The sequence below is a fragment of the Lepidochelys kempii genome, chromosome 4 (genome assembly GCF_965140265.1).
Source record: "Lepidochelys kempii isolate rLepKem1 chromosome 4, rLepKem1.hap2, whole genome shotgun sequence".
NCBI classification, from domain to species: domain Eukaryota; kingdom Metazoa; phylum Chordata; order Testudines; family Cheloniidae; genus Lepidochelys; species Lepidochelys kempii.
The window spans coordinates 89,009,277-89,153,455 of record NC_133259.1 but is presented as its reverse complement, the minus strand read 5'-3'; the positions used below and the strand labels follow the sequence as shown (position 1 = coordinate 89,153,455).

The 144,179-nt window shown below is 42.3% G+C and overlaps 1 protein-coding gene across 2 annotated transcripts; it reads left to right on the top strand.

Annotated features, from left to right (window-relative positions):
* Positions 1 to 51,186: 51,186 nt before the first annotated feature.
* On the top strand, positions 51,187 to 131,206 carry KIT (KIT proto-oncogene, receptor tyrosine kinase). Of its 2 annotated transcripts, XM_073342015.1 has the most exons (21): positions 51,187 to 51,324; positions 82,380 to 82,628; positions 87,111 to 87,395; positions 91,036 to 91,172; positions 94,743 to 94,902; positions 99,143 to 99,332; positions 101,227 to 101,342; positions 110,840 to 110,954; positions 112,282 to 112,475; positions 113,477 to 113,583; positions 113,668 to 113,794; positions 114,116 to 114,220; positions 114,309 to 114,419; positions 116,539 to 116,689; positions 118,630 to 118,718; positions 120,845 to 120,972; positions 123,302 to 123,424; positions 125,836 to 125,947; positions 126,045 to 126,144; positions 126,873 to 126,978; positions 128,316 to 131,206. In XM_073342015.1, the coding sequence occupies exons 1-21, from the start codon at positions 51,261 to 51,263 to the stop codon at positions 128,430 to 128,432; spliced, it is 2,886 nt and encodes a 961-aa protein (XP_073198116.1). In that variant the 5' UTR covers positions 51,187 to 51,260; the 3' UTR covers positions 128,433 to 131,206. The 2 variants fall into 2 exon arrangements, with proteins under 2 accessions (XP_073198116.1, XP_073198117.1); XM_073342016.1 differs by lacking the exons at positions 91,036 to 91,172; positions 94,743 to 94,902.
* The last annotated feature ends 12,973 nt before the right edge of the window (positions 131,207 to 144,179 follow it).

Here is a 144,179-nt window from a genome sequence, read left to right as displayed (position 1 = left end):
TCCTGAAGGATGACCCAACACTCTCACAAATCTTGGGAGACAGGCCAGTCCTTGCCTACAGACACCCCCACAACCTGAAGCAAATACTCACCAACAACCACATACCACACAACAGAACCACTAGCCCAGGAACCTATCCTTGCCACAAAGCCCGTTGCCAACTGTGCCCACATATCTATTCAGGGGACACCATCACAGGGCCTAATAACATCAGCCACACTATCAGAGGCTCGTTCACCTGCACATCCACCAATGTGATATATGCCATCATGTGCCAGCAATGCCCCTCTGCCATTTACACTGGTCAAACTGGACAGTCTCTACGTAAAAGAATAAATGGACACAAATCAGATGTCAAGAATTATAACATTCATAAACTAGTCGGAGAACACTTCAATCTCTCTGGTCACGCAATCACCGACATGAAGGTCACTATCTTACAACAAAAAAACTTCAAATCCAGACTCCAGCGAGAAACTGCTGAATTGGAATTCATTTGCAAATTGGATACTATTAATTTAGGCTTAAATAGGGACTGGGAGTGGCTAAGTCATTATGCAAGGTAGCCTATTTCCCCTTGCTTTTTCCAACCCCCCCCCCCCCCGACGTTCTGGTTAAACTTGGATTTAAACTTGGAGAGTGGTCAGTTTGGATGAGCTATTGCCAGCAGGAGAGTGAGTTTGTGTGGGGGTGGGGGGTCGGAGGGTGAGAAAACCTGGATTTGTGCTGGAAATGGCCCAACTTAATGATCACTTTAGATAAGCTATTACCAGCAGGACAGTGGGGTGGGAGGGAGTATTGTTTCATGGTCTCTGTGTGTATATAATGTCTACTGCAGTTTCCACGGTATGCATCCGATGAAGTGAGCTGTAGCTCACGAAAGCTCATGCTCAAATAAATTGGTTAGTCTCTAAGGTGCCACAAGTATTCCTTTTCTTTTTGCAAAGACAGACTAACACGGCTGTTACTCTGAAACTAGTTATAATTAAGGTTAAGATTTCATCAGTTATTTTTAGTAAAAGTCACGGATAGGTCACAGGCAATAACCAAAAATTCACGGAAGCCCATGATTTATCCCTGACTTTTACTAAAAATGACTATGACAAAATGGGAAGGGTCCAGCACCCATGGCTGCTAGGGCTCCAAGGTCCCCTCCCCTCGGCTGCCCATGGTGGCTGAGAGCATGGTGTCCTCCTGCTGCAATTGCCAGCTGGGAGCTGCCAGGTTCTCTCCTCCCCACCCCCCTGGGCGCCTGTCGTGGCTCGAAGCTTGGTGGTCTCTCTGCCACCCACAGCGGCTAGGAGTTGCAGGGTACCCCACTGCATGTCAGCAGAGACCTGCTGGGCCCCCACCAGCTGACACCTCCGGGCATCTGTCCCGGGGCTGAAGCGGAAAATGTCATGGAGGTCTCTAGAAGTCACGGATTCCATGACTTCCATGACAAAGTCTTAGCCTTAGTTAATAGAAAAAAGAACAGGAGTACTTGTGGCACCTTAGAGACTAACAAATTTATTTGAGCATAAGCTTTCATGAGCTACAGCTCACTTCATCGGATGCATTCAGTGGAAAGTGGTTTTCACTTACTGCCATTGTTACTGGGGCAGTTGCTACAATACTGCCTGTGTATATGTTAAAATAACAGTTTTATACAATATGTGAACAAGAGGAGCCTATGTTAGTTTTTTTCTTTCAAATGTTGCATTACTGGTGTTGGGGAAAGTAACTCAGTGTTTGCTCTAAAGGCACATTTCCTGTGACAAATATTGCAATAATGCAGTACTTAGATGCTTTACTACGTTCTTTTGGCCTAATACAAGGACTTCTTTGAATTCAAGTGAGGTTCCACTGACCCTGTACATAGTGATGTACTGGCATCTGTTAGGTAACTACTCTTCAGAGGCTATTGTGGAACTCAGCCTATCTTAACATCTTCAATGTCTTAATTCTTCCTTTAGTATATCCTTTGCACAACTACTTTTAACATCTAATCCAAGTTACTACATAGATTTCTCATTAAGTTCCTGCTAGTCAAGGTGCACACAATTTTGTTTTAAGATTAGTCTGAAGAGAGAGAGAGAAGAAAATCCCTTCCTACCTCATGCCCAGTATTTCCTCTCTCATTTAAAACAGATTGTGATAAATTCTGTGAGTATTAATAGTAAATGATCTGGTAATTAGCCCTGTCTCCACCTACTCTCTCCCTTCCCATTTGCATGCAGCGATGGAGCATGTGGCTGGCATGCAACCCCCATGCTCCCCACAGCAGCCAGCACTAAGCTTCAGGTAGCCCTCTGAGCAACTATGTAAGGATGGCAGTGGTGCTGGTGAAATCCTTATTGTAAGCTGTTCCCATTAATGTCTGTTTATAGCACCTTTCATCTGAGGATCACAAAGTGCTTTACTAACACCATGAAGTAGATATTATTATACTCTTTTTCCAGTTGGGTCACTTGTACAGAGAGGTTATATAACTTGTCCAAGGTTTTAGAGCACATTAGTAGCAGAGCTGGGAACCCAGTCTTCTTAACTCCTAGCTGTCCTGTTCTAAAGACTTGTTGTTCTCCAGAGCCCTGCACCTGTGGTAGTCATTTATGTCGATGCCAAGTGTGGGTAAAACACTACGACATCCTAATTGTATCATGTCATAGCTGTTCTGCGCTGGTGCAAATGAATACATAAGGGGCTGGGCAAGGGGAAATCTGGCCTAATGTATCAAGAATGTGTATCTTGGGTGGTTTTTCTTCTTCCTTTCTGGAAAAAAAAATGCTTTCCTGCTCTGGGGGGGAATGTGTTGTCTTTCTTTTCTGAAGCCCAGGCTTTGAAATGGCAAGAAATATTTTAGCAGTGAATGAGGACTTGAAGGGGAAATTAACCATTCTGAAACCACTTGAAAAGAGCTGTTTTAGGGGTGATATTTTCTGCCTATGTGGTCCTCCAAGGCATGGAATCCCATTTTAAATTTAAACTATGTACTTTGGTTTCTATTTCTTCCTTTTTAACTGCTAAAGCTCTTTGTAGTCTTGTTAACAGCAAGCAAAGATACTTTTCTTTACAGACCCACAGGTCTGTGTAGGAGGAGTCTGAGCTGATTACTGCTGTCTTATTTAAAGCCATCCTAATCTAATTAAGTGCCTGTCAGATGAATACTGACTGCTTCCCTAGAGCCACCAATCTGGAACTATAATTGCATGTACAGTACAAAAAGTGTTTGATTTTTCTCTTCAAGGGTCCCAAAACAAAAATTCTGAAACTTGTGGCATGATATTTTACCTTTCATGCCTCAGGATGTGATCCAATACCCATTGAAGTCAGTCAAAAGACTCCCACTGATTTCTGATCAAGTCCTACCTTCTTATCAGAGCGCTTAGCAGTCTGCCAGGTCACTAGCCTAATGCCCTGGGTACATAGCTCAGGAAAGCTTATGCTCAAATAAATTTGTTAATCTCTAAGGTGCCACAAGTACCTTTTCTTTTTGCGAATACAGACTAACACGGCTGCTACTCTGAAACCTGTGAAAAGAATGTTATTATTAACATTCTTCTGTTTTTTTAATCCAAGGAGAGCCCTTGTAATAGAATAGGCAACACAGCAAATTCTAATTGCAGCTGGGTGAAATGTTTCAGCCAACATCTTTTTCACCAAAAAATGCAGATTCAAATTATTTTGGTTAATTTTTTTTAAATGACTAAAATGAATCATTTCAACATTTTTGAAACAAGTTTTGATTTTTTTTTTTCAAGCTAGGTTCACAAAGACGTAGGCACCATTCACAAAATAGAGGAGGCAGTACCCTTATTCCCTATAGTCCCGTGGCTAAAGCATGAACGTAGGTTTTCCACATCCTAGCTACAGGCCTGCTCCAGACTCCCTAATCACCATGCTATAGGAGATCTAGGGGTACGTCTCTCTCAATCTCTCCTGTTGAAGCTGTTCGACTTTGTATATATAATTAAATTGTCATTGGAGCAGGGACTGGAATCTGGGTGTCCCCACCTTTCCAGGGAAGTACCTTAACCTATAGAGACACTCTTTCTTGCCCAGGTAATGAAAAGGAGTTCCTGTTTTAAAAAACAAAACAATCAATCAGAAAACCTGCTGAGGGAATAGGTCCAGGATTAAATAGGTCCGGGATTACACTTGAGTAAAGAAGGAAGTTGCTTCTCAGGAATTGAGACACAGATGGCAAATACCTACAAAACCTAAAGAAGCATGAGGAAGAGAGCTTCAAAGCCCAGGGAGGCACAAGAGATATTACGGTTTTCTAAGGACAAATTTTAGGGAGACTGCAAACTAAGGCCAGAGTGGGCAGGTATATCCTGCCAAGTAATGCAGAGCAACAGTGGTTTCAGAGTCTAAATGGGATGCTTGTTTGATCCCATGTCTTCTCAGATAAGGGTGGAACAAGACAACCACAGAGCAGTGAGTAACATGCTCAGATCTTTCATGAAGGAGAGAGGAGAGACCAGGATGAATTGACTTTCGCTGGAGCAAATGACTAAAAAGTTTTGGTGTTTATTCTCCCCTCATTTCCAGTGGCATAAAATAGGAGTGAATCCAATCAAGTCAATGGAGGTATTCTGGTGTAAAATCAGTGTGAGAGGAGAATTGATTTTTTTTATTTGCAAGTCCTACTTTAGTGATTTTTTTTTTATTTGCAAGTCCTACTCCATTTCAATGGCATTCTATAAAGTGTGTTGGGATCCACCAGAATAAAAGGTGCTGTGCAAATGTAAAACATATCTTCTTGTTGTTGTTAGGATCCTGCTAATTTTATTCAGTGAGGTAATCCTTGCTCACAGTCATCAGCAAGTAATTTGCATAACCACAGATAAGTGAATCAGAAATGTCTTTAAAGAAAGAGGCCAAATCTCAAAGAATTTCTAGTTGAAAATAGGCTTTACTCTATTTGTACTCATCTGAACTGGCAGGTGTTTTCATTTATATTTTGCTCTTTCTACGGATATCTAATTGAAACTAGGTGAAGGGAATGGAGGGGAAAGAAATAACTGCAAAGAACAGGCAGAACATTTGAAGGAGAAATAAGAAACAATAACGAAGAGCAACAAGGAAAAATCCTCTGAGAACAATTCCAGTTTGTTCAATATTTTATTATTTTGCAATGAAATTAAAGAAACACTGTCAAGAGAAGACATAGTTTCTTCTAAATGCACCTGAATATAAAAAGTTATCTGAGTCATTTGCTAACCCGATTTATTGCCATCTCTTTTGTTTTCAAAGGTTGGCTAATTTTTACAGCATACATAGCCAGCCATGATATGGGCTGCTCATCAGGCTTGCGTATCGTTCTCTAAAATATGGATCCTAAGAGAACATATGAACTTTGTGTGTGTGTGTGCATCCACAGAGACACAATACGCACATTGGGTGAAAAGCCTGGCCCCATTTAAGTCAATGACAAAACTCCCACTGACTTCAGTGAGGCCAAATAGTTCAACCCTGGAACAGGATGAATGAACAAAGAGCACCCCTTCATGTACTAGACTTGCCCCTGTCATTAATAGAGTTGCATAGTTTCTTTTCTTGCACATTTTACAAATGGGGAAGATTATCTGGATGGAGCAGGCAGAAATGAAATATGTGCTCTCAGGCTGTTCATAAATGATACGCACGTGGATAATAATAAAGCTCTGGGGGTGGAGATGAAGAGGGGTGTCTATTCTTAAGGGTTTTCAACATCAATGAAGGTGACTATGGTCTTAGCAACAGCTGTTCTGTTTACTCATTGACAATGGGGACCAAAATGCTGGGGTTTCCCCTGCTTTTTTGTTCCCTTTTTGAAGGGCAAACTCAAGCTAGAACTGCAAGTTGTCTCCTGTCATGGAACCTGAACATAGAGATTTTGGTGTGGCCAGTAACTGATGCTGTTGGCCAGACTGCCATAGATGATTTGAGAGAAAAACCTACAGTATGCTTTCAGATACCATATTGTTAAGCTGATTCCCCACTTCCTTGTGACCTGAGTGTTTAGCCAATATTCAGGGTCTTCCAGGTTTTTCTGTTAGGAGGAGAAACTGATGGTAGTCAGGTGTTTCTTTGATGCAATCTATTTATTTACAAAGAATAAAGACAAGGGGCAGCACATAATGGAGGCTGGGGGAGACTAAGCCTCCCCGAATCTCCATTAATGCTCCCCTCCACAGCCCCGGGGCTGGGCTGTGGTGTGGCTCAGAGTTCCCCGGGGGGCCAGGGCTCACAGCTTCTCCAGCCGGCCAGGGCTTGGGGCTACTCAGGCAGGCAGGCTGGGGCCGGGATGGCTTGGGCTTGCCAGCCAGGGCTCCTCTGGCCCCGACGGGCAAGGTGGGAGATGGAGTGGGGGCAGGGTCTCGAGCAGAATGGGCGGGGCAGGAACTAACATCCCTGAACAGGTGGGTTGATGCACTGCCCATGATAAAGACCCATGTCAAGGCTGATTCCCCACTCTGGCACTTCGAGTGCAGAAGGTGGGGGCCCACAAGGATTCTAAAAATTAATACTGGCCACTCCAGGCTTGTATTAAACTCCCAAGGTTACAGATTTTCTCTGACCTTGGATGGCTAGATGCTGCCACCACCCAAGTGCAAAAAACCCCCTTTGAGAACTCAAGAAGGCGCATTTGGGAGTTCCTTCCCGTGGGGTACCCTCAAGCCCTTCCTCTGGAGGAAGAGCTGAGAAAGAAAAAAAAACGGAAATCAGCCGTTGCTACCAGCTAACTAAACAACATATGCAGAAACCTCTTAGGGACACACAAATCCAATCCTGTTTTTAAAAAAGAAGAAAATACATCTGGAATTTAGGTTTTAAAAAAAAAACAATTACAAGGATTAAGCATCAAGATAGCTTCTTGAGGTCCAGCTTAAAGGTTACAAGCAAAACAAAAGCACCTGGGGTTAGCACAGAGGAGTCCACAAGCCATAAGAAATAAAAGAGATAAACCTAATCACGTCTTCCTAGACATTTCCTGATCTACTTACATATCTGGGGTTTCAAATGAATAGTTTCTAGGTATGATTTGATGATTTTCATACCTGGCCCAATACCATACCATATCATACCATACCATACCATAGCAGCATAGTTCCAGCCCTGTCTCTGCTCTCTGGGAGAACAACACAGACAGACAAAGGGGACTTTTTCCCCAATTTTAAAAAGTTCTAGCCTTCCCACTGGCTCTTTTGGTCAGATGCCCACTCCCTTCCATTTACCTATGGACTTTTTAACCCTTTTCAGGTAAAGCAAGTAGAGAACAGCTACTAACAGGAATTTTATAGCTAACTAGCTGGCTGGGTATCCATAAAAGGGAGCTACCTCCCCCCTTCATTTATCACAACCCATCTCCCCAAACACAGTAGAAATCAGACACAAGGTAGTTTCCTTGCTTAATGTGCCAACCCTTATTCGAGCCAACACTCTGCCCAAAAAATATTTAGCTTTTAGTTTTATCTTAGGGTCACACAATAAGTGCTTCTCTGGTTGTGGCTTTACTGCCTTCTCTGCTTGCTTCTGTGGTGTTTCTGGCTGCTTCTGTCCACACATGCACACACAGCTCTACCAGAACAATACCCAGCCCTGTGCATTTCCTATCAGCCCCAGTGGAACCCCTCTGCCCACGTAGCTTGGCTCCTGACTAGCCTTGTATGTGGCCTGCATTTTGGGCACTGGCTCCTATTGTTTCTGCAAACTTTGCCACCTCACTGTTTACCCCTTTCTCCAAATCATTTATGAATAATTGAATAGCATTGGTCCTAGGACTGACCCTTGGGGAACACCACTAGTTACCCCTCTCCATTCTGAAAATTTACCATTTATTCCTACCCTTTGTTCCCTGTCTTTTAACCAGTTCTCAATCCATGAAAGGATCTTCCTTCTTAGCCCATGACAACTTAATTTATGTAAGAGCCTTTGGTGAGGGACCTTGTCAAAGGCTTTCTGGAAATCTAAGTACACTATGTCCACTGGATCCCCCTTGTCCACATGTTTGTTTGACCCCTTCAGAGAACTCTGATAGATTAGTAAGACATCTCCCTTTACAGAAACCATGTTGACTTTTACTTAACAATATATGTTCTTCTGTGTGTCTGACAATTCTATTCTTTACTATTGTTTCAACTAATTTGCCCGGTACTGAAGTTAGACTTACCGGTCTGTAATTGCCAGGATCATCTCTAGAGCCCTTCTTAAATATTGGCGTTACATTAGCTATCTTCCAGTCATTGGGTACAGTAGCTGATTTAAAGGACAGGTTACAAACCACAGTTAATAGTTCCGCAATTTCACATTTGAGTTCTTTCAGAACTCTTGGGTGAATGTCATCTGGTCCCGGTGACTTGTTACTGTTAAGTTTCTCAATTAATTCCAAAACCTCCTCTAGTGACGCTTCAATCTGCAACAATTCCTCAGATTTGTCACCTACAAAAGATGGCTCAGGTTTGGGAATCTCCCTAACATCCTCAGCCTTGAAGACGGAAGCAAAGAATTTATTTAGTTTCTCTGCGATGACTTTATCGTCTTTAACTGCTCCTTTTGTATCTCGATTGTCCAGGGGCCCCACTTGTTGTTTAGAAGGCTTCCTGCTTCTGATGTACTTAAAAAACATTTTGTTATTACCTTTTGAGTTTTTGGCTAGCTGTTCTTCAAACTCCTTTTTGGCTTTTCTTATTACATTTTTACATTTAATTTGGCAGTGTTTATGCTCCTTTCTACTTACCTCACTATGATTTGACTTCCACTTTTTAAAAGATGCCTTTTTATCTCTCACTGCTTCTTTTACATGGTTGTTAAGCCACGGTGGCTCTTTTTTAGTTCATTTACTGTGTTTTTTAATTTGGGGTATACATTTAAGTTGAGCCTCTATTATGGTGTCTTTGAAAAGTGTCCACGCAGCTTGCAGGGATTTCACTCTAGTCACTGTACCTTTTAATTTCTGTTTTGATCTCACAAAACTAAGTGATTGGGCAACAAAAGTGGCAAATGTAAAGTAATGCACATTGGAAAAAAGAACCCCAATTATACATACAATATGATGGGGGCTAATTTAGCTACAACTAATCAGGAAAGAGATCTTGGAGTCATCGTGGATAGTCCTCTGAAGACGCCCACGCAGTGTGCAGCAGCAGTCAAAAAAGCAAACAGGATGTTAGGAATCATTAAAAAAGGGATAGATAATAAGATGGAGAATATCTTATTGCCCTTATATAAATCCATGGTATGCCCACATCTTGAATACTGTGTACAGATGTGGTCCCCTCATCTCAAAAAAGATATACTGGCATTTGAAAAGGTTCAGAGAAGGGCAACTAAAATGATTAGGGGTTTGGAAGGGGTCCCAAATGAGGAGAGATTAAAGAGGCTAGGACTTTTCAGCTTGGAAAAGAGGAGACTAAGGGGGGATATGGTAGAGGTATATAAAATCATCAGTGGTGTGGAGAAAGGGAAAAAGGAAAAGTTATTTACTTGTTCCCATAATATAAGAACTAGGGGCCACCAAATGAAATTAATGGGCAGCAGGTTTAAAACAAATAAAAGGAAGTTCTTCTTCATTCAGCGCACAGTCAACCTGTGGAACTCCTTGCCTGAGGAGGTTGTGAAGGCTAGGACTATAACAGGGTTTAAAAGAGAACTGGATAAATTCATGGCTATTAGCCAGGATGGGTAAGGAATGGTGTCCCTAGCCTCTGTTTGTTAGAGGGTGGAGATGGATGGCAGAAGAGAGATCACTGGACCATTACCTGTTAGGTTCACTCCCTCTGGGGCACCTGGTATTGGCCACTGTCGGTAGACAGGATACTGGGCTGGATGGACCTTTGGTCTGACCCAGTATGGCCATTCTTATGTTCTTGTGTTTCGGCTGTCTTACTCCAAAAGGCACTCAATTGCATCTTACATCTATTCTGAATGAAGGGCAGCTGTTACACCCACCAGCTTCAATGAGCTTTCCCCCGAACCCCAGCAGAACAGTATTACAAACTTAAAGCAGACTGGAGGGTGAACAAACTGGCAGCCCACATGCTCAAAATGCAGCTCCTTCACCAGGTGGTATTTTATTCTGTTCTCATGACATACATGGAACAACTGACACTTGGCGCTATAAAGGAAATAAGATTGAGTCAGTACCTTTCAGGGTCAGGCCCTAATGTGTCAATTCTTTCAATTTCCTCCAATAGGAATTGGATTGGGCCTCCAGGAAGGGCCAAAGTCTTTGACTTCAGAGAAAAAGCTGCTCACTACATTCAAGGAAGAATGGGGATGGAGAGGAGAGATTACTGGGACAGGTAAGGTCTCAAACTGGCCAATTAATACAATTGCCCCCAAAGACTAAGAATTGATTCTTTAAAATTTCAGACTTTGTTTTTATTATACAGGCAGGGGCTCCATGCTGCTCTTGTTTAAATCCTTTAGCATTGCGGCTGGATGTGCAAGTGCTAGATATTAAGTAGTTAAAGCATGTTTGAGAAGATTTCTTGTTATCACTTTTCATTGCTGATACCCCTGCTACTGTGTTTCTATATGACAAGAGGTTCTGGTTCTTATTTGTTAAGAAGACAGTTACCGTACTTTGGATGATATCCAAACTTGCATCTGGGAATGCTATTTCACAGAGAGACTCAGAAAGCTCAATCCAGTAGCCACTGCCGTCAATAGAAAGACAGGCCTGGAGTGTAGAACTCCAAAACCAACAACCGGATTTGCAGTGACTGGCACATTTGTTGGAGTCTGTGCAAAGAAGAGCCCAAGGATGGAAAGGGCAGAGCATGGGAGCTGGACTAGCCTCCAAGTGAGAGCTGAGTCATTTTTGCAGAGCAGTTTGAGGAGCCTGCAATATTCCTGTTCTGCAAATAGTCTCCTGTGCTATCAGTCCAGCATTTTTCATGGGCATTTACCATATTAAAAAAAAAAAAAAGAGTACAGGATCCCTCTGTTTCTGTAGCATGGTCCCTGCTAGGACCTCGATGTCCTCCAAACTGTTTTCTATCATAACCTAATTGAAAAGCACACTGCTACCTCCCACATGCCCTCCACCCATACCTGTTAATGGACTAAACATTATTTTGGATCAACAAAATAGACCCCAAGGCCAGGATATGGAAGTAACCGAGAATTGATACTAGGGTGACCAGATAGCAAGAGAGAAAAATCGGGACACTTTCTTTCAGGGGGCATGGGGCGGGGGGTTAATAGGTGCGTATATAAGACAAAGCCCCTAATATCAGGATGGTCCTGATAATATTGGGATGTCTGGTCACTCTAACTGGGACTGACTCAAATCAAATCGGATCAGCCATATTTTACTTATATTGTACTTAGCACTTACGTAGCCCTTTCCATTGAAGGATCTCAAAGTACTTTACAAACATTACTGAATTAAGCCTCAGAACCCCTCAGTGAGGTATGTGCTATTATTCTATTTTTACAGATGCAGAAACTGAGGCACAAAAAGGTTTGAGGCCAGTATTTTCAAACTTGGTGGCCAAATTCTGTGTTGCATGGGTAGAAGCTGAATAAGAAGGGCTGAAGCAGGTGACAGAGGTAGGAGCATATCTCTCACTTAAACCATCTGGTGATTTGTGATGGTGCACTCCTGCCACAACACTCATCTGAAAAGATAAGGTTATGCTTAGCCCAGCATAAATCACACAAAAAGAGACCACTCCCCTGAACAGATTACAGCCAATCATTGCACCATAGTCTAAAAAAGGAGATCTTCAGGATGCAGCAGCTACCTTGCTTTGATACTTGTGTTGCAGGATAGGTAGCAGTGAATAGGAATGAAGAGCTACATTTACGAAAAACATGCCAATGATGCATTCTAGTAAATGAGCATGACTCAGGGGAAACATGTACTGAAAAATATTAGATACTGCTCCAAAAGGGTCCAAATGACAGACCTGTTCTTGTGATATAGAGAGGGAGAAGGAGGCTACTGGGAACAATGCGGAACTGCTCAGAAACCAAAAGAAATGTGAGGGGTTTTGGGGGTGGGAGTGAGGGATTTTGCACCCTGGGATCAACATTTTGTTTAGATGAAAATGTTGTGACCAGCTGGTCAGAAAATGGACAACACTTGCTAGGAAAGTTTTCACTATCCCTACTCTCCCGGTTTTTCACTTAAATGAAATGTCAGTGAAAATGTTTCAACTAAGTCTAGAGCAATGACAGTGGAGTAGTTCATCTTGAAAGTCTAACCTGGAAGAAGGGAGAGGTAGCTTATTGTAAGCAGGCTGGTACCAGATGAGAATGGTGCCACAGAGCAGAAAGAGTCATTGCAAGGAGCTACTTTCCCACCAAGAGCACGACTGAAATTTTACAAGTGCTCCACAGCACAGCAACTCTTCTATGCAGCCTTGGTGGTAAAATGGAAGAGCAAAAGGACTCTCCTATCAGCTGAGACACCACTCAGTTGGTAGGGTTGGGCCAGCAGCAGGAGTAGGTGCTTGTGGTGAGCTGCCATGGATAGTGCCAAATTTTATCTCAAAAAATCCACACCCACAGAGAGAGAGAGAGAGAAACTACACTGAGGTGGGAAAAAAGTGGACAAGAGTCTAGTGCTGTCTCTCCTGGACCAGACAAGCAATGAAATATGACCTGTAATACATGTGAATTAAAGAATGCTTGAAGGATAAACACCCTCCCTTTTCAGGTGGTCTGAGGATAATTATTCTTTGAGGCCCCAACCCTGCTAATCTATTGGTGTGGAGCCCTGTGGAGCTTCAGTGACTTCTATAGGGCACCACACAGGAGGAAGGCACTGTATTAGCAGAGCCAAATGCAGAATTGGGGCATAAGACATATCCCACAGAATAGGGCTTACTAGGAATATTACAGTTGTGCTTAGGCCCCCGCTGAGATCAGGGCCCCATTGTGCTAGGTGCTGCACATACATATACAGTAGTGCCAACTCCAAGTGTTCAAAAATCATGAATTGGGTGCAAAAGAACTCTGAGGTTTTAAAACATGTTGGGTCCTTGTAATTTTCCTTCTGGCCTCTGATCTTTAGGATACGCTCATGTGGTGCTTTCAAACTTCTATCCGCAACCATGAGGGCTGGAAACTTACTTGTTTCTTAATGAGTGCTGAGATTCTCAGGTAATTGCACAATTCCAGGAGCTGGGGTTTTAAGCCAACATCAAATCGCATGAGACGTGATAAAATTGCGAGTTGGCAACACTGCCTATTAGATGAGACGGTTCCTGCCCCAAAGAGCTTACAATCTAAATAGACAACGGGTGGTTGAACTGAGGTACAGAGAATTTAGGGGATTTGTCAAAGATCACGCAGGAAGTCTGTGCCAAAGCGGAATTGAGCACAGATCTCCCAGGTCCACTGCCTTCATCACAAGACCACCCTTCCGCTTACTTGTGGTATGGAAAGAAAAACTATCTGAATGTGTCACACTCTGGGGTGCAATCCAGACCAGTAAGGGGTTGTGTCACCACTTGCCTTGCAACCATGGGTTTCTGAAATGCCCTGCTGCTGTGACTCACAAGCATCTATATGCAATTTCCAGAGACTTCAATATCTGCCTCTTGGTTGAAGGACCCATCTTTTTCAGCTTGCAAGAGCTCTGTTCCCTTGTGTGTGTCTAGTGATGGATGCCAAATATGGCTTCTCTCTTTGCTTGTACCTTCCAAAGTTCAATGACCCTGTTTCAAGAGGCAGTATATCCTCATGTTGTTTTTTCATTCCTAAGGTCTTCCCATCCCATTGTATGTCAATGGGGCTTCCATTGTTGTGATTCCACCAGGCTTAATTTATATAGGAGACAGGTAAATAGCTGTGAAATTTCCTTCTCCCTTTGTTTGGACACAGGCTGTACAGCCTAGCAACGAATATCCTTGTACAGTATTAACACTTGTGACAGGGTCGGGCCAGATGGCTACAGGAGAGTGATAGAAGGCAGATATATTAGCCCAAGGTTGAGTAAGTCCCTTTTCCCTGGGTACGGTAACAGGGAAGGTCCCAGAACAATCAGGAACTTTCTGGAAACAATTAGGGCAGACAGGCTGATTAGAACACCTGCAGCCAATCAAGAAGCTGCTAGAATCAGCAGGCTAATCCGAGCACCTGGGTTTAAAAAGGAGCTCACTTCAGTTTGTGGTGTGTGCGAGGAGCTGGGAGCAAGAGGTGCAAGAAGCTGAGCATGAGAAGGCGTACTACTGGAAGACTGAGAAGTTTACAAGCATTATCAGACATCAGGTGGAAGGTCCTGTGGTGAGAATAAAGAAGGTGTTGGGAGGAGGCCATGGGGAAGTAGCCCAGGGAGTTGTAGCTGTCACACAGCTGTTACAGGAGCCACTGTAGACAGCTGCAATCCACAGGGCCCTAGGCTGGAACCCGGAGTAGAGGGTTCCCCCCATCCCTCCATTCCCCCGACTCCCTACTTGATACCGGAGGAGCTGACCTGGACTGTGGGCTCTACCAGAGGGAAAGGTCTCTGGCCTGTTCCCTGATCCACTAGGTGGGTCAGCAGAGACTGCGGGGATTGTTCTTCTTCCTTTTTCCCATGCTGGCCAGTGATGAGGTTAGCTGAGTGAACGGCATGTTTGAGCCACTAGCAAAAGTGGCCAAACTGAGGGCTGCTGTGAATCTCTGAGGCAAGCAAATCCGCCAATAAGCGCAGGACCTACCAAGGCAGAGGAGGAACTTTGTCACACACTGAACATACATTTTATGACTATATTAATCACCAGTGTGTCATAGGCTTTCCTGAAACACCTCACTCATTGCACTTTTTTAGTACAGAAAACATTGTGTACAATCAGTTAATTCAATCACTTATCACTTGAGGTTCAATCCCCTTGGCTTTATAGACCAGTAAACCTTTGCAAAGTATTCTTGAAAAGTAAAACCCAGACCAAGTTCTCCCTCCTGCTGAGGTGCAGACTTCAGGGTGTCTCCTCCCCCACTTGTTAGTTTGATAGCTTTGTTTACCTTCTATGCTAATGGAGCTTCATTGTCTTTGCCTGATGACCAAGCTGGTCAGAAAAGCAAATACACATTACTTTGTCTAAAGCAGATTGTGTTTATGCATTGCTTGCCAAACACATTTTAAGAATATAATTCTAGCACATATTCATAACTCTTTGTTTGCACCCTGGGCATACATCATGCAAGAATATTAATGATCAGTGAGTTATTAGTTTTCTGATGACATATTACATGTCACCTTTTAGATATGGATTATAACCATAGTGGGAGGGGTACACTGAATTAGCCAAACCAGCTGAAACTCATTACCTGATACCAGTGAGCAAATTGCCCTTTGGCACTGGGTTGCTCTTCAGGTCACACCTCCCCGCTTACAAAGCTGCAGCAGAGTTAGCCACTGGCTGACCCAAAGGCAGCGGGTCAGAGACCTCTTTCCTGGACAGGGCATCTGCCAGTGTATTTTCTTTCCCCTTTATACAGAAGGAACCTGTTTTGTCACCTTTGTCTGTTTACAGTCTCCAGGCCATAATACCAGAGAGTATCCATAATTTCACCTACCGAGGAGTTACAAACATTTCCCAATGACATTAATGAGCAGTTTCAAATGATATATTACATGTCACCTTTTAAATAAATGTCATAACACCCGGGTGTGAGGTGGAGTGAGTGTGTCGGGCCTGACAAGAGTTGCTGACGCAGAGTAGCGAACCACAAATGGGCTTCTGCACCACAATGTTGTCAGAGAACTATATTTTTGTTGCTGCAGCAGACAGATTATGCATTATTGTAACACATATCACACTGACTCAGTGCTTCACTGGGCTGAAAGTTACATGATCAAAATTTGTTGCAGCCTTGGATATTAATAATTTCAACGGTGAAATCAATGGACTAGCTCCTACTGAAAGTAGTTTTGGAATAGATTCAGTGAAGTCTCAGGTTGTTCTTTGTGTAAGAGCAAAACAGAGTACTCTCCCATAAAGCAAGAGAGAAGTAATTATGATCAGTGGCCTTTATTCATTCATTGTACTACAGTAATATTACTTAAGCACTGACTGCAGACCTGTATATAATAAGCCAAATCCATCTCTGAATGCAACTGTGTTGATTTTACTGTGGAGTTAATTTGTTCCAGTTTGTCTTTCTTTGGCTACCAGAAGTCTAGATAGTTCTCAGATGTAGTATATTTTGCCATTCCGTGACAATAATGTGTCTTTCAAGTTGTGAGGATGTGAGGAGATAACAACTATATGTGCTAGTTTGGTTTTATTTAATGAGTCATTGACATTAAAAACTGCCATAGTCTTATCTTGCATTGCAGTCAAGAAGCATATTGATTATAACCCACAGTAAGTTGAAAAGCTGGTTGTTTTGCTAGTAGGTCAGTTGTACAGTAGAGTTGTACAATCACCATTTAGGCTCTGAAATTCCATTGACTAGATATATTATTTTTTTTTAAATCCTATAACACAAAGAATTTTAAGCCCATTGTGCTATTTTACACCATTATAGGCTAATGGAAGGGAAAGGATATGTCTGTGGTTTTAACAAAATAAGAACTCTCTAATTGATTTGCTGATAAAGCCGTTACTGAGGCAGAATAGATCACATTCATCAATGACTACTTTTTAAAAGTAGAACAAATATTTAGACATCGCCAGGATTTTTGAAGTTTCAGTCACGGTAAAGTTTTCAACAGTCTATTCACCAATGATGTTTTAATAATACCAGTCATTTAAATACTGATCTATCATTATACAGGTTTCAGAGTAACAGCCGTGTTAGTCTGTATTCGCAAAAAGAAAAGGAGTACTTGTGGCACCTTAGAGACTAACCAATTTATTTGAGCATAAGCTTTTGTGAGCTACAAAAAAAAAAAAAGCTCACGAAAGCTTATGCTCAAATAAATTGGTTAGTCTCTAAGGTGCCACAAGTCCTCCTTTTCTTTTTATCATTATACAGTAACTCCTCATGATCATTTTATTATTCTTTTTGTTGCAGTCTGCACTAAAGCATTAGTCATTTTGAGCTTTCCTCTGCTACACATGACTTAGGTTCATGCTCTATAACCACTGTACTAACAACCATTTGCTTCTTTTGTTTTGGTCACAAAGGAAACATTGCTTCTGTGGGATTGGAATGATCATATAGAGCTTTGTGCTGTCCGAATATTGTTGGTGAATGGATGTGTGCCTCATCTCAGCTGGGATCCTCATCCTTAAAGATTTCATTTTGGTTTCAGTAGTTTTGTTTAGGATGAACAGGTCTTGATAAAATTCTGTGTTGCCTTCATAACACAGTCTATACTGGGGATATTATTGCCACGTATTTTACTTGGGCATCTGTCCTGCATAAACAATGGTGGCCTCACTATAGACCCGTTGATAAAAAACCTTTGGGCCAGATTTTTAAAGGTTATTTAGGCAGCTAGATAGGCACCCAGTGGGATTTTCAAAAGTGCCCAAACACCTATCTGCATCTTTAGATGCCTAAATACCTTTAGGTTAGATATTACAATGATGGATATCATAGAAAGTCCTAAGGTAAATAGATCTTTTCCCTCCATTTTTTTAATATTTGTATGCTCCAGAATTCTTGATGTGTGGTTATCACTATGTTACACATTGTAATACAATGGTCAATCAAGATACTTCATGGATACAAACTAGGCAAATGAATTTACATTCCTTAGGAAATAAATCCGATTCATTAATCGGATTAATTTCCACCTCCTTAGCTGTTGTCTGTTGATTGCAAACCTCAAAAGAATATTATCATTGCTGGTTTTAAAATCCTTCATTATTCCAATACATATTAAAAGCACAATGGACATAACAGGGTTTAACATTGTATTTCCTCAGTAAAATTTACAGTAAAATTTTAATAGAATTCTATATTGCAATGTAGTTGTAGCCATTTTGGTCCCATGCTATTAGAGAGAGAAGATGGATGAGGTAATATATTTTATTGGACCAACTTCTATTGGTGAAAGAGACAAGCTTACACAGAGCTCTTCTTCAGGTCTGGGAAAGGAACTCAGAGTATTACAGCTAAATACAAGGTGGAACAGATAAGGAGTTCACACTTTGTAGGAGACCATTCAAGGCGAAATGGGCAGTTAATACCTCTGCTATTGCAGGACAAAGGATGTAGTGAGCCATAAATCCAATGTCTTTAAGTCCATGAGGGTTTATCTACATTTAGAGTTGCAGAGGCTGGTGCAGGATGAAGGACTGAGAGGTCAGATATGGAGTGATATGGTGCTTTTGTCTTTTATCATTTTTCTAAGTTCATTTTGAGAGCGTAGTGACTGTCTTGTTTCACCCACATAGTTGTTATAATTTATTGGGTTATTTAGTGCACTGGATGAGATTCCATGGATCTTGAAAGGCGTGTTTTGAGAGATATTGATCAATGTAGCCTGGAGGTATGTCTACAGGATTTGCATCTGTTGATGTGGCAAGGGCAGGTGGCATTTTGAGTTGGTATGTCCTGGTCTGTGGGGAGTTTGCTTCTGATGATGAGCTTGGAAAGGTTGGGGGTTGTTGGAAGGCCAGAAGACGGGGTTTGGGAAAGGTATCTGACCTCTCAGTCCTCGTCCTCAAAGGAAACCTGCACAATACCTTTAAAAGACAAGCCTGGAGCTTAAACTCATAACTGAAACACTGAGAGGCACAAAGCTTAAATATCTTTAAAAATCTGTGCCCTAGTCCTAGTCCATAGTGCTGCAGTTTCCAACCCTGTTACCTACCAAATAAGACTCCTTCCCTGATGTAATATCATCCTGACTGTCTGATGTAGTGGGACTGGCAGCAGAGTTCTGTGGTAGCATTTCTACTCTACTCCCAAGTTGGATTCCTACATATATTGTGCCAGCTTGTATATTCTTATTGATGACATCAACTCATTGTTACATGCCTACTCCTTCAAAAATTATTTGAGTGGCTAGCCATAATCCCATGACCATTCAGCATGTAAACTGCGGCTCTCACAGCTAATAATTCTTTTGTGTGTTGGAAAGCTGAGCTGAATGCCTTAATATTCAGTGGCTCTATTCTGGCAGTTAAAATAAATCAAAGTAGGAGAGGGAGCTCGTTAGCTTTTGTGGCTGTTGTCATGAGTCTCAACACTATGTGGTGACACAACATTGCATCATCTTGCACTGACAGGATGCAGAAAGAGGAAGACAATAGGGGCAAGAGAAGAAATTTAACTAAAAGAACTGTATGCCCCCAAATAGCCCACCAACCAAAGAACAGCATATGAGTGACATCTTGGGTCCAGCCAGGCCCGCTGACAGAGGGGGGCAAATGGGCAATTGCACAGGAGCGAGGGTGATTTAAAAGGCCCCTAAATCACCGCGGTGGGCTGCAGGGCTCCTAGGCATGTGCGGGATGGTACGGGCGGCAGCGAAGGCAGCCAGGCAGGCATGTGGAAACCCTGGCCATCACAGGTGTTGAGTTTCTAATCTTCCGGGGGGTGCTCCTCCCCAGCTCTGCACAGGCCCCATCCCCATGCCACCCCTTTCTCAAGGTCCCACCCCTCCCCCATCTCCTCCCCACCTCTTTTTGCCCTTCTCCACCCAGTTCCATCCCCTCTCCCGAGCACGCTGTGCCCTCGCTCCTCCTCCTTCCCCCCCCAGCACCTCCAGATGCCGCAAAACAGCTGATCCGCATCAGGCGGTAGGTGCTGGGAGGGAGAGGTAGGCGCTGATCTGCAGGGCCCACCGGTGGGCAGGAGGCGCTGAGGGGAGGGAGAGGTTCTAGTAGGGGGGCTGCCGGTGGGTGCTCAGCACACACCATTTTTTCCCCGTGGGTGCTCCAGCCCCAGAGCACCCATGGAGCTGGTGCCTAGGCTGGCCGTGCTGGAAGAGCACGCCCAGCAGCTCACTGGGCACCAGCCAGTGCAGGCGCAGCACCGTGCAAATGTCCAGGGGACTGTGTCCCTGGCTTGTCCATGCGTGCACCAGCCACCGCATGTGGTCCAGCTCCGCACACATGTGGTGATGTGTGGGGCCCAGCTCCAGCCTGCCCTGCACGAATCAAACCTCAGCCATCCCTTTCTGGGGGGCCCATGGACTATCGTGCTCTGGGGCCCGGAATTACTGTTGGTGGGCCTGGGTCCAGTAAAGTCAATAGTAGAAATACATGGGAAACGGTTTTCCTGTCCTGGCTCTATTTGAAAGTTCAAAAAAAAAAAAAAATCCTGTCCCAAATTGGGATGAAAAGTCTGTCTCAAATTTTCATGAATAAAAAAAGGGGAAAAAATTCAGTTTGGGTCAATTGAAACATTTCATTTAGAAAATTTCAAAATGTTTAAATCCAGCCTTTTCCTTTTCTTAACTCTTTTTTGGGGGTCTAATTAGCTTAAATTTCTGAACCAAATGTTCCTTCAAACTGGCAAAACAATATTTTATTTCAAAAATATCAAAATCAAACCTTATGACAATTTTGAAACTTTATTTTTCAAAAATGTGTCTGGTTGGGAGATTTGTTGAAACCATCCCTGTTTTGTTTTTGATTAATTGTCATTTCTGACAACAAAAAAGTTTAATCCAAAATTTTCTGCCCAGCTCTATCCCATGGTAAAATTCCCATTGACCTCAGCAGAGCCAGGATTTCACACTATGCATGTGCAGTGTGCAATGCTGAGAAGGAGCCTATCCCTAGTGGTTCCCACTCTAATTACTATTAATATCATCATGTACATCACCTGACCAAAAAGGAGAATCTAAGTTGATGTAAAAGTAACAGAAAATGGTTTCCAGAAAAATTTTGAAATATATGTTAGAGGATTTAATACATTTCTTTTTTATAGATTGATCATTATGAATAGTTTGCTGCACGTACCTTGTCATCAATATTCACAGTTCAAACTGTGTTTATCTGTGAACTGTTTAGTTGTGAAATGGTATCTAAATTCCCTGACTGGAGGAGTGCAAATACTCATGAATGTGACTTTAAATTTATTTTCTGTGGATATTTCTAAATTGCGAAGTCACATGCACTTGTAATGATTATCTGTGGCAAATAAACTCAAACATCTGAATTGCTGTGAAAAGTGAACACAAAAGAAAAGAACATTGGTTGAACTAAATTTGCTTGTGTACAGATTAGAGACCCAGCACACCTTGGGCAAGTGAATGCAAGACTGATTTTACTACTGTATTTCCTGTTTGCACACTCTTGCCTCCTTGTTCTATGTCCCCTAATGGCAGCTCTAAACATTCACAACTAACACCACAATTGGTAAATTAGTCCAAATAGTGGCAGTATTTAAAAAAAAAAAAGAAAAGGAGTACTTGTGGCACCTTAGAGACTAACCAATTTATTTGAGGATAACCTTTCGTGAGCTACAGCTCACAGCTCACGAAAGCTCATGCTCAAATAAATTGGTTAGTCTCTAAGGTGCCCCAAGGACTCCTGTTCTTTTTTTGCGAATACAGACTAACACGGCTGCTACTCTGAAACCAGTATAGTTTTTGTAGTTCATCCTGCTCTAATCCAGATTATTTCAACTGCTGTCAGTACAGTTACTCTGAATTCACTCTATTGATACTTACAACAAAAACTGTCCGTGTTTCAATCCACAAAGTCTCCAGAAAATATTAACCTTTTCTTTAAAAATGTCAATTTAGAAAATACTTTTAATCTTATCACATAGAAGTTTCCCAGAAACAGATATACCACCTTTGTGCTTTTACTCTTGTTTTCCTTTCTGAATTTTCATTGCATATTTCTCAGGTAAGAAAAAATAGGTGACTGTAATATTAAAGCAATCTTCATTTTGAAAGTCCTCAGGGACTTCCACAGATCATTTATTTCTAGATTGTATCAAATGAATTAGGGGTGTGGATAGATGTATAACAAATGCTAATGGGGAGGATACATATTTCTGAAACATGAATAACCAGTATTCATCTTGAGTTTAGTTAGTTAAATCATGTGGGAAGCACGTGCTTCGTATCACACATTTCCCTTCTTCTCTTCAATATTCTCCAGAAATGTGCTCCATTGCAGTTGCGCTCCAGTGGTTAGGAGAAAAGCTTCTGTATTTCCTTTTTAATTTAGGCCGTGTTCCACAAAAGACAAGCTTAACTTGGTTAATAGGGATACTTGCATATTTAAAATTAAGCATTCATGTGCATACATAACAGCAGGATCAGGCCTCACTTTTGGTGTGTTTTTTTTAAAAATATTGCACAACAAAAATATGCACACAATTAAATAATGGAATGATAAGTGAAATGGTTATGTAACTTCCACTAACGAAGAGAGACACAAAGACATTTCTGCAGTATGGTTTTCAAAGGTATGCTTACGTTCTTATGCTTGTTTGGCCGCTGGTGAATCAGAACTGTTGTTTCTCTATTTTTGTGAAAGGAACAAATTGACTACAGTTTAGGGATCAATAATAACATCAGTCTAGATTTTACAATTTACAGACAGATTTTATTACTTAACCCAAAATGCAGACAAATATATCCGAGAAAAATATACTTTAACTTTCAATGGGAGATGAAATCCTAATTCTAGAGCTGGCTGGGATCTTTTTTTCCGGGTGGAAGATTTCAATGAAAATGAAACCTTTTTCATTTTTAACCAAAATTTTTAGCAGAAGTTTTTGACTTTTTTGTTGAAAAACAAGACCAAAAAAACCACACACCCAAAAACAACCAAAAATTTTCAGTCAAACACTAAACAATTTTGGCTGAAACCTTCAAAAATCTGTGGAAAGCAGACATTTTCTGCCAAAAATTTTGCTTAATTGAAAACCCAGTTTCCCATAGACAAAAGGTTTAGACAGAACATTTTTGACCAGCCCTACCTAGCACTTTGAGCACTTCGAAAATCCTACCCTTAAGACCCACGGCTGTTTATGAGGGCAGTAAGCAAGACTGTTGTACAAAATGCTGTATGGACTCGGATTCAGTGTTCACTCCAACAGATCCTCTCGTTTGTTGTTGCTCTCCTTTAAACATCTAATCTTTTTCTCTGTTTTTTTTTTTCTCAGCAGATTATGTCAGGATTTGTGTGTGTGTGGGGGGGGTTGGCCCATAAAATACAGGGTTTGTCTTCATAAAGGATGCATAACTTGACTGGAAACTCATCTTATTCAGTTGCAATATGGATGGCAAAACCTCCTGCCTTTGGCAATGCATGGTGGAATCAGCAGTCAAGAAAGGTCATAATTAGAACTGGTTGAAAATTTTCCACCAGTCCAGGTTTCCATTCGAAAATGCAGATTCAAAGGAAACAGGACAGCCCTTAGGCTGAGTTAGGGTTAGGCACCCAACTCCTGTTGAAAGCCAATAGGAATTAGGTACTTAACTCACTTAAGCACTTCTAAAAATCCCACGAGGCACCTATCTGCATCGTTAGGGCCTAAATACCTTTTGTAAGTCTGCACATTATGTATCATTGAAAATGTTTTCCTAAATATCAATGGCAGAGTTTCTGTATTTTCAACAATGCATTATGTATCTTTAAAAAGTAACTGTGGAATTCTGATACTGCCTACTGTAGTAAAGCTCAGTATAAAGGCCGGGATGCTATTTTCAGCAGATCTAAATTCTGTATAAATCTACATAAGGTAAAATTTGCAAAAGCACCTAAATGACTTGGGAGCCTAAGGCTAGTCTATGCTTAAAAGGTCCACCAACCTAGCTACGTTTAACTAATCTGTTTTAAACTCTCACCTTTTGGTAACTTGGATTAACTTTCCTGAGTGGGTCTGAGTAGACAAGCTGTAAGTCTCATTGAAAGTTCCCGTGGCCATGCTCTGTAACCCTTTGCCAACACCACTGACCTTTTGGACTGTATTGGTCCCCTGCATGTCTGTGGGTAGAGGAGAAGTTGCAACTGGTGTGCCACCACAACCTCTCCCTGGTAGACTTCCTGCAACTAAGGGCCCTGCCTGCTCCAGGGGCGGATTTAAGCCTTAATAAATCAGACAGTCCGTAGCTTCCCATTTGGAAAACAAGCTTTTAATCCAATTTAATAATCAGACTTCAGTATCAAATGACAATTTTAATGTATTTACAGTTTTCAATTAGCTGGTGCAGATCACTGATTTGTAACGCACAAATATGATGTATTTCTTTTGGAACATAATGCCATCGGCTGACCAGGCTTATCAGTGTACTTACCTGTTACTGCCCTTCATTTATCTTTTGATGTAGTGTGACTATATTTGCACAACTTGAGCTACTAAGTAACACCTGAAGCCACCAGCATCCTGCTATCATCAATCTCTGTCCAATGTTTGCAAAATCTCTTTCATATGAACTAATCTCAGGAGAGCAACATGGAGACTGTTGTTTCTTATATTTTACAAACATATAAGTGTGAGTCTTGGGGCAAAATTCTCAGAAGTGCCTTAGGCCCAATTTGTAAAAGACATTTAGGTGCTGCGGTGCTCAGTGTTGCAACACCTAACTGATTAAGAAGCTTAAATCTCATTTTCAAAAAGAATTTAGGCAATTAGGAGTTCCATTGACAGTGAATTCCATTGACAGTCAAGCTCCTAAGTGTGGCACAAAGCCGAGCACGATAACCCAAATACCTCTCAAAATTGAGGCCTCAATCATTTTGGAGCCTAAGTCACACATTTTCATGAGATTCAGACTCCAAAGTGATAAAGGACTGGTCTGCACTGGATACTTACATCGGCATAGCTACGGCTCACAGGGGTGTGACAAATCCACATCTATGCCAACCTAGCCCCGGTGTAGGCAGTGAAGGTTGATGGAAAATTCTTCCATCAATTTACAGGTTTCAGAGTAGCAGCCGTGTTAGTCTGTATCCACAAAAAGAAAAGGAGGACTTGTGGCACCTTAGAGACTAACAAAATTAAGTTGACCTAAATTACATCAATGTACAGCCAGTGCAGTAATTAAATCATTTTTGCATGCCCATACTACACTCCTTGTGTTGGCAGTGTGTGTCCTCACCAGGATCACTAGCCCCGATTTAACTGTCAGTGTGGGACATTGTGGAATGGCTTCTGAAAGGCAGCAACAGTCGATGTAAGCAATGCAGTGTCTACACTGACACTACATCGACCTAAGTCTTTTGTGGAGGTGGAGTTTTTAAGTCAGTGTAGTGAGCGAGTTATATTGATGGAAGCTACATTGTAATGTAGATACTTACAGAGTTAGGTCAATGCTTATGTTGACCTAACTCTGTGGTGTAGACCAGTGGTTTTCAAAGTTCAGGTCACGACCTAGTACTGGGTTGCAGAATAAAAGGCACTGTGTCACCTTGCTCAGCACCCAGGGACCCTGGTGGCCGGCCAGTAAAAACTAGTAGTCCCTACCTGTTCTGACTCCGCACTGAGCCCTGGAAGTGGCCAGCAGCAGGTCCAGCTTGTAAGCAAGGGGCCCCGGGGCTCTGTGTGCTGCCCCCACCCAGAGCACCAGCACTGCACTTCTGGCCAATGGGAGCTGGAGGGGGGAGATGTCCTGGCCAACTGGAGGTGCTGCCTCCAACACCTGTAGCTTCACCACCCAGCCCTGAAAACTACGACCCTTTCCCACGGCACTCAACCGCCATTACCATGCAGTATAACCATCCTGAAGTGCAGCACTCATTGCACAGCACTCCAGACAGGAAGGATGAGTATGATAACAGGACATACGCAAATCTGTGATTGAACCATTCCCCACCCCACTCCTTTGCCCTTTCTGTTTCCCAAGCTGTTGTGTTTCTTTTTAGTAAATGAATTTTGTTTTCAAAAAATAGATTTTTTGGCTTTGAAAACATTCTTTATTATTGCATAAAGTAAAAGATATGTTAGCCCAGGACAGAAACAGGCACTGCAAGTCAGTGTAGCAAACATTGGAGCCATTGCACTTCACTCCCGTGCAGGGCACCAGACATTACGGGTGGCTTTCAGCCTCAAATTGCTCCCTCCAGGCATCCCTAATCCTTGCAGCCCTGCGCTGGGCCCCTCTAATAGCCCTGCTCTCTGGCTGTTCAAATTCAGCCTCCAGGTGTTGAACCTCCGAGTTCCATGCCTGAGTGAATCGTTCACTCTTCCCTTCACAAATGTTATGGAGAGTACAGCACGCGGATATAACTGCGGGGATGCTGTCATTGGCCAGGTCCAGCTTCCCATACAGAGAGCACCAGCGGCCTTTTAAACAGCTAAAAGCACACTCCACAAGCATTCTGCACTGGCTCAGCCTGTTGTTGAGCCGCTCCTTGCTGCTGTCAAGGCTCCCTATGTAGGGTTTCATGAGCCATGGCATTAAAGGGTAAGAGGGGTCTCCAAGGATCACAATGGGCATTTCGACTTCCCCTACGGTGATCTTCTGGTCTGGGAAAAAAGGCCTGGCTTGCAGCTTCCTGAATAGGCCAGTGTTCCGAAAGATGTGTGCGTCATGCACCTTTCTGGGGCAGCCTATGTTTTATGTCAATGAAATGCCCACGGTGATCCACAAGCACCTGGAGAACCATAGAGAAATACCCCTTCCGGTTGACGTACTCAGAAGCTAGGTGGGCTGGTGCCAGAATTGGAATACGTGTGCCATCTATCGCCCCTCTGCAGTTAGGGAAACCATTTGTGCAAAGCCAGCCACAATGCCATGCACGTTACCCAGAGTCACGGTTCTTCTGAGCAGGATGTGATTAATGGCCCTGCAAACTTGCATCAACACGATTCCAACGGTCGACTTTCCCGCTCCAAACTGGTTAGCGACCGATCGGTCGCTGTCTGAAGTTGCCAGCTTCCAGATTGCAGTAGCCCACCCGCTTCTCCACTGTCAGGGCAGCTCTCAATCTCGTGTCCTTGTGCCGCAGGGTGGGGGTGAGCTCCTCACACAGTCCCATAAAAGTGGCTTTTCTCATCCGAAAGTTCTGCAGCCACTGCTCGTCATCCCAGACTTGCATGCCGATGTGATCCCACCTCTCAGTGCTTGTTTCCTGAGCCCAAAAGCGGAGTTCGTGTCATATGCGTTACTCGAGTCAATATCATTGTCGGAGCCCTCACTGTCACTTTGGATCATAAGGAATAATTCTACTGCCAAACGTGACGTGCTGGCGAGACTCGTCAGCATACTCCTCAGCAGTTCAGGCTCCATTCCCATAAATCAAAAGGGAACAGAGAGCACAGTACAAAAAACATTGAAAGATGGCACCAAATGTGGACGGAAGCACAGGGATTGCTGGGATGCAAACCGATGCATCATGGGACATTGGGATAGGACCCAGAATGCCCCGCAGCCCCCGCCACCTTTACACAAGCCACAGCGCCAGAATGGGAAGAGGTGCTCTGTGGGATAGCTGTCCATAATGCACTGCTCCCAATGCCGCTGCAAGTGCCGCAAATGTGGCCATGCCAGTGCGCCTGCAGCTGTCAGTGCAGACAAACTGCAGTGCTTTTCCTACTGCGCTCTCCAAAGGTGGGTTTAACTCAAAGCACTCTACATCTGTAAGTGTAGCCATGCCCTTAGAATACTTTTCTCGTGTAGTACAGAATAGCTATAATGTCAAAGCACTCCTAGTGTGGAACTGGCCTAAGAGTCTCTACGTAGGAAGTTATACTGGTATAACTATAGCAGTATAATTATACTCGTGTAATTATGCCAGAAAAGTTTCCCCATGTACGCAAGCCCTTATAGGAGGAATTAAACAGTTAACGGTGTTGACATATAAATCATTATCTCTGGTCTCAGAGTTAACACCTCACTGAGATGAATGAGGCAGATCACACCTCTCAGAGCTATCATTCCAAGCTTTCTGCAGATTCAAGTAGATATCTCTGCATCAGTTATATATAATTAACATTTTTTTCAGGTTTTCTTCGCAACCATAACAAATAAGGACATAGACACCTAAGGGCTTGTCTACATTGGCAACTTTTGTCACCAAAAACTGCCTTTTGGCGACAAAACAGCAAGAGCATACACACTACAATGGGACTTTTGTTGTGAAAAATGGCCAGTTTTGGCGCCAAAACCTTCCACCCTGTGAGAGACATGGTGCCGGCCGCTTCCGGGAGCGGAGCAGGGCCAGGGCAGGCAGGGAGCCTGCCTTAGACCCACTGTGCCACGGGGCTGGCAATCCCACAGGCTGGATTGAAAGCCCTGATGGGCTGTACTCAGCCCGCAGGCTGTACTTTGCCCTGCCCTGGCCTAAGCTGAGGAATATGTACACATTACTGAAGAGGTATCAGCAATAGGAAGAGCTGAATCTGTGCTGAAAATGGCTTAGCTGCATGTGTAGACATAAAGTTATCCATTTTTTCAGCACAGATTCAGCACCACCCATCACTGACAGCTGTTGTCAGCAGTGAATAAATTTCCTAGTGTAGAGAAAACTTTTGGAGGTTGTAAAACTAGTCTCTTTGAAGACAGTGAGTCACAGTGAGTTTCTGAGATGCAGGAACTCTTATATATACTAGCCAAATTTACCATGTCAAGTAATGTTTGTTACCCAGCAATCAATTTGAAATGCTCCTCAAGACCACACACGAAAGTGCTTCAATTGATTACCTATGGTTTTCCACTGAATGCATCGGATGAAGTGAGCTGTAGCTCACGAAAGCTTATGCTCAAATAAATTTGTTAGTCTCTAAGGTGCCACAAGTACTCCTTTTCTTTTTGCGAATACAGACTAACATGGCTGCTACTCTGAAACCTATGGTTTTAAGTAACATACAGAACAGGCTATGTTTTTATAGGGTTAGAAAACAACGGAGTCTGAATCATTCTTGGTATGTGAAGGTGCTGTCAGAAACATCTAAAAATTCAACCACCACAGGGAGAATATCAGAAGTGGAGCTACCAGCTCCATTCCACCAATGTCTCAGCTGGCAAACCTCCTATAGTTCACCAGCTGTGTCCCCCCTCTCTGCCATGTCCCCTCTATCTAAGCTCCCCACTATATCAATTTCTCCTCTAATGCACTCTGGCTGATATAATCAGTCAGTGAACCCTGTTGTCACAGATATAGTTGTCAATAATAAAGAATTTTCATCAAAGGCTTCTGCAGAGCGTGTCTCTTCTCATACAAGCCAGAACTCTTGAAAATGGGCAAGTCCATGCCCAAACCCTTCTGCTGTATCAGGGATATTTTAAACAGCAATCACACAGGACTGCTGGTCTTTATGTATGGCTTTACCCACCTGTATCCATTGGCCTCAGCCATAGACTTGACCACCCCAAACCCAGTGATACTCTATAATTGTAACCTGTCTTCACAAGGCAATTGTCTTCCATTCTCTCATTCATGGTCGGGGAGGGACAGAGAGGGGGCTGCAGCTCTCATACAGATGGGATCTCACTGCAGGCCAAACTTCACACAGATACTAAGTTCTTCAACTACTAACTCTTATTCCAGTCTCCCATAATCCCACATCTGAGCAAAAATGTGTTGATCCACAACTATTGCTTCACTTTGGTAAGGCTCAAGGTCAGAACGCACATAAAGCAAGCACTCATGTCAGGCTTTTCAATGTGGCGCTCATCCTGAGGCTTCTTTTGGAGTAATAGTCTGACTGTCTAATGACTGAAATCTCATAATCTTAAATCTCCTACTGCATTCCACCCCCTACTTTTGCCAGAGTTACACAACTCTCTTATGCCTATGAAACTAGCTGCCAAGTAAACAATAGGCATTGCTGTTCCATGGCACTGTCTGAGCTGGTGATAGTAGCAATAATAAATAGGCCTAGGAATTTTAGGACACTTACAGAAAACTTCACTAGATTGACCCAGCCACACTGGAAACTATTCAACCCCCATTGTAAAAATGGTTGCTTTGGAAGTCACAGAATGTACTGGTACTACTATAAAAGAAAAGGAGTACTAGTGACACCTTAGAGACTAACCAATCTATTTGAGCATAAGCTTTCGTGAGCTACAGCTCATTTCATCGGATGCATTCAGTGGAAAATACAGTGAGGAGATTTATATACACACAGAACATGAAAAAATGGGTGTTATCATACATATTGTAAGGAGAGTGATCACTTAAGATGAGCTATTACCAGCAGGAGCGGGGGGGAGAAACCTTTTGTAGTGATAATCAAGGTGGGCCATTGCCAGCAGTTAACAGGAACGTCTGAGGAGCAGTGGGGGTTGGGGGGGGGGAATAAGAAATGTAGTGTGTGGACATGCTAGAATGGTTCTGTCAAAAATAGCATTGCTTACAAGTCTTGCAAGGAACAGCAATACAACCAAGCATGCATGCAACAGGTGTTTTGACAAGGGTTTTCTCACTCAGTGCATATACACTCAAAGTGCAGACCCAACCTTGGGGTTCTCTTCCTATTGCTAGGCCACAGCAGATGTCAGAACAAGGCAGAATTTTTGCTGGTGGCTGAAGCTTTAACCCCCTCCTCCTCTAAATTTCTAAACAATACTGTTTGGTGATGAGCTGGTGAATGTTTGAGAGCAGAGGTGGCTGAAAGTCCTCCATTAATGTCTGTCTGTTTTCTCACCTCCCTTGAATAAACAAGAAGCAAGGAGATAACATCTTTGTGTCAGGCTAAAACCTCTTTACTGCAAGTTGTAAACATACTTATTGTTCTTTTGTTTAAAAATAACCTGTCCCTTACCATGCACTGGGCATGTCAATTACAGGGCAACCTGTGCTGAGCTTGGAGTGTTGAGAACCAACACAATGGCTCATTTTGTTCGTTCAAATTACAGCACATGGATGGCTTAGTGCTTCAGACATTTAAAAGCCAGGCATTGTCCCTTTTAAACTTTATTTTAAAACAAAAATCCACCAAACTTTTGATCCGTAATAAACTGGTTGTTTTACAGAATCATAGAATCTACAGATGGAGAAAACACCTTATAATAAAATAAAATAGTGATTAATACTAATTTTATTTTAAAAGTATCTTTAATGTACGTCAGAGGTAATTGCTGGGTAGTAAGCAACTTTGAAAATTAGGTTCACTTATTTAGGTACCTAGATAGGGACATAGGAGCCTAACGTTAGGCACCCATTTTTTAACTTCTTGGCCCTAGTCCAGAACATTTTGTTATCAATTCATATTTAACATAAAATAATATTCAATTCACATAGAATAATTTAGCAGAATGAATGGGGTGGTGAGAAATGGGAATGACAACAGGTCAGAGTGAATGGAGTTAAATTGTGTTTCTATCAAAGAATTGGAGGTATTCCAAGTAACTGAATGATGGTGAATTTAGCTTTCCAGGGAGATCATGCTGAGATTAATTTAGCTGAGCAGGGATTCATCAGCATAGGGAACTATAATGTGTAGAAGTTATTAGATTATTCATATAAAGTCTAAGTAAAGATTCCAAACTTTCTGGAAGCCTTCAGTTCTTGTGTCCATATAGGTTTACAATTTGAGTTGAGAATTATCGGTGTTTTGAATTATTTTTCACATGGGAGGGGAAAGGTATTTGGCTATGATCAGATAAGTGTTGTAATGTGTAGATGGGTTATTAGAGAGACAAGGTGAGTGAGGTGATATCTTTTATTGGATCAACTTCTGTTGGTGAATAAGACAAGTTTTCAAGCTACACAGAAAGAAAAGGAGTACTTGTGGCACCTTAGAGACTAGCAAATTTATTTGAGCGTAAGCTTTCGTGAGCTACAGCTCACTTCATCAGATGTCGATGAAGTGAGCTGTAGCTCACAAAAGCTTATGCTCAAATAAATTTGTTAGTCTCTAAGGTGCCACAAGTACTCCTTTTCTTTTTGCGAATACAGACTAACATGGCTGCTACCCTGAAAGCTACACAGAACTCTTCTTCTGGTCTGGGAAAGATACTCAGAGTGTCACTGTTAAATATAAGGTGGAACAGATTGGTTAGCATAAGTAGTTAACACATATCCTAAGGGACCATTCAAGGTGAAGAGCCTTGTTAATACTCCTGCAGCCGTAAGACCAAAAAAAAGGTGTGTGTGTGTGTGTGTTACAGGTTGTTGTAATAAGCCATAAATCCAGTATCTTTATTAAGATCATGATTTTTAATATCTAGCAAAGTTATGAATGTAAGCTTCCAGGCTCATCTTTTGAAAGTGCTGTGTAAGGTACCTTTGAAGATGAGAACTGAGAAGTCAAATATGGAGTGATCGTATTGTGAAAAGTGTTCGCTATGGGGTGATATGGTATTTTTGTCTTTTATCATTTTTTGTGTGAGTTCATCTGAGAGTATAGTGATTGTCTGTCTGATTTCACCCACATAGTTGTTATCAGAAAGAAAAGGAGTACTTGTGGCACCTTAGCGACTAACAAATGTATTTGAGCATAAGCTTTTGTGAGCTACAGCTCACTTCATCGGATGCATTCAGATGAAGTGAGCTGTAGCTCATGAAAGCTTATGCTCAAATAAATTTGTTAGTCTCTAAGATGCCACAAGTACTCCTTTTCTTTTTGCGAATACAGACTAACACGGCTGCTACTCTGATAGTTGTTATCGGGGCATTAAGTGCACGGGATGAGGTACACCATATATTATGACAGGAATGTGTAGGACAGGCAGTCATAAGCAAAAAGAATAATCTGACTGGACACTCCACAGTGGACAAAACCACACACTTGATTGTTACACTGATTGCTTCAGGAAAAAAAAGGACTATGAAATCCTTAACAAACATCACGGCCACCACAAACTCTCTACTGCTGAGAGGACAGCTATACAGTTCCTGAAATCCAGTCACCAGACAGTGATCAAACCAGTAGACAAAGGGGGCACCATTGTAATTCTCAACCATGATGACTATGTCCACGAGGTCAACCAACAACTTTCTGACAACACCTACTGTAAAGGACTCAAAGAAGACCTCACACCAGGAATTTAAGGATATCATTAAATCCTTCCCCAAACAACTCCAGGAGATCCTCTGCAATCCTCATCCCCTATGAGCCCACTCCAGGAACTTTTTCCTTGCTTCCCAAGTTACATGAACAAGAGAACCCAGGCAGGCCCATTATATCTGGCGTGGCACTCTTACTAAAGGAATATCGGACTCATAGAAACCATCCTCAAACCACTCACCACGCAAATGACCCGTTCCTCCAGAACACAACCAACTTCCTCCAGAAACTCTGCAACATTAACAACTTCCCTCAGAACACCATCCTTGCCAACATAGGTGTCACCTGCCTATACCCCAACATCCCTCACAATGACAGAATGGGTATCTGCCTCAGATATCTACAGGACAATGGACAACACTCAGCTATCTACCCTAAACTAATCCCTTTCATCCTCACCCATAACAATTTTACATTCAACAAGAAATACTTTGTCCAAACCATAGGAACAACCACGGGTAGTAGGATGGGTCCCCAGTATGGCTACCTCTTCGTGGGTCACCTTGAGGAAGAATTTCTGAACAAATGCACCATGAAAGCAATGATATATCTGAGATACACTGATGATACTTTCATCCTGTGGACAGACAACCTAAATTCCCTACAGATTTCTACCACAACTTCAACAACCACCATCCATCCATCCATCCATCCAATTCTCTCTAGAACACTCCTGCACCAGCATTAACTTCCTGGGCACTATGATGAGCTTCAGTAATAGAACCCTACAGAGAACTATATACTAGAAACCCATAGAACACCACACTTACCTTCACAGATCCAGTAACTGCCCCAAACACACCAAGAAATCTGTTATCTACAGCCAGGCCCTCAGATACCATATAATATACTCCAAGGAGAAAGTCTGGGACATGCATCTTAACACACTTAAGACTGTCAGGACCCATCAACTGAAAGTGATAGCAGTCCCTGCCAGAACCACAGATGCAAAACCTGCAGGCATATATCCACTGCTCCCCCACAACACACCTTTCAAGATCCATTGGTCCTACACACGCTTATCGCAACATGTGCTGTGCCTTATCCAGTGCACTAAATTCCCCAATAACTACAGTATGTGGGTGAAAACAGATAATCACCATGCTCTTGAATGAACTCACACAGAAAAATAAGACAAAAACAACATATCACCAGTGCGTGAACCCTTTTCACAAAACGATCACTCTATATTTGACCTCTCCTCTCAGACCTCATTGTCAAAGGAAACCTGCACAACACCTTCAAAACACGAGCCTGGAAGCTTAAATTAATAACTTTGCTAGACACTAAAAATCATAGTCTTAACAAAGATACCAGATTTATGGTTTATTACAACAATCTGTCAGCCACTAACCCCTCATGTTTTGTCCAGTGACCATAGGGGTGTTAACGGGCCACTTCTCCTTGAATGGTCCCTTAGAATAGTGTTAACTAATTATGCTAAATAATGTGTTACAACTTGTATATAACTGTGACACTCTGAGTACCTTTCCCAGACCTGAAGAAGAGCTCTGTGTAGCTTGAAAGTTAGTCTCTTTCACCAACAGAAGTTGATCCAGTAAAAGGTATCACCTCTCCCACCTTGTCTTTTTAACATCCTGGGACCAACACAGCTACAACAACACTACAAACAACATAGATTGGTTATGCTTAGTGCCTTCAGTTTTCAGTTTGCATGGCAATTTTTACATCCAAGCTAATTTGAATTAATTTTGAGAGTTAAGACTTTGTGAGGCACCATATCAAATGTTCTATTCAAATCTGTATTACTTTTACTGCGTTCCCTCAACCACTAATTTGGTGATTCTACCAAAGAAAATCTATATATATTTGGATGCTCAGCAGTGTATTATATGAATGAAACATTTGCGAGCATTTTATATTAGCTATAAAATATACTGCTGAGCATCCAAAGATAATGAAAATTCAGCTATGTCTTCCTGATTTCAAATGTGTAACTTAGAGGCAAAGGGTGATTTGAGGACATATAATACACAAATTAGATTTTGGATCCTGATATTAATCATATTTTTCTTGTCCTGCTTCATGCTTGTTATACTGCTATATTGTTTGTATTATTCAGTAAGCCACATCCATAAACAAATATATCTGAAAATCTGTATTGTGAAGGTTCAGGAATTGCTTGAAGATATAACTGCTGCTGGAACAATTATTTGCATCACGTTACAGCACATGGTGCCTGCTTTTAGGAAAGTTCTAGTACTAATTGTTGCTAACTTGTCTATTTGAACTTTGGAGAAATTTCACTTATCCCCCGTCTTTTTCCCCTTTCCTCCACAAATATCTTCCTGTGATTAAAAGCATTATTATTTTAATTCAGAAGAGTTCTGTGGGAACTGATATATAAGCAGGCCCTGGAAAGCTTGGTGCACAAATATACACCAGTGAAGTGTAGGCAAATTGACACACAGGATGTGCACCCAGAGCCAGTTCACAGCAGTGGGTGAAGATAATAAATTATAATATAGTTGATTCCCAATACAGTAGGCAATGTCTAAGGTTAGATAACTGGCACTCTGAGGAGCTTCCATTGCCCATTCTGATCCTGTACATGTTTGAATTGAGAGTTCAGTGCCCTTTCCAGAGCATCTGTGAGAGAGGGGGGTAACTTGATCCTTTGTTATCCTTTAAAACTTTCTACAAAAACATGTACATAATTTAACAAAACAGTTTGCGGAATATGCAGCACAGCTTAGTACACAAGACAAAGGAGGAATTCAATATCTAACCAATTGTTTTCAGGGCTTGAGAGTGTGTTGAACAAAATACTTACACATAGGCTTATTGGAGCTTTGGCTTTGAGTTTGATCCCTTGCTTCCCAGGTAGGGCTGCCAATTTTGGTTGGACGTATTCCCAGTGGTTTCATCATATGACATAATCTTTAATTAAAGATTAATCTTTAATTCCTGGAGGCTCCAGGACAATCCTGGAGGCCTGGCAACCCTATTCCCAGGTCAGGAAAGACCAGGAGTCAGATCCTCAAAGGTATTTAGGTGCCTAACTCCCACACCTTTGATGATCTGGACCAGGATTCTGAGTGGAGGCTGCGCTTTGTATCACTCTCTAGTGACTTACTTGGGTTGAAGTTTGGAGAAGGACTGACTGTCTCCAGAAGGAGCTCCATCCAGATCCCTTCCCTAGTTGGGAAAGTCTCCATAAAGTGTGGCCTTTGAAGGTGTGGAAGTAGAGTGAAACATGGGGGGAGATCCTGGATGACCTACTCCTCCCAAATAATACCCATAACTGTTGATGATTTTACCACTTATTCTCATTAAAGAGACATCATCAACTTGAAATCCAGTCCATTTCTTTAAATGAGTTTCAAGTACTATATTTTCTCACAATTCTCACCATATTTGGAAGATTATACAATTGTATTTTCCTTTTATTTTTATAATATTTTTATCTCCCTGTGTTGGTGGGAAAAATCCAGACAAACAACCAGGAAAACTGACTGATTAGAGAGCAGTAAGAATAAAATAGTGCTGTCAAAGTATGCAAACTAGAAAAATATTGGGTAAAAAATAACTTTTTCTTTAATCTATTTAATTGGAGTAGACCTAGGCCTACCCCATGTAGTCATGGGGATTCTGCCAAGGTGCAGGAGTTCTGTTTACCCAGATTCACTTGCAGGATTGGAGCCTTAGGTATTACTTCTGATTAATAAAAAATTGAGAAAGTTATTTTTAATTTGACAGTGTCTCTTTAACATAAGTGGGAATTACACCATATATGACTCAACAGAAGAGTATATTAGTTAGACTATCATTTAAACCTAAAACTATTTAATATTTTTGGTTCCTGTGGCATGATTTACACATTGCCACTTTAAAATGTGCACTGTTATTTATTAGTGTGCAACATAATCTTTAGCACATTATCTATAAGATTTAAACACAATGCGTGCTCTTTATATTTGAGTTATTGCTTCTGTGACATTTATACTTATTTTCCTTCTTTCTTATGCTGATGAATTAGAAATGCCCTCTAGCATTTTGAAATTTATGTCTCAGTGTTTGTTTCCATGGAATTATACATCTGGTAGCGTAGGGAAATATATTTATTCTTAGGCCTCTTAGCTTGTCTATTTGTCTTGCAGATATCAATAAAATCAAATCCTTTTGTTTTCCACTCAGCTAGTTTTACCACGTTAAACAAATTAAGATTCTATCTCTCTTAATTAATGTTATTATTGCTGCTGTTTCTAGTCCCCTTGGTTTAACAGTCACCACTAGTGTTTGCTACTGTCTTCTTCCCAGAACAGGGCACAAAGTGTCTCTTCCAGAGACAGATCCTATGAAAGAATGTTCCTTGTTATTAATGAGTGCTCCAGATGCTTATGTGTCTGAAATCTTCATCTCAGAAAATGACTGTGTAGACCTAGATTTTCTCCACTCTGAGGCCCGGGGGTATCCAAATATATTCACAAAACTTATCCCTGTTCTTTCACTTCCTCAATGTGACAGAATCACATGAAATCTTGAAAGGGTTAGATCAGAAATAATTATGAAATCATTATTTATACTGGAGTATAGAAGCCAGCCCCTCCTGTGAAACCCGCTTTCCCCTCCAACCCCACAAAGAAGAAAGAAATCAAAGATAGTAAACAGAAATTAAGACTATTCATCTTTACTCAATGAATAGAAAAATGTCAAACCAAAATAGGAATCATGGTATCTACTGAATGCCCTGCATTTACCAAGAGCTAAAGTGATTGAAAAAGATATAAGTAACTCTCTTAGCTTTTGAAGGTTTATATGGATGAGGGGGTAAGATATTTTGTCTTGGTTGGCCCAGGATAACTGATAAGTATGGCTATACAGTTTTTAGAGGCAAGCAAAGATATGTTTTAAGGACCGCAGTATGTATTTATCCTCATCTTTACCTCATCAAATTCAAATCAATACCCATAACTGGTTAAGCTTATAGCTTACAGGACACTCCCAGAAAGGGAATGGAAATCAGTTCAGTAAAGGAATGTGAAAGGAGATGAGGTATGCAGATGGAAGGGAAGATAGAAGTGGAGGGGAAGAGGAGGGAAAAGGGTGAAGACAAGAAAAATCAAAATAAACAGAGGCATCACGGCTGTTAGGGCAATTAATTAGTCCAAACCAAGGGTGATATAAGGGTCTGAGATCTGGTAAAGATCTGGTGAGAAAGTTGATGACATCACCGGGGAGGCTAGAGGCAGTGAGTGTCTCCCACTTCACTAGGGTCAGTGTAAGAACTATTCTGTGAGAAAAAGGACTGGTCAGTGCTCACACCAAGAAAGACTGGATGCTCCTGGAGGTGGAGAGGCCCACAGGGATGATGGAGACACTGGGTCCCAGAGTCCCCAGACAAATCAGTAGCAGTCTAATGAGAGTTAGGGAAGTAGTGCTGCAGTGCCTTTCAACTTCTTTGTTGCCCTGCTGGTACTGATTCTGGGCTGGTATGAGGAGAGCTCCAGGACAGCAGTGGCTTTTTAAAGGCCACCTCCAGAAGAGACCTGCTGCAGAAAGAGCATGGAGTAATGCAAGAGTGGCTGCATCTACCCCTGTGAGGGTCTGCAAATTAGTCAGGCTTGATGGTATCAAAAACAGCTGATAGCTCTAAGGAACCAATCTCGGCTTGGGCATCTCATCAGTATCCATCTCCATCACAGATCAAAATTCTGAGTGTAGTCTCTATCCTGTAAATCCAAACTAAAGAGATCCAAGTACTCCTGGAGCCCAACTCTGCAAAGTGCCTCTTGGGGTTTGCTGAGTGCCCTCACTTCACTCTAATTTCACCACATTGGATCAGGTGTCAGATGCTGCCATGGCACAGTCTTCCCTTTGGGTTATAGATAACAATTTCCTTGATACACACAGCAGAGGAATTCAATCCCTAACATGTTTTCCCAAACCCTTGGCATTATGTTGAACACGCTACTTTTGCAGAGACTGAGCATTTTGATCTTGAGTTTTTTCCTCTGCACCCTCTTCTTTTTTTGAATCTGATTAAACTCTACATAAAATGTGTGTTGAAGATTTAATCTCATCGATGTCAGATATTTCAAAATTGTGGTTCTCATAGCAGCTATAATTTACTCGCCTTGCATATTTTATATAAAATATACATTTAAAAGCCTCTGCATTATAACAACATACTTAGTGGTACTTATATGGAAGTAGGCCAAGCAGTAGTTACCCAGGGAAGTATAACTTTGAATTTCCAGACTTCTGTGTGGTTAAGTTCTCAACCATAACTTTATAGTAATGTGTGTTTTTGTTTGTTTGTTTGTTTGCTGTGTTACAATAATGCCTTGTACTCACTCTAATGATATTCCAGTTTAAAGTAAAAATATCCACTGCTGTCTGGTTTGATGTAGCACAGAAATTAGACACAGTTCTGTTTAAAAAGCACTTTTAATTGTAGTTAAAATAGACTGAAATGCCATAAAAACTGATGTCATGGTCCAAAAATACTAACTTTATTTTGAACATCTAAATCTTCTCTTGTACTGTAAATGTTTATAGGTTATCATTAAAAATAAGAACAGTAGAACATTTTAGTGTAATTCATTAGCAGTAAAAAGAAAAGGAGTACTTGTGGCACCTTAGAGACTAACCAATTTATTTGAGCATAAGCTTTTGTGAGCTACAGCTCACTTCATCGGATGCATCTGATGAAGTGAGCTGTAGCTCACGAAAGCTTATGCTCAAATAAATTGGATGCATCCAATGAAGTGAGCTGTAGCTCACGAAAGCTTATGCTCAAATAAATTGGTTAGTCTCTAAGGTGCCACAAGTACTCCTTTTCTTTTTGCGAATACAGACTAACACGGCTGTTACTCTGAAACCTGTCATTAGCAGTAAGTTGATTAACAAGAAGTCACCCCATAAAAATGTTTCCTTTTATAATTGAAGTGTGTCTCACTATGTCTGTTGCATCCTCAGTGAAACAGGAGAAAAACCCTGTTTCCATTTCACTAGGTACTGTTACAAAAGTGAATTGCATAGTGCAAAAAGGACCAAGGCTGACCAGCATGTGAATTCAAGTTGTCTGCAGTGCAGAAGGTGTAATGTGCATGGTGGTCTTTTCAGAAAACTTTTAAATTGAGCATGTGTTAATGAATATAGATAACTTGTTCAGGAAGGCATGTGCAGTCCAAACTCATTCAGCATAATTCTCTGTTACACTTATGCCCGTTTACATCACTCCAACCGTGAAAAGAGGGACAGAAAGTAGGAGTAACAGCCCTCTAGAAATATCCCCTGTGCAACTAAAACTTCAGCGGGCATTTGTTTCAAGTTTGCAGAATGAAATTACTTTCCAAATTGGAATTTTGTTTTCTAGAGCTAACACCCCATCTCTTGCAATGTAATATTTCCTGTGCCCCGCTCCTAGGATAGACGGTGTATAGGGGAAGTGTTGGGGGCATTGCTGGACTGCATTGTTCTACAGCTGTAGTTTGCTTACTAGAGACCTGGAGGAATTATGCCTTTGAAATATTTAATGGTTCCTGGGGAGAACATGATGGGAATAGTCCCTTACTACATTTGCATGACAGGTCCATACTCCTTCCAAAGTAGCTATTCTGGAGAACCTACATCCACAAAAATACATTCCCACTTGTGGTTATCAGTGCTTTGGTAGCCCGATATCCGCTGTACTCCCCAGCACTGGAAGCCTCTGTACATGTGGGCTAAGAAGAAAACTCCCTGTATCCCCTTTCCACTCTAGTAGGCCTCCAAATGAGGAGGCACAACTTATCTTAGGCAACTACATTAGTACTTTTGTTGGTATAACTTATGTCACTCAGGGGTGTTAAAAAAACATATCCCTGAGTGACATAAGTTACACAGACAGACGCGCCAGTGTGGACAGCGCTATGTCGGCTGGAGACAGTCTCCCGCTGACATAGGTTCCACCGCTCATTGGGGGTGGTTTAATTATGCCTCTCTCCTGTCAGCATACAGCGCCTACGACAGGCACCAGCTTCCTCTTTTCCCTGGAGCTGCTCAACCCCTGCTCCACACCCCACCCCCACCCCACCCCTTCCCGCAAGCCCCACCCCCACCCAGTTCAACCCCCTCCCCTGCGTGCACCCCATTCCTGCTTCTCCTCCCTTCAGCGTCTCCTGCACGCTGCGGAACAGCTGATCGTGGCAGATGGGAGGCCCTTGGAGAGAGAGGGAGGAATTGGTCGGCGGGACTACTGGTGGGTGGGAGGCCTGGGGGGAAGAGGGGAGCTGGCTATTGGTGGGTGCTAAGCACCTGCTAATTTTTTCTGTGGGTGCTCCAAGGCTGGAGCACCCATGGAGTCGGTGCCTATGACAGCTACAAGGGAGATCTTACAGTGGCGCAACTGCATCGGTTCAGCCGTGCTGCTGTAAGGTCTCTAGTGTAGACATGGCCTTACTCTTTAGTCAAAGGAAATGACAAATTCTGAAGTATGCCTGTAGAATATATAAGCTCTGTAGACCACAGAATCTGATTCAAGGATCTGAAAAGTTTCCCATACACACTGAATAGAGCTTGTAAAGTATGGGAAGCAAATAGATCTTGATAGAGCTACTTAGTCACTAACTGGTATGGAACACTCAATGTCTGCAAGCATTGCCTAACAAGCTTGCAAAGTACACAGACACAGCCTGTATTTTACTAGATCACATGCCAGTCTCTTAGCACAAACTAAGCAAGGTAGTGTGTAGTCAGCAGATGGGAGGCTTCCTAAAAATACCCAGTTGCTGAGGTCATTGATAACAGTAGGGCTACATCTACACTGGCAACTGTACGTCAGTTCCCGTGGTTGTGCCATAACCTCCCTATTTTCCACATCTAAATCCCACACGCAAGTGTCTGAAGGTGAGTAAGCTAGCATGCTCGAGGGGGATAAGTAAGTACATGCCTTGGGCTGTGGCATGGTCCCATACCCATGCCAATGTGCAGTGTGGGGTAAAGGGCATGTACCAGGTCTCAAGTTTCAATTGTCCTCCCTCCCGCCCCATTCCCACAAAGCACTAAACCCTTTTCTGTGTGATCCTGACACATTCTATAAAGGTCCTTATCCCTCCTTGTCACAGGTAGTAGCGAGCTGCACTGACCACCTCAGAACAGCTTTCCACTGCACTCTTTTGATCAATACAGGTGAACATGGATTCTGCTGAGAGAACAGCCGCTTGGCCCACTGACGACTCCCTGATGCTGATCTGTGTGTGATCAGAGTACACCGTCCTCCATGACTTCTCCCGGAGCAGCAGGAACTTACATGTGTACTAGGAAATTTCACAGAGGCTGGAGCGGATTCTGGCCCAGTGCTGGGAACGCATCAAGCACAGAAGGGAAAAAGATTCCAACAGTTGCTCCAGGGGGCTCATTTGTACACGCCCCTTCTATGATAAGCAGGACCCAGTGCTGTAATAGGCTCCCAGTACACATCCTGAAGTGGCTCATGACCCCCTCCTCATCCCTGCTGGCCTCATTGTCCAATGGGATCCCGATGAGGACTTGGGTGAGGAGGCAGCAGGGACCGTGGAGGATGCCTTGGAAGACCTGGAGGACAAGGAGCATGTGATCCTGCACCTCTGTGTGTAGGAGCCAATTGAGGAAGCCCCACCTGACAAGCTCATGGACTACCCTGAGCCACGGCAGGAATCAGAACCCAAGGCTGGTAAGTTACAACAGACCCCTACCAATATTACCTCTCATTCTGGCGCTACATTCCTGATTTTAAGCCCAGCCCCCACTCTGCTTCAACCTTACATGAACTCTGAGTAAGACCTGGCTATAAATCAATGATTTTATTGATTTCTAATGAACCACCATTATGCATTTGACAGAAGCTATAAAACAGATTATTAATGAACAATTGTGACCCTGTGACTGTGCAATTCTCGGCCAGCATGCAGGCAGCGATGGCCCTAGGGTCCTGTGGACTGGGGGAAGGGAGTGTGTGGGCTTAGAAAGGTGCTGGTTGGGAATGGGACAGTATGGGAATTACAGTAGCTTGTTTAAAGTTTGTATCAGCTCTCTTTTGTCCCTTGGAAGATTACACAGTTGCAGTGCTTCTCCCTCTCTCCCCAATTTTACCATCCCCATACAAAGTGGAGCTGGGGGCGGGTTTGGGTGATCAAAGGAAGGGGACGCTTTGTTTTGTCTGAGGAAAAGCTAGTCCTTTCTCCCTTGGAAGATTACAAAGTTTTTACCATCCCTGTCCCAGCTATCTGTCCTTTGCCTGCATGTAGCCATGCTGCACATGGTGGGGGAAACGGGTGGGAGAAGGAGCCACTCTGGCAGTTGGATAAACAGAGTGTGGTGTTCCTTTGCTGCAGAGAGGCCAGGGGCTTGACGATCTGAAACTTCAGGGAACAAAATAAAATTGTGGTCAAGCCCTTGGTTTCAGCAAATTTCTGGCGTAGTGGGGGTTGAGATTCAACAGCAGTGGAAATCTGCTTGGTCCTCCTTCATAGCTGACCAAAACCCTCCATTCAGCAATATGTAGAGGGGTGTCCACTAGTAGAAACATCTCTCTGGCATAGATTGCCAGATTTCCTCCAAAGGACTGGAAAGCCATCTCTCTTTTCCATATCTGGTACCTTGAAAACTGCTATGGTCTCCAATTGTTGACCTTTAAAAGAAGAAATCTGCAAACAGGTAATGTAACCCCTGGAAGGAACTGCCAACTTCCCATTGATACACTATGACAATTTTAATTAACAGAAAATATTATTATATATATCTTACGATTAGTAGCCTCTGCTTCTTCTCCATGGGCTGCAAAAGTTTTCTGAGAACCAAAGATAGACTAACAGTAACATTCCTGGAATGCTGAAAAGTAACAATATTGTGGCCTTCCATAGCAAAGATATGTCATGTAGGGGAATTTCTTGGCTTCTTCCAAAGGGAAAAAAAAACAAAATGCCACCCTTGTCTTAGATTTGGCAGGACCTTCTACTGGTGAGAGGGAAAACATTCTGCCAGAAGGGCAGGAGCAGCATTTTAGAAACAGCAGAGGCAGACAGAGAAAGACCCTGAAGGAGCTGCTCATTGGCACACACACAGAGAACCAGGAGTAGTTTGAGCTCCTCAGGGCACAGGAGGATCAGGCATTCAGCAGGAAGAGACACTGATGAATTGGTTCACAGAGCGGGAGGCACACCATAGAGAACAGGAGCATTCCCTAATGGAGAGGCTGCTAGAACAGATGGCCGAACGACTTCAGGGACTGACTGCTGTCATGGCCACTGCTCCTCTCTGTGAACAGCGGCCACTTCCTTCTCCTGTGGCTAACGCCCAGGGTGCTGCTGAGGTGGAGCACCTCCTGCTCCCTGCAAGTGACCATGAGGAGCCTGCACAACTCCCAGGACCGCACCCTCCACTGGCACCCAAAACTTCTTGCAGAGGGACCCCCTGTAGCATCCAGTAAGGGAATGAGGAGCCTGCAGGAGTCCAAGAAACCCACCGTGTGCCAAGGATATGCGAGAGGAATGGTGAAAGTGCCCAATATATCTCAAAGAAAGCCACTCCTCATCTAATCTGGGGCAGAGACATTAGGGCCCAGTCCTGCAATTGACTAAATGTGGGATCACCATGGGCATTTCACTGACATCAAAGCGGGGTGGTCCGGGAAGGTGCACAATGCACACATTTTCAGGAACACCGGCATGTACAGAGAGCTACAAGCGGGAACTTTCTTTCCAAACGAGACGATTACAGTGAGGGATGTTGAAATGCCCATAGTGATCCTGGGAGACCCGGCGTACCCCTTACAGCCATGGCTTATGAAACCTTACATGGGACACTTGGTCAGCAGTAAGGAGCAGTTCAACAACAGGCTGAATAGGTGCCAGATGACAGTTGAATGTGCCTTTGGCGGATTAAAGGTGCACTGGTGATGCCTTTATGGCAGGTTAGACCTTAATGAGGACAATATTCCCATGGTCATAGCCACGTGATGTACACTGCATAATCTCTGTGAAGCTAAGGTGAAAGGTTTGCTCAGGGCTGCAGTGTTGAGGCAGCCCGCTTGGCTGCTGATTTTGAGCAGCGAGATACCAGAGCTATCAGAGGAGCCTGGAGGGGGGCAATTCGAATCAGGGAGGCTTTGACGCAACACTTTGAAAATGAGAACCAGTAACGTATCTCTCTGTGATTGGCGCTGCAATGTTACATCACATGTAGTTTTCCTAGGAAGGAATGGTGACATTTGGGGCCTGGCATTCCAGTAAGCACATGATTAAAATGCCTATGCATGTATTGGTACTGCCTGCAATCTCAATTTGTAGGAAACAAATAAAGATGAGTTACCATTCGAAAACTTTGCTTTTACAGCACAAGAAACAGCACACACAAACACACACAGATGCTTGGTGTGAAAGGAGGAACCAGGGAAGGGCAGACTTTCACAGCTGTGTGTAGGTCCAGCTATCATTGTGAAAGTTGCACGAGGAGGTGGAGTGAAGGGGAAACCGAGAAGTCCTGGAAAGTGGAAAGGAATGTGCAAGTGGAGTTGGGGGAAGGGGAGGAGACATGGAAGAGTTCTGAGTGTGCTGCAGGGGAGGGCGGGCACAGATCTGCTCAATCTGCAGCATTATTAAAGACTTCAGCATCTGTGTTTGCTCCTTCATTACTTTAATCATCCGCTCAGTTGCGTCCTTAAACTCCTGCTTCTCTTTTTTGTCCTGCCGTTTGGCTTCCTAGCACTCCTTGTGTTCCCTTTTCTCTGCATTGGAACATTCATGGAACATGTCTTCTTTGCTGCGTCCTGGGCGCTTTCTTATCTGGTGGAGATGCTCAGCTGGGGTGTGGGGGGTGTTCCTGAAGGCCACATCTGCTGAAGCATAAGGGACAATGCACAGAAGCAGGATTGTTAAATTCATACACAGCATTGAAACATTTCAGTTAAATACACCTTTTGCAACATAACATGGCAGGCACACATCTCTGCGAACACCCAAACCCGGTGAGTGTTGGTGTGGTGGGAGGGAGGTGCTCCACATGGGGAAAAGAGCACACACTCTGCAAGGGTCATGGTGCGGCTGACTAGGGAAAAAATTATAAAATTCTGCCACACTTTTCCACAGGCAGGGGTCATTCTAGCAGATATCTCACTGCTAAGGGTAAGAAGGGAAATGAGTGTACATCTACTCCATGCTTGTGGCTTTTGCCCTGCTCCCTATGCTGCTCGCCTGTGTGCCTCTTTGGTCCCTGTACAAGTGATTGCTGAATGGTGCAGGAAAGTTTCCTACAATGGGGGAAGGAACAAAGCTGCTCTGCCATAGAACCTTCAGCAAAGGATTACCGAGTACCTCCAGGAAACTTTCCTGGAGATCTCTCTCTGGAGGATTCCCGTGAGATCTTGGTGTCCATCAACACCCTGTTCTGCCACACCGATTAGCTACATGGGGAAATGTCCAGCTCACAGAAACACAGTCAGCCTTCCACATTTCTATATCCTGAACCCACCTCCACACTACACAAACCACAGCCACTTATCAGGCGTCTCTTCTCCTGCTTCTTGCTCACCAGAGAGCAATTGCTGAGACTGGCTAGACACCTCTGGAATGGAGAACAGTTCCTGGCTGCCTGCCCCACCGGGCGACCCCGCTGGGAATTCCACATCGTCATCTAACTCCATCTCTTCATCAATAACTTCATCCTCCAGGTTAGGTCCTCTTTCTGCCGCCTCCAGGCCTGCCGAAGTATGCACGGGGCTTGTGGAGGTGGGGTCACCACTGAGGATAGCATCCAGCTCCTTATAGAACCTGCAGGTCTTAGGTGAAGCAGCGGAGCGATGGTTTGCTCCCTCGCCTTATGGTACACCTGCCTCAGCTCCTTTATCTTCGCTCTGCACTGCAGCATGTCCCAATCATAGCCCTTTTCGCACAAGCCTTGAGAAATGTGCCCGTAGGTATCCCAATTCCTATGGCTCAAGCACAGCTGTGACTGCACAGCCTCCTCTCCCCATATACTGATCAGATTCAACAGCTCTGCAGTGGTCCAAGCAGGATAGCGTTTGCTTCGATAACCCATCATGGTCACCTAGGAAGATGTGATGAGACCTCTCCACACTGATCCAGCAGGAAATGGAATTTCAAAAATTCCCAAGGCTTTTAAGGGGGAAGGGTGGATGGCTGTTTACCTGGCTGCAGGGCAGTAGATTTCAAACTGCTGACCAGAGTGGTCACAATAGGCATTGTGGGACACCTCCTGAAGGCCAATTAAAGTTATGAAATCAAGCGTGGTGTCTACACTGGCACTTTGTCAAGAAAAATTTAGAGGAAAAAGATATATGTCTCCCGTCGGGGTGGTTGTATTTTGTTGCCAAAGCTGGGCATTTTTCCTGACAAAAGTCACATCGCAGTGTGTAGGCATTCATTGTTTTGTCGACAAAAGGCAGTTTTTGTTGACAAAACTTGGTAGTGTAGATAAGGCCTATGATTCCAGCTAAGATCATCCAGGCACACACTTGAAAGACAATGGAGAAAGCTGTTAGCTTTGAGGATCCTACTTTCTGTCTCCAGTAAATGGCAAACTTTGTTTTGCCAAGGCTGTGAATTACTGGAGCAAAGGGCTATACATTGGTGCTGGGGGTGCGGCAGCTTGAAGTGGTTTCCATTATATATGGGTTACAGTTTGGTTCAATGACAGGTTTCAGAGTAGCAGCCGTGTTAGTCTGTATTCGCAAAAAGAAAAGGAGTACTTGTGGCACCTTAGAGACTAACCAATTTGTTTGAGCATAAGCTTTCGTGAGCTACAGCTCACTTCATCAGTTGCATTCAATGGTTCAATGGCTCTCAGCATCCTCACTACACAAATTGTTCCAGCAGCCTGGGGCTATAATCAGTTAAACATGACTTGATTTCTGTTGAAGGAATCAATTACCAGCAGCTGATCAGGAAGTTGTTAGTGAGCTCTGACAGGGAGACAGGTTGATACAGTGAGAGGTCCTGAGGACGAATCTATAAGAAGTTAGAGTCACCTGGTAAGCCAGACTTATGTACAGTCTAAACTGTTCATTAGAACATTAGCATTTCAGAGAAAACAATACTCTGATTTAAGAAGGCTGTCTTGTCACTGGTTACCACTATCATTGCTCCCGGAGGGAACAGAATTGTAGATCTGGATGTAAATCAGATCTGCTGAAGTAATCATGGTTGATGCATAGGAACTACAACAAAGACATAGTCTGAGAATGGGAATCACATGATAGCCTGACCTAGAGGGGATGTGCTCGGTGAGACCAAGAGGAGTCCCAGATGTGGTTAACTCTGTAACCCTGACCCCATTTTTTTGACAGATTAGAGGAACTGACAAATCTCCATTAAATAAACAAAATGGGACTAGACAAACACTGATGGCGCTTTATTTGGCACATCTTTAGTTTTACTAAGTACTAAATAACTAAATTAAAATGTGTTAAGCAAACACAAGCTTTGAGCTTTTCAACTCACGGGGCTACAAGTAGGAAGAGTATAGCCAAGAAGCAAATGCTTTATTCCCTTACTCACTCTTCCGATGTACATCAGATCAATCAAGAATTTTATTATTTTTATTGGTTTCAGAGTATTTTTATTGCAGTTTATATGCAGATAGAAATATTCCCTTGATTAATTTACCAAAGTAATTCATTCACAAAAAATGCAATTTAAGGAAAATATTGGAGGAGTTCACTCAGTCTCATGTGGATCTAATCACCTCAGAAGGAAAAAAGCTTGACAACCTCTTTCAAATAACTTATTTAGATTTTTAGATATGCAAAGCATTTCATCTGGAAGAAATCCCAGAAGGATTTTTCATGACTTATAACAGAACCTGTCACAGTATGTAAAGGGCTGACTTGATTTCCAGCAAGCAAGGAGTTAATTCCTTGTTCAGACCTGACACAGAATAGAATGAAGTAGCAGGGCTAGAGTTTGAAGGCCCAATCAGACACTGAGTAAATGATATAAAAATACACCTATGAGAGGCAGAATGCTTTTGTGAAGGCAAGAGTTCTACGCTCACTGGTCACAGGACTGAGTTGTAACTAAAATGGGTTGTTTCTGTATATTTTCCTGTTACGTTAAGCTATTTTGGTCTTTTGCTTTACACACCATCCTCAGAAGTGAAAAAAACTTGGGGAAGAATAACTTTTTTGCAAATCTTTTCAAACAAATTCACTGCACTGGGTTACAGTGCCCTTACTGACTGAAACTTATTACTATAGCCTTCCACAGGATTTTCTATGCGGACATGTAGCAAAGGGGAAAAACACAGGACCCTGTAGTTTGTAAGAACTTCTCTTTTCTTAATATAGATTGCAGACTATAAACTCACAAAGGGTTTTATCAAGAAGTTTAGAACCTTCATTTTCTGCTTAAGCTTCTACTTATAGGACAATTTTTATAATAGGGTACCATGGATGTGTTAACACAAGACATATCTTTAAGAATAGGATATAGTTTTTATAGTTTTTAAAGATCTAGTGAAGATTGTATCTATGCTTTTGACATCTGGAAAACTCTTTGACTAAAATGGTAATACTGATTTAAGATCATAGGGACAATGGCCTTTAATAAGCATTTTATAAATTAGATATAAAGGGAGTCTGAGATACCCTCTTCCTCAGTAGCAGTGAATAGACTTGTACTGAAATTTTTAAAAGTTTGGTTATTAAAATCCCCCTCCCCTCTGAAATTAATTTTGAGGCTGACTCCTAGTGAGAAATGTGATTTTAAAGAATGCTATTTGATTTAAAAAATATATTCTCCTTTGCAGGCAAAGGCAGGATCTGCCCAGCAATAGAGACTAGTTGTCTAAAATGAAAACAGAGAAATTTAGACAGCCATTTTAAACATGCAAGACAAGACTTTGATCTAATGACTGACCATATGGGACAATGCTGTTAACCTTGGAAAAATCTAACAGTTTTGGAAAAAAGAAAATGAATAACTTACTTTCAATAACTTTTCTGATCTTTACTGACACACTTGACATTTAAAAAGTCCACATTGATTCTGGTTGTACTTTCCCTGTTAAAAGTTGTCCTATCTCCCTCTCTACATCCAGATGGAAAATAAACAAGGTTTTTGGTTTTTTTTTTACATTTTTTGACAGTTTTCTTTGACACTTCCCAAGTGTGTCTTTTCTCTCTCTGGATGTCTAATAGTATATAAAAGTTCTTGCTGCATGTGAGCGCGTGTAGGTATTAGTAGGGCTTTGTCTTGATTGTCTAGTGTCAATCGCTCTATGATACTTTTATGGGGGGCAAGCTGAGTGGAATTTCAGTGCTGTTAAACACCTATGTCTATGTTTAGGTATATATACGTATTATATATTAGCCAGCATGTAATTATTTTTATAAAATACAAAAAATGTATCTCTGTATGTATATTTATATTTATTTCTGTAAAGAATTTCCTCCCTTTTTTCACTGTGGCAGAGATATTTGATCCCATAGTATGACAGGTTCTTGCTTAAAGGAAAGTGACTCTGTTTAGCAGTAGCTCTTTTTATTAAAGAAGGAGCTCTCTTTCTAGGGCCCAATCCTGCCCTAACACTGGTGTATTTCATATAATTTAAAACTACCTTCTTACATTTCTACACTCAAGGAGCATGTGAATCTTTTGGCTTTCAGGATTGGCATTCAAAGGGTATTCATTCTTTTGCTGCATGTACTGTTTGTCCAGAACTAACCAGTTATTTCTGTAGTCAATATGGGTTTATTGTGCATTACAACAAAGATTAAATCTTTACAGAATGTACGCATTAGAGTAGAGAATAACCAGAAGTCTTTACTGCACCATTAGGTGATAGAACACAAAGCCTATGGTCAAAGATGTTTGTGCTCATGGCCCAACCAAAGAGATCTAAGGTATAGAGTTGTTGTACTGTAACAGGCTGAGTTTACAGTTAAGTGTTTTATTTGTATTCTGAGATGATGGGAACTTATTTTTCGAAACACTATACTGAATACATTATATATTTATACACAAAAAAAGAAAAGTCCCAGGGAGGCTACACGCAGGATTGACGCGGATCCTTCCTATTAACATGCCCTTCGCCCTCAGTTTACTGTGAGTGCTGAGGCTTAAATCTATGACCAAGCTGCTGGCTGGTCGCTTCTCCATGCGGCGCATTAGGCGGGCTCCCGGGATACTTTCCCCCGTTCTCTAGCGTATGAAGCCAATTCCCGTTAATTTTTGTGCCCCTCTCCCTGACACACGGCGCCACCCCGCAGAGTTTCTGGCCCGCCCTTGGCATCAGCTGAAAGGGACGGAGGTCCTGGAACCGGGTGAGACTCGGGGGCTCTGAGCCCACCCCCCCGCCGCGAAGCTCGAGCGAGCAGTGCTTGCCTGAGCCGCCCGCCACTGGGATCCGGGAGGAGGGGGGCCAGGGCAGAGGCGTGGCTGGAGGAGGAGCAGGTTGGGGGCGGCGGTGGCTGTGCGCTCCCGGCTCTCTCCCTCCTGCACTCGGCTGCTGCGGAGCTGTCTGGGCGCGCGGGAGGCTGGTGGCCGCGCGGGGAGCGAGGAGCGCGGCGCCGGGGAAGGCGCAGCGGCAGCATGAAAGGCTCTTACCTGGCCTGGGAGCTTGCGGGCGCTGTGCTGCTGCTGAGCTTTCCAACAGGTGGGACTGCGCCGCGTGGTCTAGCCGCTGCCGGGAGGGGGGTCCGCGCTACAACGGCCCGCGTCGTGTGCAGGGGGAGCCGGTGCGCCGCTCCCAGAAGCGGGGAGGGAAGGGGCAGCACTCAGCAGCTGCGCCCGCGGGCACTTGGGCTGCGCAGTCGCCGGTGAGGGGCTAGCAAAGCTCGTGCACCTCAGCTTCCAGAGCAGCGCTGGGACAGGCAGGGTGGGTGGCAGCGCAGGGGTGCGTGGAGGCGTTTGTGGAGAATTGCAAACAGTTATTTCTGGTCATCTGCCTAGGAGCGCGGGGACAATTTGTGTGTGGGGGGAGGAGTGGGGTACTGAGAGCCATTGACCAAACTGTAAACCCGGCACCCCTAGTTCAGCACCTATGCCTCTGCCTGGGAAGGAAGGTGCGCCTGGCTTTCTTACCTCACTCCATTGATAAAGATCGACCAGGTCGCCGCGCCAGCTGTGTTTATTGTGAAAACTCTGGCGCTGCAGCGGTTCACGCAGAGGACAGGTTCCTCGCGTTGCTTAGCGATCCCTCCTGCTACGGGGGGCCGGGTATTTGTTGCGTTGCATTGACCACTCGCCTGAGTTTCAGTTGCACGAACTTTGGCAAGTCCTTGCAGAGCGTGTCCTGCCAATGAATAGCTTGAGCGCGATTTTTGGAGGCGCGTGAGCTCTCCTTGCTGCCTCCAATGCCAAGTCTCGTCATGCTCCTGTAGTGCTTCCTGAAGCCAGGCTTGCACTGGTTTTGGAGGGGGAAGCGCGGTAGCCTGATAGCTCCTGCAGTGTCCGAATGGGCTACTGTGAGGGAAGCAGAAACAATCACTGCTCCCGAGCCAATGGCAGCTGCATTTTTTGGTAATACAGTATTTCCTATTCAGGCGTGCGAGTCTGGCTACCACATCCAGGAAAGGAGTGTTAGTACTTAATGCACCTTTTTTGTTTCTCAGAGAACTATTATCTGTCGGTGGGGGAGGGGTCTTGCATCTGCCCGGGTTGGGTTGTTTTGGCAGTAAACTATCTCGTAATCAGTACAAAGTGTCCCTGTGGTCAGATGGCTGTTAAACAGTAGAAATGGTAACGAGAAATACTTTCAAGAGGAGGAGTCCGGCTTCCAGCAGCAGAGGCGAAGGTGTAAGTGAAATGTAGTCGTCAGGGATGTCACAGGTTTCATTCTTTCTACACAGATGATTTTGAGGGCACTGTTACATGACTGTATTTAGTAGAGCATCTCCTAGTCAACCTATTTATGCATTTTGTCAGTCTTGTGAGAGACAAACTTTTAATCACCTGTTCTTTCTAAGTTAGAATACCTGTCAAGCCCTCTTTTAAAGGAGGCTTTCTAGTTCTTGCACTGGGCTTGTGGATTTTTAAGTCATTTCACTCATGCTGTGCCTAGTGTACTGGAGAACTGAGTTGATGGTACCGATGGGACAGCAAATATGTATGCTCCTCACTCTGAAACCTGTCATGCCATTGTCATTCTAATTTATTGCCCTCTTTTGTTTAGACAGGTCACTCAGACTCAGGCATTTAGCAATTCCTATCACCTTTATGCCGAGTTTTAGCTTAAATCTGCAGGTAGTCCTGCTGAAATAAATGGGGCAACTTGCAGTAGAAAGAATGTACTCAACATGAAAAAGGTGGCAGAATCAGTCTCTGCTCTACGAGTATGTCTGTGAAACCTGAGGAGTTGCCATCATCCAGATTTAGATTGTATAGAAGGTCAGGCAATGTCAAACCCAACTCAAGCTACTGATGACAATCTGTCAGTGTAGTAACTGTGATATATCAGGCTGACAAATTCAGGATTTCCCCATCAAAATGTTTAATAAAAGAGGTGTAGGGGAAAAGCCATCAGATGTTCTCAGTGGCCTAAATTTACCCCTTGGATAACTCTAATGATTTAAAGGAGTTGCACCAGGGATGAATTCAGCTCACTGTTTGAATCAAAATTGGAAGCCTGACCACTTAAAAAAATTGATTCCTCCCTCCCTTATTTGAAGCTAAGGGTGGAGGGAAGCAGTGCATGGTGACAGAAAACAAAAGGTGGTTGAACTTTTCTCTCCTAATTCTTGAAAGTGGGGTCTTGCAGATAACCCTCTCTGGCCCAATGATTCTTTAATGTATCCACAGTGGAACAGCTGAGAGAGACTCTGTAGCCTGGTGGTTAGCACACTGGGAGTGGGTGTCCCCTTCCTGCATTGAATTTTGTAATTATTTAGCCACAGTGGAACAACTTCAACAGGATGAGTGAGGGAGCCCCACATCAGAGTCTCCTATAGCTCAGTGGTTAGGGTATTCACTTGAAATAGCAGACCCCTTCCCATGGGGAATGTGAAACAGGTCTTCCACATCCCAGGTGAGTACCCTAACCACTGGGCTAAAAGTTATTATGAGGGAGGTTGTCCTCCTGCCCTTTTCCCCCCTGGCTTCTTGCAAAAATGGCATAGGGGTTGCAGCTGAGGGCTTGTCTACATTTACAGTGCTGCAGCTGCACCGGTGCAGCTGTGTTACTTAGTGAAGCTTCTCCCATTGACACAGGGGTGGTAGCTATGTCAACAGGAGAAGCCACACCCCTGAGCTACATAGTTATATCCACACAAATTTGTAGTGTAGACCAAGCCTGAGAATTCCAAGTGGAGGGAGGTGCCTCCCTGCAGCCCAGACAGGTACCTGTCTCAAGAAGGGTGGGGCTTAGCATAAACCATTGGCTTGGTATCTCCCATTGGCTAGTTTAGGCAAGGCATCACCTAGCATGCTGGCTTTTGTGCTAAACTCAGGCTTTGAGTCCCAGTGATTTTCTAGGCGCTTAAAAGTTAGGTGCGATGAAGCTGAGCATGGTCTCGCCTAAGTTTGTAGCCCACATTTCTTTACATTTATGAAATACCAGTTCAGTGCTCTAGTTTTGTACAGAAATTACATGGGTCGAAAGGGCCACCAAACCAACCAACTAACAACCCCTCCCACAAGAGGTTACTGTCCAAACTTCTTGTAAGCATATAAAAGATAATTACATTTAACTTCCCCCAATGTCTACTAACCTCCAGATACCATTTCTGACCCCAGCCCCTTAAGTAGTCATCTGGTTGTCCCTGACCTTCAAATCAGCCCTCCCTTTCCTCAGGAAAAGCCTGGGAAAACAGGTCAGCCTTGCAACATGTCCTGAAGGTCACCAAATCCAGGCTCTTGTGTCAAGGAGTAGAAGGTGCAGGGGAGATTATTTCTTTCTCTTGATTACTTACTTGATTAGATTCAGACACATTTTCTGGAGTTATTTGCTTTGAATGGCACCGTAGATGAATTTACTAATATTGATGAGAAGTGAATAGTGAATGAGAATTAGTGCATTAGAATGGGATGAGAAGTGAATAGTATGTAAGACTCACTATAGTAAAAATGTTTGTCTTTGGGTAAGTGTCTGTTTATGTGTGTGTGTGGGGGGGTGTATGTGTCTGTCCGTGTTTTACATCACAATTAATTTCTTTATCGGATAGTCAAGAGTTTCTCTCCTCCCCTGCCTCTCCCTGACTTTTGCAAAAAGAGAATGAATTGGTACCAAACTAAACCTTCAGTCCCCTCGCTTCGCTGCTGGTATTTTGTGCCCTTTCCCTGTCCTTGTGTTTTCTGCATCTCAGTTTATTGCCATCTTCTCCCCTTTTACTTTTTTTTTTTAGTTCATCCACTCTTTTTGTGGGATGTTCTTTTAGAATCTTCAGGTTAGATTCCCAGAGGGGACTTGGACTCAACATTGCAACAGCTTCTGTGAGGTGCCCAGTAGAATTCACAGTCCTGAGTTAGGCAACCAGGCATCCTGTACAATGCATGAGACAGAGTTAAGCATCTAAGAATGGGACCCACAAAAGTCAGCAAGCTTAACAGGGAGCCACCTAGACTAGCCAATAAGAAATGCCAAGGAGAGAAGGGGTTCATAAGCCCTATCCCTCAGATGCCTTATGTCTTGGCAGGTGGGAGGTGCCTCCCTCTGCTCAGGATTCACAGCTATGAACGCTCACCTGAAATTAGGCACCTAAACTTTCTCTTTAAAAATATGGAGGAGGTGGTGGCACCTTGCCTTATAACTTTTAGCCCCAGAATGTGGAAGACCCAGGCTCAATTCCCCCCTCTGTCTGCTGTGGAGTAGAGATGTGAACTTGCGTCTTCTGCCTCCCAAGAGAGTGCCCTAACCACAGAGCTGTGGAAAAGAGTGAGAATGAGTCTATAGCCCAGTGGTTATGGCAATCACCATGTGAGAGACCCAGGTTCCAGGCCTCCTTCTGTGCATATTTAATTATTTATATGCAGCGGAACAGTTTTAATGGGAGAGTATGAGAGAGACCATTCCCAGAATACTCCACAGCCCAGTGGTGAGGGTCCTCTCCTGGGAGGTGATGACTCCAATTCTAGTCCTTTCTCCACATCAGGTTGCGGGGCGGTGGGGGGAATTGAACCAGGTCTTCCACATCTGGGATGTGTGCCCTGACCACTGGGCTAAAAGTTATAAACAGGTCTGGAACTATCACTTCCTCCACTGTTTTGTCACTGTGTGAGGCCTGATTATGTAAACGGCTTCTGACAGTGTTCACTGGTTTTCCGCACAGGTAAGGTGGGCAGGGCCAGCTTCAGGATTGCACTGACGCTTAGGCATGAGTTAGGCACCCCCCTAAGGTGACTGTGCAGACGGTCACTGGCAGATTTTTGTAGGTGCCTGGGGGACTTTACCAGAGGAAATTTAGGCACCTAGGGACTTTAGATGTCTGCAGCCATGAGCAGGGTGTTTGAGGATCTACATTTTGGCATCTAAAGTGGCAGTTAGGTGCCAAAAATCCCTTTGTGGATCTAGCCCTTTTTTGTTATTCCTCCCAGGCTTCCTGAAAATCCTCTCATCCCATTCACTCTGCTGCTATGATTGGGCATGGTTCCTTTCAGAGCCCATCAACACTCTTATTCAGACAACTAAACAGTAATATAAGGTGTGCCCTCTGCCTGGAAGGTGCGTGTCTATCTCCATTATGTTCCCAACACCTGCCAGCCCTGGGGGAGCTTGCTAAAAATTCAGATGGACTGTTGCTAAGTTATTTGATTCCCCATCCTTCCATTTCTGTGTGTGTTTTACCTCCATCTCCCAGCAATTCTGTTTGTGTTTTCCTCCCTTCCCTACATAGGTGAGTATAGTTATGAGTCTCCTGCGCATATTGGTTGCCCGAAGCGCTGCCAGGAGCAGAATGGAAATGTCAAGGATTGTGCAATACTGTACTTTTCCTGCCAGAGTCACTGGGAAACTACTGTGATCACGTGCCTACATTTGATTCCTCTAGGATATACTCATTTCTGTGTAACAGAGAATGTGCAGGGTTTGGGAAGAAGCAGGATTTATATTCAAATCCAATTGAAATACTATTGATACAAATTGGTGACATTTCTGTGTGCTGTTTTTCTAACACAATGACATAAATTATTCTAACTCTTAACACAATTAGGCTATGGTGAATCTTCACATACTTTTCATTTTACTTCAGTAACTTCTTACAAATTGTGTGGTTTCAACAATATTTCCTTGCTCATATGTAGATCAGAGGGGTTACCCCTTTACAAAGAGTGGTAAGTATTACTCTGTTTTACAGATGGAGAAACTGAGGCGGAAAGGTTGTGACTTGACCAAGGTAGAACAGTAAGCCAGGGGCAAAGTCTAGAATAGACTCTGGTAATGAAATCCTAGCCCCACCAAAGTAAATGGAAGAATTTCAACCTAGCTTGACTTCCAGTTCTGTTCTGTGGCCTAATGCTGCCTCTACATTCTGTATATTCTATTCTTTAATTTAATACAATATAGAAATTTGTTGTAATTACAGTATAACTCTTTGTAGATTCAAAATATTTTAAATATTTTGTAACAAATCTATCATTCAGTTTAACTAAACATAAAATGCTATGCATTTATATTTTGAAGAAAAGTTTCTTTGCACCCTGAATTTTCAGTAAACAATCTGAAAAAATCTTAAGGTAAGAAGTAACAAAATCTGGAAAAAAGAATTTCAAAGCATCAAAGAGGCTCAACAACATTTATATACAGTACATGACAGAAGATCTATTATGTTATTGGTTTGGTAAAGAGAGACAGTAATCACTTTTGGGCTGTCCTGCACTCTCCACTGATGAAGGTAAATGCGTGAGAGAAGAAGCCATTGCACATTATCTTTCTCAATGTATATATGCACATGTTATTTTACAGATGTTGTTTTTCTTTTTAGTGTAGAGCAAACATCTTCCAGGATTTTGACTCACTTCCTCAAGTCTCTTTCAGCTGTTTAAAAAAGGACATGAGGAAATGAGTTCTAATATCCTGAAAAGAGTTTTTACTTTAAGTAGTCTTCATTGTGGCACAATTTTTCATTTTATGTATAGCTCTTTGCCTTGTTTTTACCCACTAGTGTCCTACCTGATTCCCCCACCTCCCAAAATTGTTGTTCTGTTCCTCAGTGTTCAGATTATTGTTCAATTTATGAACTTGTGAAACTTTCTGTGGAGAATGAGGTTTAAGGCAAAAGCTGAATTGCAGCTGAAGGTGAAAACCCAGTTTTCTGTTTAAACCAGGGGTCTCAAACACGCGGGCCGCATGTGGCCCGCAGAGTTCTTCCCTGCGGCCCGCCAAGCTCCCCGCAGTCCCCGCCGCCCCATCCCCTCCCCAGCGTGACACGTCCCCAGCCTAGCTCCAGGCCAGGGGTGGGCAAACTATGGCCCCAGGCCACATCTGGCTCTTCTGTGCTTTGGATCTGGCTCGCAGATTTGCCAGTCCTGTGGTGCTGAGGGCCCTGCGCCGCTTCGGGAAGCAGCCTGCCGCTTCCCTGTGGCCCCGGGGGCAGGAGGAGCAGAGACTCTGTGAGCTGTTCTTGCCTGTGGTAACCTCCCCTGAAGCTCCCATTGGCCGGGAATGGGGACGCATGGCCAATGGGAGCTTCGGGGGAGGTACCCACAGGCACGAACAGCTCATGGAGTTCTCTGCTCCCCCTCCCCCCGGGGCCACAGGGACAGGGTGCCCACCGCTTCCCGGAGCGGTGTGGGCCAGGGCAGGCAGGGAGCCTACCCTGGCCCCAGTGTGCGCCCCTGCCACCCTGGAGCCGCTCAAGGTAAGCGGTGCTGGGACAGAACCCGAACCCCTCCTGCACCCCGCACCCTAACTCCCTGCCCTGAGCCCCCTGCCTGCACCCCAAACCCCTGACACACCCTGCACTTCCTCCTGCACCCCAGCCCCCTGCCCCAAGCCCCCACCACACCCCTCACTCCCTCCTACACCCCAACTACCTGCTCTGAGCCCCCTCCCGCACCCCAACCCCCTGCCATACCGCTCACTCCCTCCTGCACCCCAACTCCCTGCCCTGAGCCGCCTCCTGCAGCCTGCACTCCCTCCTGCACCCCAACCCCCTCCCCTGAGCCCCCTGCTGCACCCCACAGGCGTGGGTGGAGTGGGTGGCGGGGGCAGCTGGGGGCCGGGGTGTGATGCGGCCCTCGGGGCTAACGTACGAGTCCTCATGTGGCCCTCCTGGTGATTTGAGTTTGAGACCCCTGGTTTAAACCTTTCTCTCATTCCAAAGCATTTGCTCATTTATTTAAAATCAAACTTTGACAAGAATGCGCAGAACTAGTTAGAAAACTGATTAAAACAACTCTTTTGCTTTGCTATTTTTACTGTTGGGGTATTTTGTTTTATTTATGAATTTTAACAGACTGAAAGGGTGTTCAAAAGGGCACTTAGGCACCTAACTGCTATTAAAAGCCAATTCTGCAAACAGCCATGCATGTGCTTAACTGTACATATGAGTAGTCTCATTGGTTTGGGATTTTACACTGGAAACTGAAATGTATTGTTTGCTCACTGGCTAAGATTGCTGCAGTTAGTGATAAAAGCATAAAATAATAGTGTAAACGTGTGTTTGAAGAGTGAATGTGACTCGTATTTTCAGGATTACAATAATTAGAAGGTACAGTAAATGTTAATCTCATAGTGGGTTTATTATTTGGTATTTTGATGGATTACTCCAAAAAGTAGGTTACCCAATAAATGTTTTCTGGTTTTGATATTTTCTAATGCAGATGCACAATAAGTAACGCTGTACTGCTCTTCACAAATCACCTGAGGGCAACTTAACTAAAATTAAGCACTATTTAATAACATAATCAACCACACATTTCTATAGTTTTGCATTTGAAAACATGAAGTGATTAGCATTTAAAATCTCAGCCAACAGCTGAATACAGAATCATGAAATAGAACTACTAATACTTGATACTGGGAAAACTTCAGTGGACAAATGGGATAACTGCAGTGATAGAGCTGAGTGGAACATAGGTTGATGATGCACAAGCTGAGGAAGATAAAGCTGACTTGTGTTTGTTTTTGAGAGCTTTGTAAGTGAAATTTGAGAATTCAGATTTGAATCAGATAGGCTGTTACATTCCATATTAGTGCTCATTGCAAACATGACATATGAGTTACAATGGTTGGGCAGTAGGGTGACCAGATCGCAAGAGTTAAATATCAGGACACATTGGGCGAGCTCGGGGGGCGGGGGGGGAAGAGACAGACACAGGTGCACAGCCCCGACTGGAGCCAGAGGCACACTGGTCTGCCTGGTCCTGTGCTACCAGAGTGCCCCTTCCTGTTGGGGGTGGGTCCATGCTGTGCCACACAGCTCCCCTGCCCAGCGCCCCCTGGATCCACTATGCCCAGAACCCTCATACAGTCCTTCCACCACAAATGTACAGTGCTGTGCACACACACACACACACCCTGCCCAGCGCCCCCTGCCCACAGCCCCACCACAGCTGCCCAGCAACCCACACAGAAGCCCCTACTCGCTAGTTTCCCAATACACACAGATTTCCCCTTCCTCCCTCCCTCCCAGTGCCCTTCCCCACAGCCCCACTACCACAACTACACAATGCCCCACTGCCCTGATACACACCGATCTCCCCACTTCCCAGCACCCCCAAACAGGCCTCCACTGTCTAGTACCCCAAAACACACAACCCCCCCACTGCCCAGCACTCTCCACACCCTCACAGCCCAGCACCCCCCCACAAACCTCCCAGACACTCACCATCACACCCCTGCCCCCTTCCCTGGCCGCACTCACCGGCCCTGCTGGGAGGTCTCTGGCTCCTAGGGTGAGCATGGCGAGGGGAGTCTCCAGACTACACGTGCTATGCCCGTCACAAGTGCGAGCTCCATGGCTCCCATTGGCCGGGAAAAGCGCCAATGGGAGCTGCTGGAGCCGCGGAGCAGGGCTTGCAGGCGCCGGCAGCACGCAGAGCCCCCCCACCCCAAGAGCCAGAGGGACCTGCCAGGGGGCAAGGTGGGACATCTTGGTGATGCTTACCTGGAGTGGCTTCCGTCCCGGGAAGCATCCGGCAGGCAGGTCATCTGGCTCCTAGGGTCGCAGGTCGGGGAAGGGCGGAGGGCTTTCTGCCTGCTCCCGGCGCCTGCAAGCCCTGACCCTGCAGCACACAGCACTCCTGCTGGTGGGTGGGCACCAGGAGCTGCCCCAGGACGTGGTGAGCAGGACATGGTCCGGATGGTCCTGATATCGGGACAAAGGGCGTCCCAACCTATGTAAAGTTGGGATGCAGGACAAGTCCCCTAAAATTGGGATGTCTGGTCACCCTATTGGGCATAGAGATGACAGAGGTGTTTTTGACCAACATTTCCTTCTGTTTTCTGTGGGTAGTAGTCTCAACCAGGCAATGTTCCACATATGGTGAACTGGTGTATTCCTCATGGCATATAGTGGACTGTTAACCAGTGAACTGCCTGATACAAATGCTGAGTTGAAGAACCTGAGCTGGATGGTTTTAAAGAGGAACTTCCTTAGTAATCTCCTGTCATTCAGAAAACTAAGGAGTTGTAAGGGAAAAGCTCCAAATTAACTAAACCTCTCAGAAACAAATGTTGCTTTGCATATCGCCAACCCTTAAACATTCAAAAATCATATCTACAACCCAAATCATGATATTGCCTTATGAATCACTATTTTTTTTTGTTTTTTGTTTTTTAATTAATGCGTTTTGGGTTTTCTGTTTTTCTGGTTTCTGAGCTTTTAGGGTGCCACTGGTAATATTCTCAAGTTTTTCTCTGAAGGCTAGAAACTTGCAAATTTTCTTAATGAAAGCCAAAACTCACATTCACATGACTCCAGGAGGTGAGGCTGTTTAAAAAAAGAAAAAAAAAACCAAACCCTAAATATCACAAGACTCATAAATAGTTGGAGAGTAGGTAACACTGTGTTTTGACTGCTTCCAGTATGACTATTTGGCTTAAAGGGAGTTGGATAGGAAGGACAAAACTGTTGTTAAACCCTGGAAGCTGGCCAGCAAGGCAACACAGATGTGGAATAGAAGCATTCTTTTGATGGTTGGAAAAGTATAATTTTTTAACTTAAAAATGTCACATTAACTTCAGCAAAATTAATGTTTCTTCCCCATAGGGTGGTAGGCTTTTTTTTTTTTTTTTTGAGGCACAGACTCTCAAGGTTTCCTATTCCATAGCACTTCTAACTTCCAGGTATTATACAATGCATTGCTAATTTTTTCTTTAATTCTGATATCTTCACAGCTACGTTAATATTATATTGAAAGAACATGTTACAGTGCTGTAAAAAGAGGACAAATTGTGGGAATAAAAATAGCTGTACACTTTCAAGTGCCACCCATAAAGCACACTCCATCCATGCAAGATGCCAAAATGGGATGCCACTTACAGTGGACCAATTTATATTAATTCAAATTGCAGTTGTGGCAGGAAGCCCTCCTTGTGGATATCCACGACTCTCTTCTGAGGTACTGGGAAACTTGAAGTTTCCCTCCTCCTAGACCAGAACCCATCCCTCCTGTCTGAAGACAAGGACCACTAGTCTGAGCAAGAGGAGTGACCCAGGTAGCCTGTAGTCCAGAAGTAGAGTGGGCTGCCACCACTTCAAAACCTTGCCTAACAGAGGAATCTGTGTGTGTGTGGCTCCTGCTACCAACCCAGCAGGGCCCTTGACTGAGATGGCAGATGTAGCCCCTGCCCCATACACACACGACACAGGATTCTTTGCTGGGTGGGTGGGGCTACAGTCTTCCTCTTTCTGGGTTGGACTACAGCCTCCCTGAAGACAGAGCAGTGTGCTGGAGAAGAGGAAGGAGGTCTGAGCCTCCCTGAAGAAGAGCAACAGTGGGTCTTCTGGCCCCACCTTTACAGCAGACAGATCTCGTGGCCTCTTCTGCTACCACCATTCCAAGCAGGAGGTGGGGACATGGTGGGGATGGCCTGCATGGGATGTGCATAGGATCCCAGATTGTATGCAGTATAGTACACAATATATACACTGTGTAGACTACCAGCTTAAGGGGGCTTGCAGATGTGTGGTAAAATTGGGATTGAGCCATGAGCTAATGAAACAAACTGTTGGTTACAAAAAAAGCACAGCCTTTGACTACATGACATTAAGCAAATATAAAATGGTGACTCTCACAAAGAGATCTCTTCAAAGACTGTCTAAAATTTATTTGCATTCATGTTTGGATACATTGCAGTTATTTGCTTTTTGAATACAAGGGCCAGATTTGGAACTGTTTACACCAGTGTAAATCCATAGTACTGTCACTCCTTTGAGTAAATGAAGCTACACTGGAGTAAGTGGAGGTCAGAATCTGTTTCACTGCCTCTTTAATTTTGCCAAAGATGAAAATACCTCTAGCTAGATAGCACAAAGTTAGGTGTGTTTATAAGCAGATGGACAAGTAGATGCAAAAATAAACAAGCAATAAATACTGACTAATTAGATTCCTGCCATTTCTTGTGCAAAACATATCACCTGCTTCTATCACATGGCACTTTCTATGGGCAACTACCTACAATTAACTCTGCATACGCAATTAAACTGTGCGTAGAAAAACTCTTCGTTAGAGGACTGTGTTAATATTTTAGGAAAGTAAAGACAATCTTGTAGGCAATATATATAAATGACTTATTTGTAATACATGCCAACATCTGAGATAAAAGTTAAAAAAGGAGTTTTAGTTATTAAATTTCCTTGTCAAAAGTAGACTGGGAAGAAATATGACAGATTGTCAGAAATGCATCTGACTCACTATCTGTATGACACTTCCAAAACCAAACTTTACACAGATTTTACAGAATCCTAGAACGACTACATGAAGCAGGTTTTGCTAACCATGGTAAATTCTGGAGATGCTGCCAACCAGCAGCTAATTTGCCCTACATAATGTTTCCTGGCCACGAATCATAAAAAATATATACTGGAGCAATATGTACCAAGGCATTTCTATAGACCAAAGTACAAAGAGATGCCCCTCTTAAAAATATGTATACAAGAGTTGGTAGAAGAGTTCAGTCTTAGAGTGAACACCAAGAAATGGGTAGCAACATCCCAAATATTAGCAAAGCTTATGCAATATTTAGAAAATGGAAATATACATTAAGAGTATTCAGAACTATATAAAAATTGTCAAACACAGATGCAATGAAGAAAATTCGTTTACATGGGCAATTAAATGTAGAAACACACACAGACTTGGTGTCATATGGATGCATTATATGCAAGTGTGATGTCTTTCATAATGTGGTAATGGAGCCATGTAAGTATCTTAGATATGTCATGACTAAAACAACATTTTGTAATCAATATACACTAATCTCATGATTCTGTGGCTGGGTATTTCTTGTGTCCATTTTTTCACTAAATGAAACTGAACCTAAAAGCATAAAGCATATAATATATAGTGTGGCTTATTCATTTTTGTAATTTTGTTGAAAACATTAATACAAAATAAAATATGTAGATATAGTAAAAAGCTTTGGTCCTCTAATGCATTATTTAATGTGGTCCAATGTAGGAGTACAGATAACATAATTATACAGTTATTGGTATCTTTTACCCCTCTGAAGGCGATGCATAGATGACTAACCAGTACACCTTTAATGAAATTGCTACCTTTTAATAAAGTTGCTGCCAGGGCTTGAAATAATAATCATTCACATTGCCAAAAGTCCTACATCTCCTTCCTTAATTGAGCTTTTTCCAAATAACCTTTGATTCAAGTTGCAATCCGAAGGGAAAAAACTATGTGCTCCGAGTTTTCTCACTTGCCTTTGTTGGAACTACCTTTTCACAAATATCCAGAAAGCAACATTTCAAGCCTCAGAGTAACAGCCGTGTTAGTCTGTATTTGCAAAAAGAAAAGGAGTACTTGTGGCACCTTAGAGACTAACCAGTTTATTTGAGCATAAGCTTTCATGAGCTACAGCTCACACGACAGCTTATGCTCAAATAAATTGGTTAGTCTCTAAGGTGCCACAAGTACTCCATTTCAAGCCTGTGCTCATTACAAGAAACATTCTTTTAAAATGGAAACAGAATTGAAAAGATAATGTACTTTTTAAAGTAAATGTCACCAAAAAGAGTGTGAGGAGATTGAAAATCCATTAAGCAAATTGACCAGCAAATGTCGTGAGGAATGAAAAACAGAATTTGAATAAACGAATTTTGTCCATTAGCATGCTTTTCAATCCATTTTAATTGTTCTGTCTTAATTATTTTGGATTTTGTTTATTTAAATGTATAATGGCTGCAAAAAATAACTATTGGAGCGATTAGTTGATTAGCAATTTAGAAAACTAGAGTAAAAAGAAAACAATACATTAGAAGGCAATGTCATTCTAGAGGACATGTAAAATATCAAATTTTACAAGTGTTACTGCAAGCAGCTATTTTATTTGGGCGAATGCCATGTTTATATTCACCGCAGATCTGTACTCTATGGTTGTCCATTTTAGTAAGAATTAACCATTTAAATTGTTTTAAGTTCAGACATTCTTTCTAATCAGATTTAGTTCAGTTGTGCATCAGTATTAATTTTGTTTATCACGGAAAGATTGCTACCACAAAATCTACATTCACTGTTGTATAAGACTACTGTGTGTATCTAGAATGCTTTGTTGCTATTGTAATTATTGAGACTGCTCAGTGCTGGAGAATACCATACCACTAATGTACCAGTAGCATGCTAGGTGTACTGCAACTCAAGAGAAGCAATGCAGGTAATTCAGCAGCTAGGCATTGTAGGCAGTCTAATCGAGAGTTAAGACTCTTCAGGCCCGGGGTGCCCTCTCCAGTCCAGTCTCTGTACAAGCAAACCAGAGCTTGCAGGTTTCCAGGCCAGGCTCATTTAGTGTCTCTCACTGGGGACCCTACCCACTGGCTCCCTACCCAGTTGCTGCTGCTCCGCTCCCTCAAAAGTCTTGCACAGACCTGCACTCAGCTGTAAAGTCTGGCAGTCACAGCCTGTTCCCCACTGTGAAAGCTCTGCATGCAGTTCCTGGGATTCCGCTCTGCATCCAGCTTCTCTGCAGTTCCTGGCTTGCTACTCAGCCACTGCTTTCCAAAAGGGCCCAGCCACCTCATTGGAGTACGGGGTTGTGGTTTTTACCAGTAGTACCTTAATTCTTGACACCATCACCGCCTTTTATTGTGTTCCTATTCAATGTGTTAGATTTGAAAGATAAGGAAGTTAATGTTAAAAGACACAGATTGTTGAGGACCAAGTTTGATAAACAGCAATACCCATGTTAAACTTACTCTGTTGTCCTTCCCTTAGTGACCATGAGCATTCAAGAATTCAAAACTTTAATACAGCTATTAAAGAATCCTAGAATATCAGGGTTGGAAGGGACCTCAGGAGGTCATCTAGTCCAACCCCCTGCTCAAAGCAGGACCAATCCCCAAGTAGCTCAGGAGCACCATTATTTGGAATAAGCATAATCAACATATATTAACTCTGTTGAATATATTGGACAACAAATACTTTGTTCTGTAGAAAGATTAGTCTGATTTGTGCAGCTCCTGCAACATGTGTTTGGTGACAGCAATGGAAAGGTTGAGTTTTCAACCTTGCCTTCTAAGGCTTGGTCTACACTAGCAGCTTATGTTGGGCTAGTCTACACTGGCAACGTTAAAGCTCTGGTAACATGGCTTGTGTAGTTGCGGCAGAGCGCTGGGAGAGAGCTCTCCCAGCGCTCTAAAAAACCCACCTCCACAAGGGGCGCAGTTACCAGCGCTGGTGTTCTGTCTACACTGGCGCTTTACAGCCCTGAAACTTGATGTGCTCGCGATGGGTGGGGGGGGCTTCAGACCGCTGAGCGAGAAAGTTGCCGCGCCGTAAAGTGCCAGTATAGACAAGCCCTTGGTATACCTATGTCGTTCAGAGGTGTGGACATGTTGTACAACAACTGCTGGTGTAGACAGTGCTATGTCGATGAAAGAAGCTCTCCTGTCGACATAGCTACCACCTCCTGGAGAGGTAGAGTACCTATGCTCATGGGAGAAGCTCTCCTGGTGATGTAGGTAGCGTCTTCACTGAAGTCCTACAGCAGCGTAACTGCATGATGCAGCTGCACCGCTGCAGCATTTGAAGTGTAGACAAGTCCTCAGACTGAAGTTGGGGAAGGGGGTGAGAAGGTACTTTCTCAAACAACTGAGGCCTGTCTTTCAAATATGCTGAATACTCATGGTTCTAGTTGGATTCACTGGGAGCTACAGGTGCGCAGCACCTTTGAAAATAATGTATTTTATCACATACTGAAGTGTCATTTAATTCCCCTTTTGTGGAGGGCGCAACAAATTCTGCATGGGCAGCTTTCTTTTGCAAAGTAAAAGGCACCTCTGCAGGCCTTATTCACTGAGAAGCAAAATGTAAATGCTACATGACATGGTTCTCCGATTAAATTCTAGACAATTGACGTTTTGGCATTGCTAAACTTCTAGTCTAGCATGAGAGGGGTGCCTAGTCAATGGAATGGGGTAGGACAAAAGGGAATTACTTTTCTCAACTACGTAACATTTAATACCTTCTCCCCTTTGGAGAAATTTGGGAGAGTTTCATACACCAAAGTAAGTTACAGCTGTCCCTGTGTGACTGGTATTTAAGATGTAACCTTATTTGTTTCCTTTTGGCATAAATTGGAGGATAAAAAAAATCTAAGTGAAAGGAACTAAAATCCAGATTCAGTCATAACTTTACATGAGTATATTGTACATTTTCATTGTCATCAACACAACTTATTTCAAATCCTATATAGCATTTAATAGGAATCTGAAAAATGTGGTGAACAAGAACTGTGTGGTATCCTTTAAGATGAAGTCAGTGCTCAAAGAGATAGGAGATGAACAAGAAATAGGCCTCAGCAAGTTTACTGCAGCCTTGCAAACAATCTTGAAAATGTAATTACTTGAATTTAAGATCCCAAGAGCACTTGTCATGGAAAAATATGAAAGGTAGTTCCAGTTCTCATTTCTTCTCCATAAACCCAGTATTGATTATTTAGAAATTGTGATGGATCAATTATTTTCATTGTGTAATATTAGTACAACTTAGTTAGGAGCCATTTATCACTATCAAGATTATGAAGAGCGTGCAAGGTTGAGCTCATACAAAGAATCTGTATATTAACCCAGGTTCTTATATTGGCTCGATTGCTATCGAATATTGGGGTGAAGGAGAGGGAAGGATTTGCTCTAAGTATATGTTAATGAGCCTGCTGTCTTATTTTGGGGTAACTTTCCACTACCTGGCTGGGCTGTAGAGAAAATATCAAGCCACAATTCTGAGAGTACAGGAAAAAGAAGTACATCCTGAGGTCAGAGTGGCTTGGGCTTGGGATGGAGAGAGCCAGCGGCTGTGTGTGAGCAAGAGGCCAATCTGAGACTAGAAAGCTGAAAGCCAGGCAGGAAAGCAGTCTGTTGCTGGCAGGTGGATACAGCACAGTGGCCTTCAGCAGAAGACGTGAGGGGAGCATATATGCCACAGCAGGGGATTTGTAAGATGTGGCCCCAAATGAGATGGTAACCATTATACCCCTGCTGTGGGCTGCCCCTTGGGACTTGGTTAGGAACAGTTGGGTAGCTTTTTGTAGTATCTGTTGAAGACCTTGTGGCTAGGCAGGTAATTGCACCTTTTGTTGCTGGAAGCCAGAGTAAAGTAATCCTCTCTTACTTCCTTGAAATCCAGAAATGTGTAGTGTGGACCCACCAAGGACTACAGCCCATAGATCCTAGTGTCTGGACAATCTACAGTGGTACTCAGAACATCTGACCAGATCTCTAGTGGGAACTGATGTAAAACAGCACTCACAGCAACACCCTGCAGTGGAGTCACTTACCACATTATGGACTTTCAACACAAAACTGAAAATACTTCACTGTCATTGCTATTTTTAGCTTTGTGATTTATGTCCATTTTCAAAGAAATAGGGAAGATAATTTAAAAAACGTTAAATGTAAGGTTTTGGGGGGTGCCTTTCAGAGAACGTAGAAATGTAGGACTGGAAGGGACCTTGAGAAGTCATATAGTCCAGACCCCTGCGCTGAGACAGAACCAAGGAGACCATCAATGAGAGGTGTTTGTTCAATCTGTTCTTAAGTACCTGCAATGATGGGGATTCCACATTCTCTCTTGGAATCTTATTTCAGTGCTTAACTATCCTTATATTAAGAAAGTTTTTCCTAATATTTAACCCAGGTCTGCCTTGCTGCAGATTAAGCCCATTATTTCTTGTCTGGCATTCAGTCCTCTTTATAACAGCCCTTTACATATTTGAAGAGTGTTATCAAGTTCCTCCTCAGACTTTTTTTTCTCAAGACTAAATATGCCTAGTTTTTAAAACCTTTCTTCATAGATCAGGTTTTCTAAACCTTTTATCATTTTTGTTGCTCTTCTTTGGAGTCTCTCCAATTTTTCCACATCTTTCTGAAAGTGTGGTGCATAGAATTGACCTCACTCATGCCCAGTAGAGTAGGACAGTTACCTCCCGGGTCTTGCATATAACACTGCTTTTAATAAACCCAAGAATATTAGCCTTTTTTGCAATTTAATCATGTTCAATTTGTGATCCACTATAACCACAGATCCTTTTCACAGTACTACTGCCTCGCCAGTTATTCCCTATTTTGAAGTTGTGCATTTGATTTTTCCTTCCATAGAGTAGTACTTTGAACTTGTCTTCATTGAATTTCATCTTGTCGATTTCAGACCAATCCTCCAATTTGTCAAGATTGTTTTGAATTCTAATACTGCCCTCCTATGTGCTTGCAATTCCTCCCAGCTTGATGTCATCCGCAGATTTTATAAGCATACTCTCTCTCTACTTCATTATCCAAGTCATTAATGAAAATATTGAATAGTATCAGACGAGGACTGACTCCTGCGAGTATTCACTAGATACATCCTCAGTTTGACAGCAAACCAGTGATAATTACTCTTTGAGTATGGTCTTTCAATCAGTTGTGTACCCACCATATAGTAATTTCTCTAGTTTGCTTATGAGAACTAGTTTGCTTAAGCATGTGAGGCTGTGTCAAAAGCTTTACTAAAATTAAGATACATCATATCTACTACTTCCCCCCTATCCACTGGGCCAGTAATCCTTTCAAAGAAGGAAAGTAGGTTGGTTTGGCATGATTTGTTCTTGACAAATCCATGTTGGCTATTCCTTATAAATCTTTTTTCCTCTTGGTGTCTACAAGTTGATTGTTTAATAATATTTTTCACTATCTTTCCAGGTATTGAAGTTAGGCTAACTGGTCAGTAATTCCCTGGGTCATCTTTTTTCCCCTTTTTAAAGATAAGTACTAATTTTCTCCAATAATCTGGGACCTCAGTAGTCCTCCATGAATTCGCAAAGATAATTGCTCACAGTTCCAAGATTCCTTCAGCTAGTTCCTTAGGATGAATTTCATCAGGCTTTGCCAATTTGAATACTTAGTTAATATTAATTGTGTTGAGTATTTGGTCACCTTTTGAGTGAAGACTAAAGCAAAATAGGCATTAAATACCTCAGCCTTCTTGATTTCATCAGTTATTAGCTCTCCTTCCCCACTAAGTAAAGGACCTATACTTTCCTTCATATTTCTCCTGTTCCTAAAATATTTAAAGATCATCTTCTTGCATTTTATGTTCCTTGTTAGTTGTAACTCATTTTGTGCCTTAGCCTTTCTGATTTTGTCAGTACGTGCTTCTGCTATTCTTTTGTACTCCTCGTTAGCAATTTGTCCATGTTTCCATTTTTTGTAGGATTCCTTTTTTTTCTTTTCAGGTAATTAAAGAGCTACTGATGGAGTCATATTGGCCTCTCACTATTCTTTCTTTCCTTCGCATTGGGATAGTTTGCAGTCAAGTCTTTAATATTATCTCTTTGAGAAACTGCCAGCTCTCCTGAGCTCCTTTATCCCTTAGATTTTCTTCCCATAGAAGCTCACCTACCAGTTCTCTGAGTTTGTTAAAGTCTGCTTTTTGGAAGTCCATTGTCCATATGCTACCATTCTCATTCCTTTCTTTCCTTAGAACAATGAAATCTACCATTTCATGATCATTTACCCCCAAATGGCTTTCCACCTTCAGATTTGCAACCAATTTTTCCCTCTTTATCAGAATGAAATTTAGGGGTATGTCTGCCCTGCAAAAAAAAAAAAAAGAAAAAAAAAAAAAAGATGACCCATAGCAATGAGTTTCAGAGTCCAGGTCAACTGACTTGGGCTTCTGGGGATCATGCTATGGGACTATAATAGCAGTGAGGGGGGAGAGTCTCAGAGCCCAGGCTCCGAACCAAGCTCAAATGTCTGCACAGCTATTTTTAGCCTGATAGGACGATCCTGAGTCAGTTGACCTGGGCTCTGAGATTTGCTGCTAGGGTTTTTTTTTTTTTTTGTTCGTGTGTTTTTTGCAGTGTAGACATACCCTAAAATGGCTGCTTCCCTGGTTGCTTCCTCTATCTTCTGAAACAAATAGTTGTTCCCAACACACTCCAATAACCTATTGGACATTTTGTGTCTTGCCATAGTATTTTTCCAACAGACGTCTGAGTAGTTAAAGTCTCCCACTACTACCAGGTCTTGTGTTTTGGATATTTCTATTGTTTGTTTTAGAAATGCATCATCTGGCTCCTCTTCCTGATTTGATTGTCTATAATAGATCCCTACATACCCTTATTTTTTCTCTTTTATCTTTACTCAGCAACTTTTAACTAGTCTGCTTCTCACCTCCTTCTAGACCTTAGAAGAGTGGTTCTCAACCAGGGGGGTCCCCTGAAGTATGGCCAGCATTAGACTCGCTAGGGCCTGGGCAGAAAGCCAAAACCCCGCTGCGCAGGACTGCAACCCAGGGTCCCGAGCCCCACCGCCCGGGGCTGAAGCCAAAGCTTGAGCAACTTAGCTTTGTGGTGCCCCCTGTGGCATGGTGCAATTGCCCTGCTTGCTACCCCTTAATGATAGCCCTGGTTTTTATATGCGGGAAAACAGTTGTTGTGGCACAGGTGGGCTGTGGAGTTTTTACAGCATTTTGGGGAGCCTCAGAAAGAAAAAGGTTGAGAACTCCTGCCTTAGAATCATAGAATATCAGGGTTGGAAGGGACCTCAGGAGGTCATCTAGTCCAACCCCCTGCTCAAAGCAGGGCCAATCCCCAACTAAATCATCCCAGCCAGGGCTTTGTCAAGCCTGACCTTGAAAACCTCAAAGGAAGGAGATTCCATCATCTCCCTAGGTAACGCATTCCAGTGCTTCACCACTCTCCTAGTGAAAAAGTTTTTCCTAATATCCAAGCTAAACCTCCCCCACTGCAACTTGAGACCATTACTCCTTGTTCTGTCATCTGCTACCACTGAGAACAGTCTAGAGCCATCCTCTTTGGAACCCCCTTTCAGGTAGTTGAAAGCAGCTATCAAATCCCCACTCATTCTTCTCTTCTGCATATTAAACAATCCCAGTTCCCTCAGCCTCTCCTCATTAGTCATGTGTTCCAGTCCCCTAATCATATTTGTTGCCCTCCGCTGGACGCTTTCCAATTTTTCCACATCCTTCTTATAGTGTGGAAAACTGGACACAGTACTCCAGATGAGGCCTCACCAATGTTGACTAGAGGGGAATGATCACGTCCCTTGATCTGCTGGCAATGCCCCTACTTATACAGCCCTAAATGCCATTGGCCTTCTTGGCAACAAGGACACACTGTTGACTCGTATCCAGCTTCTCGTCCACTGTAACCCCTAGGTCCTTTTCTGCAGAACTGTTGCCTAGCCATTCGGTCCCTAGTCTGTAGCAGTGCATGGGGTTCTTCCTTCCTAAGTGCAGGACTCTGCACTTGTCTTTGTTGAACCTCATCAGATTTCTTTTGGACCAATCCTCTAATTTGTCTAGGTCCCTCTGTATCCTATCCCTACCCTCCAGCGTATCTACCACTCCTCCCAGTTTAATGTCATCTGCAAACTTGCTGAGGCTGCAGTTCACACCATCTTCCAGATCATTAATGAACAAGTGTATATATTTTTGATGTATAGCACAACACTGCCTTCCTTTTTTCGCTGCTTGTACTTACCGAACACCCTATACCCCTCTATATCAATATTACAGTCATAAGATTTATCTCACCAACTCTCTGTGATGCCAATTAAGTGATAACTTAGCTTAAGTACTAATACTTCCAATTTTTCCTGTTGCATTTCTGTATAGACCTCTAAGATGTTGAGCAGATTCTCCTACTGATTTCTCTCTTCTTACTCATATGACCCTATTTGAATTTTCCTTGTCCCTCCAAACATCTAACCCTGTGTTAACTTTGCTTTTTTTTATGTTAACCTGTGGGCTTTTGTCACCTGCTCCCTTTGAACCTAGTAAACCCTCCTCACTAGTTTAATGAGTTCATGTGTGAAGATGCTCTTTCCCTTTTTAGGTAAGTGGACTCCATCTCTTCAGGGGTGCCATTTCACATTTGGGCGGGGAGGGGAGGGGATGATTTTAACTTTGATTCCGGGGACTACTTAGGCACCTGAAAACTAGGGTTTTTTTTCAGATAATAACTTAGAAATTAGCTGACAGGAGCACTTTATCTAATTTCTATATAAAGAAAGAGAAATAAATAAATATTAGACCCATTGAGCTCTAATACTAACATGTTCTGATATCTTGCATCAAGTAACTTAAGACACTAAGTAGATTTAAAATTTTAATGTATATTCTTACTCTTGAATACAACACTTGAAACAACTGTAGAAAAATCTAGATTACTTTCTGTCATTTAGGGTACTTAATTTTTGCAGTTCACCAAGCTTGGAATAGATCATTTAATTACTGGAAACATCCTACGAGGGCAAGGCCCTGTGAGTTTATGCTGCACCTGCCTTGGGCTCTAGGAGTGTTACCATGGTACAAATAATAGACTAAAAATTGACTTTAAACAGAAGTGAAACTGACACTTTTTCAAGTCACTTTCACAGTAGTGCCAACCCCGAATGTTCAAAAATCCCGAGTCAGGCTCAGCAAAAATCAAGGGATTCACTTAAAAATCATGAGATTATGTAAAAATAATAGATGTGATGTTCTTTTTATTTGCCTTCTGCCTTTTAAGCCTTTAGGGTGCACTGGGGTCACATTGTGAAGCTTCTCCACAGCCACAAGGGCTAGCAACTTACCTTTTCTTTAAGAATGAAGGCTGAAATCATCAGATATCCACTTGACCCCAGAAGCTGGGGTCCAAGGAAAACAATAATTATAAGGTTTCAGAGTGGTAGCCGTGTTAGTCTGTATCAGCAAAAACAACAAGGAGTACTAGTGGCACCTTAGAGACTAACAAATTTATTTGGGCGTAAACTTTTGTGGGCTAAAGCCCACTTCATCAGATGTATGGAGTGGAAAATACAGTAGGAGGATATATAACAGTACATGAGAAGATGGGAGTTGCCTTATCAAGCGGAGGATTGAGACAATTCAAATAAAGTGGGCTATTATCAGCAGGACGAAAAATCAGTTTTGTAGTGATAATCAGAGTGGCTCATTTCAAAGAGTTGATAAGAAGGTGTGAGTAACAGTAGGGGGAAATTTTTTAGTTCTTGTAGTGACTCATCCACTTCCAGTCTTTATTCAGGCCTAATTTGATGGTGTCCAGTTTGCAAATTAATTCCAGTTCTGCAGTTTCTTGTTGGAGTCTGTTTTTGAAGTATTTTTGTTGAAGAATTGCCACTTTTAAGTCTGTTATTGAGTGTCCAGGGTGGTTGAGGTGTTCTCCAACTGTTTTTTGAATGTTATAATTCTCAACGTGTGATTTGTGTCCATTTATTCTTTGGCCAAACTGGACAGTCTCTATGCAAAAGAATAAATGGACACAAATCAGATATCAAGATGGGGCTAGTTCCCTATCCATTGGACCAGCCTGAGAGAGCTGGGTTCTACCCTCCCCCCGAACTTTCTCTATGACCTCAGACCAGTGCCTTAGGGACATTGTTTCAAAAGGTTTTTAGGGACCCAAAGATGCAGCTAGGCATCTAGTGTGGTTTACAAAGCATCTAACCTTCTAAGCATTTTTGAAAATCTCACTAGGTGCCTAAATACCTTTGAAAACCTGGCCCTTATTCTCTCTGTGCCTCAGTGCTCCAACTGTATAATGGGGATAACAGCACTGCTCTACCTCACCAAGGGGCTGTGTGAAGAAATAGGTTAGACACTGTGAGGCACTCCGATCTGCAGTGATGGTGCCACATGCTATCCCTTGCCTTGGTTATGGCCCCGTCTTTTCACCTATCCCCTTCACATCTCTCTTTTCTGAATGTAACCTTGGCTGTATTTCTTCTGAGTCCGCTGTGTTTTCCCTTCAACATCTACCCTCCCCCGCAGAGGGATTCCTGTTTTACAGGCTCATTTAACTTTAATTTCCAGCCCTTTCTTATCTTAATCACCCTACCTCTGTTTGTAAACAAAACACTGACTCCCTGCCCCAGGGACACAAGCTGGGAGCAGCACCTCTCCTCAGGAGAACTCACATTCCACACTAGAGTTAGGACATGTGCCAAAACTCGGGGAGGGCGGAGGGCGGTGGAGGGGAGGCAGAAGCCCCCCCCATGCGCCCTCTAAATGGCACCCCGCGTCTGATCTCTTCCCAGTCCTCCTTCCTGAAAACAGCATCTCATGGTCAAGGAAGTGAAAGCCCTTCCAATAACACATCTGCACAATCAGGCATTCATCTCTGGAATAAATGTATCCCTGCCTGGGCCCTTACCCTCAACTGGGAGGATGGACAGGAACACCACCTGAACCCCCAACTCCTTCACCCTTGCTCCCAGAGCCCTGTAGTCACAGCTGAACTACTCAGGGTCATACCTGGCAGTATCATTAGTGCCCGCTGGGATGAGTGAGCAGCATGGGGTAGTGGTCAGAGGGACAGATGAGCCTCGAGAACCTTTTTGTAATGGCTTGGATGTGGGCTTCAGGCAGGTAGCACGCCTCCCAGGACTTTGTCAGGACAGTAAATGGATGCCTCCATTCCCCTCAGAAGGGAGTCCCTGACCACCAGCACTCTATGCCTCTTCTTTTTGGTGCAGTGGCTGTTAGTGTCCCAGTCTTGGGGCTGGTGGCTCCTCCTCTTCAGACATTGGGGTCTGCCCCTCCCCACCTGTTTCCAGTATATTATACTGGTGCTTGACCATGATGGATGGGGAACCTGGGTGGAGGGTGGAGCACTGTCTACTCCCCAAGTGGTCAGAAGCCAGTTTCCTCCTCATAGAGCAGCTGGTTCTCCTTCCTTTTGTGCCGCTGTAGTTAGCTAGCATCCTCTGCATCCTGGTGATGAAATCCTTGTGCTCCCAGGGGATATTTAGACAAGCTACCTCTTTTTGCAGCTCCCTTGCCTGCTTCCTGAGGGACTCCACCAACAGACACCTCTCTCACTGGGGTGATGTCCTTGCCTAGCTTTTGTCGGCGGGCATGTGCAGGCCTCATTCCCAGCAAGTCAAGACCAGGGCCTGGGTGGAAGCCTCCAGGGTCAGTATGCCTGGCTGGTGTGGGGGCTCCCTCAGGAGCAGGCAGAGGAAGAGTTAGTAGTGGTGTTGGCAACGTGCCATTTTCCTCCCAATGTAGGTTCTTCCTTGTAGACTACTTGCAAGTTAAAGGAGGGTGGGGGGTGGGAGAACCAACACCCTACCTCCTTTTCTCCGTCCGCTTGTAAACTCCTTTAGTCTCTCAGCTTCTTTGTCTTGCCAGCAACATGTCTTTTGAACTAAAAGATAACATAATTGTAAGAAAATTAGGATAATAGGAATCTGTATATTGAAGTGTGTATTACATTTCAGTTAATGTCTTTCACACGATATTGGTTCTACTGTAAAGCTCAACTAAGTTATATTCCTGATGGTGTTTTTGGCTGAATCTTCTGAAACAGATTTTCTAAGAATCACTTCTGAAAGTGTACCCTGGTCACTTTTGTGCTTTGCAGACCTGCTATAAACTCCCAATTCCGTTAATATTTGATAATTGTATGGCAAGGGGGAAACTGAGGCACAGAAAGGTTAAGTGATTGGGACCAGGTTACACAGGAAGCCCGTGTCAGAGCTAGGAGTAGAACCCAGATCTCCTGACTCCTAGTCTAATTCTTCAACTGCAATCTAATCTCTTTGATGTGGTTGGCAACTTGGGGCAACACGAAGGTGCTTACGAACATGATGTAAATTTCCACCTGTCAGTGCCTTTCCCTGTCACACAAGCACTACAGCTCAAATGGCTTGAAGCTAACAGAATCCATCAAGATTCCACACTTAAGATTTTTCCACTGTTACTTGCTCCAGAAGCAAAGCTTTTTTTGTTTTTTACATCTCCTGATCTTTGTAGGATCCCTCCATTTTGACTTGCGATTATTATCTCTCTCTCCATCAGTATTCTCTAGAGCCGTATCATTCTCTAATTCCTTCAGCCCTATTTTCCAGCTCCCCTTCTGTTGCAGCAGTTGCTATTACCAAATACCCCACCCCGCAAATTTGTGGCTTACAAAGTCTTTTCCAGGGTACTTCAGTTCTTTTTTTCAATAAACAGTATTGCTCACAGTTGATCCCAGCATTCTAATAATTAAACAAGCTTTGATAAACTAAGGCAATCGGGATGGGTGAAAGTGACTGTTTAGCTATGGAACACTAACTTCATGTGTCTGTCGTTTACTCCTACATGTGCCCCAGCTCTGTTCAAAACCAACTGTAGGCATAGTCCTGTTCCTGATGTTAAAAAGGTGTATACAATCTGTTTGGGATTAGGGGGATCGGAAACTGTTGAAAAAAAATCTTCAGGCTTCCATCACTTAATCACTCTTCCCAGAGACACATACACACCCAGCCTTCATCCCACTTACTACCTATAAACCATACTACTTTAAATTAATTAGTCTTCTTTTTTTTAAGGATCAGAGATTTTTAGATATGTAATACTAAGCATATCTTGTTTTCTTTCACTTTTATAACCCTCATTCTCCAACTCCCTTCCGTAACAGATGCACATGCAATGCCTTGCCATTGATTTCAATGAGCTTTGGATCAGATCCTTAGTTTGATGACATCACTCAGAACGTTAAGTTTAATTTAGGTTGTAAAAACTTTGGGGCAGAAGCCTGTTATTCTATGTTGCTTAGAAATAATTGTCCTACATTTTCAGTATCAATGCCCTGAAATGTAGATCGTCTGTTACTGGAGCATTCATAAATCATGGATTTTGCTTTCTAAATGCTATGATATGTTTGTTACCACTGCTCCTTTCCTTCCCTCCCAACCCCAGCACATGAAACTTGTATTGCTACACTGGACATACAGGCTTTGCTGTAAACATTGGGACAGGTCCTGTGTCTCAGTACCTGCTGGAAGCTGAGAGTGTTCAGCAGCTTGTCGGAGGCGCAAGATGGGAGCCTACTGTAAACATAGTAGACAGCAGAAGCAGCTGTCCTATCTCTGGGCCTCTCCTTCTGCCCCTCCACCCCTATGAACATGATACAGTTCTGTGGTGACCTAGAATCCTATTTTCGAAGTCTCCGACTCAAGGAATATTTCCAACACACCTCTGAACAACACACTAATCCACAGAGACCTCCCTACCAACACTACAAACAGAAGGATTCTAGGTGGACTCCTCCTGAAGGTCGAGACAGTAGACTGGACTTCTACATAGAGTGCTTCTGCCGACGTGCACAGGCTGAAATTGTGGAAAAGCAGCATCACTTGCCCCACAATCTCAGCCGTGCAGAACACAATGCCATCCACAGCCTCAGAAACAACTCTGACATCATAATCAAAAAGGCTGACAAAGGAGGTGCTGTTGTCATTCTGAATAGGTCGGAATATGAACAAGAGGCTGCTTGGCAGCTCTCCAACACCACTTTCTACAAGCCATTACCCTCTGATCCCACAGAGAGTTACCAAAAGAAACTACAGCATTTGCTCAAGAAACTCCCTGAAAAAGCACTAGATCAAATCCACACAGACACATCCCTGGAACCCTGACCTGGGATATTCTATCTGCTACCCAAGATCCATAAACCTGGAAATCCTGGGCGCCCCATCATCTCCGGCATTGGCACCCTGACAGCAGGATTGTCTGGCTATGTAGACTCCCTCCTCAGGCCCTACGCTACCAGCACTCCCAGCTACCTTCGAGACACCACTGACTTCCTGAGGAAACTACAATCCATCAGTGATCTTCCTGATAACACCATCCTGGCGACTATGGATGTAGAAGCCCTCAACACCAACATTCCACACAAAGATGGACTACAAGCCGTCAAGAACACTATCCCCGATAATGTCTCGGCTAACCTGGTGGCTGAACTTTGTGACTTTGTCCTCACCCATAACTATTTCACATTTGGGGACAATGTATACCTTCAAATCAGCGGCACTGCTATGGGTACCCGCATGGCCCCACAGTATGCCAACATTTTTATGGCTGACTTAGAACAACGCTTCCTCAGCTCTCGTCCCCTAACGCCCCTACTCTACTTGCGCTATATTGATGACATCTTCATCATCTGGACCCATGGAAAAGAAGCCCTTGAGGAATTCCACCATGATTTCAACAATTTCCATCCCACCATCAACCTCAGCCTGGTCCAGTCCACACAAGAGATCCACTTCTTGGACACTACAGTGCTAATAAATGATGGTCACATAAACAACACCCTATACCGGAAACCTACTGACTGCTATTCCTACCTACATGCCTCCGGCTTTCACCCTGACCACACCACACGATCCATTGTCTACAGCCAAGCTCTGCGATACAACCACATTTGCTCCAACCCCTCAGACAGAGACAAACACGTACAAGATCTCTATCAAGCATTCTTACAACTATAATACCCACCTGCTGAAGTGAAGAAACAGATTGACAGAGCCAGAAGAGTTCCCAGAAGTCACCCACTACAGGACAAGCCTAACAAAGAAGACAACAGAACGCCACTAGCCGTCACCTTCAGCCCCAACTAAAACTCCTCCAACGCATTATCAAGGATCTACAACCTATCCTGAAGGATGACCCAACACTCTCACAGATCTTGGGAGACAGGCCAGTCCTTGCCAACGGACAGTCCCCAACCTGAAGCGAATACTCATACCACACAACAGAGCCACTAACCCAGGAACCTATCCTTGCAACAAAGCCCGTTGCCAACTGTGCCCACATATCTATTCAGGGGACACCATCACAGGGCCTAATAACATCAGCCACACTATCAGAGGCTCGTTCACCTGTACATCTACCAATGTGATATATGCCATCATGTGCCAGCAATGCCCCTCTGCCGTGTACATTGGTCAAGCTGGACAGTCTCTACGTAAAAGAATAAATGGACACAAATCAGATGTCAAGAATTATAACATTCATAAACCAGTTGGAGAACACTTCAATCTCTCTGGTCATGCGATTACAGACACGAAAGTTGTGATATTACAACAGTAAAACTTCAAAACCAGACTCTAGCGAGAGACTGAATTGGAATTCATTTGCAAATTAGATACAATTAACTTAGGCTTGAATAGAGACTGGGAGTGGCTAAGTCATTATGCAAGGTAACCTATTTCCCCGTGTTTCCCCTCCCCCCCTTCCTCAGACGTTCTTGTTAAACCCTGGATTTGTGCTGGAAATGGCCCACCTTGATTATCATACACATTGTAAGGAGAGTGATCACTTTAGATAAGTTATTACCAGCAGGAGAGTGGGGTGGGGGGAGAGAAAACCTTTTGTAGAGGTAAATACCCATTTTTTTCATGGTTTGTATGTATAAGAACATCTTCTGTATTTTCCACAGTATGCATCCAATGAAGTGAGCTGTAGCTCACGAAAGCTTATGCTCAAATAAATTGGTTAGTCTCTAAGGTGCCACAAGTACTCCTGTTCTTTTTGCAAATACAGACTAACATGGCTGTTACTCTGAAACCTGTCATAGTAGACTTTGAACTCCTGACTTGAAATATTATATGCAATAGTCAAAGCAGATTAAGTATGGCAGAGCCATGAACATGGAGTATGGCTGTGCAGCGATGTTGTCTGCCTCTTTGTTGGAAGTGGACATGATTATATTTTAAGATACTTCATACCTATTCTGCTATTTCTGTATGTATGGATTGAAGATCTTCATATGGATTATGGAAAATGTTTATCTTTCTAGTTGAGCAGTGATAAATGCCTTTAATCAGCAATGACAGAGAGATCTCAGTCCAGAAATCCAGCCTGCAAACAAAATAGTTAAAATCTGAAGGAGTTCTGACCTTCATTCTTTCTCTTATACTCTTCTATTGTTTTTGGATTTCTCAGCAACAGGAGCATTTATCTGACTTGATCTTAATCCATTTGTATACCTTTAAGAGCCACTAAAGCTGAGAGATAAATGAATTAAGGCTGGAATATAATCGGGTCCAAACTAATTATAGAGTGTTTTGATTGAACTTGTGGTATTGTCCCTATTGGTAGGGAAATTCACCACATCAGAATTGTGTGTGTTTTTGAAAGAAAACTAATGGACATTGTATCGCCAACTGCAGTATATTTCTACCAGTATATGTGCCTATTGGTCATCAAGTCTGGCTGAATTTTTTAAAATATATTTTAATGTATGGACAGTTATCATGAGATAAACAGATGGTCATTCACCTGACTAAATACATATTCTTTAGGGTGTCAGGGTAGGCATAGATTGCTGTCACAAGACCTCAGCATAATTTGCATAAATTTAATATGATATGTGTGGTTCAGACAGGTCAACATTAGTAAGAGTTTGTCTTCATTCCCCATAGAAACTCCCATTTTCTAAACTCATTTTGAATTTCTTTAGGCTGAAACATGGGATATGCTAGCTCAGCAAAAAACTATTTGGCTTCATTCTAGACAGACAGGCCTTAATATGCTCTTGGTTGGTTTTTGGGTGGGAAAATGTTTTACATTTTACATTTGGGGGATAATAGTTTGCATAGCAGTACTTTCTCAGAACCTTTTTTAAAGCTGCAATCAGGGTAGACCAGGGTATGTGCAGTGAATGAGATGATACTTTTGTGACTTGAGGGGGCTTGCTCTACTGGAAGAAAACAGTTCCTCTAACGTTGCAAGCAACAGGAGGTGTAGGAATACCTGCATTATATTGAGTACTTACTTCTATAAGAGGTTACAAATTAGTATTTCATCAAAGAAAATAAATGTATTGTAAACTTTACACTGAAGCCATATGCATACAGAATAGATGTAGTTGCAGTTCCTATTGCAAAGCAGCTAAAACAGTAATAAATACTGGGCAAAGAGAGTTTAAATCTTGACAACACTCAATTAAAAATACCATCAGAGGTCATCTTTTGGCTCTTGAAACCAAATCATGGTAGAATCAAGTTTACAAATGTAGTTTCATGTTAAAATTGTTTGCTCTGTCCCTGTTGACAAGCCAAACCATGACAGAAACTGTTTTAGCTGGAACTAGTTTCCAGAGTATTTATTTAACCCAGTTTCCATCTGCAGTGGCTGCAACCTCTGTGCATATGGGCCGGGGTCTTTAGTTATGAGCTGTCTACAGAAACTTGTAGAATTAATGAAGTGTAATACTTTGTATTTTTTAAGGCACAAAATCTAAAATTATACTTAAGTGATCAGGTAAATATTTTCATTTGTTAAAACAAGACAAATAAATATAGCAATGTATACTGCATTTTGTCTCTCTGCCAGGTGGTACAATACCTTCTATTACTCCAGAAAAATCTTCCTTAGTTGTGAATAGCGGACAAGAAGTAAGACTGAGATGCAATGATGATGGTCCAGTGACTTGGGATTTTCAGAACTCAGACTCTTCAGGAAAACCAAGACATTTCAATAATAAGGAGTGGTACATAAAAAATGCATCAGCCAAAGACACAGGCAGATACATATGCAAAAACAAAGAGAGTTTGAACACCTCCATTTATGTTTTTGTGAAAGGTAAATTTGTATGTGTATTTTTCCCCTTCTTCCCTTCCAAAGCACATAATTGGAGTCTGGTGTGTCCCTTTGCATATGAGTACTCAGAAACTGTAGTAAAGCTGTTTAAATTGTATTCCAAATTCATGAGGAATCCATGGCCAGAGATGGGACACTAGATAGGTAGGGCTCTGAGCTACTACAGTCTGTAAATCACGATTTGAGGACTGCAGTAACTCAGCCGAAGGTTATGAGTCTATTACAGAAGTGGATGGGTGAGATTCTGTGGCTTGGCATGTGCAGGAGGTCGGACAATGGTTCTTTATGATACACTACAATCATAGACTTGGATTGTCTGGTAAGCTCAGGTAAAGAAAAGACTTAAGCCAAAATAAAAATAATAATAATAATAAATAGTCCTAGCAGGGACTTAATATATTCAAAATAACGCAACATATTTCAGCAATGTTCAATAACGCCAGCGGATGAGAAATGGTGTAACACATACAGGGAGAAGTTAGGTATTTACATTAGACGATGCTTGCTAGGGTCATTGTAGTCACAGGAAGTTTTCGGTAGTGTTTCCATATAAATCTTCACTGTTATATGCAAAAACTTGGCTTCTGGAAGGAGAATTTGGATACCATTTTAAAAAAATGAGCTAAAATCATTTGGGTGGATTGTTCTGTATAGAGAGCAAAAAACTTATTTCTTCCTTAATTTTATTCTTTGTAGAATTTTAAAAGTTATTATTCTTTACATCCACTAGTCTGTAGTCAGTAAAGATTTGACCCCACCCTCTGGCTTACTGAGGCAGTTTGTTACAAATGTTAGTACCTAAACGCTCCTTTGTATAAGACAGTGGGTAACAAAGAATCATCTTGCATGCAGCCTCTGTTTTAGTTCAGGCAGTTCTGACTAACTCTTGTACACCTTTCAATAGTGGGTACCTGCCTGTCTTGTGATACTTTTTCTTGAACTGCTATTGCCTTTTACCCACCTCTGTCTTTTCCTCTGGTTTTCCTCCCTTCTGTGACTTGTTGGATTCTGACAGATGGCCTCACTGGCTCTCAGTCAACTTTGCCAATTTATGTGCCTCAAGTGGGCTGACTCTGCTGATTTCTAGGGCAACCCATTCTCTTGCCTGAGCCCATGTGGCGCAGGCTGCCCTCTTTTCCTGTTGGTGGGGGTTTTTGTGTGTGTGTGTGTGTGGCCTTTCCTATTGCAACTAGTGTTTCTCTTTCTCCACCTCCAGCCAGCAGTCCCTGGGAGAGGTGAGGGAAGTTGCTTAGGGGCCTGGTAATCCTTCTGGAACTGCTTCACAAGGACAGAGAAGCCAGCATAGCCTGGCAGGGGATTTTCTCCAGATGGAATATTCTCAAAGGTAGTCTATGTGGCCCTGTGGCGTTTCTGAAGAAATGCAAAGCTACCAAGTCCTCAGAACAGCCATCCTTCTTTCATGGATAAATTTCTTCCTCTTTTTCACTTCACAATTCCAGGACAAGGCCTAACCATCCAGCTGACCTGACCAAAAAGCTAACCTAAAACTCTGGAACCCCCCCTTCCCAAGAAATGCATGTAGACTTTTTAGGAACATACTATGTTGGGTTCCTTTAGACCTTATGACCTGTGTATGAACAGATTTATTCTTCATTCCACCCAGTCACAATCTGCCTTCAAACCATCAGCTGTCTGAGACCAAGAGTTCAGTGGTAGTGCTGGACTTTGCCATCTCTCCAGTTCCATACCAGCTTTCTCCCTACCATCTTATCCATCCAGTAACCTGGAATCCTTGGAGGCCATTCAAATGTTCTCTAGCACTGGGGACATTCTCTTGTTTCTTCCTCAGAGCAAGCCATACTTTTGTTTCTCATGGATCATGACAAATGAAGTCAGACATACCAATGCCAGTATGTGATGGACACAATAGAGCTTTATCTATCACACACATTTTCTTAAACCTCATGGTAGCTATCATAATCAACTTTGATGAGGAAGGCATTCATATTTCCCATTAAAAGAATGACCTACTAGTGGGATATTCTTCACCTCAGAATGAAAGATAGCAAACCAGTGCTGTCAAATGAACATGGTTTTGCAATGAATTATCAGAGAAGCTTTTTCTGGCAATCACACAAGACTTGGTTAACCCCTTTGTCAAATTCCTAACTCACCTGGGACAAATAGGCTTCTGGAGGTAAAACAAATTATTTTTTCAAGCCGTGTCATCTTCCTGCAGCGTTGTGTGGCATGCCCTTCAAATCCTGGGCTTGATGATATCCTATGCAGACATAAGGACAGTACAGAGCATTCAACTCTACATGAAACACTATGAGGCTTTCCTTTTACACAGTTAGAATGCATAGGAGAACATGAACAATGTAGTAATGTCTCCAAAAAAGTCCTCTGTTTGCTACAATGGTGGATATCGACATCACAATTTCACCATCAGGATTTCTATAGCTGGTATTCCAGCCTTCAAAGGCAGAGGGTAATATAGACTAATCATCTGTCTTTCAGAGCTTGGGTCATTCATGGCACACACTCTTTATTCTTTGATCAGAAATCATGCAGTGTTGATAGACAACAGGACAATGACAACCTATTTAAACATGCAGAAGCAGGGAACTTGCAACTCCATCGTCTAGATGGAGGCAATTATTAACCCGTTCTAGGTAAATAAAATGGAGGACAATCATCTCAGACACTTTTATATAAAAGGCAAGCTGGGTGAATACAATTATAAGCAACTCATTTTGTGTTGGAGGAGCAGGAGTACTGCCCAAAATGTCAGTGGGATGAGATGGGGGGGGGGAGTGAGGAAAGTATATGTGTAATCCTTTTAGATGTCTTCATTCCCTTAGACAAATTGATTTGTGCCATCCCGTCTTTCCCTCCCCATTTCCAGAATGATATAGGAAGATTGTACAGGATCAAGCCTTGGTAATTCTGCTCACTTCAACCCTGGCCTTGACACCAATTCCAGCTGTCTGTGAACCAGCTGTTACTTCACTTATCACACATCCAAGGACCTCTTTTTCCTAGGGAACCCTCCTGCACCTGAACCCAGCCAGGATGAAGTTGAGTAGGAGGAAACAGATTGCTTAAGCCTTTGCCAGCATGGATTATTCTTGAGTTCATTGAGATTGTCTTCTGATTTTGGAGGGATTCCGTGCTTCTCTGTATGCTACCATCTTATTTGGAAGCCATTAAACTCTTGGTGCAAGACATTAAGCCTACAGTAAGGGTCTTGGCCTGAGCTGCTTTTGCTTTCAATTTTGGGGGGTTTCTGCCACTTGAAAAGAAGCACAGTTAATGCTATGTCTTCATATTGCAACTAGGCCAGTGAGCTCAATGTAACTTTATCCTTCCACAGAATGTTGCAGATTAGATGTTCTGTCCTCAGCTGACTCCATCTCTGACTGCAAAGTTCTCTAGGCTACAGTTCTTTAAAGTATACATTATAAGTAAAACAAGCTTGAAATGTGCTATTCATTCTTGTTTTGGTTAAACAATATGCTATGCTCTTGTTTTCTTCTTCCTATCCTCATTGTGGGTCTCTATTTTCTGGTGCTAGTTCTTAAATTCCTGTAGTGATTTCAGGATAGTGGATGTATAAGTTACATGAAGACCAACTTAAATAAAATGAGCAAAACTTGTTCTAATTCTACTCCTCCAATGTAAACTGTAGCCTGGGGCATAAATAAACTTTGACAGTCATTGTGAAATCTCTTAATTTTTTGGTTTTCAATATTGTTGAGCAAGTTATTAGTATTTTAAAATTAGCAGCTAGCAAGGACTTCAACTTTGGTTTTAAAAATACTAAATAGATCAGATATTACTGTACTGTAGATTGACTGACATGACAAATTGTAAGCAGTCATACAGAATAACTACATCATAATTTTTCAATACTATGGATTAACCAGATGCTTATGTAAATACCTCCAATATTTTCAGGGAGAGAGAAGTTTTAATTTTGCTATTTCCTCTGATAGCAATATGTGTTCATTTAGATTGTCTTTTTTAGAAGTGAAAATTATAATTGAGGTTACAGTTCAACTTTCACTTGATCATACATTTCTCAGAAATTCTCCTTCTGGGCATGAAACTTGATAGACCTGATCTCAGCTCATAGGTGATTTTTTTAATAGTCTGAGCAAAATCTATTCTGGCATTTTTTGAGTTAGACAAGAAGGAAATAATCATTTCCTCTCTTTAAAGATAAAAGAAAAAATAAGATTTTTTTTTCCTGCACAAAACTCTCAAGTGACTGAGTTTTAAAACTACTGCACCTCAGCATAGTGCACAGTCAGAAAATAAGGAAGGTTTCTAAGATTCTATTAGCAATGTTAATTTAATAAACTTGAATTAATACAGTATTCATAATATTAGTAAAATGTATAATTTAATGTATTCTTTGAGCAATCTGGCAGAGTTTGGTTTTTTTGAACCTTAACTTGTACAATTCCTGACTTTTTAACACATTTGTTTTCTTTACAGATCCACATATCCTTTTCCTTGATGACTCTGACCCTTCAATCTATGTAAGAGAGGACAGTGATGCTCTTGTGGCATGTCCAGTGACAGATCCAGATGTTTCAAATTTCACCTTGAAATTATGTGGTGGCAAACCATTTCCCAAGAATTTGACGTTTATTGCCAATCCCCAGAAAGGAATCATTATAAAAAATGTACAAAGATCATTTAAAGGGTGCTACCAATGCTTGGCAAAACAAAATGGAGTTGAGAAAACTTCAGAAAATAGATACCTGATTGTAAGGCCAGGTAAATGCACTTTTTCCCCCTCTGCATGCATATGGGCATTCATCTGAAGAAAACAGATTGATGAACACTGCTGCGAATACTTTCCTAAGAAACACTAATGGATCTTGAACTTATCACTATTTTTCATAGAAAGGTTTGAGTTAATAATGCGAGTTTAGGATTACTAGATTTTTTTTCATATAATAAAACAGAATACATTTTAAAATATAGTAATAAACAGGTGCTTGTTTGAGGTTCTGGTAGCTGGGTGGATAGGTTGCAGGGACTTCAGAGCTTGTTCCAGATCTGGAATTTGGTAGAGGGGTGTGTGTGTGTTTGTGTTTGAAGGGAGAAGGGAAGAGGTGTCACATAAGGGTTGACAGTGGGGATCTTAGAAAGGTTTTGGCAAAATCCCTGCTGATTTTGGGTAGTTCTGTGGATTCTAAAAGGAATTTGGGGATCCAGGCTTTTCTGAGCCCTGGTCCAGTGCTGACACTCGTCTTCGATGCTGGCTTTCTAATTCATTTGCTCTGTCAAAACTTACAGTATTCAGTAGATTTGAATAGGACTGTCCTGCTAAACCAGAAGACTAGGACACCTTATCACCTTACTGTTATCTATATAATTGAAATTGGAAGACCTGATAATACATTTTGGTTAACAAAATGTAGTAAGCTAACAAATACAGTTTCTCACAACTGAAGTAAGGTGTGTGTGTGAGAGAGAGAAAGAGAAGCTGTGTGGTGGGGGAAGGAGGGAATGGAACAATCTTATTTTCTTCATGGGTGAAAAAAGGTAGGTATAGAAATCTTGTCCTCTAATTTTGAATGGGACATCACTGGTAAAGCTGTCATTTGTGACTGTTTACCTCTGATCTCCCTCTTGAATTTTAAGCCCATTTAGACAGATCTTTTATTTAACCTTCTAGTGACGTTGTACGTTAGCAAATTGTTGTAAATCAGTTTGGAGAGAAGGAATATAAGCCTAATTAATGAAAGCGCCTAAAATATATTAACAGTTGAGGTGCACAACATCTTTTTAAGGTTCAAATAGCTTGCCCAAGTTCTCTCTCGAAATCTGTGGTAGAACCAGGAGTAGTAGAATCCAGAGCTCCCCATATGAGACTGCCATTTTCACCACTGGAAAACACATCCTCCTTTTTTGTACCATCATTTACATTATCCAAATGTAGTCCAGGAGTGGACAGTTCAATTCCACTGGCATAAAAGTCAAATATGAAAAGTTCTATATAAGAGCTAGGTATTCTATTAACAACAAGGGGAAAGAAATACAAGTCAAAATTGGGAAAGAACAGGTGAAAGAATATTTAGATAAGTCTGATGTATTCAAGTTGGCAGAATCTGGTGAAATTCACCATAGTGTTCTTAAAGAACTAGCTGAAGCAATCTTGGAATTGTTAGCAATTATTTTTGAGAGTTCATGTAAGATTGATAACATCCCAGAGGACTGGAAAAGTCAAACATACTACCTACCTTTCAAAAGGGGAACAAAAAGAACCCAGGAATTTTAGAGTTTGATAACTGGAAACATACTGGAACAAATTATTAAACAATCAGTTTATAAGCACCTAGATGATAATAGAATTAAATGGAATAGGCAACATGAATTTGCCAAGAACAAATCATGCCAAACCAAACCAATTTCCTTCTTTGATAGGATTACTGCTCTAGTGGATTGGGGGGAAGCAGTAGATGTGATATATCTTGGTTTTTAGTAAAGCTTTTCACATAGTCCCACATGACATTCTCATAAGCAAACAGGTGCAGAATTAGTTGAAAGACCATACTCCAAGAATAGTTATCAATGGTTCTCTGTCAAACTGTGGAGGACCTACCTAATCGGGTCCCACAATGGTCTGTCCTGGGTCCGTTACTATTCAGTATTTTCATTAATGGCTTGGGTAATGAGGTGGAGAATATGCTTATAAAATTTTCAGATGACAACATGCTGGGAGGGACTACAAGCACTTTGGAGGACAGGATTAGAATTCAGAATAACCTGACAAATCAATGAATTGGTCTGAAATCATCAAGATGAAATTCCATAACAACAAGTGCAAATTACTACACTTGGGAAGGAAAAATCAAAGGCACAGCTGCAAAATGGGGAATAACTGGCTAGGTGATAGTACTACTGAAAAAGATCTGGGGTTTATAGTGGATCTCAAATTGAGTATGAGTCAAATATGTGATTAGTTGCCAAAAAGGCTAGTATCATTTTGGGGTATATTAACAGGCATAAGCCACAGGAGGCAATCGTCCAACTCTACTTGGCATTGTTGAGGCCTCAGCTGATATATTGTGTCCACATCTTAAGAAAGATGTGGACAAATTGGAGAGAGTCCAGAGTAGAGCAACGACAATGATCAAAGATTTAGAAAACCTGACCTATCAGGAAAGGTTTAAAAACCGAGCATATTTAGTCTTGAGAAAGAAGACTGAGCTGGGACCTGATAAGTTTTCAAAATTTATTAAGGGCTGTTACAAAGAGGATGGTGATCAGTTGTTCTCCATGTCCTCTGAAGGTAGGACAAGAAATAAGGGGCTTATTTGGAGCAAGAGAAATTTAGGTTAGATAATTGGAAAAATTTCTAACTATAAGGATAGTTAATCTTTGGAATAGCCTTGTAAGGTAGACTGTGGAATCCCTCACATTAGAAATATTTAATGGATGAACACCTATCAGGGACAGTCTAGGTATACTTGGTTCTGCATCTGCACAGAGGGTTGGATTAGATGACGTCTCATGGTCCCTTCCACCCCTATATTTCTATGATTCTGTTATTATTTATTATTATACTATAGTACAAGAGACAATTTAGAGGAAGGATTGAGGGAAAATGTTGAAGCAACAAAAAAAAGAGAAAATTAAAGGAGGAAATTTAAAAGCTTTAGATATTACAGATAAATACATAGGTACTCGATCCTCAGATAGTGTAAATTGTCATTACTTGATTGAGTTCAGCAGAACTACACCAACTTAAAACAGCTGTGTATCTAGCCTACTAAGTCAGTAACACATCACCAAAGCCATCTCAGTTGGCAACCTTGTCAGTCTTGATGGAGACCTACATTCTCCCCTTTGTGATCATCCATCTCAGGCAGAGTTAAGGCCCATTGGCAGGGTGGTGTGGTAAAATCAAGCACTGTCATTCCCTGTGCAGTTCCTGTTCTTTGTCTAAGTGGAGAACTTTAGTTTTCTAGGGCATTCAGTTAGACATTTTACAAGAGCACTAAATTCATGTAGACATTTTATATTTAAGAAATTGAATTTAATTTCAACATGCAATTCCATAGTGACATAATTCTAACTGGTTTTAGTTGTAAAATTCAGCAGGTTCATCATTGTCATAGAATGAGTTACCTGATTGATAGTTAAATACCATCCACGTTTATCCATGTGACTTGCATTTATCCATGTGACTTGAGTAGATCTAAGTGTTTCCTAACTTTAAGTATAGTTTAAAAGGGGACAAAATGGAAATATACTTAGCATGAAAACACTAGTCTAATATATTACAGAGATTTGAATGCCGCTAAGAGGTCTGAATTTTGTTGGAAGGTTAATGACTGTTGATTTTTATCCCTCTTGGAAGCTCTGAATGTAATGAAAAATAATGCACTTATAAATTATTTTCCAGTTCACAAAACCCTCCCTGTTATCACCTTATCCAAACCCAGCCAGCTTCTCAAAGAAGGGGAAGAATTTGAAGTTACATGCACAATAAGAGATGTAGATAGTTCGTTGACAGCTAATTGGATTCCTCAAAATAACACGGTGAGATCATTTAAGTTTTAAAACACAGTCTAAAAAACAACAGGACCTTAGAAAGGCATTTATGTCCGTATTCCTTGAAAATAAAACTTCTGCGAAGATATGTATGTGTTTATCTCAAGTAAGTAACATTTGGCCAATTTCAGTTTACCTCAGTTCCTTACTTAGGGCAGGACTGTGACTTGTCCTTACAACACTCTGCATGCCAAAGATGGGGCACCAGGCACACTCCTGCTTTTCTGTGTGGGCTACGCGCATCATTGATCACAGCCCAGGGGGAGAGCAGCTTCCAGATATCCAGTGTTTTCAAACCTGGGTACCTGAGGTTAGGCTCTTAAATCTGAAGATCAGCCTATATTGGCATACCTAAATACAGAACTACTGAGCACCCACAAATCGCTTTGATCTCAACGGGAGCAGCAAGATCTCAGTAGCATTGAAGAGTTTGGCCATAGTTTATAAAAGTACCTAAAGTTCCCAAACTGGTTGTTGTTGGTAAGAAGACCGACTACTACTCCTGCAGCATACAATCCCCTGTTAATTGGTAGGTCTTTTGTTGTTAATGGCAGTGACTGGAATACATAATTTGCTGTTCATGTGTGTATAGAAAAAAAGCTTCTGTGGTACAGTAATGATAGATAAATCATACAACCTCAGGCCTGGATACTGACTCTCTAGGGTCTATGCCATTCCTAACTAATCCATTGATGCTGGCAGAGTTTCTTTCACTAAGTGCATATCTACTGTGAAATCCCAGCTCACAGCTTCAAGAGTTAAAGCCTAAATAACATGTGGGCAGTATGGTACTTGCAGATGGGGCTTTTGGTTCCTTGCCAAGGTTAACTATAAATCTTGCATTTGAGCACTTTTATTTTCTTGTTTGATTGCAGTAAGGTCAGGATCTTTTCTTGACCACATTTTTTCATGCTATGTTAGTTTACATTTTTATGAAGAAAAATCCACAAGAAAAATATTTTGGACCAAATAAGTGTGACCTTTCAGTCTTGTTTGTTAAATATCAGGGGAAGCAATCATTTAAAATATTGACTGTCAAATTAAATTTTGTATTGGAATGGCTAGAATACATAACATTAATGAGTTTAAATAGAGGCAGAATTGCATATTGGCCTGAATAGGTCAAAGTAAAAAAAGTTTACTGTTTCCCTGATCACTAGTAGTAGTTGTTGCTGCTGCTGCTGCTTTTGAAAAATCAGTAGAAGATCTGTTTTCAACAACCACTTCCAGACTTAATGTATAAAATATTAATGATAAAGAGGCCAAAAGTCATAACTGTGTTAAATGGATGAAACACCTGGAAATCTCTAGCACCTCTCCTAATGAAAACGTTTTCATTAGAACATCTAAAAAAATAATTCAACACTATGCTTTGGTCTAATTTGAAATGACAAGTCATCCCAATTTAATAGTAGATATGCCACAAAAAACTAAAAGCACTTACTACCCAACCATATCATAAGATCACACCTAAAATCTTTCTTCAACTCCCAGGCTTACCCCCTAGACAGAAACCCCAACATATTAAGTGTTTGAGAAAAAAAAATGGCTTTCCAGTTTGCCCAGAAGGTTAAGAAATCCAGATGCTTGCTGATCAAAGAGGGAAATGTATTCCAAAGCTAAGAACCCCTCACTTAGCAGCCTACTGACAGCTCCTTGTCGTGTGTGTTGAGAGAGCTCCATGCTGCTCAGCTGTGATAGAAAGACGCAAGAAAGAAGTGGTGCCTCTTCTCAAGCTCTATGAGGACTTGGCAGTTTAAAATTAGCACCTTAAACTCTACCTGGAACTTTACTGAGAGCCAGAGCAACTTTTGTGGTAATGTTTTTTTACATGCTGTTTGACTGATGCACCAACCGTCAGTCCAGCAGCCACATTCTGTGCTAGCTTCACCTTCCAAGCAATGTCAAAGTGAAATCCAATGCGGAGGTCTCATCTAGTTTCCACACAGAAGGACTAGAAACGTTATTTTTATGGAAGGTTTCCGAGTAGCAGCCATGTTAGTCTGTATTCACAAAAAGAAAAGGAGTACTTGTGGCACCTTAGAGACTAACCAATTTATTTGAGCATAAACTTTTGTGAGCTACAGCTCACTTCATCGGATGCATTCAGTGGAAAATACAGTGGGGAGATTTATATACATAGAGAATCATGTTCTCTATGTATTGCGACAAAATTCCTCCTCTACCTTGGTGGGTCTTGAGCTTATTGGCGGATTTGCTCGCCTTGGAGCTTCACGGCAGCCCTCAGTTTGGCCATTTTCATGAATCCACAGTCCAGGTCAACTCTTCCTGTGTCTGACCAGGAGTTGAGAGGTTTGGGGGGAACCTGCGCCCGCCCTCTATTCCAGGTTCCAGCCCAGAGCCCTGTGGTATGCAGCTGTTTAGAGTGCCTCCTGGAACAGCTGTGCAGCAGCTACAACTCCCTGGGCTGCTTTCCCATGGCCTCCTAACACCTTCTTTGTCCTCACCATAGGACCTTCCTCCTGGTGTCTGATGATGCTTGTATTCCTCAGTCCTCCAACAGTATGCGTTCTCACTCTCAGCTCCTAGTGCCCCTTGCTCCCAGCTCCTCACACGCACACCACAAACTGAAGTGAGCTCCTTTTTAAACCCAGGTGCCCTGATTAGCCTGCCTTAATTGATTCTAGCAGCTTCTTGATTGGCTGCAGGTGTTCTAATCAGCCTGTCAGTCTTAATTGTCTCCAGAAGGTTCCTGATTGTTCTGGAACCTTCCCTGTTACCTTACCCAGGGAAAAGGGACCTACTTAGCCTGGGGCTAATATATCTGCCTTCTATTACTCTCCTTTAGCCATCTGGCCTGACCCTGTCACAGTATATAAATCTCCCCGCTGTATTTTCCACTGAATGCATCCGATGAAGTGAGCTGCAGCTCATGAAAGCTTATGCTCAAATAAATTTGCTAGTCTCTAAGGTGCCACAAGTACTCCTTTTATTTTTATGGAAGTTTGCTTTCTGCAGAATCTGAATCTTTCCTGGTGCTGGAAAATTACCTCCAGTGAACTGGCCTTGGCCCACTGACACAAACACCAATATTTGGGAAAATTTGGATTTGAACTTTGTGGCATTGGCCCATTTCTAATTATCTGGTACTCTTCAGACATGTGAGCAGAGTGGATCCCCTGCCTGAGGACCATAAAATCTAATTGCACAGTGTCATGTGCCTGTAGCTCCCATTGAAACCATTTGGAGTTGAAAGTGCTCAGCATCCTAGAAGATGGGACTCTCATTTAGAGAGAGCTAGGCCAGTGAAACCCAACAGACTAAGGGTGTAGGAGTGGGGTTTGAGGAGGAGAGGCAATAAAGAACAAGGGAAAGGGACTGCAACTTTGGGAAGAGCATTATTTTTCACAGAGAATTGATCATGTAGTTGTTTTGTATGGAGACGTTCCAGTGACAGGTTTGTCACGAAGGCTTATTATTCCGGTTTAAAGTTATGAATATTAATGTAGTGAAGTTATAATTACTTCTATTTTTAATTTATCTAGGAAGGCTGCTGCATACACAGTATTTTAGATGTTAATTGTTTTTTACCGACAGACTGTTAAAAGCAAAAGCAAGAATATGGGTGATTATGGATATGAAAAGAAATTAACATTGAGCATCCGTTCAGTGGGAGTTAATGATTCTGGAGCATTCACATGTCAAGCAAGAAACCCTTTTGGAACATCCAATATCACAATAACCTTGAACGTACTAGGTAAATAGTTCTTAAAGAAATACAACATTTCTAAGAGCTGAAAGGCGAAAATGCAAAGTAAACACCCCCTCCAATATCGAACAGTAGAGCTTATTAAAAAGGTATTGCAGACTGGTGATATGTTGAAAAAGAAAGATTAAAGCTTTAGTGTGTATCACTTCTTTAATGATGGTAACCTACTCTTTCAGTCAAATGTGATCTTGCATAGAAGAGCAACCTCAACAATGTTTTCATCTCTCTGGTTTGTGTGCTCTTAACTGGTTTAATTTTAAAACTATTTCAGTCTTAATGAAGCACAAAACTTCCCCTTCTTCATCTACTCACCCATCTTTGTATGGTATCATCTTCTGGAATCTTACCTCCTGCTGTGGGTCTTGCCTCAGCCTGTCTTAATAATGTGCAGAGTTATTACTAGTCCCACACAAATTTGCCTTACATTATTCCCATGCTGTATAGTGCTGGCAGAGCAAATATAAAACAGGTCTTCAATACCACATTCCATGTATAGGAAATTGATTTTCTGTTACATCCATTGGTGTGTTAATATGTTTTATGTAGGAGAAGCCACACTCTGAACTCTGTTTGGAAGAATTTTTATAAAATTAAAAGTTCTATTTATTTATTTATTTATTTTCTGTACGGCATTATAGCATAAAATACATGGGCTTGATTCAAAGCGCACTGAAATCAGTAGAAAGACTCCCATCCGTTGACTTCAAAGGGCTTTGGATCACACCCTTTAAGAGCAAGCAGATCTTTTTACTCTGCCCCTTTTAGTAACAGGTCATGCTGTGAAGACTGTTTAGACCCCAAATGCCCTGTATTAATTTTTATGACAAGATGTACTTTAAAATATTAAAACCACCCTAAGTGCTAATTTGCTAAATTGATAAAGGAGCACATTGATGTAGTTAGTAAGAGAATTTTGAGTAATTCCAGGTTATTGGCTAAAAGATTGTTGGTTCCTCTGCTTCCAAGAATGTAGAAATTGGGAAAAAAAAAATCTAGCTATGAAACCTCAATATTTCTTGAAGTAGTGGTTACTCTGTTGTCATCTTTTTTTCCTTTTACAACAGTTTTCTTTCACAAATGACATTACAAAACTGTTTGCATGGTTCTTTCTAGTAACTCAAGAAAAGCAGAAATAAGATAAGTATTTGAATCAGATTCTGAGCTGGTGTAAATCAGCACAACTCCATTGGTTTTAATGCAGTTACACCTGTTCACACCGGTTGAAGATCTGGCCCATAATTTTGATGTATGTTTTGCTCTATTGCTATACATGAAACGAAATTGTTATATAAAGTAAGCTAATCAGTACTGAAGCAATGTTAAGAATTAAAGAACAGAATCTTTTACAAAGAGCAGGGGTTGGGGAAATAAGCAAGTTTATTATAAGGGTAGGGAGGCTGTTCAGTACAGAGCCTATTATAAATACTCCAAATGCAAATGACTTTGCTGAATTGGTTCACTCAGAATAGTTTTGTGAAATACACAGAAAAAAACAATTGCTCTGTGCATACTTGCTTTATTAAATGCAATGAGCATAGCACTATAAAACATAAACTAATATATTTACAAAGAAAACATATGTTATGCTTAATAAAAAATTAAAGCTCTTAATCAGTTAAAAGCTGGTATTTTTCATTTTCAAAACAAAATTTTTTTGTTTCCTTGAGTTTCACCTACAACAAAGTTAGCAATCTGTTCTGGATTCTTTTACTGGTAATTGATAAAATAGGTTATTGCTTTTCTTTGCTGTTCCAGATCCTAGTATCATAGAAGTGAAATACAGGGGAAAAAAACTGAGATCTTTGAGATTGTATCAGACGCTAAATTAACACACCTTTTGACATTAACCAAAAGGCTTGGAAGAAATAATAGCTATGTTGGTGGATCTACTGATTTTTTTTTCTTTTAAACAGGTTGATTTCTGTAAAATACAAGCAATTACTAAAATTCTGCTTTGGGTATTGGCAGTTTAATCATTGAATTTTATTTGAAACGTTTCAGATACAGTCTTGAACTGAATAAGATTCCAGGATGTATTGAATGAATAACAAATATATCCAGAGTTAATACAAAACAAGAGCTTGCAATGGGATAAAAACCTCATGTTGCAGGGTTTAAACACGTTTCTAACTAGGAGGGAACAGGTTGTATCATACCCGCTTGCTGTCAGGCTTCTTACATATTCCTCTGAAGCATTCTGACCACTGTCAGAGACACGATACTGGACTAGATGGACCACAGGCTTGACCAGGTACAACGGTTCCTGTGTTCCTATTTTGAAAATTTCATGGCCCAACGCCCCAGTTGTGCAGTCTGCTCTGAACTGTCAGACTTCTGCTTTCACAGAGCCCCACGGACTTTACAATGGCTTTAGTACAGAGGTGGGCAAACCACATCCGGCCCATGGGACCATTCTGCCTGGCCCCTGAGCTCTTGGCCCAGGACGTCTAGCCCCCAGCCCCTCCCCCACTGTCCTTCCTTCCCCACAGCCTCAACTCACTGGGGCAGCGCAGCTGCAGAGCCCGGCCTGACCTGGTGCTCTGTGCTGCACGGCACGGCTGCCTGTCCTGGTGGAGCTGCGCCACCAGCCACCAGTGTTCCAGGCAGCGCAGTAAGGGAGCAGGGGGTGTTGGATAGAGGGCAGGGGAGTTCAGGGGGTGGTGGTCAGGGGCCGGGGTGTGGATGGGGTCGGGGCGGTCAGAGGGTGGGGAATGGTGGGGTTGAGTGGGGGCAGTCTTGGGGGGGCAGTCAGGAAGTAGGGGCGGTTGGATGGGGCAGCGGGAGGCAGACGGGGCAGGGGTTCTGGGGGCAGTCAGGGGACAGGGAGAAGGGGGGTTGGATGAGGCAGGAGTCCCGGGGGGCAGTCAGGAAGGTGAGGAGGGGTTGGATGGAGCAGGGGTTCCGGGGGGGCAGTCAGGAATGAGAAGAGGGGTTGGATGGGGCAGCACGGGGCAGTCAGGGGTGGGGGTTCTGGCAGTGGTCAGGGGACGGAGAAGGGGTGGTTGGATGGGGCAGAGGTCCTGGGGGGCAGTCAGGAAGGAAAGGGGGGGATGGATGGGGCGGCAGGGGGCAGTTAGGGCCGGGGGTCTGGGGGCAGTAAGGGGACAGAGGGCGGGGGGTGGGGGGTGGATGGGGCAGGGATCCCAGGGGGCAAGAAGCAGGGTGGGTCACATAGGGGTTGGGAGGTGAGCCACGCCTGGCTGTTTGGGGAGGCACAGCCTCCCCTAACCGGCCCTCCATATAATTTCTGAAAACTGATGCGGCTCTCAGGCCAAAAAGTTTGCCCACCCCTGCTTTAGTACATGGGTCCAACCAGGAAGAGCAATTTGGAAGCGCGCAGGCCCCAAGTTCTAACTTTTGGTCTAACTTAAATTATAGCTATTGTGGATCAGGAACAAGCAGTAAATCACTTTCTGCCAAGTGATCTGAAACTGACAATGCACATATGAATTAATATGTAATTGAAAATTTGTCTTTTAAAGAAGGTAGTATTAAAGCTGATGAGCTTATTAACTAAAAGAAAATCACTTCAGTAAATACATTGCTCTACATGATATTTTAGAAGGTAAATTAATGGTGATAAATGGTATGTCCCAAATAAAGTTTAAGACACAATAGTAGATGAACAGAAATGCCTTTGTTTAGAAGGACTGGTATCCAGACCTGTGAACTTAGTGGATATTTCATTAATTACAGTTTTTGATAGTTTCACTTGTAATTAAGAATGACACATGACAGTGAAACATTAAGTACACAGTAGCAAAAACTCAAAACGTATTGTCAAAAACAATCAATTTGTCTTGCATTTGTTGTCAACATTTCTTCTCAGGCAAACAGTCAGGGGCTTCAATTACGGAAACATTTAAGTACATTAGTAAAATTTAAGCAGGTACTCAATTTTTCCAGGAGCATGGTCAGGATATTTCAATTTATTACCAGAAGATTAAATTACTTCTGCTAAAGCAACTGTAGGTTTGCCAACTATGGCTGCTGTCAGTAGTTTGGTTGTCACTCTCTTTTGCAGCCAAGGCTTCAATCCCGTATGTAACTAGTGGACTTGGTTTTAGCAGGTGAGAGTTCAGAGTATGCTTCCTAGGTAAGGTTTTCTGTCTCACAGCTTGATGTTGGCTCACTGATCTGATATTAGTAAATAGTGTAATAGAATACCCAAGGATTGGGTAAAAATTACCTTTAAAATTGTTTTTCTTTTTCTTATTATGTCAATCAGATAAAGGATTTGTCAATGTGTCTACCACGAAGAATACAACAGTAGATGTGAATGCTGGAGAAAATCTAAATTTAATAGTTGAGTATGAGGCATATCCAAGACCAGAAGAAGAACTGTGGTTGTATATGAATGAAACATTACACAATTCATCTGATCATTATGTCAAATTCAAGACTGTAGGCAATAACAGGTAATATGAGTAATTATAAGCATGATTGATTTAATTTGAGACAGCTACTGGAATCTTACAACAGAAGATGAGGGTGGGGAGATGCAAAAGAAATCACTCCCTTGCCCCCAATCCCAAAAGGATTGGGGAAAGAGAAATGTTGAAGAAATCCTCCTGGCACAGAGTGGGATCCTGGCTTATTATGCCATGGGGTGCTTGTTTTCAACTTTGTAGTATGGGAGAACCATTTTTGCTGCTCCTGGTGCTGTCTTACTGTGGATGATGGCATAGATGCTCATCTGTTTGTGCATAATTATGCCCTCTCTGTGGTCACTGTGTTGTGCCAGCTGAGTATATCTGTTAGCACACTCTTGTGGACTACATCTGGATACCTTCTAAACCCTCATAGTCATAGGCGACGAGTTATATTCCGACGTGGTGCCTGGGCACCAGCAGTATTCAGAGCCCAGGGGCCCAGCTCCAACAATATTTGGGGCTGGGTGTCCTCCCCACCCCCCCGCGCCTCCCCCAAGTGTCCCCCGGCCCCCTCTTGCTGCCCCCACACACCTCCCTGGGCCCCGGAGCTTTGCATCCCTGCCTCTTCCGTGCAGCTCCATGCTGCCTCCGTCCATGCTGCCACGGGGTCCTAGTGCCCCACATCTCCACTGCCAGGGCAGACTGACTCTGAGCCTGCCCTTCCACCTCAGACTCTTCCCTTTTCCGGAGGGACCCTCCAGCAGCACAGGGGACCACCCCGCCCGCAGTCACCACTCCTGCCCCATGCTGGGCAAGGAGGCAGCCCCATCCCTCACCCCTAGCGAGGCTACAGTCAGGGGCAACAGCAGGGGAGGAGGCGCACACAGCATCCCCTGGCACCCACCGGGGGGAGGCGAGGGAGATTCCTGGGCCTGAGAGGGGCCCTAGGAGCACATGCAGTGACAGTGGTGGGGGTGAGTGTGTTGCTGGGGGGGCAGGAAAGGGGAGTTCCTCTCTGAGAGCTTGCTGCTGCCGACAGGGAAAGGGCTAGGGGGAGTCCTCCTCTCTGGCCCCTGTCCTGGAGCAGCCTGCCTGCACCCCAAACTCATCCCCAGCACTGCCCCACCCCAGAGCTCACACCCCCAGCCAGAGCTTTCACCCCTCCCACTGCACCCTCGATCCTAGCCCTGAGCCCCTTCAACACCTCAAATACCTTATCCCCAGTCCCAGCCAGAGCCCTCATTCCCCTGCACCCCAACCCTCTGCCTTAGCCCTCAGCCCCTCCAGCACCACAAACCCCTCATCTCCAGTCCCAGCCAGAGCCCTCATCCCCCTGCACTCCAACCCCCGCCCTAGCCCTGAGCCTCTCTAACACCCCAAACCCCCCAGCCCCAGACAGAGCCCTCACCCTCCACACTCCTACTCTCGCCTTGAGCCCCTCCCACACCCCAAACCCCTCATCTACAGCCACACCCCACAGCCCTCACCCCTGCACTCCCTCCCAGAGCCTGCACCCCAATCCCATGCCCCAACCTAGGGCCTGCACCCCAGACCTCCTTCCCCACCCAGACTCCCTCCCAGAGCCTTGGGCAGGTGGGGGGTGGAGTTTGGGGGGGCAGAGTTTGGGCGGGGTCGGGTTCTGGGCACCACCAAAATTTCTACAAACCTACCACTCCTGCTCATAGTGTGCGTATTGCTGTTTATGCAAACCCTTTCTGGCTCTTTCCCCAGTTTGTTCCCTGTATTGGCAAGGGCAAGATTTAGCCCTAAGAGAGCTTTAAATATAGTAAAATGTGGTTTTCAGCATAAACTGTGACATAAACAGTCTGAACATTTACATTCAGAATATCTTTAAATTAACTTCATCACTTAGCAACTGGCCTTCCATTCACTTAGTGAGTAACAAACGTGGTAATGTTTAATTTCTCTGTCTTTGCAGATACAGGAGTGAACTTCACCTTACCCGATTAAAAGGAACAGAAGGCGGCATTTACACATTTTTTGTATCCAATTCTGATGCCAAGTCCTCTATACCATTTAATGTCTATGTGAACAGTAAGTAAAATGAACAGTCTGAAACTTTTTATTATCACAGACGTATTTTACAAAATTCAGTGCATGGACGAGATGTCACAGTGTGGTTCAACATAGGAGACCATGTTTAATACAAAGTACAGTCTGTAAAACTATATAAATATCAAGATATAAAACAACAGAGTACTTATGCAAATACATTTTATGTCATTCCTGACGTTAAATTCTATGGAATACACCTTGCTAATGATCATAGGAGGTGAATTCTGGAGGTTAAGTGTTGAGCAATTTTAAAATACTGATCTGGTGAGTTTATATGGGGGGGAAAAATCTGTAGAACCTGGAAACCTGGCCTAAGAAAACAATAATTTAAGGTGGTATATGATAGGCTATGGAGGCTAGAGTAACAAAAAATGCAGATCAGAAACCAATTTAGGGTATTAATTGCATAAATTTGTTTGGACTACATGCCAACAATGAAATCTTGACGAGGAGATTGCACCCATTGACGTGCATGCTAGCATTTCGGCAGTCTCATTACATCTGCAAAATAATGCAGATTATGTGTTTTCAAAAAGGCCGACATAACTTTAGAAGTGTGTATATTGTCATTCCCAAGCAAAAGTTATATAAAAATTCCAGAGTGTTAGTTTAGATGCAAAACAGCATTCTTCAAGACAAAAGCGTAGTGTAGAAAATGAAACCGTGAGTAAGCTCTGGCCTTCCAATTTAAGCCATCCTATAAGAGTTTCATGCTCTCACCAAGCAAAAATTGGCATTTAAGACCAAATTTAACAAAAATCAAAGCAATAGAGGATCACAAGCAAAATGGAGGAAGCTAAGGAGAACAGGGTAGGCACTGTAAGCTGAATGGCAAAAGGAATAACTTGGTAGTATTAACATGTTGAAAAATGTGAGAGCATTATCCATAATGTAGAAATGTAAATTTACATCAAATCCTATCCTATTGATTTAATTACAAAATACTGTTCTCTAGAGATGTATTACAGTTTTTAGTCAAGACTATTTCTTTAGGATACAATAATTGTATTAAATGTTCAGCACTAATTACTGAATTGCTCCCATGTGTTGCCGGGTGTTAACATTTGAGTTTTACACAGTATCACCATTCACAATATTGTAGCACATTACCAGTGATGCCACTTGGGAACTAAAAGAATTGTGAGTTATGTACGTGGCCATCAGTTCCTGTGAACCTGACTGGATCTCTCAGATTTGGGATGTCATATCTGCCTGCCAGAAGTAGCCTGTCAGTTCTTCACAGCAAGTGCTCCAGGGTTCTGAGACTGAATATAGACACTCCAGGTTAACAAAGCAGTTCAGTAATAGGTAGCAAGTTAGGAACAGTTTGGCTGTGTATTACTTAGTGGCTGCTCTCATGGTCACTTCTACAGCTGTTGCATCAGATAAAATAAATGCCTTCTGACTGAGCTTATCTAGAGCTGCTTGTGTTTACAACCACCAGTATTCAAGTCTCTTTCTTTTTTGTTTCAACACTTAATGGGAGTTGAGGGTTTTTAGCCACCTCAAAGGAGGCACGCAGCACCTCACAGGAAACGTTGCAACAGTGCATGGATTGCAAATATTTTATTTGCTTAAAAAAAGTTTTCTTTGGAATTTTAAATAAATAAAATAAAATAATTTCTATTGGTCTTTCATATTTGTACAAGCTTTCAGGTAAATTTGACCTGCCAGTGTTTTCTGACTGTTTTTTTTTTTCCATGAATTTTAGCTTCTTTGTTCAGACATGTCTTTTTAAATTTTGACAGGTTTCAGAGTAACAGCCGTGTTAGTCTGTATTCGCAAAAAGAAAAGAAGAACTTGTGGCACCTTAGAGACTAACCAGTTTATTTGAGCATAAGCTTTCGTGAGCTACAGCTCACTTCATCGGATGCATACTGTGGAAAGTGTAGAAGATCTTATTATATACACACAAAGCATGAAAAAATACCTCCTCCCACCCCACTCTCTGGGGTGCTTTGTGTGTATATAATAAGATCTTCTACACTTTCCACAGTAGCAGGAGAGTGGGGTGGGAGGAGGTATTAAAAGACTAAAGATTAAAATATAAATTGACAAACAGCATGCTGAAGGGAGTAACAATTAAGGAATGATAGAAATCTTCAGACTAGCAACTATAGTCCAGCTAGAAATTAGTGAAGACGTTTTCAAATTTAAATATAGGTTGCGACAATCAACAAAGTATTATATATGGAGTTCAGGATGATGCTACAGGTGGGAAACTAGTCACGTTACCACCATGATGTTACAAATCACATGATGCTAAATTCAAGTTTCCCAGATATCAGAAAGCCTTACTGAAAATATAGGGAGTGTGTGGAAAGTCACCACGATATTTTAAAGAGACTAATTCAAATCCAGAAACTGGAGCTGTAGGAAGAAAGTCCTCTTCCAGTGACTACAGTGATAGACAATGGCAATAGAAGTGTTACTTTTAGATATTTATTTTCCTCTGTTAAGGATGAAGGAAAAAGAAATTGGTAATAAAAGTAATTAAATTAACAATGTTAACTGCTAGACCGTCGAGTTGTTATAAATAGTAGTGGCATCTTTAATTCCTCTTTACTATGTTTGGAATAAACATCAATAAGAGCTGAATAACAGTTAATAAACTTAATGAAATTAGAGATTTAAAGCATTTAATGACTGATTATTGAAGGGAATATGCAAGTATGCAGAACAATTTAATGAAACGTTAAATAATTAACATGTTATAGCCAAAGCAGTAAGCAACATATAATCATTAAAATCCTATCTGCTTTTAAATTAAGGATAATTAGATATTGGAAGTCATAAAACTAACCATAATAAAATATTTCTCAGAATAGGATAGCTTAATGAGAAACTCTGTGTCCACACTTGCCAAGGCTAGTCCACATTTGATTCTATTTACTCTACATTCATTTGACTCCTGATGAGGCTCCTTACTGCATTAAATAAGAGGAAGCTAGAGAGAACTCAATAGCAGTGAAAGAGGCTAGCCCAGAAAAAAACAAACTGCTTACAGAGTCTGGGGCTGATATCTGGTTTTTAGGTCAGAAGCGGCAGAGTTGGCAGACCTGCCTGTACCTGCCCCCTCATCATCTTTGCCCGATGAGGCGATAGCAGGACCCTCTCACTCAGTTCCCCAGGACAATGCCAGGGCCCACCAGGAGCTCTTGAAGAGGGTCGCATCAAACCTGGGGCTGGAAGACGAGGAACTGGCGGAGTCCTCAAACTCCCTGTTCGATGTGCTGAGTGCAGCAGCCCCCTCCCAGGGTGGCATTGCCGGTGCACGTGGGATGGTGAAAATTACTAAGACTCCCTCCTCCCTGCCCCCCATCTCCAAGCGGGCAGAAAGAAAATACTACGTCCCCACTAAGGAGTATGAGTATCTTTATACCCACCCTGCCCCAAGCTCACTGGTTGTGTTGGCAGCCAATGAGCATTATAGATGGCCAACCAGGATCAATGCCTAAGAACAAGGAGGCAAAGAGGCTCAATCTGTTTGGTAGAAAAATTTATTCTATGTCCAGCCTCCAGCTGAGAGTGGCCAACCATCAGGCCTTGGTTGGCCATTATGATTTTAATATTTGGAAGTTCATGGCCAAGTTCTCAAATTCGCCTCCAGAGGAACCCAGGAAAGAATTCCTGGCTATCCTCGATGAGAGCAGGGCAGTGGCCAGGGCAGCCCTCCAAGCGGCCTCAGATGTGGCAGACTCTGCGCCCGAACCATGGCTTTGGCCATTTCAATAAGGCAGGCGTCCTGGTTGCAGTTTTAGGGCTTATCGACAGAGATTCAACAATCCATCCAGGATCTCCCATTCGATGGCCTGGCACTGTTTTCCGATCAAATGGACAGTAAATTGCATGGCCTGAAAGACTCGAGGGCTCCCTTGTGCTCCCTGGGGCTGTACATGCTGGGGCTGGCAAGAAAGCAGTTTAAGCCGCAACACACCCACAGGTTCGGGAGCCAATGTCTGTTGGAGCCCTTCCACAATAAGAGCAAGAGTTATAAGCACCAGCAAGGCCATCAGCCGGCGTTCTCTGCTCACTCGAGCCCCACCCGTAACCAACTGGGTAACAAGCAGGCGTTTTGAGGTGCGCTCGAGGACAACCTTCCAGCCTGTGTCCTGGATCCTTCTCCCCTGTTATTTTCCAACCACCTGTCCCCCTTCATCCCTGCCTGGGCTTCTATAACATCAGACCGGTGGGTCCTTAGCACAGTAGCAGGGAGATATACCCTCCAATTTATTTCTATCCCCTCCTCCCACCACCCTCTCCGTCCCTCTTCAAGGACCCTTCTCATGGGTATTCGCTCGGGAGGTGTAGGGCCTTCTGCCGGTGGGAGTCGTGGAGGAAGTCCCACTGCATCTGAGAGGGAAAGCGTTTTACTCCCACTATTTTTAAATCCCAAAAACCAAGGGGGGTCTGTGCCCCGTCCTCGACCTACGGAGCCTCAACAAGTACCTCAAGAAGTTGAAGTTCCGCATGTTCCTTGGCCTCCATCATTCCTTCCCTGGATCCAGGAGACTGGAACGCCACCCTCGATCTGAAGGATGCTTATTTTCACATATCAATATTCCACAGTCACAGATGGTTCCTACATTTTGTAGTTGGGACCGCCCACTACCAATTCACAGTGCTCCTTTTTGGCCCAGCAACGACACCAAGGGTGTTTATGAAATGCATGTTGATGGTGGTGGCCTACCTCAGACATTGGGGTATCCAGATTTACCCGTATCTCGACGACTGGCTCATCAAGGGCCGCTCTAGGGTCCCAGTCCAGCGCAGCGTTGAGACGTTGTGAGCCACTTGTCAAGCCCTGGGCCTGCTGATAAACGAACAAAAATCAACATTAATCCCGGTCCAACAGATAGAGTTTATTGGAGTGGTTCTCGACTCTACCTGAGCCAGAGCATTTCTGCCAGAGGCCAGGTACAAGGCAATGTCAGATCTGATTGCCAGCATCACCTCACATCCGCTCACCATGGCCGGGGTCTGTCCCAGACTATTGGGTCACATGGCAGCATGCATGTATGTTGTCCACCATGCGAGACTCAGGCTGCGTCCCCTCCCCATGTGGCTGGCGTCAGTCTACTCCCTGGCCAGACATCACCTACACAAAGTCATCACAGTCCCTCTGAGGATACTTATCTCTCTGCAGTGGTGGTCCGACCCGACGTTGATGTTGGAAGGTGTGCTGTTTGTGAGCCTGCAACCTATGGTCTCCCTAATTTTGGATGCAGCCGACCTTGGATGGGGAGCACATCTCAGTACACTGTGGACTCAAGGATTATGGTGTCAAGAGGAGTTTGCATTACATATAAACATCAGAGAGCTCAGGGCCATCCATCTGCCCTGCGGTGTCTTCCTTCCCCAACTGTCCGGTTGGGTTGTGCAGGTATTGACAGATGACACGGCCTCCCATGTTATATGTCAATAGGCAAGAGGGAGCACGTTCGTCTGTAGGACTTCTACATTCAGCATGCAATCCATCTGGAAACCTCGCACCTCCCCGGCATACAGAACACATTGGCAGATCACTTCAGCAGGTCCTTCTTCTCTCACCACGAGTGGTCCCTCCACTCTGAGGTCATCAGAGTGCTCTTCGAGAAGTGGGGAGCTCCCTGAGTGGACCTGTTTGCCACCAGACAGAACAGAAAGTGTGATCAGTTCTGCTCTCTCCAAAGCCTCCGCCCAGGCTCGCTTTCCAATGCCTTTCTCCTGTCATGGTCAGGGGACCTGATGTACGCCTTCCCACCAATTCCCCTCATCAGCAAAAATCAAGAGGGATAAGGCATGAGTCATTATGATTGACCCGGCATGGCTTTGGCAGCATTGGTGTGGCATACTCATGGGCTGGCTGTGCCAGCCCCGTGGCCACTTCCCAGTCACCCAGACCTACTCTCGCAGGATCATGGTCGGCTCCTGCACCAAAACCTCATCTCTCTCCACCTCACAGCTGGGATGTTGCATGGTTGAATCCAGAGGAACAGGTCTGCTTTAGTCAGGTACAGCAGGTTCTCTTGGATAGCAGAAAGCCCTCCACCACAGCGACCTGGCAACGTGGAAGTGTTTCTCCTGCTGGGTATCGGGAGTGCAACATCTTCCTGACATAGTCGTCTCTGCAGTCTATCCTGGATTACCTGCTTCACTTAAAGCACCAGGGCCTCGCCTTCTCTTTGATCAAGGTGCACCTGGCAGCCATATTGGCCTTCCATTGTCGTGTCCAGGAGATCGGTATTCTTGCATGAGATGTGGATCAGGTTTCTGAAGGGCCTGGAAAGGCTCTTTCCACCAATCCAGTACCCAGTTCCCCAATGGGACCTCAACCTAGTCCTCTCCAGGCTCATGGGTCCGCCCTTTGAGCCCATGGCTTCTTGTTCCCTTTCCCACCTGTCGTGGAAGGTTGCACTCCTTGTAGCGATTACCTCAGCGAGGCGTGTCTCCAAGATTAGAGCCCTCACTTCAGAGCCCCCGTACACGATATTCTCAAAGAACAAGGTCCAGCTGTGGCTTCAGCTGGCTTTTCTGCCTAAGGTGGTGTCACACTTCCATGTCAACCTGGATATCTTCCTCCCGATGTTCTGTCTGAAGCCTCACACGACCAATGAGGAGAGGCGGCTGCGCACTCTGGATGTCAGGCACGCCCTGGGGTTCTACCTGGAGGGCACCAAGCCCTTCCGCAGATTGACCCAGCTCTTTATTGCAATAGCTAACAGGATGAAGGGCCTTCTGGTGTCCTCTCACAGAACTTCAAATTGGATCACCACCTGCATCCATAGTTGTTACAAGTTGACGCAGGCTGTCTCCCCACCGATAGTGAAGGCCCATTCGACTAGGCTGCAGGCGTCTTCAGCTGCCTTCCTGGCGCACATCCCTATCCAGGATATATGCAGGGCCACAACGTGGTCTTCAGTACACATGTTCACAACGCATTATGCCATCACTCAGCACCTGAGATGGTGCTGGCTTTGGCAGAGCTGTGTTGCAATCGACACGTCCATGAACTACCCGTCTCCTGTGGTACTACACCTACAATGGAATGGACATGAGCAAGCACTCAAAGAAGAAAAGATGGTTATCTTTTCGTAACTGTTGTTCTTCAAGATGTGTTGCTCATGTCCATTCCATGACCCACTCTCTTTCCCCTCTGTTGGAGTTCCGGCAAGAAGGAACTCTGGGATTGGGGAGCCGGTGGCGCCCCTCATACCAGTGCATACTCACGCCACTCCAGAGGGTGTCAGAGGTGGTCCCCTACAGATATCACTGAGGGAAAAACTTCCAGCACTGTTGCATGTGGTGAGCACACACACCTACAATGGAATGGACATGAACAACACATCTCAAAGAACACAGTTACGAAAAGGTAACAGTCTTTTTATGATCCTGTAACCAAGATCAGATTCAAGCCCAGCATCTCATAGTGTATAACTTTTAGGTACTGGCTTACATGTTGTTGTACTTGGCTTTTACTGAACAGTGGACCTGCATATTTTTTATTTTTGTTTCCTTCACCCAAAGCCAGAAAGGTCTAGATTCAGGCTTCACCCAACATGATATTTTTAAAGTAACTAATGTTCAATTTCCTCTTAAATTCAGTTTGACTATTAATTTGTCCATCTTTTTCTAGCAATGATCTGTGCTGGATGGCGTATTGCCCAGTGTGTACAGTATGTATTTCTAAAGGGTCATGTTTGCGTTTGAAAGCAGTCTTCAGTCACTGAGTATCAGATTTAGTTAAGTTAAAAAAATTCTGAATGTGACTGTTTTGGAATTGGGCCTTAAAAAAAAGTTAGATATCATCCATGAACTCCCCCATTGTCCAAGATGTGCATGATCAGAATGTCCTACACTAAATGTTGCAAATAGAACCCAGCATATTGCAACAAGGTTAATTGTTTGATGCTTTGAATCAAACATTACATGCAAATTTAGAAGTGAAGGAGCTTTCAGTTCCCGAAACGTGTCTCACTAGTAGGTGAGGATACGATTGAGGATCTGAATGCATTTTATTGCATCAAGTTTAATTAGGAAGTAAAATGGACAATGAAATTCATATCCACAAACAAATTACAGTATATGCATCTCAGCTGGTGTAAATGTACATACTAGCTTCACTAAAGTCAATACAGCTCCATCAATTTACAGCACATGAGAATTTGGTCTTATGTGTCTATGAAAAATAATGTGTTAAAAAGATCTTTTAATGGCATCTATGAATTGCTCAATGTCCTTGGAGATTTCAGCAGATTGAATCTTCCATTAGTGTCGTTTACAGTTATTTGAAAGGAAGCTAAGATACATATGGTGGTAAATGTGACTTCTGCATTTATTAGAACTGTCCAAATCCTCTATTAAATGAATCCTCACAGAGTGTTTTAGAAAAGTTGTCAAAACTCTGTTATTGTTATACTCTGTTATTGCCTGTTCTTCCAAAAGTTCTCAGAAACTGGATCACTATGTGGAAATTCTGCTTTATTGGTACGTTCTCTTCTTGTGCTCAGATAACAATCTTCTAAATAAATACATCAATGTTGTTATTTCTTGATATACTAAAACAAAATATAGTGTCTTGAGGAAAGGAAGCTGCTCAATACAATGTTTTTTAAAGTAATGAATTAACTGTGACTTACTTTTTAGGAATCTAATGTATTCATCCAAATATTAGTTTTATTTCCTACATGTGCAATGTCTTAAAAGCAGTTTTTGTAAAATCCAAGCCTGAACTACCAAAGACAATGTATTTGTAAATATACATCTATATTTTATTGTACACTGCTCAAACCCTTTTGGGCAGTTGCCTTTGATATTTAATTTGCTGGGTAGTTTCTTACAACAATCTTGCTCTCTATCAGCTATGATCTAGAGAATTTGCAGGGTGTTTTAAATACACAGCAAATCCCAACTCTCTAGTCAATTCATTGTGGGAAGTTCTTGTATATTTCATTGTAGTACCTTTCCTAGATGTGCAATGGTGTTGTATTACATAAAAGGCAGATGTAACAGAAGTGTGGTGTGACAGATACAGTACATTCACAATCATGAAAAAAACAGTGTTAATGCATGTTAGAGGGATCAGCCAGCAGAGAAGTTGGAACTTTATTAATAGTTCCAAAATATGGAAGGTGGTTTTTTTTCTGGTGGGTTAAACTCTTGTCAGCTGTGATTATGTCGTTTTAAATTCTTGCACAGATCAAGTATTTTGCTTTTGTATTACTTTTGCCTTCTTTGGAAAATCTAGGTTAGCCTGTCAACATAATAATTTTAAATTAAATATATTTTCATAGGTAGCTAATGTTAAAAATGATACTGTAGGAAAGATGTGGTCATACAGGCCTTGGTCCTTCAAACGCTCATGCACGTGCACGACTTTATGGAAGTGAGTAGTCCAATGCATAAATGCTGGCAAAATTAGGGCCAGAATTAGTAATAAATCAGAGTGAAAATTATTTATTCACCAAAAGCATGAGTATTCACTTATTTTATTGCAGCAAAACCAGAGATTCTCACTTCGGACAGACTTAGCAATGGCATGCTCCAGTGTGTGGCAGCTGGCTTCCCTGCCCCTACAATAGATTGGCGTTTCTGTCCAGGAACTGAGCAGAGGTGAGTAATTTCCAGAATGTGCCTTAAAAGTGACCTGACACACCTGATTTAAAATTCAAGCAATAAGATGTTGAAAGAAGACAGACAAATAGCTGTTCAACTGTTGCATTATTTCTGTAAGCATAGTCTTGATTGTTTTAGGTTTGTGCTGTTTGTTTGTTTGATTTTTTTTGTTTTTGTTTTGTTCCTTGAAGGGAGGATACTCAGTGTATTTTACTGAGTAGACATTAAAGGCCAAATTGAGTTCTGCCGTAAGCCAACTGACTACAAAGGCTTCACACCTTTTTACCCCGGGGGTGAATTTGACCCTAATTGTGTAACTTCACAGAATGACAGTTACAGAAGAGTTTCTATATATGGCTATTATCTTTTGGATTTATCATGTAATCACACAATTTTCCAGGACACAGGATAATGAAATTTCCATGTGTATACAGTAGATTACGTGTTAAGTGTGTCTGGAGTTATTATGAAAATAAATTACTAAATTACCAGGTCTCTAAGAAGATTGAGGTAGAATATTTGTGAAACACATTGTAAAATGCTCCTCACTTCTTCTATCAGAGACATAGTACTAACAAGTCACATATATCTCACTGGAATCATTTTTTTAAGCCTTAAATAGTCTGTTTTTTTAGTCTTCTTAAGGAAAATCTGTGTTGTTTTATAACTTATGTTACTGGTAATATTGCTAAAATTAGCATGCTTGCTTTTATATAGTAAAGATGTCAAATTTTAACATTACAATTGACTGGTCAAAAAAGAGTAAACCTACTTATCTTGACCAATTCATAGGGTAGCTCTTAGAAACAACAGCTTGTAAGGCAGTGCTGGGTATTTTGTTCTTTGATACATATGGTGCTGTTGTAGATTGGCCACGGATATATTTTTATCTTATTAAAACACAATGTCTCTGAATAAGTTATCAACAGTGGGAGTTGAAACCAGGACCTAAGGATCTGATAGCCTGAGCTAAAGAGCCAGGTTCCATAGCTCAAAGGCTGCAGCAGACTCATAAATTTCTATATGTGGAGTAGCCAGTAGAATAGAACAGAGAGCCACGCTGTGTAGGTATCAGTTAAGTTGTCATGGAGGATTTACATATATAATTCTGCACACAGAGGAAAAAATATACTTCAGATCTGATCATTAGAGTATAAAAAGCAAGTTCTTCAGCTCAATCCTTCAATGGAGCTGTGTCAATTCGCACCAGCTGAGGATCTGGCTGTAAATATTGAACTTTATCTTAGAAGAAAGTTCAAATAATGAAGAATTTACTCCAAGTATTTATCCATAAAAGGGTAATTGTCAACAATGTTTCTCCTAGGTGTTTCAATTCACCAGCTATATCTCCAGTGGATGTGAAGATCTATTATAGAAATTCATCTCTTCCATCATTTGGAAGGATAGTGGTTGAAAGTACCATTGATGCCAGCACATTCAAAAACAATGGCACTATATCATGTGAGGCTTCCAATGATGTTGCCAGAAGTACTGCTTTTTTCAACTTTGCTGTTAAAGGTAGTGGCCAAAATGGTATATAGAAATGTATAAAATGTAATTAAGATGATGGGATGTTTTAGCTCTGTGCATCACAAATAATTACAATAAGACCCATATTTTAAATATATTGCCTGTTTCTGCCACTGACCTGCTCAGTAACATTCCCTCTCTGTGCCCTCTCACACCTTTGTCTGTCCTGTTTATTTAGACAATGGGGCCCTGAGTTTGGTTGGAGCCTCTAGGTGCCACTATAATAAAAATAATTAACAACAGATTGCAAACACACTGGTAATGAGTTTTGGCCTCCATAGCAGCATAAAAGAATTTGCAGAATTGTAAAAGTGGAAATGCCAAAATACTTATCAGTTGCAACCTGTATGTTGTTCTTTGTTTTTTCTTTCTGTGCAAAAGCTAAGGTTTCTGTGCTGTTCTTTTTCTATACTATGTGCCATATATAATATACAAACAAAAATGGGTCAGATTTGAGGCATATTGATCTTTACAAGATTATGTTATTGTCCATATTCTTTGCTTCCAAAGAATATGTTGTAGAGAGCATATTAATCATTGGATAAGCTAAAAAATTGGGACTTTGAGAAAAGTTCAGTTAAGAAACATTTTCTTTCACTAATTTGACATGAATCCTGTTTTTAAAGCTAAAAATAATTGGCGAGAGCTGTCTTAATGGGCTAACGATAGAACTTTGTGCTACCATGCAGAAACCCTGAGTTTAATTGGTCTTGGTTTCACGCTTCCTAGTTTGATGGGACTGGGAGTGCTGAAGAAACAAACTAAACTGCACAGCTTCCAGGGTAAAGAGATGTCTCAACTTGCCATCAGGCAACATCATCTTACAGTTCTGTCCATTTAGGAGGGTTCTGATATTCAGCCTTCGGGTGGGGGGGAAAAGGGAAAAGCATCTGGGCTCCAGCCGAAACAAAGAAAATATTCCCTGAGGAAGAAAAACAATTAGGGGGATAAAGATTTTACATTTAACAACTTTCTCTGTCTCTTTCTAGAACATATCAGTACCCACACTCTCTTCACTCCTTTACTGATAGGGTTTGGAGTAGCAGCAGGACTGATGTGCATCATAGTAATGATTCTTGTGTACAAATATCTACAGGTAAAATCAGATGCACACATTCATCTTAGTTGTTCTTGTTGAAGTTTTAGCAGTAAAATGGCCATTTTTCCCCTTTTTTTCCAGAAACCCAAATATGAAGTTCAGTGGAAAGTTGTTGAAGAAATAAATGGAAACAACTATGTTTATATAGACCCAACACAACTTCCATATGATCAGAAATGGGAGTTTCCTAGAAACCGATTGAGTTTTGGTTAGTTTAGGTTTATTTAACTTCATTTCCAATGTGAAATTTTCAATCCCTTTTCTATGAGACCTTGTCATGAAAACATAGCATTTGCTATCAATAATATATTGAATATTAAAGTATATAATAATGACAACAGCTGCTTTTCAGCATGCAATTTGAGGAAGCAGTTTCCTGTCTTAAACTACTTCCATTTCCTTTGAGAAGAATAAATGGCTTAAATTGATCCAATAATTTACTACTGATCTTTTTTTAATATAAAGCAAAAAGAACCACTGATAGGTAAAATGTTGTGACACCCATTAAAAGTTGTCTGGCAATTTTTAGGTAAAACTCTTGGTGCTGGAGCTTTTGGGAAAGTTGTGGAGGCTACTGCATATGGTCTATTTAAATCTGATGCTGCAATGACAGTAGCAGTAAAAATGCTCAAACGTAAGTTTCTACTATGTACAATATTCTTTTTTCCTAACTTTCTTCTATTGTATACTGAATTTGCTGAATGACATGTTTTTCATTCCAGCAAGTGCCCATTTAACGGAGAGAGAAGCCTTAATGTCTGAACTCAAAGTTCTGAGTTACCTTGGTAACCACATTAATATTGTGAATCTACTTGGAGCCTGCACTGTTGGAGGTAAAGTTATGAGATTACTGGATTTTTGTAATTGCCTTATTGTAGAAGTAGAAACCTATTCCATACATACCTTGAATTGCTTAGTCATGATGAAATGTTTAACCTTCTCATGTAAGACCTTTCTTCTAGACTTGAGACCATATTAAAAAATCCACACACAAAAAAACCCAAGACCATAGTAATTCTGGCTAGAAATGAAGATTAGTTTTTTGCTGACATGACCCAGCACATGGTCCATTTCTGGACTCTATTGGATTGGCACATAAAACAGCTTCCTCTTAAGAGTTCATAAAATGGGCTGTCTATGTTTGTCGTCAGCAACATTAGCTTCCAAAAATGAGAACAGACATTAAAAGGGCATGTTTAGCTTTGAGGGAAAAAAATCTGCGGGGGAGTCAGGACCTTATAACAGCCTTCAAATACGTTAAGGTCTGCTATAAAGAGAATGGGGATCAATTCTCTATGTCCACTGAAGGTAAGATAAAAAGTAACAGGCTTAATGTGCAGCAAGGGAGATTCAGGTTAGATATTAGGAAGAACTTTTTGACTATAAGCGTAGTTAAGTTCTGAAATCTGCTTCCAAGGGAGATTGTGGAGTCCCCATCATTGGAGGCGTTTAAGAACAAGTTGGACAAACCACCTGTCAAGGATGGTCTAGGTTTTCTTGGTCCAGTCACAGAGCAGGGGGCTGGACTTGATGACTTCCTAAGATCCTTTTCAGCCCTACTTTCTATGGTTCTATGGTTTATTAGTGTCTGAACTGAGTTATTCTTTACTATCTACTGTTGAACTGGTATATGTATTATCTTGTACAGTCCTCAGATAATCTATTTAAACTGCAGCAAACATTTATTATTGGAATATTAGGGTTATTAATTCTAAATACTTATCAGTCAAAAAATGAAAAAGTAAGGTTCTCAAAGTAAGTAACTTTGTTTACATTGCACATCCTGGACATTTTGGTTTTATATATTTAAGAACAAACAGTAATGTTAACATGCACACATAATAAAATCCAACAAATAATTGAAGCTTATATACAGTGATTTCTTAACTTTGCTGCATTTAAATTTGTAACCTACATGTTATGCTAACATAAATGTTTGTAATTTTTAATTTCTCCATTTTACTTTTCAAAGGAAAAAATCTTGGAATAATTCAGAGTTTTAGATTTATGCAAAACATTCCACCCTTTCATAATTCAAAAATGACTGAAGGGATTTGGTTCAAATGATCCACAAAGCAAATTCTATGGCCTGAATCAATGCATGGACTATTTCAGACAAAAAAGAGAATTTTATAAAGTATAAGCTTATGAAAATATAGGGTTTGTAATAATCCTGATGTAATCTTAACTATAGTATTTGCTCTTATGGAAACCATAATTATTAAACTAAAGAAAAACTATGAGGATATATTGGTACAGAATGATCCTACGAATGAAATAATGGGCAGCATTATTACATATTCAAATGCCGTCGCTGCAGTCATTCATTCGGAAAGCATACATATGATCTATAAACATCTATGCTGTTGGTGACTTTTAATTCCCCTTTTAAATTTCATTTTAATATTCTAAGATCTAGTGTAACTTAGTTTTCTGTCTCAGCAGACTGTTCTATGTGAATGATTTTTCCCATTATACTGCAGAGTATAACACCCTACATTATTTAAAAACATAGCTGAAAGAACTCGAAGCTCTACTGTAAACAGAAGTGAATCAAAAGGATTAATGTTTGAAGCCTCTTACTCTAATATTTGGAACAAATAACTTCCTTCAGGAAGTGAGCAAAATCATACAGATGTGTCTGGCCAGAAACATTATCACATGAAGAGGGAAAAAAGACTTATTTGTTTAATTTTTATACAGTGTGATACTATTGATGGGGGAAAAATTAATTGGGAATGACATAGCTTTAATTGCACAATAGTAACTAGTCCATGAATGAGGAAACTGCTGCTGTAACTTCACTATGACTTTTCATGTCTAGACAATACTGTGTTGTGTGACTTCAAATAGGACATTTTGTGTGTTTAATTGAAGAATATTTTTGTATAAGATTTTTGACTCTGAAAGCAAACCTTATACCCATCTTTTAAACTCCCTCTGCATCTGCAGGCCCCACTCTGGTCATCACGGAATATTGCTGCTATGGTGATCTTTTGAATTTTCTGAGAAGGAAACGCGATTCATTTATTTGCCCAAAGCATGACGAATATGCAGAAACAGCAGTTTATGAGAACCTTCTGCATCAAAAAGGGCCTGCATGGTAAGAATAATCTGCTACTACATAAAGGCATAGCCAGAAAGTTCAGAGGGAGGGTAAATCAAAGCTGATCTAGTGAAAAGAAATCACAAGAGGGCTTTTGTGTAGTGTTTTCTAAAGATTGCATCAATTTATTTAAAAAATCAGTTTATTATAAAAAGATGATTTAATTTTTACAAGTAATTTGTTTGTTTTAAAGATGATAGTTCAAATTATTTCATACACTTCTATTTTTACTGATTCAACGGCTTTTCTATGATTGTGTCCAGTGCCACTCCTTGGATCAAAAACTTCCATCTTTATTTTTAATTATCATTACTGCTAATGGTTGGCACCAGTCAGTTTGCAACGTAAATGACAATATGGCTAATGTTGTTGTGTTATAGCACTCTGTGTTACCATGAGTTCCTGCATTTGCAGATGGCTTTTTACAACAAAAATAATGCCTTTCAGTACTGCACTAAATCACACAGATCTTGTGACAAAAGACCCTGTGCCACTATTTTGGAGTTAGGATTTCCCCAAACATTGTTCTTGCACTCTTTTTTCCCCCTAGTGTTCATCTGCCTGCATATTATTAAAGAATTCCATTTAAGATACAACCCAAGTTCTTCTTCTTAGGACATTTTCACATACATCTGTGCAAAGGTTCTCCTAATTCCTTCTTTTCTTTAAAGTACTGAAGATGTCATTTACCAAACCTTCACTTGTATAGCAATAAAGGACCCGCTCTATATTTCAGCCTATACTTTGCAGCATTGAGCCCATTACTCTACTTTAGCAAACTGAACTTAAAAAGAATCCAATAGAGCTCTTAGTAGGAGCTAAAGCACTTTGCTACAGTAGGGAGTTATGTCCCTTTGGTGTTAAAGATGTATCTGCCATATCACCATTGTGCCATAACACCTTCAAGAGAAGATTGGTCATGCTAGATCAGTACATGGATAGACAACACTGAAGAAACCACCTATGTGTTTAAGGAAGTGGTTCTGGAGTTTCCATTTGAATCCCACCATGAGGTTATGACTCCTATTGGAGGTGCCATCTTTCAAATATGATATAAAGCTGAGAATCTCATTATTTGAGTTTCACATAGCACTTTTTTATAAAAGGTTGGATGGGGTCTGTAGAGTCTTTACCAAATTTGAGTATTGCTGTGTGCTGTTGAATTGCAGCTGCATAACACCCCAGAGGTCTCTGCCCTTCAATGGAGGGGTGAAGTGTTTAATTACCTCTCAGGTTTGTTGTGAGACCAAGCATAATGTTTGCAAAGTGAAAAGATATTCTTGGATAAAAGGTGTTGTATATGGGCAGGGTAAAGTGAATTTTTGTGTCCATATAGTTCAAAAAGATACTAAATGGAAAAATATTCATCATTGTAAAGGTATATATTTATAAACTATATGTAATTAGAGTCCATACATTTGAATATGCATAGGGATGGGAAAACTGATTTAAAAAAAATACAAATTCCCTCTAACTTATCCTGATTTCTGCAACCAAACTTGAACCCTTTTGGAAATTCTGATGTTCAGTTAACTTTTCTCTCCAGTTTTATCTTCTGAATTTCAACTGAAACTTGAATTACCGAATATATTGATAGAAGTGGTCCTGAATAGAAGAAGGAAACATTAGAATGTCATCAGAAATATCTAGCCATTTCTTTTCCAGACTCAACCTTAACTATAAGGAATATAAACAAAAAATTTTTGGGTGCTTATCTGAACAAAACTCCAGACTTTGAGATCAGACCATTACTTATCTTATAATGCACATCCTTATAGCCTATTTTGTCAAATCTCATCACTCTCTGTATAGAATTTTTATTTTCTTTTTAAAAATAATTAACACTCACAAACCTTACGTTTTTCCAGTGTTAATCATTTGTAAAATTTTAGATTCAGATTTGTTCTTAATATTTTTATGCTAAATTATCCACACAGTGATGTCATCAATGAATACATGGACATGAAACCAGGAGTCTCTTATGTTGTTCCACCAAAAGCAGATAAAAGAAGATCAGGGAAGACAGGTAAGTACTTATCCAGAAATCTAACTCACATCCTATAGTACAAAGAGGGATTTCTGATTTCTTTTCAATTTTAAAATGATCTTTGATGATGGATGTGTCCAATTAAAACCCTAATTCAATGTGACAAGGACTAAAAAAAGAATAAATTCAGTTAAAAAGGCTTCATGTGTCTCTATGTTGTGAAAACATTTAGATGAGGGATTCAAATGATTATTCTACCATTTTGGTAATGGATGTTATTGTTAGAAGCAAGAGGAAAACCAAGGACATGGTAGGCCTTTTACTCAATGCGGGGGGGAAAACAATAACAAAATGTGGAAATGGCAGACATGCTAAATGACTTTTTTGTTTAAGTTTTCATAAAAAGTTTAATAGCAATTGGACATCTAACATAGTAAATGTCAATGAAAATGAGGTAGGATCAGCGGCTAAAATAGGGAAAGAACAACTGAAAAATTACTTAAACAAGTTAGATGTCTTCAAGTCACAGACGCCTGATGAAATATATCCTAGAATACTCAAGGAGCTGACAGAGGAGATATCTAAGTCATTAGTGATTATTTTTGAAAAGTCATAGAAGACTAGAGAGATTCCAGAGGACTAGAAAAGGGCAAATGTAATGCCAATTTATAAAAAGGGGAATAAGGACAACCTGGGGGGCTACAGACCAGTCAGCATAACTTCAGTACCTGGAAAGATAATGTAGCAAATAATTAAGCAATCAACTTGCAAATGCCGAGAAGCTCATAAGGTAACAGTCAGCATGGATTTGTCAAGAACTAACCATATCAAACCAACCTAATAGCGTTCTTTGAAAGGGTAACAAGTCTTGTGGATGGGGGGAAGCAATAGATGTGGTATATCTTGACTTTAGTAAGGCTTTTGATGCTGTCTCGCATGACCTTCTCATAAACAAACTAGGGAAATGCAACCTAGATGGAGCTACTATAAGAATGGGTGCATAACTGGTTGGAAAACCTTTCCCAGAGAGTAGTTATCAGTGGTTCATAGTCAAGCTGGAAGGGCAAACCAACTGGGGTCCCACAGGGATCAGTTCTGGGTCCAATTCTGTTCAATATCTTCATCAATGATTTAGATAATGGCATAGAGAATACACTTATAAAGTTTGTGGATGATACCAAGCTGGGAGGGTTGCAAGTGCTTTGGAGAATAGGATTAAAATTCAAAATGATCTGGAAAAACTGGAGAAATGGTCTGAAAGTAAATAGGATGAAATTCAATAAGGACAAATGCAAAGCACTCCACTTGGGAAATAACAATCAGTTGCACACATACAAATGGGAAATGACTGCCTAGGAAGAAGTACTGCAGAAAGGGATCTGGCTGTCATAGTGGATCACAAGCTAAATATGAATCAACAGTGTAACACTGTTGCAAAAAAAGCAAACGTCATTCTGGGGTGTATTAGCAGGAGTATTGTAAGTAAGACATGAGAAGTAATTCTTCCATTTTACTCCACACTGATTAGGCCTCAACTGGAGTCCAGTTGTGTCCAGTTCTGGGCACCACATTTCAGGAAAGATGTGGACAAATTGGAGAAAGTCCAGAGAAGAGCAACAAAAATGATTAAAGGTCTAGAAAACACGACCTATGAGGAATGATTGAAAAAATTGGATTTGTTTAGTCAGGAGAAGAGAAGACTGAAGGGGGACGTGATAACAGTTTTCAAGTACATAAAAGATCATCACAAAGAGGAGGAAGAAAAATGGTTCTCTTTAACCTCTGAGGATAGGACAAGGAGCAATGGGCTTAAATTGCAGCAAGCGATTTAGGTTGGACATTAGGTGGGGTGGTGGGTAGCTATCAGGGTAGTTAATCACTGGAATAAATTGCCTAGGGAGGTTGTGGACTCTCCCTCATTGGAGATTTTTAAGAGCAAGATTGACAAACACCTGTCAGGGATGGTCAGATAATACTGAGCCCTGCCTTGAGTGCAGGGGACTAGAATACCAGACCTCTTGAGGTCCCTTCCAGTCATATGATTCTATGTATGGACTGAGTTTCCTTATTTATTCAGCACCACATTCTGATAAATATAAGCCAAATATGTTTCCAGGCCATCATACTTAGTCCATTTATAAAGTGTTTGCATTTGTGTTGCTTAGGATCATATATGGATCAAGATGTTACCATTGCCATATTAGAAGATGATGAATTGGCTCTGGACGTTGAAGATCTACTGAGTTTTTCTTATCAAGTGGCAATGGGCATGAGCTTCCTTGCCTCCAAAAATGTAAGTTGTGAATTTGAGTGACAGGTTTTCTTCACATATTGACATTTTAAAACATGACTATTTCACCTGTTCAGTAATCTTTTTAACAAACACTGCAAATTAACAGGGTTCTGCTGTACTGTGAAGACTTGACTAGTCTATTCCTTTGTGTAATCTAGTCCTGCATTTTACCAGCCTAGAGTTTTGCCCTGAAAAGTGCTAGTCTGCTCAGAATTAATTTTCCCTGGACTTTACTCGCATGAAGAAAAACCTCTAGGCTACCTCTGGGAGTACAATGCTCAAAAGGCAGCAGAATTGTTGCATTTCCATTGCTGAGGGCACTGGGAATTGGAGAGCTCCTTCAGTGCATGGAACAGAGCAATACTATGGCTCTGTGCCCAGAAGTGTGAAGGGAGGGATAGGCCTGAGGAGTTGTAAGGGTGTGTGCACCGTATCCACAAACTCCACTGACTGTGTGTGTATGGAGAAAGCAGGAGCAGCAGGTCCTTTTCTGTTGCTACTTCCTATGTCCTGCTGGTGAAGTTGAGGATTTTGGTCTATAGCAGGGGTGGCCAAACTGCGGCTCTTTTATGATTAAAGTGCGACTCACAGAGCTCCCCCCCCCAATTCTCCATCTACCAGACTGCAGGGGAGCTTGGGGCTTCTGCCCGGCAGCAGGGTGGTGGGGCTAGGGGCTTCTGCCCAGCAGGGGAGGGGGGTGTCTTGGGGCTTCAGCCCTGCAGGGTGCACCTGCTGGGATCAGGGCTTCAGCAGGAGCGGGGCTGAATCCTCAGGAGGCATGTCCCGTGGGGTGAAGTCCTGAGCCCCAGCAGGCATGTCCCCTGGGGCTGACACCCTGAGACTCCCCTACCCTCTGGGCAGAAGCTCCTAGCCCCACCACCCCACCGCAGGGCAGAAGCCCTGCTCCAACTGGCGTGCCCAGCTCTCAAACTTCTGAAGATTGTCGTAGTTCGGCTCAGAGGGTCAATAAGTTTGGCCTTTCCTTTGACTCCTGGAGCACGCAGCCCGTCTAATAAAATCTCCATCTGTTTTTTGGTGCTATCTGATCCCACACAAGCCCTGAAGACTTAATTTTTCAGGGACTTTTATAGTGTGGAAACTAGATAGAATTTGTGAATGAATCTGATCTTCAAAGGAGGAGATCCCTCCAAAAAGACAGTAAACTCCTGAATGTTTTAGATGGCTTACTCTCTGTGATATCTGTAAACAGTTTACAAATTGAAGAGCATTAGAAGACCTCTGAAGAAAGGTCTATTTGCACAAAATGTATGTGTTCAGAATTAAACCCTGGATGATCTGATACTTTTGAACTATAGAACACCTTCTTAAACAAGTGGATCATTACAGGATGGGTATTTTCAAAGTTTTGGTTTAACATATGGGATACTTTTAGTTTCCTACTGAAGAATCTTTGTAATTTTTTTTAAAAAATGTTAAAATCAACATAGAGACCCACAAATTGTTTTCATTTGGACACACTGTGTGCTCTGTGCTTTCTAAAGGTTTCATAGGAAAAATTATGGAATATCAGAAAGGGATTTGTGCCAAATAGAAAGTTAGAGCTATTAATAATGTCCCTGCAGTTGCAATAAGATTTTTACTTTTTGAAAACAATTTGGCAATTAATATGAAAAAAGTAATAAAATCTAGGAACATTATGTTGTACAGTATATTTTGAATCTACTGTAAAAACAAATATATGTAATTTTAAACTTCCTGCCCCACAAACAAGTCTTAATGAAAGCCTTAGTCACTTTTGAAAATGAGAATTAGGTTCCTAAGTAATATAGTTGAATTTTTGAGCCTATATTTTTGCCAATTTCTAGTTTCCATGACCTTCCCCTAGGTCATGAAAATTATTTAAAAAAAAAACTATAATTTTTTTTCCATAGAAACAAATTGCATTTTTCCCCCTCTGACTGTGTTAGAAAATAGCCCAATCGCTTTTTAATGAAACTTTCAGAAAAAAAAAATTTCTGGCTCAGAGTAAGCATACTGAACTTCAGCTGAAAGTGTGAAACTCTGAGAAAGTTATAAGGAACAGAAAATGATCCTTCCTAATGGAAATGCTTAGGCCACCTTAACTATAGACAGCAGTATATGCACTTCCTCCTGTATGTTTCGGTAACATTATCATGCTATAAAGCTTGATAGCCAAGTAAGCTTTTTAAACTCAAACGCTTTGACTTTCAGTTTGCACTATATATTATGTATCGTCAAGTACATGTATATTCAAGAAAACACACACAGTCAGCAATTCTGCATCAGCAGTGAAAAGGATTGAACATACTAACAAATATTTTCCTGTTTGCTTGTTTTATTACTTTAGTGCATTCATCGGGATCTGGCGGCAAGAAACATACTTCTCACTCATGGTCGAATAACAAAAATTTGTGACTTTGGCCTTGCTAGAGATATAAGGAATGACTCAAATTATGTGGTCAAAGGAAATGTAAGTACTTGACTCAGAAGCATTCTAAATTGTCTTAATTGTGAAAGAATCTTTTTCTAAAATTTAGTTATTTTTATGTCCTTTAAACTTAGTGGTGCTGTATTTGTTTGGTTAATTATTAAAGTAAGTATTCATACAACAATATTCTAAAAATCAGGTTTTATGGTGTTTGCTTTGTTATAAATATCATGCAGATAACAGAAATTGTATTCTAAATGTGGGATATTTATTGAGTAGGACAAAGTGGGAAGCAGAAATAGGCTTGATTTTTCACTGGTTCTATATTCTGAGGTTAGCAATGAAACTGACTTTAATTTGTATATGTAACAGACATAACCTGACACTTGCAGTTGTAGATCCAGATAGATATGGACTGTAGTGAGATGTGACATTTTGGACCAAAAAAGAAAAGCCTGAATACTCCAATCCAGACTATTCACAATTACGCTAAGACCCCTTTTCACCAAATCTTAAAGTGAATGCACATTGCATTTATGCCCAGTTTAAGTCCCTTTTTAACTGCCAGAGCTGTTCATGGGTCCTTGGTGAAAATCTGACACATATGGGAATAAACTACAGGAGCATGCTGAAGAAACAAAAAATCAAGCTGTGGCAAGCTGAGAAGGGTAGAGAATTCCACAGTCCCTCTCTCACTGAAAGTGCTTGTTCCTCCCGAATAAACCCAATGGGTGATCGCTTAAATCCTTTGATAATCTCAACTGCTTTGGTGTCCCACAGGAAGAGGCAGTCTTTAAGGTAACCAGAATGTGACCATTTAAGGCTTAAGTGAAAAAGACTGCATTTGTCAGCTGGTTTTGGAGATCTGCCCCAGCCATGTGTGCTGTTCCCAAAGTTCAGTATAGGGTACAACTGAAGTCAGAGGAAGAATTCAGCAAAGCAGCCAGGCTGGGTTGGTAAAATATCTACTGAGTGCTGCTCAGTGACATTTACAAAGAAACTGAAGTGAGAGGCCAGGTTTAATTTTCAACCTCAAGTCAGGATCTGCTTGATCAAGGATTTTTAAGTGCAGGCCAGCAGCTTGTGAGGTAGGCAGTAACTAATTACATTACACTTGTCTAGACTATGCTTTAGGTTGCCCTGAGCTGCTTGACAATAGGATTTTTCTTAGTCTGAGAAGGTTAGAGAAGGATAGGCAGCAGCTGCTGGGGAAGAAGGGAAACTGGGGCTGCTGTGGGAGGGGCTCCTCTAATTGTGTCTGGCCTGATCTTAAACCCAGCTACGGCTATAGGAGCATTGATGCTCCAAACAATGGCGGCAGCCACTTCTGCTGCAAGTAGCTGCACGAGTATTTGGTTGTTCTAACTCAGCCAAACATTATTCCAATATCTAACTATTGCAGCTATATATTTCATTTAGTAAACCATGAGTAACTCAAATTGCTCATCTACTCCAACATCTACATGTTCTTTTCATCACCCATAACTCTAGGCAGTTGATGGAAAGATATTACCCTTTCCTTACCCTTCTCATTTTCCTCTCTTCCTCTTAAGTCCTTTCCCTACTTCCTGCTTCCCTTCCCTACAGGACATCAAGGCTCTCCTAGACAGAGTAGCTATAATATATTTTGGTATACATTGTTTCAAAAGAGTTAGAAGGAAAGGGCTGGGATTCTCCCATTGCAATACAAACATTCTGGCAACAGCGGAAAGGTCAAAGGAATGAGAGGGAAGAAAGGAAATCAATCAAGAGGTTTTGAACACTTTTTTTTAACCATTTCCTTTTCAGCAGTTTGCATTTTTGAGGGTGGGGGAGGGTGTATTAGAAGCTAAAGCAGCTGCCTTGGTTGTCTGCTTGAAAAACTGGAGTGCATCAGAGCAGTGTAAGCATAATAGCTAATTCAAATAAAGAGATATGCATATTCAGAGTCTGATTATTTTAAACAACCATACCATGTTTATACAAATTCTTGCACTCTGATTGGCTATCATCCATTTTAAAGCAGAAACAGGGAGTCACACACTGTTTATAAAAACAACTATATAACTGGTTTCAGAGTAGCAGCCGTGTTAGTCTGTATTCGCAAAAAGAAAAGGAGTACTTGTGGCACTTGAGTACTTGATGCATCTGATGAAGTGAGCTGTAGCTCACGAAAGCTTATGCTCAAATAAATTTGTTAGTCTCTAAGGTGCCACAACTATATAGCTGTTATGCAAATCAGACACTTAAACTAATCAGAGTGCAAGGAATGGTATAAATGTAGAAAGCCTGTACAGTGATGGATCAGTAACTGTATGGTATCTCTGCACTCTGACTTGCAGAGAGAATTCCACTTCAGTAATAATATATAAAAAGATAGGTAACCATTATGTAAATGTACATTTGATATTATTAAATTTTCTAACCTGCTTGTCTAATTTTTATTTTCACCTTCATACCCTACCCCTGTAAAGGCTCGGCTTCCTGTAAAGTGGATGGCACCTGAAAGTATTTTCAACTGTGTTTATACTTTCGAGAGTGACGTCTGGTCTTATGGAATATTGCTTTGGGAACTGTTTTCTTTAGGTAAGATATTTACTGATTGAATGTGTACTTTGTATTTCACCTAGAGTTTATTTCTGATTTTAAAATGGCATTGATTAATTAAATGTTGTATCCACAGGAAGCAGCCCCTACCCTGGAATGCCTGTGGACTCCAAGTTTTATAAAATGATTAAGGAAGGATACAGAATGTTTAGTCCAGAATGTGCACCAGTTGAAATGTAAGAGACAAGCTATCACTTACTAATCAGCCAATAATTTTTGAAACAAAGGAAGTAAAACTTCCAGATATGGGCTAAATGTACCTTATAATGTTGCCTTTTTTTCCCCTTCAAATTTTCTACAGCTGGACTAGCTTTAATTGTATAACACCTGCATACTGTGATCCTTTTATGGCCTAATGGCTCTGTCATTAAAGATATTCTAAGGTAAAGATAATAAAGATAATAGACAGAGCATACTAAGCAGTTTCAGTTGATGTAAACTGGTTAAATTGCACCGACTTGTGCAATTACTGTAGTTGTGTTCTACTTCCTGATTGGAATAAGATGGTCCAAGCATCTTTTTTACTAGCCATTTCCAGTGTAGTGTTTTTTTCAAATTTGTCAATATCAGACCCATTATCTTTAAATAGGTAGCCATCCTGCTGTAGCAACTCCTTACGCAGAACTTCCATTACTGTCAAATGGAGTTCTCCCCACAGAATCTCAGCAGCATTCGGTCCTTAGTATCCATAGCCAATTGGGCCAGTGCTACTATTTCTACTCTTATAAAATTTGTTTAAACAGTTTTACTTAGCTGTGTTTTGAAATTTTGGAATAAGTTGCTATTGTTACACTGGATAACTTCAATCTGTTTTAGCCCATACAGATAATAATGGAGTTTTAATACAGAAATTATTTCTTGCTGAAATTTCCAGTCAATAATATTTAATTTAACATCTTTGCAGGTATGAGATAATGAAGAGTTGCTGGGATGCTGATCCTGTACAGAGACCAACATTTAAGCAAATTGTACAGCTAATTGAGCAGCAGCTTTCAGATAATGCAAACCATGTAAGTATGAACTTCCAAATGGATCTTCAATCTTTAATATTACATTTCTCAAAAACCTGTGTGGTGTAAATCAGACTCTAAAAAGAGAGCAAAAAATTTAGTGGCCTTGTTATTGGTGTACTTTTGCACTGTAAATTTTTCCTGTTAGGATAATTTTCAGACTTACCCCTAGCTCTTCGCTGCGCCATTCCTTCACAAATGGTATGCTCATACTAACTTTTGAAAACTGTGTATCTGCATAAAATGAAATAAACACAAGTTAGAGTATGTTTTTGATGTTTTGCATGTTTTTGAAAATGTACATGCTGTACATGTTGTTATAAAATATGGTCATAGCTTTTGATTTCTTCATATCTTAAAACACAGACTAATATATATGTATGGAATCTCATAATTGTGGATGTATCAGTCAGGAATGTACCTTTTCTTTTGTTTGAACAGCTAAGTAAGACACTTTCTGGATTTGGCCTTTCTTTACTTTTTGATCTGTCTGCTCTGTTATTTTATCAGTGAGACGTAGGCTCCTAATTGCTTACATCACTTTTGAAAATGAGATTTAGGCTTCTAAATCAGTTAGGTGTTGCATATGAATGAAGCAACACCTACAGACCTTTAAAAATCTGGGCCCTGGTGCCTGTCACGTGGAATGTAAGTGTTGACAAGCTAGCATCTTGCTGTACTCAGTTCTCTTACTAAGAACTTTGTGGATGGATAAATGGACAACAGGTCTTAAAGAAGGAATTATGCCATTTCATAGACACAGATCCTGCCCTGTGACGAATGATTTACAGATCTGCACCTAAGGATCATGTGACCATATATGGGGTTCGAACTTGCTTCTAGGTTAAAAATAATGGTTCCTTGGAAATTCTAGGTGCCTGGCTTTGACACAAACACAAGTGGCTCCCCAATATGTTGAGAAATGAGGAAACCAAAAACTGCTGGGGTTCAATTGCTTCCTTTAACATATTTTTGACAAACTACAAGGGTTACTGAAACAAAAGCAAAAATGTGAGGAAAAGTATGAAATTATTGGAGGGATTTTCAAAGATTCAGATGAAAGATTTCAAAGATTTCTGTTTAAAATTATCTTACAAAATCTCCTGTCTTTTTTTAATAACTGAGTTTGAGGTTCTGATCCATTTTAGAGAACAATTAAATCCAGGCACTCTTAAATTCTATTTCAGGATGTACTTTAATTTCCCAAGGAAACAAATTACCTGGATAGATGTTACCAGGGCACATTGTAAAACAGGGCAACTAACAGCAATGGTGAATTCTGCTTATATGAAGGAGGCATTCAGTGAAATATTGATAATAGTGTCTGTCTTCTCCAGGCTTACTCAAACTTTTCACCCCATCAAGGAAATGCTGCAGATCACTCAGTGAGGATTAATTCTGTGGGGAGCAGCACTTCATCTACTCAGCCCCTTGTGGTACGCGAAGATGCTTGAAAGAGGAGAGGGACATCTGGAAAATAGGCAACCCAGATGGATTAGGCACTCTTATTCTGTAGGGGACAAGAGAGGGTAGACATTAATGATTTGTCTTACTTTACTCACTACCAGGGTAGTCTGAACGTTGCTATAATACTGTCCTTTACCATGCACCGTTACATGTAAACTTAGTCCATCCACCACATCCATTGTTGCAGTTTTGACTGAAGCTGTATATACTTTGCTATATTGTATGTTTTTGCAGTAGGGAGTCATATAAACAAAAATCTAAATCTTAAACCTGGGTCTGGAGCTAGTTGAATACAAACCAAACCAACTATTAAAAGTCCATCTCTAGATCTGTGCCTGGAAAGCTAATAGTCATTTTCTGATTGCTTGGTTGTTGGGGATTTTTTGCTACATTTCTGAAATAAATACATACATACATACATACACACATACAAATAGCTGCTTGCAAGTGGCAAGTCTAAAACCCTACAAATGTCACAAGCAGGTGTTCTGAATTGGATGCCACGAGAAGAGGGTAACATGTGGACATGGAGAGGGGTGGGAGTGAATAGAATAACACCTCCCGCCTTTCCTCCCCAGCACCTCAGCCTGTGCAGCCACTAGACCATTGAAGGGACTCTGCAATTAGGGAAGGCTTTCCAGACATCGGGGGAAGGAGAGCATTGTGGAGCTTCTCTCCCCTTCCCTCATGTCTGAGGTTAAGATTTTGTCATGGGTATTTTTGGTAAAAGTCAGGAACAGGTCATGTGCAATAAACAAAAATTCACAGAAGCCTATGACCTGTCCCTCAAAATACTCAAAATAACTGACAAAATGGGGCTGATGTGGGGGATGAGAGCCCGAGCCCTGCTGCAGGATGGGAAAGGGGGGTCCAGCACCCACTGCTTCGGCTGACAGCTCTGGGGCCCCCTGGCGCCCACAGTGGCTCGGAGCTCCAGGGTCCCTCTGCCTCTCACAGTGGCTCTGAGCTCCAGGGCCAGCGGCTTGGAGCTCTGGGTACTTCTGACACCAGCAGCTGCTGAGAGTTGCAGGGGCACCCTCCCCACCCATGGCAACTGGGAGCTGTGGTTTGGAGTTCCAGGGTCCCAGCTGGCTGACAGCTCCAGCCCCGCTCACCCCAGGGCTGAAGGGAGATGTCATAGAGGTCGCTGGAAGACACAGTATCCATGACTTCTGTGACCGCTGTGACATAATCTTAGCCTTACTCATGTCCCAGCCCGTATTTCACATAGTTTTCATTCCAAGCAAAGAGTGTGGTGTTGCAGGGTGGAAAGGGAGTAGTACATGCTTGGCTAATATTTGTATCTTAAAAATGGACAAAAAATGTGAAAGTGAAAAATCTCTTTCCGTAGTTGTAGTAGTTTGATCTGGGTACAGAGGAGACGTTTATAGTAAAATCCACATACCTTAAGGACAGGCAGTTAATTTTTCACCTTATTTTAAACAAATAATTCTTCTTCAAATTCTTCGTCAAAGAATTCTTCTTTCCAGAGGCCCCTTGTGTTCATACAAGTGTAAATTTCCCACAGATGGGCCCACATACCCGTAACCTGGGAAGGGCTTTGTTCTCAGTCCCTTCGTCTTTCCAGATGAATATTGTGTGATGGTAAAATTAATAAGAGGGAGAGATTATTAATTGGGAAACATTTGGATCTTAATGTAGCAGAACACAAAATAGAGCTTCAGCCTTATTTTACAGGTATGTAGATTTGGGGTGAGAATATGTTTTTTAAAAATACTAGCCCTGAGCCCAAGACTCTGGTTAAGTGTCCGAAACAACCATTTTTTCCAGCACAAATACTGCTAGTTCTTCTCTTCCTATATTCCTGTCAAGTATAAATCAGCAAAAACATTGAAAGAAGCATGTAGGAGACAGTACTACTTAAGTACCTATTTATTTACAATGTGCCTGCACTTAAGCACTCTGTTATTTATACTCAACATACTAGTCAGTCTCATTGTTCTGAGTTTACATTTACTTTTTATGTGTAACTAACAACCTAAAACAAGATAGCTGTAAATGCACACACTGGTATTATAATTTTAGTACCTCATGTTTTCATACTTTATTTTATACAACCATGTATTTCATATATAGTTCTAGAAATTTGTCAACCAATCTTAAAATAGCCATTTGCACTGGACCTATCTATGCTGTTGCACCTTTCTAAAGTTAACCAGTTGTTTGGGGGCACACTTATGCATATCATACTTCTTGTTGAGCATTCTTGTTTCAATGCTATGAAAATTCTTTTGTAGTGTGCTGGCTTTCAGAGCTATTGTAGACAGTCTAGCTGGTATAATTGTAGATGTCTTGGTACTTTGCGGGCACTTAGCTGAAAGAATTTTTGGTCTCAAATATTCTTTAAATTTATATTTTTATAATTTGGGTTTTTTTGAAACTTATTTTGTAGTGGCTTGATGTTTTAAATGGTTTTACGCATTGTTTTTTGTAAATATGGAAATGTAGCAATAATGTCATTTTGACTAGTCTCAGTCCTTGAGTCACAAAAATATTTTTATATGTATATATAGATATGCAAAAACCATATGTATAAATAATGTAAGTGTTCGAAAGTTTATGAAACACTTTTGGATATGGTGTCCAGTTGTAGAATTGCAGTTCTAAAGAGTTCAAATAAAAATGTAAATACATATTCCTATGCTACTGATGTGTAATATCTTAAAATGTAATATTTCCTTTAGTTATAAATCTTAATAAACTCTTGGGTGGATGCAAAACCACAGTATCTGGATCCACAGAGGCGAAGTTTGGAATTCTGAAATATTTTTGAAAATGTGTGCTATGACACTAACAATCTATTGATGCTTCTCTGGAGACCTCTTTACGTATAAACAGATTAGATCAGCATGTGAAAAACTTTAAGAATCTGTGCACGCAGGGTTGTTTTGGTATCCAAGAGTGAAAGTATTTTGATGCTAGAGAATTGGTCCACAATACATATTTTATTGGTCTGAGTAATTTAAAGTTGAGATAAAATGTTGCAAGAAGTTTAGAAATATACTGCTGTGAGCAGTACCATTAAGCACATGCTTAGGCCTCAGTTCAGCAAGTTATTTATGAGCTGAATCATCCCTTCAACCAGGTGTTGGGGGACATTTGGTATAGAAATAAGTTTTAATTTACTTCCATTTCCTAGTTCAGTGAAATTATTAGGATTCATCATTTTGTTACATTAATAATACCACTGATCAGTGAAGTAACAAAATTATGCATAGTGCGCTGTCTGTTATAATGAGCCAGGAAGTGGAAAAAATATGTTTTGTGGGGTCTGGGATGAAAAACAAGTTGCAACTTGTAACTGTGATGCAGGTTCACCGTGGGTTAGTGCAGGCTGTCATGGTTAAGAATACAATTTTGTGACTGAAATCACAGATTCCGTGACTTTAACGGATCTCCGTGACTGCTTCGGCTTCAGCCCTGGGCTGGAACAGTGGCTAGGGCTGGGGCTGGGTCAGTCCCCAGAGTTGGGTCAGACCCCCAACAGCTGGGGCTGGGTCAATCCTGGGGGCTGGGTCAGTCCCTGGAACTGTAGCAGCCCCAGTGGCTGAAGCAGCAGCCAGAGCTTGGTCAGTCCCCAGGGCTTGGTCAAGCTCCAACGGTTGGAGCAGTGTCTGGAGCCAGATCATCCCTGGTGAAGAGCAGTGGTTGGACCTGGAGCAGCACCGGTGGCTGGAGCAGTGGCCGGAGCTGGGTCAGTCCCCAGGACTGGGTCAGTTCCCAATGGCCAGAGCAGCAGGCAGAGCAGTAGTTGGGGCTGGATCAGCCACCAGGGCTGCGTCAGCAGCCAGGACTAGAGCAGAACCTTGTCAACTGGAGCAGTGGTCGGAGCTGGAGCAGCCCCCACAGCTGGAGCAGTGGCTGGGGATGAGTCAGTCCTTGAAGTCGAAGCAGCCCCCACTGCTGGAGCAGCAGCTGGGACTGGAGCAGCTGCCAGCGGTCAGCGCTTGGCAGCAGGGTTCGGACTGTTAGTCCCCCGTCCCCGGTCGTCACCCACCCCCCACCCCCACCCCCCACCAAGGTATTTGTAGTAAAAGTCAGGGACAAGTCATGGGCTTCTGTGAAATTTTGTTTATTGCCCATGACCTGTCTCTGACTTTTACTAAAAATACCCACAACGAATTCTTAACCTTAGTCATGGTTATAGAACTAGCTGCAACTCTATGACCCATCGGGTCTCTGAGTGCATTCCCAGAGGTGCCAGGCCTCATACCTTTACTTCTCTGGGAGTGATCTTGAATTCACCCAGGAGATAGAATGTGGCTGGATTCAAGATGTAGAATCTGTAAAGCTAATAGTTCGGGCATTGCCTCTTAACACTGAAGTGGTTACCAAGGAGTGTCTGATCCTGAGCCATTGCTTCCCTTCTTGGTTGTTTTTCCTACCAACCCTACTACTAAAGTAAACCAACCAATGTATGCAGTAAACATCCCAATAACCAGATCAATGTACAATATTTATAAATTATTACAACACAGCTCTAATTACGTTGCAGAGGTAATTCACTTATTTCTGGGCTTACTGTATCATTAATTTGCATTTTTGAAAAAAGAGCCTAGACTATTGTGTCAAGGCTCTTTGTCAAATGTAGAAAATCATCCAGACTATGTTCCTATTCTGGAGACTGCAGCATTTACCACCTCCCCTACTATCAACGATCACATGAACAAGTTCTCTTCCCACTGGTGATTGAATAACTTTCCTGTGTCAAAAGAAAAGGAGTACTTGTGGCACCTTAGAGACTAACCAATTTATTTGAGCATGAGCTTTCGTGAGCTACAGCTCACTTCAGCTCACTTCATCAGATGCATACCTGTGTCAGCTATAGCAATTGCTTACATGGAAAGTGATATTAGGAAAGTGTTTAATGTAGTTTTTATCTATCATTTAATGCAACTGGAAATGAGCAAGAGTCCCCACCATGTGACCAAACTTTGGGAATCTCACTTGTAACATTCATTTGGCTGGTTTCAGAGTAGCAGCCGTGTTAGTCTGTATCTGCAAAAAGAACAGGAGGACTTGTAGCACCTTAGAGACTAACCAATTTATTTGAGCATAAGTTTTCGTGAGCTACAGCTCACTTCATCGGATGCATTCATTTGGCTGGAAGCATGGAAAATACCAGTCTGCTATTGAACACTAGGACTGATCCTTCAGCCTTCTCCCCTACTAATTAAGAGAGAACAAAATGACTATAGCTTGCATGGAAGGTAACAAGAATGAAAGACCTTGAAAGTGTTGCAGTGTGTGTGGAGGCACTGAGCAATGTGCGTCCATAACACCAGCCAGGTGATCTCCAACCTAATCACAGAAGGAAGAGACAATTTAGTACTGACCAGGGTGATAGTAAAGACCTTGAGCACTCTCCAATGGAAGGGCAGGAACTGATGAAGAACGAGTACTGATGACCAAGCGTAGCTGGAAACGACCTCTGAGTTTTATAGGGAGCTCTTGGTAGGAGGGGAAATATTCAAAATTCAGGGATAAAAAGCAGTTCAGCTAGTCCATGTATCCTGAATGCTAAAACTCAGCCAGCACTAGTATCCCTAAGAAACTACTGATGCAACCAACGAGCATCATTAACAGTACAATTTTATATTAATCAGACAAAACAAGACCAATCTGCTTGCAAGATCTATCAGCCAAGTGTAGATTTTAGGGCAAGAAAAGAAATCAATAAATTATGCTGGCCTTAAAAAGACACTTGTGAAGGGCAACTAGGGCCTGTAATGGAGACGGAAGGCTAAGGGAGCGGAAAAACTATCTCAGCATTGATGATTCCTACATTCTCTCAAATTTTCTAGTTATGGTCTCATTTTTCTCCCCACTATAAAATGTGGGCCCTTAGTAAATTTACATCTTTGCAGCTAATGGTCATGGAATGCTCCTGACCAAGACACCAGGTCATACAGTACTAATCAGGAATGAAATGTTCTTAATCACTCTACAGAATATAACCTTGCCACAAGATCAAACAAATGGTAATAGTGAAGTTATATGGAGCAGGTTTTCCCCCCTGACATTCTAGTTTTTTCTATTTGATATGATGAAACTAGGCTAGAGCAAAATTTTGCTCACCTTCCATGAAGACTAGCAAATTTCCCCCTCCTTGGACAATGATATAGTTATTAAATGTGCAAAAGCATCCACAGTTGTCTCAAGAAAGTAGTTAAGAAATTAAATAGATTTCAAATCACCTAACTTTAAAATCTGGAAATAGTAGCACTGCTATGAAAACCTACTCTGCAGCTCTACTGTGGTTTTGAGAAAATCTTTCAGTATATCAATGGTTGCAGTTGGCCCTCAGTTTCCTATGGTTCTTTAGAGATAAGTCCACAATTGTATAAAGCTTGTAACCAAAAGCGAAGTTGTCAGAAATACTTAGTGTAGATATCTTCTGAATTTCTTAAATTTCTTCATCAATAGAGCACTATTTTAATGGTAACTATTACCTGCCAGCCAAACTTTAGAGCTGATTTAATCAATTAGCAGAGACTATCATCCAGACTGGATTTTCTGTCTCTGTCCTGATCTTGATCGAGGGCTCTCATGGTCTGTAGAGACAGCCGGATGAGCCAAACAGACTTTCTGGTTGCTTGAAAGTGCAATTATTTGAATATTAACAATAGCTGCAATAGTGTACGGGGCTCTGTTAATTGGTTAAATTCACCGTACTCTCACATTGCTAAGATGCAGATGCAGAAACATGTAATTTCCTCTCTCTGTGTGTCTATTTATTGGTCACCCCTTATATGTATATAATTTATTGTAGTAAAAGTCTTCATAGCATGTAGACAACAACAACATTTAACCCAGATGCAGAAAGGAAACAGACAAAAACTGAAATGTTCCTAGTGATGTATCTATTTGCGACTTGGCAGCAGCAAGGAATGGCTGCACATGTATGGATCTTGTGATACAACAAGCTGTCTCAGATGACCTGTCTAGGGTTGTTTATCAGAGGTGGCCACCTACTGAAGAAGAAACATTGTAATTGGTGTGTATGGTGATATTTTGGGATAGCCTCCTAAGAAGGGAAGTTGCCTAATAAGTTTGTTCTTTTGTTCAGGTTTAACTGTATTAAAATACCTATCTTTATCCACTGGGATACCACTGACAAACAGATTATCAGCCTTTACTTACTTGAATTGGTTATTTAGGAACTGCATGGCAGTGACACTAGCTAAGGCCAGATACTTTCACTTGTTAGGTGTCTGTTAGACCATCTTGAAAGCATGTCGAACTTATCTGACGAGTAGACCCCTGTAATAATACACAACTCAAAAAGATTTAAGAGCTATATACCCTCATTCTGCAGCAGGGCTCTCCTATTGTGTTCAAAAAGAGTTTCACATTAAATTAATGGTAGGAGACTAACTCTCTCTCTAGCTTGTTCATTCCTTTTGTGCTGCCCAAGTGTACACGGGGACTGAAAGCCAGATGCATCTCCCCAGTGGGGGATTCCTCTGGCTTTGGGGACCTGCATAGGCACCTCCTATATTACATCCTGCACCTGACACAGAAGTTTGCTGGGGCAAGAAGGGTTGTTGTGGAAGGGGTGACCAAACTGTGTTGAGCTCTGTCCATTCCCAGCTGGTGGGCAGCCCCTTGGGGAGGTCTAAAGGTAAAGTTAGACCTACCGAAAACATCAATTACCAGATCTAAGTAGAACTGCTTTGGGGTTTGGTTGGTTTTCTTCCCATAAAAATACTATTAATAAATCAAATTCAGAGCAGAGCTAAAATTTGTCCTCAATTTTAGGTTTTTTTAAACAACTCTACTTTGTGTGCTTGTATCCCTGTTGTGTTCACTTCCTGCAAATATTCTGGGGACTGAGCTTTGCTCATGAAAGTGCTCAGGAATGCTGAAACAGTCACCAACCAGTGGATTCTGAGTTGTCTAACTATGAAACCACTCTGTGAAGTTTCCATTTTACAGTGGGAACTATGTGCTCATTGAAATTCACGATGTTGTTAAAGCAACAGTCATGGAAGGGGAACAATACCACACAGCACATGTAACAATGGAGACTCAGAGCCTTCCCAAGCTCCTGTACACACCCTCAGTGAAATTGCTGGGGTGCCACGTGAATGCAGGGGTCCACCCATGTGGCATCTGTTGAGGATCAGGGCCCAGCTGCTCTCCACTGTAAGTATTCTATAGATATACCCTTTTTTTGACAATATAATTCTTTGGGCATGTGATTACTTCAGTGGGATGGCAGCCCACCCATTTTGCCATGGGGGGAGAGTGGGCAAGGCCTTAGCCAGAGTGCTCCATTTCCTGGCTTGAATAAAGCAAGGCACAATAGTTTTTTTCAGCATGAACTATAAAGCTTTTTCTAACATAAAATAAATTGCACACAAAATAACTGCTGGGGGATGGGCACTGATCAGCATTCACGTCACACTCCCCCTCAGAACCCAGCCCCACCCAGGGAAGCAAATGATCCAATGAGTGGCTCAAATTTGGTGATGAATCCTGGCCATGTGGCACCTGAGGCATGGAGGGCATACACTCATACACTAAGAAGAACTGCTGAAGGGCCCATATCAGCAACAGAATCTACATAGAGACCTAGGTGGCTTCTGAGCACATAGCCAGGTTTAAGTACTATTCATATTCAGAGGTGCTAATATTCAGATGATAGCTGGACTCCAGCTACTCAGCTCTTACTGTGAATGAAACTATTATTCAATCCTACTGTCAGTCCGGCACACCTGAACTCTTCCCCCGCCCCCTTCCAAAAAACATCAGGAGGGACTAGGGCCTCATGTTCTTGTACACCCATTCTGCTGACCTCTTGTGGAGCCAACCAACTTCTCCCACCTCCAGTTCTGGCGATGGTATCCAGGCTTACTGTGTCTCCAGTCCATAAGAAAGATTTGAGAGCAGTGGGCTGCCCACAGTGACACATCGGGGAGGCTCCGGTTCTTGTCACGGCTGCCTCTGCAGAGCCGGGGGGCCGGAAATTCCCCAGATGGCACTATTCATAGTAACTAGAAGAATCCTGTCACTTGCCAACTAGCATGAAATTAATAGCTGCTGCTTCAGTTTAGTTCCTTTTGTTGTTCAAGTACGTAAAAGTTTAGACGACAATTAAACTGCATTAATTACCTGATAGGCCATTCATAAATATAAGAGCTGAGCAAACAATTTCTTTGAATATTCAGTCATATTTTTAAATAAATGTACTTTTCCTTTGCTCGTGGCCCTTTTGTGTTCTCTTAGCCGACGTGCATGTGAACAAATTCTATTTGAATGGTGTTTATGGAAAGCAAATTTCAGACTTCTATGCGTGAGTGTTGGCAGAAATCACATTTTAAGTTTGCACTTGTAGATTTTCATGCTGGAGATGCTTGCAGGCTCTGCCAGTTATGGAACAGAAACATGCTATCTAACACAGCTCATGTTTTGAATATTCACAATCAAGCCATACAGTAAAACAGTTAGAGTACTTCTATATGGAAAAAAAAACAAAACCCTAGCAGTGAGTCTCAGAGTCCAGGTCAACTGACCCGGGTTTGCAGGACTCACACTATGGAGCTGCAAATAGCAGTGTAGACATTTGGGCTCAGGGTAGGCCCCAGACTTTAAAACCTACCCCCTCAGTGTGAGCTATTTTTAGCCCCATCTCATGAGTCCCACGAGCCTGAATCAGTTGACCCAGGCTCTGAGACTAGCTGCCACAGGATATTTTTGCATGTAGACATACCCTTGCAAAGATGCTCATGGAATAAATATGAACAACAAATACATCTGTGGAGATACATGATCTAGTTGCAGAGAATCCAAAAGCAGAAAGAAGAGACTACAGTATACTCCCAAGGGTACAGATTTTATCTGGATAATCGGGAGTTTGGATAATGCGGAGGTTCACAAAATAGGGTTTCCGATAAACGGGAGTATACTGTAATTTACTCAAATAAATTATTCACTGTGAATTATTCTCTCAGCTCAGATAAATGTGTTTTATTGTGGGACTATCAAAACCAACATATGATGTGGTGACAGATCAGTTTCAACTAAGTTTTCATTTTGGGGGGAGAGGGAAAGGATTACAAGAGGAGCTCAGACTCTATAGCCTGACAGTTTAGGTACTGGCCTAGAAGGTGGAAGTATTGTGTTCAAATCTTTACTCTGCCTGATTCAGAATGATCCCAGATGAAAAACTTAGGGAGACTTGAACTGGGATTGTCCAAGTTCTAGGGTAGAGCCCCAACCACCAGGCTATGGAATAACCCCATCAATGCACCTTTGGACACAAAAATAGACATTTCAACACAATTCCATTTTCATGAAAACATGCAAAAGGGTTTGTCTTTGTTCCAATGTGAAATTAAAACAAATTTTGAAACCCTGAAAGTTGCTGCAAAACAGAATTGTCATCCTCCAGGCAATTCTAGTGACTATGCAATTAGAAACTTATGTTAGAACCTTAGAAGTAATTATGGTAAACAAGTGGCCCAGCAAATCAGGATGTATAAGGTGCTACATGGAAATTATCTGTTCCCTTCTCCTTCAACACCCTGATTTATGTTGCTGCATGTTATTCACCAGTTGTCTAATTAATGTATTATAATAACATACATTACAGTTAGTCAAAATGTTTTGAATGACAAATGTAAAAAATATGAAGAAAGTGAAATGCTTCATGTAACTATTTAGATTTCCAAATTTCCCATTTTTCATCAAAAATTAAATTAAATTAAAATTTCAGTATAATTTTTCATGGTTTTATTTTGATTTTTTTAAAAATATTGCAAAAAACCACCCCAACCCACATTGCCAATCTAACTGTATATTGGCATCTGAGTTTTATCACATGTTGCCATGTGGTGTTCTATGATTGGATGAGTGTACCCATAAATACGGGACAGTGTATGTGATTGGTGTACTTGACTGGTGTGTCACAGAGGATAAACTGTTGCTGCGTTTATGATAGTGCTTGGGACTTTGGGCTACGGTACGATACACTGTATGTCTGACTGTCTTGTGGGTTTCAGGGGAAATTCACCCCAGTGTGGAAGACCTGCAAAAGACTTTGAACACCACTTATGCTTCGACTAGGAGTTGTGTCATGGGGCTGTGGGTGTTGAACTGTTCCTCTGCCACGTCAGTCATTGAGGAGAGGGACTAGATTATGGACTGGTGTTTGTCTCATTGACCATTGCGGTTTGTAACTCCTTAGAATCATAGAATATCAGGGTTGGAAGGGACCTCAGGAGGTCATCTAGTCCAACCCCCTGCTCGAGGTAGGACCAATCTCCAACTAAATCATCCCAGCCAGGGCTTTGTCAAGCCTGACTTTAAAGACTTCTAAGGAAGGAGATTCCACCACCTCCCTAGGTAACGCATTCCAGTGCTTCACCACCTCCTAGTGAAAAAGTTTTTCCTAATATCCAACCTAAACCGCCCCCACTGCAACTTGAGACCATTACTCCTTGTTCTGTCATCTGCTACCACTGAGAACAGTCTAGATCCATCCTCTTTGGAACCCCCTTTCAGGTAATTGAAAGCAGCTATCAAATCCCCCCTTCTTCTTCACTTTTTTAAAGATGGGCACTACATTAGCCTTTTTCCGGTCGTCCGGGACCTCCCCATATCGCCATGAGTTTTCAAATATAATAGCCAATGGCTCTGCAATCACATCCACCAACTCCTTTAGCACTCTCGGATGCAGCGCATCTGGCCCCATGGACTTGTGCTTGTCCAGCTTTTCTAAATAGTCCTGAACCACTTCTTTCTCCACAGAGGGCTGGTCACCTCCTCCCCATGCTGTGCTGCCCACTGCAGTAGTCTGGGAGCTAACCTTGTTCATGAAGACAGAGGCAAAGAAAGCATTGAGTACATTAGCTTTTTCCACATCCTCTGTCGCTAGGTTGCCTCCCTCATTCAGTAAGGGGCCCACACTTTTCTTAACTTTCTTCTTGTTGTTAACATACCTGAAGAAACCCTTCTTGTTACTCTTAAAATCTCTTGCTAGCTGCAACTCTAAGTGTGATTTCGCCTTCCTGATTTCACTCCTGCATGCCCGAGCAATATTTTTATACTCCTTCCTGGTCATTTGTCCAATCTTCCACTTCTTGTAAGCTTCTTTTTTGTTTTTAAGATCAGCAAGGATTTCACTGTTAAGCCAAGCTGGTCGCCTGCCATATTTACTATTCTTTCTACACATAGGGATGGTTTGTCCCTGTAACCTCAATAAGGATTCTTTAAAATACAGCCAGCTCTCCTGGACTCCTTTCCCCCTCATGTTATTCTCCCAGGGGATCCTCAGTTCCCTGAGGGAGTCAAAGTCTGCTTTTCTGATGTCCAGGGTCCGTATTCTGCTGTTCTCCTTTCTTCCCTGTGTCAGGATCCTGAACTCGACCATCTCATGGTCACTGCCTCCCAGGTTCCCATACACTTTTACTTCCCCTACTAATTCTTCCCGGTTTGTGAGCAGCAGGTCAAGAAGAGCTCTGCCCCTAGTTGGTTCCTCCAGCACTTGCACCAGGAAATTGTCCCCTACCCTTTCCAAAAACTTCCTGGATTGTCTGTGCACTGCTGTATTGCTCTCCCAGCAGATATCAGGGTGATTGAAGTCTCCCATGAGAACCAGGGCCTGCGATCTAGTAACTTCCATTAGTTGCCAGAAGAAAGCCTTGTCCACCTCACCCCCCTGCTCTGGTGGTCTATAGCAGACTCCCACCACGACATCACCCTTGTTGCTCACACTTCTAAACTTAATCCAGAGACTCTCAGGTTTTTCTGCAGTTTCATACCAGAGCTCTGAGCAGTCATATTGCTCTCTTACATACAATGCAACTCCCCCATCTTTTCTGCCCTGCCTGTCCTTCCTGAACGGTTTATATCCATCCATGACAGTGCTCCAGTCATGTGAGTTATCCCACCAAGTCTCTGTTATTCCAATCACCTCATAATTCCTTGACTGTGCCAGGACTTCCAGTTCTCCCTGTTTGTTTCCCACGCTTCTTGCATTTGTGTATAGGCACTTAAGATAACTCGCTGATCATCCACTTTCTCAGTATGAGGCAGGAGCCCTCCCCTCTTGCGCTTTCCTGCTCGTGCTTCCTCCTGGTATCCCACTTATCTCAGGGCTTTGGTCTCCTTCCCCCAGTGAACCTAGTTTAAAGCCCTCCTCACTAGGTTAGCTAGCCTGCTTGCGAAGATGCTCTTCCCTCTCTTCGTTAGGTGGAGCCCATCTCTGCCTAGCACTCCTCCTTCTTGGAACACCATCCCATGGTCAAAGAATCCAAAGCCTTCTCTCCGACACCACCTGCATAGCCATTTGTTGACTTCCACGATTCGGCGGTCTCTACCCAGGCCTTTTCCTTCCACAGGGAGGTTGGATGAGAACACCACTTGTTCCTCAAACTCCTTTATCTTTCTTCCCAGAGCCACGTCATCTCCAGTGATCCACTCAAGGTCATTCTTGGCAGTATCATTGGTGCCCACGTGGAGACGTAGGAAGGGGTAGCGATCTGAGGGCTTGATGAGTCTCGGCAGTCTCTCCGTCACATCATGAATCCTAGCTCCTGGCAAGCAGCAGACTTCTTGGTTTTCCCAGTCAGTGTGGCAGATAGATGACTCAGTCCACTTGAGGAGGGAGTCCCCAACCACCACCACACACCTCCTTCTCTTGGGAGCGGTGGTCGTGGAACTCCCTTCCCTAAGACAGTGCATCTCATGCCTTCCAATCGGTGGAGTCTCCTTCTGCTCCCTTCCCTCAGATGTATCATCTAGTCCACTCTCCGCATTAGTACCTGTGGAGAGAACATGAAAATGGTTGCTTACCTGTATCTGCATTGCTGGTACATGGACACTCCCCTTTCTTCTTCTGGAGATCACATGCTGCCAAATTTTTTCACCGTCCTTCTCTCCCCGCTATGCAACCTGCTCTGAATTTTCCGAATGTTGTGCCCATAGAAGCATATCCTGACGTCTGTCCAGGAAATCTTCAGTTTCTCTTATGTAATGAAGGGACGATACTTGTTTCTCCAGACCTTGAACCTTCTCTTCCAGTATGGAGACCAGCTTCCACTTTGTACAGACAAAGTCACTTCTGTCCTGTGGAAGAAAGACTAACATGGCACATCCTGTGCAGGTAACAACAGCTGAACCATCACCATCCATTTTACCTTCCTTCTACAAACTGCCTCAGGTGTTGTAGTAACTACTCAGAGAAGCCTGCAAGATGAAAGCCTCAGTGGGCTCTCCCCAGGCGAACTCCCTCTGCTAGCCTCTCCGCTGTTCACCGCTCAGCTGGTTCGCAGCTGACTGCCTTTTTATAACAGTCCTTAGCTGGGCTTTTCATTACACAGGCCTTCTGGGCAGGTCTTACGTATTCTGTGGCTGTCTGACTGACCATCTGCTACTGGGGATCCCTGTATAGCTGGCAAGCTCTCCAGCAGCCTGAAATATCCCCATAATGCAGAACACAGGGTTCTAGCTCTCGATCTGCTGCCCTGCTGAGGGAGTGCAGCCACATTCCCTGTCCCCGCAGGCCTTCTCCACATCCTCCTCTCACCCTTCCACTCTCCATGTTGGCTATGTGGGTGCTGGTGCTTGGTCGATTTTTGGGGTGTGTGGGTGTCAGGAGCATAGGGACAGCACACCCTTCCCTTACCCTGCCCAATAAGGTACTGAAAAATAAACTGCAAATGGTCACTCTTATGCTTCCAATTCAGGGTTAAATTGTCAACATTTTGAACTGATTCAAAATGTCAATGTCTTTCATTCCGAAATGAAAATATTGTGGTGAGGACACGTTGAGGAGGAAGCTGCTGTGAAGGGGCAAGGTGGAGCAGAGCTGTGCTACACCAATCCTTCCTTAGCCCTGAGGCTATAAAGGTAGGGTTGGCGACTTTCTAATCCCACAAAACCAAACACCCCTGCCCCTTCCCTAAGGCCCTGCCCCTGCCCCACCCCTTCTCCGAGGCTCCACCCCTGCTCGCTCCATGCCCCCTCCCTCCTTCGTGTGCTTTCCACCAACTTCACCCACTTTCACCAGGCTGGGCCAGTGGGTTGGAGTGCGGGAGAGGTGGGAGGGCTCCAGCTGGAGGTGCGGGCTCTGGGGTGTGGAAGGGTCTGGGCTCTGGGCAGACTCTGGGTGAAAAATGAGGGGTTCAAGGTGCAGGAGGGGGCTCTGGGCTGGGGCCAAGTGGTTCAGAGTGTGGGAGGGGGTATGGGCTCTGTGGTGGGGCTGGGGATGAGAGATTTGAGGTGCAGGAGGGGGCTCCAGGGTGGGGCAGGGTGTTGGGGTGTGGTGGAGGTGAGGGGTTGGCTGGGGGTGCAGGCTTTGGGTTGGAGCCAGGGATGAGGGGCTTGGGGTGCAGGAGGGGGCTGGGGCAGGGGGTTGGGGTGTTGGGGGGGTGCAAGCTCAGGGAGGGAATTTGAGTGCGGGAGAGCATTCGGGGTGTGGGATCCTGGCAGCAATTACTGCAGCTCACAGGAAGTGGCAGCCAGGTCCCTGTAGCCGATAGATGCATGGGCGGCCCGGGAGGCTCTGTGCGCTGCCCTCAGGCCCGCAGACACCGCCCCTGCAGCTCCCACTGGTCACTGTTCCCCGCCAATGGGAGCTGCAGAGCTGGCCCTTGGGGTGGGGGCAGCACGCAGAGCCTCCCTGGCCACCCATGCCTCTATGGGCTGCAGGGACCTGGTGGCTGCTTCTGGGAGCCACACATGCCTTAGGACAGGCATGAAGTCTG

Bases quoted from the DNA above. Each gene is read 5' to 3' on its own strand.
- KIT (XM_073342015.1), top strand. From the start codon at position 51,261: ATGAAAGGCTCTTACCTGGCCTGGGAGCTTGCGGGCGCTGTGCTGCTG. The intron at 91,173-94,742 runs GTGAGATCATTT...TTTTACCGACAG, and splicing joins GGATTCCTCAAAATAACACG to ACTGTTAAAAGCAAAAGCAA. The intron at 118,719-120,844 runs GTAAGTACTTAT...TGTGTTGCTTAG, and splicing joins AAGAAGATCAGGGAAGACAG to GATCATATATGGATCAAGAT.